Consider the following 127,835-nt stretch of genomic DNA (forward strand, 5'->3'; position numbering starts at 1 on the left):
TGCCTCTCCAAAAATCCAAAGAACCGTGTGTGTGTTCATTCGGGAACAGGGCTGTATTGCCATGAGGTTGCTCCATGCCCTGTTGTTTCGGTTTAAAGGGGAAGGATTTGTCAAGTGATCATTATTCCTGCTTGAGCAGTGTGGGAGCCTGATTGTCCTGATTGCCAATACAGACAAGGTCCCAGCCACATACAGACACAATCTGTTTTTGGGTATCAAGCTGCTTGGCTGTAACACAGCCAGAGAGAAGAGTCATTGCCAACTGATTACTGGGACTGCCATTTCCATATCAGATGTTTTTGTCTTCATCTTTATTTGTTATTAAAATTAATTCAGGCTGTGACTGCCAAAATCATCCTCGAGGAGGCAGCCTGGGAGTAACATATGTCCTTTGGGCCACATTTCTAGCCCCACCTCAGGCTTGTAGGATGTCTCTTATTTTCAAGGATTGTGAGAGGATTTCACATAGTGAGAGGTAGAAAATTGCCCCTTATTTCAGAGTTCTGCAGCTCTGGGCTCTCGCCAGTTTTTGAAACCTTTATCATACAACCATTCCCTTGACACACAACAACATTCTCCAGTTAAAAGGTGATGAAAAATAAGAAGCAAAGCCATCAATGAATTTGCTGATCACAGTTGGGGGGGAGGGAGTGAAAATGTGATGATAACCTGTTCGAAAGGTTCAAGAATTATGAGGTGCATGACCAGCACCACACATGAACTGCCTGCAAATCATACCCCCTTGAAACCAATTTGATTAGCTAATGGACTGCCTTACCATTTGGCACTGATCAATAAATCACCTCTGAGTTCAGCAGCAAAACAAGCATCCTGCCCAAAGCATCCAAATGAAGCTGCCTTCTAACAAATCGCAGCATTGAGCTCTGTTTTGTCCCAGCTGACTAGCTGAAGCTTTTTAAGGTTTCAAAAAGAGCACTTTCCCTGGTGGTACCTGGGATTGAACCTGAGACCTTCTGCTTACAGTGCACTGTGCCCTCTCCTGAACTGCTCCTTTAAAAAGGGGCACCTCCTAAGATATAATCTCCAAAGATAGTTTAGGATGAGTCATTTTCACCTCCAGATAGCTATTTATGTCACCCTCAGACAGTGACATCTCCTGGAACAGGACCATCTTCTAGAAGGATAATTGCTCCCCCCCATTCCTCAACAATGTATGTTGCTTTTTGCTGTGTATTTAATGTTTTTTTAAAAAAAAAATGTTTTAGTGTTTAACTGTTAAAATTAATGTTTTAATGTGTTGTTTTGCTGTTCTTTCTCCCCAGGTGTTGTGATGCAGTGTACATTTATTATGGAGCTTTGTAAGCCACCTTTAGCATTTGCTTCAGCATGGGAAAGGTGGGATATAAATTTTCAAATAAAAAATAAGTATCTGATGAACAATTGACTCTGTAGCTATCACACTTGGCTTGCAGCAAATTGCAGTTCTGAGAGCCTCTTTCACATATGACACGGTGCAATCCAAACCTGCGCTGGAGCAGGCAAGCCAGGAGGCTAACGTTGCATCCAACGCAGGTTCGTTGGCTGCAGCGGCTCAGCCAGGGGCAAGAGGGAGCTCTTCCCCTTAACCCTGGATAAGGGCAGCGCGCCCCAATGGGTCTCCTTGGACCTGCGCCAACTCTGGAGGTGGTGCAAGTCCAAGGAGAGCGGAGCGGCTTGAAGCTGCTCCGTTCTCCCTGGGGACAGGTGTTGGGATCCAGCATAACTGCTGGGTCCCAGCCCTGCCCCTGGCTCCTCACACGCCTGCCCCCGGGGCCACCCATCGCCCGCCCTCCCCCGCCCAGAAACGCCCCCCCTCCCCACCCCCCACATCTACCTTCGTTGCTTGTGTTGGCGCGAGTGCGCTGGCACAAGCCGCGGGGAGGAAGTCGCCGCGGAGGCTTCTGCCAGACTCCATGCGTCGGCGCATCTGCATCTCTGTGCTTTTTGGCACGTTTGTGACCCTCCAGGGGCTCCTATGCCGGCATAACTGCCGGTTAGGATTGCGCCCACAGATACTCAACTCCTTTGACACACACACACACAATTTCATGTAGATGTTAAATAGCATGAGGGACAAGATAGACCCCTGCAACACCCCACATGTCAATGGCCAGGATGTCAGACAAGTGTTCCCTAGCATGACTGTCTGGGATTTGTTGGCCAAGAAGGAATGGAAATACTGCAGAACAGTGACCCCAATTCAGCCAACCAACTCAGCAAGAGGTGCTGAGAGGTCCAGCAAGACACACAGGGATGCAGTTCCTTTGTCTAGTTTCTAGCACAGGTTACCCCCCCCCCAGGCTATCTCTGTCCTAATAACTTGCCTGAAGCTAAACTGAAAGGGAGTCAGCTAACCCATTTCATCTAGGACCCTCTGGAGCTGAAATGTCACTTGTGTGTGTGTGTGTGTGTGTGTGTGAGAGAGAGAGAGAGAGAGAGAGAGAGAGAGAGAGAGAGAGAGCGAGGGGCTTACTGATTTACCCTCTGTCTAGCACTACAGCTGGTTCTCCAGTCTCATTGGTTCAAAGTGGTATTTATTGGTCGGGCTGGCATTTGGACAGAGCAGCCTGTCATAGGCATCTGTGCACCCATGAGGGGGGCTGAGAGAGATCTTGTTGACTGCAGGAGGAGTTTGCCAGCCATGTAATAAAAGCTACTATTGGCTCCCACTGCAATCTACATGACACAGAAGGAAGCCCTGCCGTTTGCTGAAGTCACCTTGCCCCTCCTGTGTCATGGCCATAACCCCATAACCCCATAACCCTTATCCCCATAACCCTTATCATGGCCATAACCCCACAGCTGCCATGCAACCCACTCCCTCCAGAGTTCATTTGCACTATATATGTCACAGTCATCATCCCTCGCCCTACTGCCCCAAAATAAAATGTCACTCTTGATTATTTGTTAATTACTCACCACCCAGAGCTGATTATTAGGAAGGCACAGTAGTTAATGGCTGACTTGATTTATACGTCTTCAGTTTGCCACTTAACTGCCCCCTAGCAATGACTGTCTTTACAAACGCCTCATTAAATTTCATTTAGTCAAATGTCTTTGCCTTGTTACCACAAAGATTTTTTTTTCAAAGATGGTAAGCATCTCAGCGGTCAGTATCTATTCTTTAATTATGTCAAAGGGTTACACATGTATGTTGAATTTGTAGTTGGTATCAGAGACGCCAGCTCTGAATTTTGAAAAGGAAAAAAAAATGGTTTCTTTTCTATGGCTTCAACATTTCTGGAAATTTTACATCTCTAGTTACACCGTATGAGGACTGAGAGAAATGTGTTTGGCAAGAGCCTTGCAAACATCAAGAGAGGTTTAAACTCAATGCAAAGGGGAAAAGAGCCAAAAACACAGAACCAACTATAAACACGCACACTGGAGACAAGAATGCATAAGAAAGGCTTGTGGAGGAAGTGATCAGAGAGTACCTGGGGTAAAAAGGTGGAATAAACATCAATAGAATAAACACCCATGCTGCCCCAGTCCTGCACCATTTGTGCCATCCCCATATAATGGCTTGGTGAAATTCATTGTATTACATAGGTAACAGCTATTTTCTGCTTTAAAAAACAAACAAACAATCAGGGTAAATGTGCACTTCAGCACTGGTAGGGGAGAATGCACAACCTTCAAAAAGTTGAATATATAAAAAAATCAAACATTTAAAAAGAGAAAAATACCCATGGCTCATCAGGGTACTGCTCTCTACTGGCTTTTAAAGAGTCAAATCCAGAAGGCCTCAGGATGAGATAGGTCAGGTGAGAGAACTAGGATAACAGTTTCAAGTTTAAATCAGATGCCTGTGTGTTGTTGGTCCTGAATAATCTCCTCAGAGGACTCAATGGTCTTAAGACCAGGTATACCAGAAATTGTCCTGAGTTGTGCCTAGCTTTTTAGTTTTTTACTAATCTTGAGTTTTATGCACTGGGCCTTTCCACTCAGTTGTAAGCAATAAATCCTTCTTGTCTGATGGTGGTGCTGGTAGACACCAGTTCAGCAACCTGGGGGATGACATGCACATTCTGCCTCCCCCCCCCCCCCCGCTTTTTAGCTACTACATGAAACTGCTGGGGGAGATGAGATCATCTGGAGATTTGGTGATGGGTATCATCAATATGCAGATGACACTCAGTTAACTCTATCACTCTGTTCCATCAGATTTCAAAGTGACTGTCAGGGTCATGGAGCATTGCTTAGAGGCAGTAAGGAGGTGGATGGGGGTAAATAAAATAAGCTGAAATTAATAGAGGTCTTCCTGGTCCAGAAATCCACAACACAGGTACTAGACCTGTTCTGGATGTGGCTGCACTCTTTCTACAGCATTGGTTCCCTACCTGTGGTCCAGGTAGGGACCAGGTAGGGACCAGTGGTCTACAGGTCCCTACCTGTGGTCCAGGGACCACAGGTGGTCCACGAGACCTTGAGATGTGGTCCTCAAGGTATGAGAAGAAGAAAAAAGATTTGATTACTTTCAGTTTCTCGCTGAGCAAGTGCTCCCTCACCGACCACCAGAGAGGGCAGAGTACGGACCACATGCAGACAGTGAAATGTTGGCTGTGGGCGCTCCATTCTTCACCCTCTTTGGTAGTTCATGGGGGAGTGCTCACTAGGGAGATGCTTGCCCATGGCCACCAGAGAGGGTGGAGAACAGACCACCCACAGCTGCAGCTGGCAACAAAAGCCACAACCCACAAATTAAATGCAGGGGGATTGGGGGTGGGGTTGCATGTGGTCCACAACAATTCCAATTTTTGACTCAGTGGTCCACAAGCTCCTAAAGGTTGCGAGCCACTCCTCTACAGGAACAGTTAGCAGTCTAAGGGTGCAGTCCTAACCCACTTTCCAGCACTGACATAAGGGCAATGCAACTCCTAGGTAAGGAAACAAACATTCCTTTACCTTGAGGAGGCCTCCATTAATGCCCCCAACTGCAGGATGCAGCACACATCCCATTGGCACAGCTATGCCAGTGCTGGAAAGTGGGTTAGGATTTGGGCCAAAGTGCTCTTCTGGATTCAAAGGATTGGCAGTTGGTGGTTGTGGTCAGCAGAGCATTTCTTTAGCTATGGATGGTGCGCTGGCTGTGGCCATACCTAAGCTGGTCAGGTTGGCCACAGCTGACCATGCCTTCGTGACATCTAGATTAGATACTAGATTAGAGACTAATCTAATGTGCTCTACATGTGCTTGCCACTGAAGACAGTTTGGAAACTGCAATTGGTGTGGAATGCAATGGCACTGGAGCTCAGAGAGTGATTTTGTTGCACTATCTGCTCCATTGCCTGCACTGCCCATTTATGCTGGACACAGTTAAAGGTACTGGTATTGACTTTCAAAGACCTAAACAGCTTGGGAACAGTTTATCTCAGGGACTGCCTGCTTCCATATCATCTGACCTGTTCCTTAAGATCATCTGAGGGAGATTTGCTTTGGGTGCCACTACTGAAGAAGTCGTAGGGGGTGGCAGCAACAGACAGGGCGTTCTCAGTGCACTTACAACATCAGTGGTGCTGTTTAGAGTGGGGTGGTCAAACCCCGACCTGGGGGCCGTTTGCAGCCCTCAGAGTTCCCCAATCCAGCTCACAGGAAGCCTCCAGTCTCCAATGAGTCTCTGGCCCATCGGAGACTGTTTGAGCCCTTGCTGGCCCGCGATTGCCAATCGCAACTGCCAGACGCAAGCTGTGGACCAAGTTATAGTTCTCATGTGTACTATAAAAAAGCTCAGTAAAATTCATTCATTCACATAAGTTCCATCTGTAATGTATTCATTTGCATAAATTTAATCAAATTTGATATGTAAATTAATTCTTTTTTTCCCTGGCCCCCGACACAGTGTCAGAGAGATGATGTGGCCCTCCTGCCAAAATGTTTGCCCATCCCTGGTCTAGAGGAAGGACTGCATTTGATAAAATATCATGGTTTGAGTGCTGGGAAAGTATGGTATCTCTACAACAGAAGCTCCTCCTTTAAGGAAGTTATCTCAGAAGACACCCATAGTGCAAAGAAAACATCTGGGAATGCCTTAATCTCAGGCAATTTAAACAGTTTTGTTTTTAGCATCAGTTGAGTAATGCAATCAAAATGAATGCAAATATTTAAACACTTATCTTCAATTTTTTTTTATTTTTTTTTTGCCCTTACTTTGTGGGAAGACCCTAACAGTAGAAGAACCTCACATCTCCCTTTTCTTAATTTTGAAATTTGGCAGGGCAGGCACGTAGCACTTTAAACCAAAGGCTCTTGACAATGTTGTCACTAGGGTTGGTGTTACCCAGTGTGGAGGGGAGGGGCAAAACACGCATAGGGAGGGTGGCAACAGCTGGAAAGGTCTCTAGAGCTCAGTTCTACTGAGCTTCCCAATGTCCTGGTAGGTAGATCTGGCCCTGCTGGGTAAACCTGGCCTCCCTATCAGATTCAGCCTTTCTTTTTGTCCATAGGGCCAGGTCTACCTTCAGGGCAGGGCAGAGTGAGGCTTCCCCCACCCACAGGCATGGCAGGCAACAAGAGTGACTTGAGTGTAAACGAATCAACAAAAAACACGTTTTGAGACTCGGACTTGAGTCACCTGATTAATCCCTACTAGTAACACCCCCCCCTTGATGCATGAAGAAGCCTTACCAAAAACCCACCAAAGGAATACCTCCCTGAACTCTCATTGGGTTAGGAGGTGGAACACCAACCAACCTCCTCCCAATCAGTACAATTCAAGAGACTTTGCATGGTGTTTCTTAATCGGATTGCCAGTTCTACAGCTCAGTGGGAAACAACCTTTTTTCTCACCAGGTTTTTGCTTCTCTAAAAAGTTCTTCCAGGAACATGCTGTGGCACAAGTTTGTGGTTCTGGTGGATTTCTTTCTTGACTGAAGAGGCCTCACAACTTCTCTCACTGAATGTCCCAAGCAGGGAGTTTTTACCTGACTCATCAATAGGAAAGATCGAAAGGGAAGGGCTGAAAAAACAGGAACGGTGCTGGGCTTGGTTTTCAAGACAGCCACATGCCTTTGACCAAGCCTTCAGTGAGCACCTGAAACACAGACTGAACAGGACATTTTCCAAATTCCAGTACCTGTATACAGAAAATCCAACCGCCCTCTGCTGTTTCTCTAACTAGTTCTAAAGTAAAGGTACAGCTTCAAAAGTAACACAAAGCAACATGCACCAATTAGGCCACATATGTTTATGGGTTGCTTCATTCCCCCCTCTCCGAAGCAGCTGGAGGAAAAAAGATAAAAGAAAAAATCCAACCAGGGTAAAAAGGGTGGAGCAAAGGTTAATGCCTGGAGAGAGCATTACTCCACAATAAAGGCCCAATTGCTTCTTTGCAGTGATTCCCAAACCCTCAAGTGATGGCTATCCAACAGGCCAGGATGAGATTCCAGGAGCTGATCTCAGAGATAGCCTGGGCCTATTCCATTGAGGGCCTTGAAAAGAACTTCAGACCTGTTACTTAGGGGAGATAACAGCCCATTCCTGAGCTGCTTGGAGCACGGGGCTGTCACAGTGCCAAAATGGCAGGCGTGGCATCCAACGCGCCCTGGGCAGCCTCCACCACCTCCTCGCTTTCATCCTCTACCGCTGAGTAAGGGAAGTAGCCCTGCAATGGGGCTACTTGATTGTGCAGTGGCTCTTGAGCTGGCGCAGAATCAAAGAGTCCCGTGTTGGGCCACATGGCCTGAAACGGGGCTCAGGATCCACTGGAGCAGAGTTCCACTGGTCCCACCCCCTCCCTACTCCTGTCATGCCTCCTCCCTGCCCTCTGCTTGCCCTCCCCTGCCTCTTTTGCCTCGGAGCATCTCCTCCCTGCCTCCCCCCACACTCTCACTCACCTCTCTGCCGCAAGGCAGTTAGGTGACCGCCAGGCAGCAGAATGCAGGCCTAGTGCTCAGGCTCTTGCTGCACTAGCTCTGGCTCTGGGCCAGCGGTAAGGGCTTGCAAACATGCCTTACGGCATGTTTGCAACACTGTGCACCAGCAGTGAGCCAGCGCGCACTGTTCAAAATCGGGCCTCAAGTCAGCTTCAGTGTCAGTAGTTTATTGTCCAGAAAGGAGGTAGACATAGGACAGTCGTGGCTGAGATCTTACCAGAAACAAGAGTTGAAATAACAGCAGTTGTTGATTTGACTGGGGAAGATTGTTTATACATTTCTTCCATGCAGTTCATAGCAGTTGGGGAGAACAATTTAAGCAGGAAAACAATTAATGGGAAAAGATTAACTCAGGCCCCTAACAATATAGCCTGATCTGATTGAGCCCCCACCCTTTGCATTAACTTCACACACATACAAAAGATTGTAATCTCCCTACACTCTGTCTAGTTGCACTCTCCTTCACCAAAAAAGAAACTTTGGAGAGAGGAAAACCAAACAGAACCAAGGAGAAAGACCAGTTTTTGAAAAGGTACTGAGAAAGGAGGTGGGGGCCTGGAAAGGGGGAGGGATGATGCATGATGACCTCATCCTCATGTGAAAGGGGAACCCGAACATGAAAGTTTCCTTTCAGGGAAATTAGCTGTCATATGATGTGTGTATTGAGCAGAGAAATGGGGAAGTGCAAGCAGCATTGAAAGAACTGGGGAAGAGGAGAGACGTTGGTGAAGAAAGGTCCAGAAGGAGAAGAGGGAGACAGACAGAAAGCAGGGACAGAAAGGGGGCTTCAACCTGAAAGAATAAGCATTCTGAGGCAGGGCCTGCATGGCCTCTGCAAGGGCCCAAGGGGAGCGGAAGCCCCTGTTGGGGCAGGATGAGGCCCCAGAAAGGCCTGCCACGTCCCCTTTTGAGGGCAGAAAGGCGGCCTGTGCAGCCGTGCTGCTGGTGGAGATTCTGGAGCGGACTGCTTTCTTTGGCATCGTCTCGAATCTCGTTCTGTACCTCAACAGCAGCAACTTCAATTGGAGTGGCTCACAGGCTTCACGGGCTGCACTGCTCTTCATTGGGGCTTCCTACCTGCTGTCGCCCATTGGAGGATGGATTGCAGACGCTTACCTGGGCCGTTACTGGACCATTGCCTTCAGCTTCCTGCTCTACCTGATATCGGCCTGCTTATTGCCCGCCACGGCTTCCCAGGATGGGCGACTCTTGCTGTGTGGAGAGATGCCAGCTTATATGGTTCAGCCCTCATGCCAAAGCAAGAGCACAGAGTGCAAGCAACAACTGCCAAGCCAGTACTGTGCCCCTTTCATGTACTCTGGCCTGCTGCTCCTGGCCCTGGGCATCAGCTCCGTCAAGGCCAACCTGACACCCTTTGGTGCTGACCAGGTAAGGGAGTTCACCTCACATTCTCCTTCCTTTTTGGGGGTGGGGGGTGGGGGTGGGAAACCAGTAGACTTTGGCTCAACCTCTGCTGCCTCTTCAAAGCCAAGGATGGCCTGGAGATGGCTCAGCAGTATCACAAAGATGAACACTTCCAGTGTACTGAGTTTTCACCCAGAGTCACTACAAACAAATGAATGACAAACTTTGTAATCATAGACATTTGGAGAAAAACAGGTGGTTGTCCATTTTCATTTTTGAAAGTGTGTTTTTCTAGCCTTGGTAGAGAATGACCTATGCTATGATTTAAGTTTCAGAAGGTATGGTGTTCCTGTGCTTATTTTTTTCTTTGGCTAGCCTCTTGTGATTTTAATTTGGTTTGTTTGCACCTGTTAGAACATTATAACTCTGAACATTTGAAGTTGCAAACACACACACAACTAGTGTGAAAAAGGAGGAATATTTTCAGTGAGTTCCTTGGGGATCCAAGGAAGGTTGTTTCTATGTACTTGTTGAGAGTGTTTTGGTTCCTCTTACCCAAATCCCAGAACTTCATGGCAGAAGGGTAGAACTGCTTTCTCTTTCCAGAGCCTGGAGGATTTGGTGCCACTCCCCTAATACAAACGCAGTCCTGCTTTTTGTTCAGAATCTCTGAGGTTAACTCTTTGTGTTCCCTCCATTGTAGACTGAGTTTCTAATGCCACTTTGGGCCCAATCCTATCCAAATATCCAGCCCCGGTGCAACTACAATGCAGCCCCATGGTAAGGGAACAAATGTCCCATACCTTAAGGAGGCCTCTGTGACTGCTGCCCCACTACAAGATGCGGTGCATGCCCCATTAGCACAGTTGCACTGGCACTGGAAAATTTGATAGGATTGGGCTCCCAGTTGCTCTGCAGGAAGGGTGGTCAGAATATGGTTTTGGCCAGGATAAAAATCAGTGGTGTGTGTTTTAATTTAGGGGGAAAAATCAGATTTTTAAAATGTAAATCAGATTTTTAAAAACATTTCAGCTAAATGATTTTTAAAATATAATTTGGTCAGAATCCATAGTCTCTTAAAACTGAATGTGTTGTCCTCTTATGAACTTATGGCTGTTTTATGAACTGTGGAGAAAAGCAGCTCTGTCAATTACCAGTAATATAGGCACAATAATTCACACATTTATGGCTTCATCTTGGAAGGCAGCAGAAACTGGCAACCATTCACCAGAGGAGTCATCCACCTGATCCATCTGGGTGATTTTTAAACTCCTGTTTTATACCTAGTAAGTGCCTGATTTCTGCAGCTGGCACAGAGCCAATGCTCTCATTATAAATATTTATGACTTTACCTATCAATTTGCATGCACTTTTATTTAGGGAGCATGTAAATAATAAATGGAAAATGTAGATTTAAATCAGGGCTTTAAATTGGCTGTTTTTTTCTTGGCAATTTAAATCACCTTGATTAAAATCAGTCTACCCTTATTTTGGCATTTGCTAAAGAGAGATTTTAATGCCCCTTCCCCCAGTTCCCACCCTCAGCCCAATTTTGTGCATCCTTTGTAAACCCATCCTACCCTCTTTCCCTTTCAAGCTAGAAAGATGTCTCTTCTTTCCTGTAAATCCTTCGCTTTCTCATGTTTACCTGTGTGATTCATGTGCAGTGCAGGAGACAGTACTTTTTCCCCAAGGGACAGAATGTGTCAGGACAGGAGCATCCGTGTATATTAATATCAACATCATTATTACCCCTTCAAGTTGCAGCTCAGTTCATTCCATTCTCCTTCATTCTTCCAGTGTTACTCTCCATGCATATCATACATAATACGTAACTTAAATAAATTCACACAAGTTGCAAACTCTCAGACATTCTTACTGCTCCACCGATACTTGGATTGGCTGGCCTGAAAAGAGAAAGAAAAAGAGAGAACCGACTGTCTTCCAGTTTACAAGAGCTTCCTTTCCTGGTTGTCAGAAATCCAATCTTACTGTACTTGTTCAAAAGGTTGTGGCTTCAATCCCTTGCCTTGTTTTCCTTGCAGGTGACAGACCGTGGCCGGGAGGCAACGCGACGTTTCTTCAACTGGTTCTACTGGAGCATTAATATTGGGGCTGTGATTTCCCTGCTAGTTGTTGCCTTTATACAGCAGGATGTAGACTTCTTTATTGGCTACACTATCCCTGCTGCCTGCCTGGCCCTTGCCCTCTTAGTCTTCCTCCTGGCTGCCCCCACCTTTGTCACAAAGCGTGCCACGGGCAGCCAAGTCTCCACCATGTTCCAGCTGGCCTTTCAACGCAGCTGCTGTGGTCAAGCACTTCGGAAGAGGACCACCAAAAACAGGTAAGAAAGAGAATGCCTGTTTCAGTTGAGCAGGATGGCCTCATTGCCTCCTCGTATCAGCGAATGGAATGGGGCTATGTAAGTGTCATTTAGTCCTGTCAAGGTAGTTATCTTCTCACTAATAATGGCCGTAGGAGGCTGAGTGAGACATTGGTCCATTTAACCTGGTATTGACTGTCCAGGCCTTTCCAGGGTTTCAGATGCAGATCTTCTGTAAGCAAAGCATGCATAATGGAATAACTAGGAGAGCTGCTTTGTTTGTCAACATGGCGTGGAGAGTGACTATGTGAAAAGAGTCCTTAAAGTATTAGAGAAAGTCTCTTTCAGTTGTGCCTCAGAAAAAGCATTGCATCCTCTTTACCCTTGAAATAGGTAGGCCTTCTTTATAGCTTGGGCAGAAGGTGAATTCCCCACTTTAGACAGTGGACCTACAAGTGCTTCTTAATACACTTGACTCAATGCCCAGGCTCGGAAGTTGCTGAAAACTTGATGTGAAAGAGATGGGTACCCTCTCTGTCTTGTACAGGGTGCATTGTTGTAGGCACCATTACTTTGGGATCTGATGTAACAGTCTTGATTCCGAAAAGGGATCTGAAGGTGAAATTGCTACTTCAGGACAACATGCTCAAACAAACTGCCTTTGAAACCCAGAATCTGTCCCCTATTATATTTTAAAAGACTTTATACATTATTTTCTCTCGTTTCTCTGCAGAGCAGGCAATCCTCAGTCAGAAGTTGAAGCTGCTGGTCCAGGGCATCAGCCTGGGGGGCCTTCAGATGAGGATGTCTCCAACTTCCAGGCAATGATGAAGATCCTGCCAGTGCTGCTCACTCTCATCCCATACTGGATGGTCTATTTCCAGGTAGAGCGCATACAGGAACAGCACGGTCCTACTTCCCTGCTGCAGTTTGATCTATTTAGCAGGTGGAGCAAAAAGGAACAGAGGGTGGAGGATGTGCATCTTTCCAAAATTGTGTCAAAAGTGTAATGATGTCATTATGATGTGCATCTAATGATATGGAACAGGGGCAGTAAAATGCACATTGTAATGATTTTAAAATGTAGGGTAGGTTGAACTAGATATTGTGGAGTTATGCCCTCAGGGAGGCAGGATTGACAGCAGCTCCCTGTAGAATGTACCCAGGTTTGCTCATCAGTAATGTATGAAATGGCCTCTGCATAGAACTAGAACGACCTGATGCAAAACAGAAGAGGGGTCCTGTAGCTTTCATATTTGTATAGAAAATGAAATGTGATTTTTCTGTTCCCTGCACAGCAATGCATGTAATTATTTCTGTCTAGTTATTCTTCCATGCTGAACCTTAATGTGGTCTGCATGGGTTTCCCATGAAGTCTCCTGGTCAGCCACTGGCCAGATCCAGACCTGATTTTTTTCAGCCACCTGGTTGTCTCATGAGTCTTTAGACCCTGGACAAGCTTCATCCACCCAGATCCTCTCTTCTGCTCAAATTTTAAGAGTACAGGTTGAGACTAATTATTTGTGTGGGTTCCATTCCAAGCACTCAGGTGGATAAAAAAAATGCACTATAGCAAATCAATTAAAAAAAACAAAGTTTCTTTGCTCCAGTGATTGAAAAACAGCCTTGCTGACCTTTTGACTCTAAGATAAGAGTCATTAAGAAGACAATCCATCAGCACTTCACTCAGCCAATGCAAAATGATCCCTTTCTTTCACTTTCCTGGGGCATTTGGTGGGCCGCTGTGAGATACAGGAAGCTGGACTAGATGGGCCTATGGCCTGATCCAGTGGAGCTGTTCTTATGTTCTTATGTATGTGCTGGGGGAAGGGAGGGGTCCAAAGGAGAGAGAAGGATTGATGGATTGTTAGCCTGCTGCCCTCTCTCTCTCACTCTCTCATTAAGGAGGCTGTTGTTAAAGGACTGTTCAGTTTTTTAAACTGATTTTAAAGGGATGCATTTTTCCCCTTTTCCAGGGATCAGCACATTCTTTCTCATTTGCAGGGGCCATTCGTGTTGAGTCAAATCTGTGTATAAAAAATCCGTGTATAAATAGGCTGGACCTGTACTGCAGTGTTTCTCAAATTGTGGGTTCCAAGTAATGCTGAACAGGATCAGGTTGCAAAATTTGCTGTAGCTTCAGCTACCAGGGAAGAGAAGGAACAGAAAAAACCGAGGCCTGTCAGTTTCATTTTCCCCCTGATTCTCATTTACTGCCATAACACAGCTGTAAAATTGACAAGTGGTTATAATAAAGTAGAAATGAAATGGGCATTAAAAGCCAAAGAAATGAAAATGGAAATGTTTCTATTCCCATCAAATTTTTAAACAGGTTATAAATTCTTGGTTTTGGGTAAGTGTGCATTGCCAATAAATTTAGAACTAATTTTCCCAAAGAGATATTTGTGAGAGGACAGGAATGCACTGACAAACAATTGAATAGATTATTTTAAAGCAAATTGTTAAAAATTGGCTAGGAGGATAGCTATTCTGGTACCAGCTTATGATGTTTCTGTACAATGCAGCTTCATTTATTTTCACAGTGATGTTCTGGTACTTGAACGAACTGTTGAGATAATTCCCCACCCCTGAAAAAAGACAGTATGTTACTCAGTGGTTCTCACACATTTAGCACCGGGACCCACTTTTTAGGATGAGAATCTGTCAGGACCCACTGAAAGTGATGTTATGACCAGAAGTGACATCATCAAGCAGGAAAATGTTTAACCATCCTAGGCTGAAATCCTACCCACACTTACCCAGGAGTACCGTATTTTTTGCTCCATAAGACGCACCTGACCATAAGACACACCTAGTTTTTAGAGGAGGAAAACTTACTTTTAAAGTAAGCCTGCCCTCCCCCTGTGGTGCCTGCGCAAATGAGGACCTTGCACCCAGTGCGGACCTTGCCCCCTTTGTTCTCCGCCTGCCCTCCCCCTGTGGCGCCTGTGCAAATGAGGACCTTGCCCCCGGTGCGGACCTTGCCCCCTTTGTTCTCCGCCTGCCCTCCCCCTGTGGCGCCTGTGCATATGAGGACCTTGCCCCCGGTGCGGACCTTGCCCCCTTTGTTCTCTGCCTGCCCTCCCTCTGCAGCACCTGTGCAGATGAGGACCTTGCCCCCAGTGCGGACCTTGCCCCCAGTATTTGCTCCATAAGACGCACACACTTCCCCCCCCCCACTTTTTTGGGGGGAAAAAGTGCGTCTTATGGAGCGAAAAATACGGTAAGTCCCATTGACAATCGTTGTTAAAAGAATATACATAGTAGCTTGTTAAAAGTACAGGTCTGTAATATTTCCCCAAATGCAGTCACATCCCATGGTAGCATCAAGTCTAATATATTAAAAATTAAATATTAAAATGAATGTGGACCCACCTGAAATAGGCTTGCAACCCACTTAGTGGGTCCCGACCCACAGTTTGAGAAACACAGAATTATAAACTTATGCATGTCAAGTTTATGAATTATAAACTTGAATGCATGAAGTAAGGCTCTTTGCATTCAATCGAACCTACTCCTAGGTAAGCCTTTATAGAAGTGTAGCCTAAATTGATTATTAATCTACCTTTTAAACTGATTAACCAGTTAATGGTGAAAAATATTCTGAATATTCTAGTTCTGAATGTATGATATATTCTTTGCTTGCTATGGAAGAGAACTGTTTATGGCACATGTAATTGAGTTTTTTTATATTTATTGTGATTCCTGTATACTTAAACTGACCACACTGCTGTGGTTTCATTTTCCATTCTGTTGCAGCCCTACTCGTTACACGGGGTACGTGCCTTGTAATATGTGTCTGTCATTTGTGTGGAAAGCACAGTTGTTGTAGTGGAACTGGCACCAAGGGCACAGCATGTAAATAGCCAGTTCTGCATAACTAATCACCGGACAAGATATTAAATGCTTGTTTTTGATGCTGGATTTGGTTGGGCATTTCCTTAGTCTTTGATGCATTTTCTGTATGGAGTTTCAAGAAACGTTTACACCACTGATGAGTAAAAGTCTCTGAAGATCACAACCAGGTTTTTCACATCACAGCCCATTACTGTGCATTTGCATGTGCCCATGAACCAAAAGACAGTATATGTATTTCTGAGAGCCAAATGATCCATTACATTAAGCACACTTTAGCCCTGTGTGGTTCTTTAACCTCCCTGCATTACAATCTCTGTGCATGAACTGGAGCTTGTCCATGACTTTGTGTACCTTGGCTCAATGATCTCCGACACTCTTTCTCTCAATACCGAGTTAAACAAGCGCATCGGTAAAGCAGCTACCATGTTTTCCAGACTCACAAAGAGAGTCTGGTCCAACAAGAAGCTGACGGAACATACCAAAATCCAGGTCTACAGAGCTTGTGTCTTGAGTACACTTCTGTACTGCAGCGAGTCATGGACTCTTCGCTCACAACAGAAGAGGAAACTGAACGCTTTCCACATGCGCTGCCTCCAACGCATCCTCGGCATCACCTATCAGGACAAAGTTCCAAACAACACAGTCCTGGAACGAGCTGGAATCCCTAGCATGTATGCACTACTGAAACAGAGGTGCCTGTGTTGGCTTGGTCATGTCTGAGAATGGGTGATGGACAGATCCCAAAAGATCTCCTCTATGGAGAACTCATGCAAGGAAAGTGCCCTACAGGTAGACCACAGTTGCAATACAAGGACATCTGCAAGAGGAATCTGAAGGCCTTAGAAATGGACCTCAACAGATGGGAAATCTTGGCCTCTTAGCGTCCCGCTTGGAGGCAGGCTGTGCAGCATGGCCTTTCCCAGTTTGAAGAAGCACTTGCCCAACAGACTGAGGCAAAGAGGCAAAGAAGGAAGGCCCACAGCCAGGAAGACACACCGGGGACAGACTACATTTGCTCCCAGTGTGGAAGGGATTGTCACTCCAGAATTGGCCTCTTCAGCCACACTAGATGCTATTCCAGAACCACTTTTCAGAGCGCAATACCATAGTCTCCCAAGACTGAAGGATGCCAATGATGATGGTTCTTTATAGTTACATAGCAGGTGCTGGGGGAGGAGGGAATCAGGCTTGGGACCTTGGTGCATGGGAAGGGGAAATTTTATTTAACTTTTCCCCTCACATTGCAGTCTTGTCAAAATTGTACCACCAGTGCTGCTGCTATTACCCCTGGGATGAAAGCTGCTATTGACACCAGTAGAATCTTCTTTTCCAGGCTAATGGCAGCTTTGGGATGTGTTTTTAGTTGGGACCATGGCACTAGGGAAATCCTGATCATCCCTGCACCTGCTACTTAATTTTTTTTAAGCCAAACATCCTGGGCCATACAGCATGTTTCATGTGGTGTATAGCTTTGCCTGTAGTACAGTCTTTGGAACTAACATGACAACAACTTCCTGTATGTAGCAAACACTGTTGACATGATCTCCAAATAGCTTATTTCTTGTTACCAGCTTGGGCCAAGTTAAGGTGCTAGTGACCTGTCCAGTAGAAGCACCTCTTTCTTCTTTAATGACATTCCTCTTCTGTTGAGTTTTAGATGCAGTCAACTTACTACCTGCAGGGATTGCACCTCTTCATCCCCAACATCTTTGAGAACAGGCAGCTGAACATCAGCTCTTTCTCTGCATCCACAGATAATGGCTACACGGTAAGCTGAAAAAAGCAGATATCAACTACTTTGCCTATGGGAGGCAGAACATTGTGGTTTAGTCAGCCCCAGAAGCCTTGGAAAGGGTTTCCACTTTAGCCCATGGAACTGTGTTTCATGTCTGTAGATGTTCCGTAATAGTGTCATTCTGTAACATGGTGACTGGGATTCGGCAGGATGTATTCACTAGTGTAGCTGGCATCTGGGACCATGACTCCTGATGTCACCCTCTACCCTGGAAGTGCCTGAGCCGGAAGTAATTGTGGTGATGTGATGATGGAGGGTGATGGGTTATAGCACTTAGGAGCAGTTGCATGGTGCTCTGAGTGATCAACCACTTTTTTTGCTTCCCCCTCCTTGAGAAAAAAAGGCGAAGGAAGTGGTCAGCTGCTCAGAGCGGCCTGCAACCGCTCCAGCATGCCCACGAGAGATGCATGAGAAGGTGCAGTACCTCCTTTGTGTGCACTCTGAGCAATTGCTTTTTTGTGAAACTGCTTTTTTTTGTGAAAAATTAGCAGGAGAAGGTACAGAAGAAGGGGATGCAGGAGACAGCACCATGGGCAGGGAGAATAATGGGCAGGCCAGCTCCACTTCCACATCCACTGTCGTGGATGCAGGTTGGCACCCCCCCCAGGTGTGGTACCTTGGGCAATGAACCCCTCCTGCCCCCCTTCGCTATGCCTCTGGATGTATTAGTGAGCTCAAGTGTTGCTCCAAGGTAGGGAAAAATGGAAACATTGTTTGGAGAAAGCAAGAATATGAGACTGAGTTCCTAAAGCAAAATTCCTTCTCGTCTTCCTAAGCACAATCGACCTTTGTGAGCGGAACAGCTGCTGACAGACTGCTTGTGATTCTAACTATGCTCACAGGCCTTGATTAGCCCAGAACAGAAATTGCCGTATTTCCCCTTGGATCACAAGCTGGACTGTGATCAGGGAGGAACCAAAATGTGAGGAAAATATCTTCTGTATAGGGTGGACAGTGAGAGATTCTGGACAAAGACGTCAGATGTTTGTGTGGCAACAGACTTGTTTCTCAAGGGGATTGCTTCTATTTCAGGATTGTACGTAAAAGCATCTCTTTTATTGGAAGGAGTAGAATGATACTGTATTGATTTGTCTGTATCCCTGTGCTCTCTGACATTGCCAGTCCATTGTGTCTGCTTGGTGCCTGTGTGGTCGGTACTACAATTTGTCTCTCAACTTCATTCTGTTGGGGGACCCTCAGGAGCAAGACAGTATACCATTTGGGGAGCTGGAGCGGGGAGGAGGAATTGCCAGAATTAGTACCTCTTCCCCTTTTGCGCAAGCAGGAGCCAGTGATCTTGCAAGATAGGATACAACCCTTTGTGCGCCCAGGTGATAGCTTATGAATTACTGGTGACAGCAAGGGTCGACTCACATAGCCAAACTGTTGTGTTGAAAACATAGGTTGAGCAGATGTAGGTTTGGGCAAAATGGCTTATGATTCTTCAATAGGTGTCCAGTCTGCAACTCAGTTCACTTGTCATGGCATTGCCTATCCTAGTTTTGATGCCCATTCATGGTAAAATGAACAGGAATGGAATTGTGAGCTGTGAACCTTTGGTAAAGCACTACTGCTGAGCTCAGCAAGCACGTCAACGTGAATCCACTGAGTGCGATAATTTGGTTGAGTGACTTGGTCTTTAGCAGCTCCATGAAATGGACTCACTCACTGTAATCACCCTATACAACAGATGTTCTCATGTGCTTCAGGTCTGTGAAGTAGGCAACTGTAGTGACTCTCAAGGAGGAACTGGTATTGTTGCTGGTCTCCATGTTTCTTTGTCCTGACCCCATTCTCTCTCTAGTTCCCAGATGCCTGGCTCCTGTTAGCTAATGTGGTAGTTCTGGTGATTCTGGTCCCGCTCAAGGACCGAATCATAGATCCATTCCTGGCAAAAAGGAAGCTGTTGCCTTCAGCACTAAAGAGAATGGCTTTGGGTATGTTCTTTGGCCTGGCCTCAGTCATTGCAGCAGGTGAGTCATTCATTCATTAGCTTGTATCCACCACATCTCTATTTCTTGAGCTGAAGTTCAAAACATTATTTTTATGCTTAGTAATTTACAAAGTGCCATCAGTGTTATTGGCCCTTTACATAAAGACAGGTCTCTGCCCTGAGGGGCTTACAATCTAGAAAGATTTGAGTTTTATTGGCCACTTGAGAAACCAAGTTTGTCTACACATTCCTGACTAGAGGAATCAGGAGTGCTTCTGAGTGCTTCTGAGAGTCAGTCTGTACATTCAGAAATATGTAGGGAGGGGAAGACTGCATGTTTTTGAATGCTATTCTGGGTTTATGCCAGCACTGGCATAGTGGTACCAGTGGGACATGTGCTGCATCCTGCAGTTGGGTGTCACTCACTGGGGCCTCCTCAAAGTAAGGGAATGTTTGTTCCTTTACCTCAAAGCTTCATTGCTTGAAAGCACTGACATAAGGGGTTAGGATTGCACCCTAAGTGTATGTAGAATACATACCCACTAGGGAAGAAGTGAAGCTAGAACCCTACTTTGAGACAGACACGTTAGTCTTCCATAGGTAGGGAATTTTTGATGTGACATGCAATCCATCATGTCCTCCCCCACCAGGATAATTGTGCTTGGGTCTGTTTTCTGAAGGTGCAGATCTGTCCCTAGACTTGCAGTGCCAGAGGACTAGGATGCTTTGGCCAGCACTGCTCTCCTACAAGGCTGTATGACTGGCAGAAACCTGCACAGCTGGGGTGGGAAGGGAGATCAGTGACAGGGAGCATCTGCTTTGCATGCAGAAGGTCCCTGGTTCAATCCCTGGCAGCATCTCCAGGAAAGCTTGGGAAAATTACCATGTCTGAAATCCTGCCAGTCACTGTAGACAATACATTAGGTGGATCAACATCTGACCCAGTAAATGGCAGCTTCATATATGGCCCACAACTTGTTTTCCTGCAGTGACCAAAGGGTATCCCAGGTGAAAGATACCTACATTTTCATAGCCCACCTTCTGCACAGCTGAATGTGACTATTCTAGCTGAAACAATCTGGACATAGACAAATGAAACTATTTTATAGGACAGGCAGCCCAATCTTACCTAACTCCTGGTATGACAATGCAGTTACACAAACATGGCATGCACTGTATACCAGAGGAGTTTTGGCCTCTGGAGGCCTACTCAGAATAAGAGGACATTTGTTCCCTTGCCCTGAGGTAAGCTTGGGTACTTGGACCTGGTACTTCTCCTTCTAGCTTAATAGGAGAATGCCCAGCCTCTTACTCCCTCTCAGTGCCCTCCTGATGAAACATCAGCCTTTAAGACTCCTTAAGCTGACATTTACATATCTTGCAGCAATATAACAACAGTTCATCAAAACAATAGTCAGGGTGGAGGAAAGCAATTCAGAACATTAATTGGAAAGCACTAAAATGCACTGAAGTGCATGATGTAGCTGTCTTGTTGGCTGTTAGCAGGCAGAGCTATTGTTGTACGGGGAATACTCTTGTTAAAGGAATGGAAACTGCTAAGGGGTCCTAAAGTGAGGGAGAGGGCTCCCTAGATAGAGCCCATGTATGCTCTATGGTTAAAAGGCCCCATCTGTGAAGTGCATATGGTGATACTGTGCATGTTTTCCTTTGGTTTTAAACACTGCTGCTTCCCAACAGGTGTTCTAGAGACCAGCAGGCTGAGTTACGTGAACAACAACCAGACCATCTCACAACGAATTGGGAAGGATAACTATATTGCAGCCTCACTCCCCATCTGGTGGCAGATCCCCCAGTATCTGCTCATTGGAGTCAGTGAAATCTTTGCCAGCATTCCAGGTAAGCAGCACAAATGGTACAACAGCCTTTTCAAGCACCTTCTGGAACCCTGGGGCAGAGGCCACTGATTTGGAGCAGGGGAACAGTGAGCAGGAAAAGTTTCAGCCCTTTTCCTCCTTCCATTTCTCTGTCCCCCCATCATAGTCAGGCTACATCTGCATGTAATGTCTATTTGTTTGTGTGTTGTCTTTCTGAACAAATACTCAAAGCAGTGTACAAAAGATAAAGACAATAATAACACATGCAGAATTTGGAAGAGATCAAACACATACCTGAAAAAAAAAAGAAAACAGCACCCACGCAGCCTTTAAAAAAGCATAAATCTACTGGTATTATCCTCTACATTCTTCCCTCTTTCCCAGGGCTGGAATTTGCCTATTCTGAAGCTCCCAAATCCATGCAAGGAGCCATCATGGGTTTCTTCTTCTTCATTTCTGGCATAGGATCACTTTTAGGATCCGGCCTCTTGACATTGCTCTCAGTGCCAACCAATGGTTGGATGAATTGTCCAGAGGATTATGGTGAGTAGTAGAAAGAGAGATGTATGATACAACTTTGGACCTGGGCTATGGTGATCTGTGCTCTGGTGACATCAAAGTTAGACTGTTGTAACAGGCTCTGTGTGGAGCTGCCCTTGAAGACAGTTTGAAATTGCAGTGGGTGCAGAATGTGGCAGCCTGCTGGGTCACTTGTATAGTCACACATTATGCACCAAGGTGCTTAGAGTATTCTCTTGGTAGGTGTGGGACCCTCCACCTGGTCTAGCTGAACCTCATCTGCACTGATAGCAAAGCTGGTAGCAGTGGTTCTTGTGGGCCCCCCTGAAACGTCTGGACCATATTTGGTTATGATGGAAGAGAGGGCAGGGCAAGAAGGTACTCAGAGAGACAACAGAAAAAAGTCAGGCTGCTTTATGCAGAGAATTCAAAGCAGGGATCACCAAGATCAGTAACTTTCCCAGCTTTCAGCGCTGGAATCTGCTGACCTCCTTTGGGTGCACTAATGGATCTTCCTCTTTCCTTCAGGGAACATTAACAATTGTCGGATGGATTTTTATTTCTTCCTGCTGGCTGTGATTCAGGCAGTAACCTGCCTTCTCTTTGTCTGGATTGCCGTTCGCTATGACCGTCAGCAGCGGTCTACCTCCTGCTTCCCCTGCGTTGGACGTGAGGGCAACTAAGATGCTTCAGGACTGTAAGGAGGTTCCGCTCATCTCGGCATGAAGCCAAACAACACTGCCATAGTGCATGGCTAACCTATGGGATGTGGGATGTAAAGACTCACGTAAAAGGATAAGAAAAATTAATGGAGAACAGAACCATCCGTGGCAACTAGCCAAGAAGCTTGGGGAACACAGCCCCATATTCAAGGTTCACTAACACCTTATTTTCAGAAGCTGTGTGTGACTAATTGGAAAGCTGAGAGCTGAAATTATCTTGCGATACAAGCCTCTGTGACTAGATTAGGTAGACTCTTGTCTGGCCCAGTAAAGCTGCTTGTAAGAGCCAACAGACTCTTGCCCCTACCAGTACCTGAATTTCTCTCTGCAGTAAGTCATCCCTCTCACTCTACACAGTTTTTTAGTCCTTTAGTCAGTCATGGCAACTTCATGAAATTCTTCTTTTCAAGGTTTTCACTGGCTAAGGCCAGGATGGGTGTACCAAAGACAGACTGAGAATTGAGGAAATTGCAACATTCCAGGTAATATCCAGTGACAGAAAGGTGATATATGATATATTCTCTTCTGTGAACTGATTTAGTCTCAAGAATACACATTGTCAGTCACAGTGTGTTATTTTTTGCCTTAGAGCTGTGGTTCTCAGACTGGGGATTATGGCCCACCAGTGGGTCATGACCCAATTTTTGGTGGGTTGCAAAACTGACAAGCAGATAGCTAACGAGGAAAATGTAAGGGAAAGGAAAGCCCTATGAAATCCAAAATGGAGCAGCTTGTGCGCAGTTACTCATGAGTAGGTGAACGTGCCTCACTCTGCTTTGAAGATTAGGCCGAGGGGAATGCAAGGCCACCAGAATGGTCCCAATCAGTTGAACATGGAGCTCAACAGAAGGCGATTCCTGCCTTTCCCATAGTAAAAAGGATAAAAACAGAGGCATGAGCAGCTGGTTAAGTGAAATTTTTTGTTTAGTCTCGTAAAGCTACGTGGATCCCAATAGACCATTGTTTTAAAAAGTGGGTCCTGGTGCTAAAAAATTTGGGAACCACTACCTTAAAGGAAACAACTTCCATTGCTCTCCTAAGTTTACACTTCAGCTATACTGAAACTGGTGAATCTAAATATTTTGATTTTACATAATATGACCTCATCTTGTGAATATGGGGGAATGAATTCCCAATGGAAGTCATCCTTTCAGTTTCCTTTTGGAAAGTAAAGCACTCCTGACCTTCTGCTTGAACATATACTTACTTGCAGATGCAAGCCACAATGTTCTAAATCTAAAAGGAATAAGTATGTATATTCAATAACCTTTCCTGACCTTTAAGCTTTGCCTCAGTATTCTTTTCAGAATGGTAAAGGTTGGAACACAAGGATCCGAGCAAAACTAAAACACATGACCCCACAATGAAACGTCATCAGTAGTTGGTAGGGTGGAAGATATCCAAGGCAATCCTAGTGACTGGAAATGGGTATCATCTTTTTTTATAATTTAGCAGAGTCTTTGAGTTTGTCCAGAATATCGAGCATACCCAGCTGGGCTAGAATCCATTGCAGCCCATTTCAGGTGAAGCTTTGAATGTGCTGGATTTGTTCCTCAGCTGTCTTCATGGGTTGTTTTTTTTTTTTAAATTAAACTGCTGATCATATTCCTGTAAAAACAGTTCATATTTGACTTCTGCAGAATCTCAGATAAGTGCTTGTGTTGGCCATTTCCCAGAATTAGAAAATTTAGTCCTAAATGGTTTATTATCAGTAGGCCTGTAGCTTGTCAGCTTATTTAAGGGGTAAAGGGAGAAAGGGAGTTGTTTGTAGCAGCTAGAGGGACTTGTACAGTCAACCAATTTTAGGAGGGCAAAACTCCTGTACCTTTAATATCTTGTCATGTAATGATGAGGGAAGCTGCAGCTGCTTAAATTCTCCCTTCTACATGTCTATTAATGGTAAAGGAAACTGCTGATGGGTGGTGCTGGGAAATAAGAGGTTGCCCCTACTGAGAGTGACCAAATGGGGTGGGAACCTGAGACCCTTGCCGTGGGGCATTGTAAGTCAGTGGCAAAAGGAAGGAGGCTGCTAGGTTGGCACTGCAGAGGCTTGCAGCTCCTGGCTGGCAAACTGCAGAAAGGCTATTAGTTTCATGGCCCATGCCCACATATTGCATCGTGGACTTGTCAGAAACAGCATATGCTTATTGGACCTTGCAAGGAAATTGAATGGCAGCCTAGAAATATTTTAAATAATAATTGTACTACTCCCACACCTCTGACAAGGGCCTTAGATTGCTTAGACCAGTGGTTCCCAAACTGTGCACCATGATGTCTACGGGCACTGTGGCAAACTCTCAGGGGTGCAGCGAGATGCCCCCAGCAGCCACTTCTTACCGGCTCTCCCAGGTGCCACCATCTTGAATTGCATGAGATTGCTGAAATCTTGTGTAATTCCAGATGGCAGTGTCCACGAGAACTGGACGATGGCGCCACTGCAACAAGGCTACATGACTACAGGGTGTTGTGACTGTAGTAAGTTTGAGAACTGAGGAGCTACAGTGGTTCTGTTCCATTTAGTCCAAGTCATGGTTTAGTCCATGATGGTTATAGATAGGATCCAGAAAGGGGGTGGCTCTCAGGTGTCTGGCCTTGACCTGGCTAACAGAAAGTATTTTCTACAGAGGACAAGACTAGTCTCCCTATCAGTAAGAAAACAGACACAAATCACAAAGTACAAACACAGAACTGCATTGTGGGTTTGTTTTTTTAATTATTTATTTCATTTTTTAACAATGTAAGAATTAAAAATCTTCCATAAATAAAGGACTTGCCTGGCAGCCTCCCAGTACTACAGGTATAAAATATGAGTGATTGTACAAAACTGTCAAGGACACCAGGCACGCAGCCAGGGTAAAAAAGGACTGGCCAGTACTCTCTGGAGCTCTGCCCTCACCCAGATTCAAGGTGGGAGACTGGGGGGGTTTGAGGGTAGAAGAAGAGCCCCAGGCTCAGACCGAAGGAAGGAAGGAAGGAAGGAAGGACACTCGCTGTTAAAACCATCACAATGGACACACACTGGCAATGAGAGTCAAAGCAATAAGGGAGGTCCAGGAGCAAGCCCCTGAGTTCCCCTCCAGAGCACATCACAGTTGGCTTGCTGCTGGTGTTCTGCTGAGTTCAAGTCTGCGAGCCCCTCACCCCACCTCAAAAAAAGCCTGGTGTGGGGGCTGGTGAAGAAGCAACCAAGAGAGGTGTGTTCTTCTATGTCCAGGAGCGAGAGCTAGCTCTACGGAGATAGTAAAGGGTGGGTTGACTCTGGCTTGTGAGTCCTCCTCAGAATGAAGAGAGCATGGACTTACTGGTATAGCCAAGAGAGATGACCTCTAACATAGAGATCGAGAGTATCTCTGGCCCAGCTTTCCCTGGCAGAGTGACCTGGCTAGTTTCCTCTTATGCAGAGCCCTCACTCGAAGAAAACGGTAGAAAGCCCAGCTGGATGATTCTGGGAAAGCACCCAAGGGGAGCAAATGCTAGTCCCTTATTGGTTTGCCCATATGGGTAGAGGTGAAGCACCGGAGAGCCTGAGGTCAGGAGCTGCCCCGGATCCTCTCCATGTAGCTGCGCAGCTCATCAGGATCATGCAGCCCCATGTCCTCACACACCCAGCGGATATCATCCTCACTGGCCACCAGGATGGACTGAACAGCAGGAGCGGAGGCAGGGGGGCTGGGGGCAGAGCCGGGAGGATTGGCAAAGGTCACAAACTCCACACGCTTCCGCCGACCACCCACCTCCCTGCCCTCTTTCTTCCTGGACAAGGTGGCGGTAAGGGCTGGGCTTCCCTGTGCAGTCAGGCCCAGAGTACTGGCAGAAACTTCTGTTTCTGGCCCTGTCTGAGCTGGGCTGTCTTGAGCCAAAGCCTCCATCTTGCCTTCCTGCCCCGTGCAACAGCAGCACCCATCACTGGTGCCAGCAGGGTCAAGGGGTTGGTCTTGGCAATGCTGGCTCTGCAAATCCAACTGCCGACTCAGCTCCTCCTGGTCAGTGCCCAGCCAGACCCAGTTGTGGGGCTGTTGGGTGGAAGAGGCCGTTCCCAACCCAGCATCAGGAGGCTCCTTGCGCTGGTAACGGAGTACAAAGACCACACAGTTAATGAGGAAGATGAAGATGGCAAGGCAGAAAACACCCAAGAGGACATACATGCCAATCTCCAGGTCTGTCACTCTTGCAGGGGCCTTCACCATCTCATCTTCCTCCTCCTCCTCCTCCTCCTGCTCAGTATTCTCATAAGAACTACCACCTGGACCCTCAAATTTGGTCATTGGTGGTCCCACCCCCACTGGGCCACGCCTCTTTGATCCCCTCCCACTCTCTGTGACAGCTGCAACTGTCACTGCTTCCCCTGACATGGCTCCTTCTGCTCGCTGGAAGGGAGACTCTCCATGGGGACGGGGATCCCGTTGCCGTGGGATGCTGGTGGTTGGGAGGTGCTGGCCAAAGTTGACCTCCAGCCACATTGTGCCTTGAGCGAGTGGGGCCCGATGCTTGCCTTTGCGACAGGAGTCTGGGGGATGCAGGCTCAGTTGCAGGAGGGACCCTCGGCCTGGTCCCTCGGCCATAATCATGGGCTGGACCTGCTCCTCATCCACATGCACGGAGATCACACTCGGGTTTAGGGAAGAAAGTGAGAGCATCACCTCACGCCAGCCATAAAGCTCGACAGGAGCTGAGGTATGATCAGAGAACACCAGCCAGACACTCAGCACGGCTTCCTGCATGGAAAAGGACATTTGGTTTACAAGAGGAAGAAGATTACAGAGATCATATGAGCACTCAGGCACACACACACAGCTTAACGCAAGCTAAAGCTTGCAGCAAGTCAGCAATGGCACCAGTTTTTATGCTGGAAACAAGCTCCGTCACCTGATCTTTCTGATTATGGCTTGTCTAGGTCTGGGAGTTTGAAGCCCTGAGAGGTTGCTTCAAGGAGTCACTGAGGACCAGAAGCATGCATAGTTCAATGCTAAATGAGAGCTGCAGGATTTAGTCAGCTTTCTAGAAAGGAGAGGGAGTCCTGCAATCTCGAGCAGCAGCACACAACTGCAGATTTTCTCCATCCTGTTCCTTTTCACCAGCTAGTGCAGAGAAACTCATATTATGGGGTGCTCCATCTCACATTTATATTACTTGATTTTGCCTGGTAGAGAAGAGACGGAGATGCAAAGCTGCTGATTTGACCATATGTGTCCACTTTAATGTAAAGTTCCAGCCTGGATAGGTTACAGCAGCACGAGGGTTACATCTTAAGTGTGCCTATTCAACACAGCCTATTATCTTGGTCCAAAAGGCAGATGAGCATTAAACCCAGCAGCTCCTCATTGTGGCTCTTCCTTTGCAACCCTACTGCAGCACCTTCTCACCTGCTTCAAGGAACGCAAGGCTGAGAGCCCCTGACACGTGGCGGTGAAGACATTTGGGTGACCCGGCTCCACAGAGAGTGCCAATGAGAGGCCTGACACCAGCTGGGCCTGCAGCTCAGAGACAGAAACCTTCTCCTCTGACACCACCAGGGTCTGCTCCCCCAGGATAGAGTCAGAAACCGGAGATCGCACCTGAACCAGGGGATGGAGGAGACACAATTACACTCAAAAAGCCACAGTGGCGAGAACCTGTATGCATATCTGTGGATATCCCACCTTATCCATCCCAAATCCAAGCTTGTAAATAGCCACAAACCCTGGTCTCCAACTGAGTACCAGTCACAACCACCTGTTCACAGAAGTCTACTCACCTCACTGCTTTACTTTTGGCCAGTCTATTAACTCCCCAGTGTCAAAGGGGAACGTGCACATTCAGAGCACATGCACTAGTCATCAACAACTCACAGATTCCAACCTTCAAACTGGCCCATCTCTAGCAGATATCAACCAGGGCAGCCCATCCATGAAGCCTACTGAGGTGGCAGGGGGTATCCACCTCTGTCCACTCACTGGCCCCCCGCTGCTCCTCCTCCCATTGCATGGATTGGAAAAGGAAGAGGGGGACGAAGAGGAAGTATGGACAAAGAGGAAGTGATTGGTTGATCGTCACCAACACTCTAGCCTACCACCGTCCTCTCCTCCATGCTTCCTCATACACTTCGTCCCCCATTCCTTTTCCAACCCAGGTAGTAGGAGGAGCAGAGGGTGGCAAATCACCAGGTTGGGGGGGGGGGGTGACCACAGCATTTGGCACGTAGACTCTGTTGTCATCATGCATCAAGGTAAACTTCTCACACCCCTCAGTCTCAGCAGCCAATAACAACAACCCCTCCATCCAAGTTTTCTTTCCATAGGCTTCCTACCTCCACAGATGTCATTCCTGGTTCACGACCAATCACCACATTCCCACCTTCCAGTGTCGCCACTCGAGGGTCCTGGACTCTAGCATGTTTCTGCACCAGATGTGAGACATCCAGCAGCCAATCAGAGCCTGGCATGTAGGTCAGATGACGGCCACCATCTAAAGGGTGAGCCACAAAATGGGCAAGGAAACGAACTGCGGCACGCTGGTATTGGAGCCGGCAGCTACGAGCTCTCCTCTCAGCTTCCTCTCCACCACCTTCAGTTTCTGCTGGGCTGTTGCTCGGAGAAGGAATGAAATCATGCTGAGCATGGCTCACTGCAAGTGCTAGAAACACTTCACATACAGTATCTCAGTTATCTTTTACAAGATTCCTTTAAGGTAGGCTGCTGTTATCCACAAGGAAAAACCACATACGTCAGGTAGCTTCTGCAGAATGTTTCCAATTGCAAAGTGTAACTTTCTTTTACAACAGGAAGCAGACCTTTGTCCCTCAGCAAGTGAGCATTGACTACCATGTGCTCATTTACTTGTGTCCTTCTCTTTCCTGTCCCTTTCTCTTTCATGTCTAACCTTTAACGCTGTGAGCTCTCAGGGACATGATCTTCTAGAAGCAGTTTTATCACCAAATATAGCACACTTATGGGCAGTAAACTGTTATTCTCATCATCTCTATCAGCGTGTTCTTGGTATTTATTAAACATGGTAGAGGCTCTTGTTTTTCAAGCTGTGTTAGTGCTTATTTGTTGATAATTGAAAACTTTTAAGGACCTTGTAGGTAATATAATATCTCCAGTCTACTGGAGATATTAATTAATTAATCTTTTTGCAAAAATCCAAACAGGAATTTCTTATTGTGCACCAAATGTATACAGGCTTGCTTGTTTCTGTACTTCTAAGCCGAGGTACTGCATACCACCATATGGAACCCTCTGACAGTCATAAAAACCAAACCTTCTATCCAATCTGTCCCAAATCTGGCATGGAGGAACTAGGTGACTGTCTCCACCGTCCCGCCAAATCCATGGAGACATGAGGGAGACACAGCAGTTGAAAATCTTACCTGATTCTTCAGCACCCCTCTAAAGTGTGTGACCATATTTCATCAGGGATATGTCTCTCCCCTTTGTGTTTATGTCCTTGAAATGGGTTCCAGAAGTTTCCTTTTTATTTCTGAGGGCACTGTTTTGTAATTTTGAAGAAAATCTATCAAGTACTCTGGGCACAATCCTAACCACCTTTCCAGCACTGAGGTAAGGGCAATGCAACTCTGAGGTAAGGGAACAAACATTGCCCAACCTTGAGGAGGCCTCCGTGACTGCCCTCCCCCAACTGCAGGATGCAGCACATGCCTCACTGGCACAGCTATGCCAGCGCTGGAAAGTTGCTTAGGATTGCACCCTTTGTTTTATTAGCCTTCAAAGTTTTGAATGGGGGAATTGTGAGGCTGGAAAGTTGCAGATCCTCTATTTCAGCTGACATTGCTGCTATGGGTGTGATTTCTTTGGCCTCCTGTCAACTAGGTGTTGTGCCTTGATAGCTGGGCACAAATTATAGGAACAAATTACTGGTAATGCCACCTGCTAGAAATTGTTGTTCTGATTTGCTGTTCCTGGGTTCAGAAAAGGGAGCTGCCTCGGTCACCGCTCACCCATTACCCTCTCTAAGTCTCTCTGTGGCAGTCTGAATGTTGCTGTCTCAGTTCCACAGCCTGGAACCTAAAGTACTCTCCCACTCACACAACTCCTGAATATTTGACCTGGAGAGGTGCATTAATTTGTGTGTAAAACTTAATAGAAATGCAGGGTGTCTGTGTGCACTTCAAGCGAAAAAAGGAGAAACTGAGGTCCTCGCATGTTTCATCGGTCCCTTTTATTCTCCTTCTACAAGGTTACCTGGAAAACATCTTGTATCACTTTATTAGCTATATAATTTGCTCAGGTTGCAATCATAAACAAGAATCAGTGGAATTTGCTTCTGAGTTCACGTGTTTAGAATTACATTGCCCTTGGCATGAAAGAAGAGGATTTTCTTTTAATCAGCTCTCTTCTCTTTCACCCTTCACCCTACCTTTTTTAGCAGAACAAAAGATCAGGGACCACCCAATTAAAATCAAGTAGCATTTAAGTAAATATTTGAGTTCTTAAACCATTTTAGAAACCACAATCCCTCCCACCCTTCTCCCAAAATGGGAATGCAAATGACATCCTTGTAGAAAGCCAGTATTTAGGAAAATGTGATTCTCTACCCCCCCCTTCCAATTACCCAATTAATAAATAAGATCATCAGTAGACTAGATCACGATAAAACAGACTCAACTCACAAAAAAACATGAAGTAGGAATGGTATAAAAAGTTGGTTAAAGCTTCATTATCATTACTATTATTATTATGTACCATCTACACAAACAGCCCCTTTCAGAGAATTCAAAGACAGGTCACTGTCCCAGTGGACAATAAATAAGTTTTTTAAAAAGTTTCCTTTTTACCTTCCTGGAGGGCTGCAGGGCAGTCTATGGTGCTCCTAGAAGCCATTTCTGGGTCATGCTGAGGCACCCTGCCCCCACTCTTGGCCCTGTATCACCCCAGAACGCATAGCAGAAACTAGGGCCAACCTGTACGTGATTATTATAGCATGCAGATGGATCATCAGTAGGCTCACTCAGTCATTGCTGGTGACCCTCTGGTCTTTATAGCACTTACCCTTCTGATGCAGGGCCAGGGACTCTCCAACCTCGCACCTGCTCAAGGGAGGTGTCAGTCAGCTCAATACGTAGAGGCAATAACGGGGCCCAGACAGTAAAGAGTAGTGAAGCATGGAGCCGGCGGTACCAGAAATCTACCCGTACACCTCGTGCCCCTCTGCTCTCTTTTCCCCCGACATAGACAGCATCACACACGTCTGACACCTGGGAGTGAGTTAATGAAAACACTGGGGTCAAAAGATGCAGAGATGAGTGCTCAGAGAGACACTGATGGAAAATGTAAGAGGAAGAGGATATCCAGGTTCCATTTCTCAACATGGAAGCAGCTACAAGCCTGGTATGGACTTCCTCATTCCTTCTGGGCTGCATAATCCAGCAAGGAACTGAAGTCCAAGAATTGCTATGGGGCTCCAGCCTCTTCTAACCTACTAGGGGAGACAGCTCTGGCAAATACCCAGGAGTTGAGGGGAAGAGAGTGGGTGGAAGTCTCCATGGGAGCAGATTTTATTTGCAAAGCTGTAGACATAGTGAGGGAAATGCATCATTTGTGAGGCATGCTGGGTTCTTACCTGCAGGACCTGCTTGTTAGAAGACTCGCAACCCATTTGCTCAGTGACCTCAGATACTGCACCCCCTGTTTCTACAACAACCAGTTTCACAGGCACTGAATGAGGAATTCCTGTAAGGAGTGCTGTGTTCACAATTTCCTGCTCCTGAAAAGGATCACAGAAAGAGCATGAAACCAGTGCTACAAGGTATCCAGTTGCATCATGGGGGGGGGGGAAACATAAGAACATAAGAAGAGCCCCGCTAGATCAGGCCAAAGGCCCGTCTAGTCCAGCTTCCTGTATCTCACAGTGGCCCACAAATGCTTCAGGGAGCACACAAGATAACAGACAACAGGGAGAAGGATCGAACCTTGGGGTCTCACCTTCACCAATGGAACCAAGGCGCGCACGTCTCGCTCAGACACTTGGATCTCCCACACCATCTTGTCCTTCTCAGCCTCAGGGTCCTGGCCTGGATACTCCACTTGCCAGGTGACAGGACGCGTGGAAGCCAGGCCCCCTGTGCTATTTTCCACTACAAAATCCAGGTAGAGGAATTCCGGGGAATCTGCTGCCCTAAATGGAGATGAGGATAAGAGATGGTAGAATAGCTGAAGAGTATACAGAGCCCGGGAGAAGCGGAGCAGATAACAGAACATCTTGAGTCACATAGTACTAAAGTACAAGCATAGCTGAATGGTGTTTTCCAGGTCTTTCCATTCATTCAAACTGAACAGGATATAGTCCCTTATTTATTTATTTATTTATTTATTTATTTATAGCCCGCCTTTTCCCCTCAGATGTGAAAAAGTGGAATTAGCTCTTCATCACCAGCAACTCTCTATACTGAAATGGCTTTGAGCACCCCATCAGATTTGGGCACAGGGGGTTGATAATAAGGTAGCTCTATTAGCCATCCAGTTCCTGAATTTCTATCCAATTGGTTGACTCAGCTTATGAGAAACAAGCTGTTCAACTTCACACATACCCATATGTCATACATCTTTTCCTCAAGCAACTGGGAAAAAGGAAGAAGGTACCACTCAACTCTCCCGTGTTACAAAGGAAGGGACAATCTGGACTGGTTCAGGTGGCCCTCAGTTAGAGGTCAGATCTAATAATACCTGGGTCAATTGGCCAGGATTTCAGGTTTCAATTTAGCTGTTCTTGCTAAATGGGAAAAAACATGACTGTATTGAGACAGATGTGCTCAGGGATGTACATGTCATGATTCAACCAGAGCTTTAAAGAATGTGGTACTGGGCACAGAATTCAGTTTCCTGAAAACATTCTTTCTTTCTTTCTTTCTTTCTTTCTTTCTTTCTTTCTTTCTTTCTTTCTTTCTTTCTTTCTTTCTTTCTTTCTTTCTTTCTTTCTCACATACATTTCTAGCCATATGACTGTGAAGATCTGTCAGTGACAACTCCTGAGCTCTCAGAAACTGGAGGGTAGCAGCGTATGACCTTCAGTGGTCGGGAACAGCACTTCTCTGTTCTGTATATCCCCTTGCCCCTCCTGATAATGAGCAAAACCAGAACAATACAAATGGCACAATAACAAATGCAAACAAGGATTGATGCAAGTATGCTAAATCTGCATCATTTATTCAAGTTGCAGATTTTCTTGGTGCAGACTCTGGATTGCCTGTTTGCAGAATTCTTACTAAACACACACACACACACATCCCTGGTTACAATATTGTCTTCTGAACAATATGGACATGCAGGCCTGGGAATGCTCAGCTCCCAGCTGAGGGAGCTCCTACAGGTATTGCATGACCCTTCATCTGCCCCCCAGCCATCTGTTTCTGCTGAATCAAGTGTGAGCCCCAATCTTAAAGGGTCTCCTGATCACTTACCTCCAGTCCAACCCAGTACTAATGGAACGGCGACAGGTCACCAGAGCTGTGTGGTGCTTGGCACCCTTGAACTTGTCCAGCTTCGCAGTCCAAGCCTCAGGCCTGGTGGGGCGAGCAGCCAAAACCTGTAGGCCCTTTTTCACCTTGATTCTAAAAGGAAAGCCAGTAAAGTAAGGCATGCAGAAGTCAGCAGAACAAACATACAAGAGTCCTGGTGGTAGGTCAAGGGGGAGCCCGCCAGGTCAGCCTCTGGGGGGATGAACATTCCAAAGTCTAAACTAACTGAAATGCAGGGAAAGCTGCATCACGGATGAGATTTGAAGACTCTCTCCTGCAACTCACATTCATTTGTAACTCAAGGAGCAGGTTACGGCAGAAATCCAAGTGCCACAGCCTAGCTCCTTTAACTCACCGGAGAGTCAGCAGGTCAGCAGTGAAGTTCTGCTGCAGAATGAGGGTGGCAGTGAAGAGCTGCCCCGGGCGCAAGGCCATGTCAGGAACTCGGACCATTACATTGTCATCCAGCCGCACTTCCTGGCGTCGTGGTGGGCTCATCACTCTGATATCCACGGGACCTACATAGTGCAGGCGATGCTTGGTGCCTTCTTGACCTGGCTGAAGCCTTTCTTGGGGCTTCACGTGGGGGCACTCTCCAGGTGGTTTCCCAGGCATGGTGGGTCCTAGGGTGTAGTAGAGCTCAGCCCGCAGAGGGGTGATGGTAGAATCCTCTGACTTGTGCTGACTGGTGGAAGGTGGGGGAGAGAACCAGCGAGGGGGGAGCTCTAGTTCCACTACACACACGCCCAGAGGTGCCTGGTCAGGACAAGCAAGACAGTCAAGCCACTTCCTTCTAAGCCCCCCCCCCCTTAAAGGCATTGCCTTATTCTGCCTGACCATTGGGCCATCTTGCTCTGTACTTTTTGCTCTGACAGGTGGTGGCTCTACAAAAACTCAGGTAGGATAGATTTCGCAGCCCAGGTCTCTGAGACCTATTTAAATGGAGATGAAACAGGGTGTGAACCTGGGACCTGCTATACCCAAAACATATCAGCTCCTGAGCTATAAGCAAGGACTGGCTTCTTCAGCAGTTTTCCCAGACTGTCTTAGCCACAAGAAGCTGCTTTATACTGAGCAATGCAATGGGTTTATGTAGCTCAGTATTGTCAGTCTGGCCTAGAAGTGGCTCACTGAGGTTTCAGACAGGAACTTTTCTCTGCCCTACCCGGAGATGGAGTCCATGACTTGTTGCATGCAAAACAGATGCCCTGCCACTGATCTGTGGCTCTATAAGACCCAACTCCTTACAACCATATTCCCCCCCCCCTTTATTTTCTAAACCTCTTCTATCTACCCTCAGGCTTTTTTATCTCACATAGACCATGAGCCCTCTTGGTCACTTCTGTGTTCTGCAGTAGCAGAGCAGGATCCACAAGCAGTAGGGCATCGACATCAAATGAAATGTCAGACTTAATTTGAAATGACCAAAGGCTGATCTGACAGTTACCACATGCTTGGCCTGGGAGTGCTACACTGGGCCACACAGATGCTTCAAAAATGACTTATCCAATTGCCACAGGAGTCTGACAACAGGCTCGGGAAAGAAAGCCAAAGGATTAAATGGGCGGCCAAATTGAACGGTTGCCATTTTGCAGCCCTTCAGACACTTTGTACCAAAACCCCATGGCTTGAGCAGAACCAAAAGAATCATCCAGCTACTCTCAAATGCTTCTTTCTGAGTAACTATCTCACCACCCACTGAAGATGTGACATATATGCACCTTCTCTTTCCATACAAACTCATGCCCTGGGGACAGTTTCACACATTATGGGAAGCACTAAAAAGCAAATATGTGGGTCATGAATTTTATTTTCCACTTCCAGGGAATGTACAAAACTGAAACTCAAACATTCCCAAATATTCAAAGCCAAATTGAAGTTTCCACCCCCTACCAACACCCACATCTGCTTAAGGTACCTCAAGCCTAAAATGGGTTGACGTTTTGGTTCTCTATATCATTACAAAGCATTTTGTGTTCCAAATGGAAATAATGTTGTGGAGATGGTTAAATTGTGCTTTGTTTTGATGGATGGTAGGGGGGAGGGGCAGTAAAAAAAATCTGGATGTTTTAAAAATGGAAATGCTTATCCCCACACTGATATTTAGAAAAATCCAGAGAAACGGTAAGTGTTTTTTTTTAAATGAGAAGACATTATTCAATATTGGAAGCAACAATTCTCAAGGAAGTGCTGCTTTTAATGAAATAGAAAGATCATGTAAAAAAAAACAAGGGTCCAGTTGTACATCTTTAACAGTTTGCATAGAAGCTGCAAATGCAGCTTTTCCCATGTCTGGAGAACCAGGACATGATACGTTGCTCCTCTTGAGCAACTCTATTCATTCCTCTATTCACCCATTAAAAGTACAAGAGTAGAAGGCTGAAAGACTGGTAAGCTCTGTTTTAAAATCATAGTCCTGGAATAAAACTCACAGGTCACTGGTCCTAGAGCCTTGAACAGCATAGATTCTTAGATGTAAACCATGGAGACAGATGTTTGTCCATTCTCGTCCACCTTCCACAGAATCTCTCTGGGCAAGTTGTTCTCTTAACAGAAGAGTGATCTGCAGCCCACCTTCTACTTCTGTCTATAGTAGCCATCAACCATTTCCTTCAAAAGAACTCTTATATAGAATCACCTCACAATTTGTCTTGTGGGATTTGCAGCCCTTCTAAGCCCTTGTTTACTTCTTGAAGCATCTCAGAGACACAGCCTGACTTCTCCTGAGGCAGAAGGCTTATTTATGGGGGGTGGCATCTTTATGTACCAACCTGTAGATAGCAGGTTCTATGAACTGCCTGGGCCTGGTGGAAGACATGCAGGGTGACACATGGCAGAGCCTGTTGTCCTGACATCCAGTGCTGCCCTTGGAGGTGGAAGAGGACCCTTGTGTATGGCTCATAAGGAGACACTGTGCCCTCAATGGACACAGCCCGGACGTCCCAGGCAGCAGAAACCTCTGTGAACTGGGAGTCATCAGCTGGTACTGCCTGGGGAGAAAGAAAAGCTGTGTTAAGCCCCTCCTCACCGAACAGTCATAAAAGAGGAAGAAGGCTCTGCTCCATTCCTGATATGCAGGGGAATCTCCTTCTCTCACTGGGATAGAATGGTTTACCTGTTGGGTGATGAAAGGCAGGTAGGTGGCTTGGATGGTAGGTTTGGCTGTGAGTCGACGGTGGAGGAAGAGGAAGGTCTCAGAGCGAGAACTGAGGGAGGCATTTCCTGGCAAGTAACGATCTGTACGCTGAAGTCGGAAATACTCTGGGCCATCCAGCACCTTTAGTTCAGCTGGCAGGTACACCACATCAGGAGGGTCAGAGTCACAGTATGCTGCAGAGGGGAGAACCACCTTCATCAGCACCAGGCACAAAACCTTCCCCTGTCCCATTACAAGCAAGAGTGGGTTCTTCCTCCACAAGACCTTCCTCTGATTTTTTTCCCCCTGAAAAATTTCCTGCAGTTCGGCAGTGGAACAGATTGCCGAGAAAGGTGGTGGACTCTCCCTCATTGGAGATATTCAAGCAGAGGCTCGACAAGCACCCGTTGGAGATACTCTTAAGATGATATCCTGCCTAATGCAGGGGGTTAGACTAGATGACCTATTAGGCCCCTTCCAACTCTATGACTCTATGGTTCTATTTTTCATTAACAAAATAAAACCAAATAAAGAGCATTTATTTCTAAAAGCCTCATTTTTTAATGGATCCCCTGAGTTGGATATGTTTAGTCCTTTTTGCCCATCTGGCTGTCTTCCACACTTAGAAGCTATTCAGAGAAATCTGGGCCTCTCCATATGACATGGTCTGTCTTGACAAACAGAAGCCCCAGAATTTCTTATTTCCTGAATAAATAAGCCCCAGAGTTTCTTATTTCCTGAATTTCCACCGCATAGGCAGCAGGCACCGAAAGAGTCTGGCAACTGAAGGGTGCGAAAAGCACTATAATCAACAGGAACATAGAGATCAAAGGAATAGTGGCAGCCAGGGATTTACAGGCCCTAGAAGTGTAAACGCAATAGGTGTTGAATCTTCAGAGTGCAGGGAAGAACTTATGCTAGGTCCCAGGCAGCAAAGTCTATAGTGCATTTGTCATTTTTGTATCATTAGTATACCTATGGTCCAATACTTTCTGTGAGATATGCTAGTGGGCTACAAGTCTGGTAGTGCATCTCACGGACCTCTGGCGCAACAGCAGCTCTGCCATTCTGCGGCTCACTGCGGACAATGTGGCAGCTGGGAAGCCCTGTGCTTGCAATTGTGGTTTGCAGGCCAACTGCTGGAGCGAATAAGGTGGTGTTGAGAGCAGATTGGGGCATGGATCAGACAGCACCCAAGCACTGGCTGGACCTGGTGTTCTCCCACTTCACCACCAGTATAGGACACCTCATGTCACTCTTTTTTCTTGGTTGGTTGGTTTTTAAAGATGGTAATGTCAGCAAGACTACCACCTCCTTTACCAGAGCAATACCATCCATTTTGTGAACTTCTGCTTCATTAAATTACTTTATTAGCAGAGTGCACTTTTCCACAGGTTTCATTAAAAAAATGCAGCAAATGGCCGCTCGACTGCCTTCTGTTATCAAATCTATCTCACCCTTTCATTACCTGGAGATGGAATTAAATGGCCCCAGATCAGTGCTAGTACTAAAGAGGAAATGAAGGTTTTATTACACATATAATTTTTAATTAGTGTACAGAAAGAATGTATTTCCAGCCTAATCTTATTATAGCCATTCCAATACAGAATGAATGGAGACTATTTTTTCAGCTAGTTCCATAGAAACAGCTGACCCATTCCTTTGAAGGGCTTTATCCATCAAATTATCCAACTCAGCAATATCCAGGACCAAAATTGACCGCTCCACAATTGTTGTGGTTGATGTGGTTTTCCAGTGATGAACTAGTACAATTTTTTTGTGGCCACTAAAAGATTTTGCAGCCTCTTTAAAGTTATGGTTCAAATTAATTAAGTAAAGTGAATACATCAAATTTTAGCCGTATAACTGAAACCCTTATAATTTGCATTCAATAATCTTAAACGTAACTTGTGTACATGATTTTAAAAAATATGTTCAACATTTGTGCTCAAATGGTGTTCAAGCCTGACATTTCTAACATCTGAAAGATCAAAAAATGCAGGATTATTTTTAATTGCCTGAAAAAGCCCTCAAACTATTTGGTATTCACAGAGAACTTTCGATCTTTCTTTAAAACAGCCACAAAGGTTGCATTGAAATGCTCAGAACCAGAAAATGCATGAGTGGCAATGTGAGATACATGACATTTGGCAGTTAGATATAAGGTAACCTAGTTTTGTTTATAGGATCAGACAGATTCCTAGCCCAAGGCGTTGGGACTCCACCTCCTGCCAAGGTCTATCTCAGGATGTCTTCACGCTTGAGTGGCAGCTAGTACACAGAAAGCCCACCCATTTTTAAATTAGTATCTTATTTCTGAATGAATCCCAGATCCTTTCATTTCACTGTAGTACTTCAAGCTCCAGCTGAGCAGATTCAAGCATCTGGCTGATTTGGAAAATCAAGCTCTGTGATTTTGTTAACTACATGCTGCATGGTACATTATGGCTATGAGTAGATACAGTAGAATGTATGAATGGATAATAAACCTACAAATTAGATTACTGTACTTTGGGGAATTCTTTTGGACACCTTACCTGTGCTTTTAATTCTTGTTGAAATTTCATGCCATGCTTTGGAGTGACCTGGGAAATGGATCCTAATTTCTCTTCCCACTGGCTTCTTACTGCAGGTTCTCACTCTTTACTTCCCATGGATTAGATTTCAAGCTCTCTCAAGGCAGAACTGTGTATTATGTGTAGTTCCAGGATTCTTTTAGCTGCTTTTTTCCCCATTTCCTTTATACAGTGCAGGCGCTAACTATGGGCCCAATCATATCCAACTGTCTAATGCCAATGCAGCCATGCCAACAGGGCATGTGTTGCATCCTGTGGTGGTAGCACAGTCACAGAGGCCTCCTCAAGGTAAAAAAAATTGTCCCCTTTCCATGGGGCTGTATTGTGGCTGCATCAGCCCTGGAATGTTGGATTGGATTGGGCCCTCAGGCATCAATTTGAAAGGGATAACCAGCCCAGGGCAAGAAGGGCTCCTTCACCTTTTCCTGTGCCATTTTCTCACCAGAAACTACCCCCTCCCCAGCTGCTTTCACCCCTAGAAGGAAAAAGATACAGCAACAGTTATCTTTTCTCCAGTGGTGGTAAAAGTGGCTCAAGGAGGATGGATTTTCAGCAAGAAAAGGTAAAGAAGTCTCTCTCCTCAGCATTAGTCTTCCTCTTCAAATGCTGTGCATTACCAAAAAAATTGCTAAAAAGAATCAGAATGACATGCCTTTAATTTCTTCTAAGAATTTGCTCAAGATACTTTTGTCTCCAGAAGTGCGCACTTAATTTTTCCCCCCATCTTATTTCATTTCTGGCCCATCTCTGTTTGTTCCTGGAGCCATCACAGGGCCTTGGTTCATTTGTTTAATGCCATTCTGCCATTCTTAAAAAGAAAAAAAAAAGATTACCCATCATGACCATATCCTGCTGTGCTGTGATGGCAGGGGCTCCACACTGCACAGCCATCTACTGCTACTGGCCATTATTTTTACCCTACTGCCACAGGTGATCAGCACTGAAAAAATTATAATTTCATTGCTATTGGCATCTAGCATGTAACCACTACAGTGTACTGGACATCAGGGAGGAGAAGAGAGAGCATTATTTTCCTGCTGCCATTACTAGAGCAACAAGAAAAGTAAATTAAAAGAAAGGGGATTGGCAGGCAGGTGAGGAGGGTTGAGGGATTGGGGGCATTTACATGTGGAGTGTAGGAAATAAACAGACCCTACAACACCCCAGATGACATCACTGGAGCACAAGAGGGTCCAAAATAGGCTCAGAATTGAATTGGGGGGCAAGCTATTTTCCATGTTTGGTTGGGGGGGTGAGGAAACAGTTTGATTTTCAAAACCTAAGTTTGAGGCTGACATGGAGAAGTTAGTCCATCACTAGGGAAAAATACTATGTTAAATTTTTCTCCAGTCTTTTCTCCAGCCAAAGCTAGCATGAAATGCAGGGTGCACACTGATGTGAAAGTTGCCTATGAGATTGCCTTGAAAATGGAGTCAGACCACTATAGCCATTCAACTCAGTGTGGTTTCTGTGGCTTGGAAGTGGCTCTCCAGTGTCTAAGACAAAGTTCCCTGCCCTGCTATTCTCCATTTTAACTGGAGATATTGCTTTCAATAAGGGTAGAATACACTACATTTATTTATTTATTTATTTATTTATTTATTTATTTATTTATTTGCCATATTTGATCCCGCCTTTCTCCCCTAAGGGGACATCACATGACTTCTCCCCATGAAACACAACCAGTACTGCGTTCTGGGAACCATTAACAAATTCTCATTCAAAATCGGAAGGTGGTTTGTAACTATCCAGAGACATCAATTCCTGGCCTAGATGCCTCCCCTGAAGCAGATCTGGACGCAAGAGAAACCTTGCTAGGTTTTAGACTGGGAAGCTGGAAAAATATATACAAGAACAATTCAGGGTTGAATGCACAGGTTCCTTATACATTTCCTTGGATGGTTCAATGGGTGGGTTTTACTCACAGCTAGGGTTGAAATTATCAGTATATATAGGTTGGGAAGGCACTTTTCCCTTGACCAAAAACTGGCTAGCAATCCTGTCAGGTTGATGCTTTTTTACTTGTTGCACCTTGTTGCACCTTTATGACCTTCATGAGTCATCACTTAAGAATGATGAACTCACTCTACTTGTGGAATATCATATTTGGAATGCATAGGTTGATTTATAGAGGAGCTGATGAGGTAGTCTCTTCAGGCAGAAAACTGACAGGGAGTGCCCATCTCCATTCACCCACTCATCTACACTGCACCTTCCATTCCTTGGATTGGAGGATGAGGGGAATAGGAAGAGGGGGTCACAGCAGAAGAGGAAGTGTGAAACAGAGGAGAGCAGTGGGATAGATTGTCTCCTCCATACTTCCTCTTATGATCTACTCCCCCTTCCCATCCAAAGGGTGGAAAGAACAGAGACAGATACATCGCCAGTTTAGAGGGTGGCAGCATTTGGCACACTGCCTCAGGTGCCATGAAGTCTTGGGCCAGGCCTGACTTGTGTTGTGGCTCGAAGCAGTTTCCTACAGTTGTGTCTACAACAACATAGCACAAAATCCTAACTTAATTAAGCCAGTGCAGTATAGTGGGCAGGGTGTTGAATATGAACCAGGAAGCAGCGGCATCACTAGGGTTCGTGTCACCCGATACGGGATGCCAGCGTGTCATCCCCCATGCAGTGGGCAAGGCAATACCCCAGGTGGTGGGTGTGGTGATGTACCATCACTCTGCCCCCACTGGGTTTTTTGGTTGTACCCTTTGACAGAACAAAGATAGAACACATTCTGCATGAAATTACGCATACACTGATATATAACATGACGGTATTATTCCTCCAAACTGTGATTTTGGTCACTAGCGGTGACACACTCAACCTCCCCAGGGTGTCAACTTACTAACACCTTATTGCAGCAGTTCTCAAACTTTTAGCACTGGGACCCATTTTTTAGAATGACAATCTGTTCAAGACCCACCAGTAGGGATGTCATGGTGGAAGTGACATCATCAGGCAAATTAAAATAAATAAGTATAAATAATTAAAGTAAAACAAATAATTAAATAAGCAGAAGCCAGCCTGGTCCACCAAGTAAATTTCCTCTATAGCCTGCCTGCAATAACAGCCCCCTCCAAAATCAGTAAGGTTTTCAGCCCTACCCAGTGCCCAGTTCAATCTAAAAACTTCTGTTTCAACCAGATCATTGTCAGGATCCACCTGGCTCTGCAAGTCTCAAAAAAGTTCACCTTATCAGTTGAAGCCTCTGTTTTGAGCCTTTTTTAATGGGGGGAGGCTGCCTCCTGGAGCACTTGTTTAGCTCCAGATGCATAGGATCAGGACCATTCTGGTAGCCTTGCACTCTCGTTCACCAAATCTTCCACACCAGCCAAGGCACATTTCCTTGCTCGTGAGTAAACATGACCATGAGGCTTAGTTTTGCTTTCCATAGGGCTCAAAACATTCATCTGTTTGGAGGGAGGGACTTCCTTCTCAGGTGTTTTTGGGGGCTGCATTCATTGAATCAAGACCATTCTGGTGTTGTTGGATTCCTCTCAGCCTGCTCTTTCCGATGGACTAAGGCATGTTCACCTACTAGCGACTAAATGCGCGATACAGCTCACTTTCACTTTCCATAGGGATCCATGCATTTTTTGTTCTCCAGTTTTAGGGCCATATCTTTTGGTAAAAAGGAGATATTTCACTCTGGTTTTTTGCACTGCATTCTGCTCAAAATTCTGCATCCAACGGTATATAATATGATGGGGTTACTCCTAACCACCGTGATTTTAGCATGTCACCCCCCCAAGTGTGCATCACCCCCCGTACGTGTCACCTGGTGCGGCCTGCACCCCCCGCACCCCCCACACGACGCCACTGCCAGGAAGAAGTCCCTGCTCATCCATGAAGCGTACTGTCTAATGGGCCTTAACTATCTGTCAGTCTAACCTACCTCACAGGATTGTTGTAAGCCTAAAAGGAGGGGGGCACAATAATTCCTCCATCATTTATTTTACATATACAGTAGAACCTCCAAAGTTGACCACCTCTCTATAATGACCACCTCCTTGAGTTAACCTAATTTTCACAGTATGGACAGACACTGCATATACACTATGGGAGACCAACCTCTCTATATTGAGCACCTCCGTAAGTTGTATCTTGACCACTTCGATCATTGCACAGAGTATTAATTTACCCTCCGTAGGTTGCCCACTGAATGCGAAACTGTGGGCCTCTGTTTTGTCCCATCTTGGAAAAGCAAGAAGCCACGTGACAATCCCTCCCCTACGCCTGCTAGTGCGTGTGCAAAAGGGTTTTTATAGGTGGGCACACTGCATACAGCCGACAGACCTGCGCCGGCTGCCGATTGTACCTGGACATGTACCAAGTTGTGAGGGACATGAGGTTGCTTGTGCATAGTGAAGCCACTGTCCTTTCACTTTGGTTCCCATCACCAGTGCATTACTTTACACTTATATTGAAACACAACTGCTATTTTGCTACCTATTCTCCTGGTTTGGAAAGATCCTTCTGGAGCACTTCACAATCCCTTCTGGTCTTCACCACTCAGAAGTTTTGTGTCATCCACAAACATGTCCACCTCCCTGCTTATCCCTGTTTCCAGGTCATTTATGAAGATGTTGAAAAGCACCAGTCCCAGGACAGATCCTTGAGGCACTGCACTTTCTGCTTCTCTCCACTTTTTTTGTCAATTGCCTTGACACCCACTCTCTGTCTCCTGTTCCTCAACCAGTTCCCAATCCATGAGAGGAACTGTCCTTTTATTCTCTGACTGTGGAGTTTTCTCAACAGCTTTTAGTGAGGGACCCTATCAAACACCTTCTGGCATTTAGTGAATCTGAGGAGACCCAGTGGAGGCCAGGCAGCCTAAGTAAAAAAGTGTTTGTTTGTTTTTAGCTGTTGGGGCTATGTAACATGCTATGGGCTGGCAAGGGATAGCATTGGTCTGCCTGTTTGCTATGAAACCAAGTATTTTTTTTAACTTACAATTTTTTTTAAGCTTATGAATTTTCAGGGTTTTTTTTAACACATTGATTGCATGTTGGCAAACTTCAGTCTCGAAAGACTATGATATCGCGTTCTGAATGGTGGTTCTGGAACAGCGTCTAGTGTGGCTGAAAAGGCCGATTCGGGAGTGACAATCCCTTCCACACTGGGAGCAAGTGCAGTCTGTCCCTGGTCTGTCTCCCTGGCTATGGGCCTTCCTTCTTTGCCTCTTTGCCTCAGTCTGTTGGGCAAGTGCCTCTTCAAACTGGGAAAGGCCATGCTGCACAGCCTGCCTCCAAGCGGGCTGCTCAGATGCCAGGGTTTCCCACTTGTTGAGGTCCACTCCTAAGGCCTTCAGATCTCTCTTGCAGATGTCCTTGTATCGCAGCTGTGGTCTACCTGTAGGACGCTTTCCTTGCACGAGTTCTCCATAGAGGAGATCCTTTGGGATCCGGCCATCATCCATTCTCACAACATGACCGAGCCAACGCAGGCGTCTGTTTCAGCAGTGCATACATGCTAGGGATTCCAGCACGTTCCAGGACTGTGTTGTTCTGACACACTGATTGTGGGCTGTTTATTCTCTGTCTTGATATAGACATAGATGATATAAATAGTAAGCATCACAGGAGGATCAATTCTCATTGATATTTGCAATAAAACTTTTTAAAAATCCAATCTAAATAATGACTTGGCCTTATATTTGTTGTCCTGGGAGCTAAACATGATAATATTTAAATGCCTTTTTTTCCATATGTTGACCACCTCCCTATGTTGACCAATTTCCTCCAGTCCCTTGGCTGGTCAACTTAAAGAGGTTCTACTGTATATCCAACCCTTCCTCCAAAGGCTGCATATAAATAATGTAGGAATCACTGTAAGATTCAGAGTAGATATACACCTACTAATTACAATCCCAAATACACTGAATATGAATACAGGAATAAATATTCACTGAATGAAATTGCACCAGGGCAACAGACTGTAAATCATTTGACCAGGGATTGTCTCTTCCAATGTGGTTGTAAATCAGATTGCAGATGATTGCTCCCAGACTCACACAAGGCACACTAAAAATGAACGTAACATAAAATGATAGCATTTTCCTTTTGGTTCTTTGGTGTGTGAGCAAACCTTGGGGACAACCCATCCAGAAGTTCTTCTGCACAATAAGCCCCTCTGAAGTAAATGGGAGGCTGTGCAACAAGGCTACTGTGTCCTTATGCAGCCCCCGTTATTTTCAATGAGGCTTGAATAAGAGAACTTCCTAGTGGACTGTGCTACTAGCAGTTTTAAATCCCAGGCTGTCTGTATGAGATGTTATTTTGTGAAATCTTCACTCCAGAGAAGAGAAAATGCCCTGATTGGAAAGGATTTGAAAACATTAATTTAAACAATCCAAAGTCCATAAGACAAATAACAATGAATGGGATTTTAAATTAAAAAAACAACAATTCATCCTTTTGTAAGACAAATCCAATTATCTGAGCAACCTAGAGCTAGCATTTACTGTCTTTGTGATGCTCTTGAAAAGCCTCAGGAAGTGTTTTGTTTTGCTTAATATATTACTTTAAAAAAAAACAAAAACCTAGGGTGTTTGCATTTCTGCTTTTTTCCATTAGAAATTCAAACCTCATTTTATCCTGAATCCTCTGAACACCCAGAGATTGGTGCAAATGCAACATTAGAAGAGAAAAGGGAATGAAAGCCAAATAGCTGAGAGAGAAAGGGATTTCTAGTCCGACTATTTAACTCTTTGGACCACACATCCATGGATGCCCATCACGGATGAACTGACTGACAGTCAGCAAAAACTCCTTCTTTCAATTTCTCTCCATGGAATTAATAAGTCACGATCAGGTCAGGCTTCTGAAAGAAGCGATCGACTACACCACTGTTACAAAGGGGTCCCCCACCTTTCTGAAGAGTAGTAGCTGGAAGGTGGCAAAAGATACATCAGCATTAATTAAGCACGGAAAAGCAGGGATTAAGGATAACAGATATTCATTATCCTAAGAATGTTCTTTATTAAGCTCCCTCAAACACAATGGATCCTCCTGATTTCAAAATATCATACCTCCAAAGGAGAGTCACTCTGCCCTAGATTTCTGAAATTTTGATCTGGCAGTTCTAATGGGGGGGGGGGGGGAACAAAAGCAAACTCTGATGTTCTACATTTGTATAAGCTTTATTTGCTCTGTACAGTATCCACTGCAAAAAACAAAAACAAAACACCTGTTAGTTGCAAATGAAAATAAAAAAGAAAATATGCCCATCAAATATTGTAACTGAAGGTCGTCTTAAAGACTTTACATAGGCACCACTGACAGAGTAAACAAGCAAAGCTCTATTGCCTTCCACCTGTGCCTACTTGCGCTTATGCTCTCCTCACTAATGCGCTGTGTTTCATTTTGTTAATATTTCTATCAACAGCTCAGTTCCACCTGGGATTTGAGGTTCTTCAAAGCAGCCATTTTAATGTTAGGATGTGCAAAGGAAAGAGAGTGAGGGGAGGCTGAAAGGGAGTGTCAGCAACTCTTTTCAAAAAAATATTCAAGTAGAATTGGGGCTGAGCTTTAATTTGGGATTTCTCCAACTTCCAAACAATGTTAAAAATGATTGTGGGCATGCTTTTAATTAACTGAGATCTAATTAGAGGCTTGGAGAGCTATCTATCTGGGAAAAGGCAGCATGTGCCTAGCACTGAGGAAGGCTGGGGGGGGTAGGAGTGTGTGTTTGTGTGTGTAGAAAACTGTTCACTGGAAGGACGTTTTCAGTGGTCCATCGGGGATGGGGATTACATTTGCGCATCAGACAAGAGGTATCTTTTCAAAATGATGGCCTTGAATTGTGCTGGGTTTCGGTTGCTCTCCGCAACTAATGACATTTCCAGCTGTTTTGGCTGCAAAGAAAACCTCTCAGATGCAAGCTAAGGGAGATGTGGAGGTGCCAACTCTATTATTGTTGTCACTGCAGCTACTGCTGGGGTAAGACCTGGCCACCAAGGCTATTTGTGGCTCTGGAAAAATGGGCCATTGTACTCTTAACGTCAGGAGCTTTCAGCAGGTTGCAAGTCCCAGCAAAAAAAAAAAAAAACATGCATGAAAGGTAGACGTCCCAGTCGTCCAAACCACATATTCTAGCATGATAGGGAACTCTGCCAAAATAATCCTTTGATATCAATGATCCATAGATATAATTTATCTGTGATACTTGCATTGCTTCTTTCCTGCACAGACTGAGTGTAGTGTCCCCAGCGCTTTCTCATTTCACCTGTTTAATAGTCCTGTGAGCCTGAGGCTGGTTAAGCTAAGAGACAGTGCTCTGTCCAGGACACACAGTGAGTTTCTTGGCTAACTGGAGATTTGAAATCAGATCTCTGTACCTTAAATTCAACATGATTCCAACCCATTGCTCTGCTGTAGAACCCAGTGTGGAAACTGCCAGTATTAACACTACAGTAGGCACAGGCCAATTTGTGGATGCGCTCAATGCTCTCTGTCAGTCCACTGAATCCTCTGTATACCACATAGGGCTGGCACTGGTTCCCCCTCCCCATTCTATACTGCAGACGAGGGTCAAATTGGGCAGCACAGTCTGTTTCATTCAACTGCATCTTTTATGCTTTGCAGATTTACTTTTGTAGTGCCTGTGACACAAAATGTCAATCTCTCTTGCAATTTTATCCTCTCTGCTAGCTGGTTAATGTGTGGTTAATTTTTGTTGTCTTTTTTTCTTGGGCTTATTTATTGCATTGGTTGCTTTTATGTGCATTTGTTAATTACCCAGCTTTAAAAAAATTTTAAAATAAAAACTATTATTTAATTAAAATATTTTTATCTGGCATTTTTACATGCCAGAATCAGATGGGCCATGGGTCTGACTCAGTAGAAAGGTGGCTCCCTATGTTCTGTGTGGTTTTCAATGCTTTTCTTTTAAAGCCAAAATTGAGATATAAATATATCAAAATAAAATAAATGGAATCATCATATGCCACACACTCCCGCTTTTTTTGGCAACTCTTTCCTGTGCTAAAACACCAAAACAGTAAGCAATCTATCACGCTTGCATTCGTGGACGTGCCTGGACTACACCTTTCTGCGCTCTTGGTTTGGTGCTTATTCATGCACTTGGAATGTTGGCAGGCAAATGCAACAGCAGTCGAAGATATCTTGGTGCCTGAAGCAGGTTACCAGATGCAGCTCCCTTTCCCCCCATATCCCCTGCTTGGCTAGGGCTCCGTGACTCCTGCGCCCAAAGGGTGGCTGAGAAAGGGACGACAGCAGCTGCACAACATCCTGCTGCCACCGCCACTGCTTCCACTTCTGCCCTTCTCTACCAGGCTGGGTACCAGGGCCAGGCAAGAGTGCTGCCTAGCTACATAGGCCATGTGCTGTTCTTGGGGTTGCCTGGCACAGAGAGGGCAGCAACAGTGTATTGCACTCAGGCAGGAAGTACCGTATTTTTCGCTCCATAAGACGCACTTTTCCCCCCCAAAAAAGTGGGGGGGAAAGTGTGTGCGTCTTATGGAATGAATATTGGGGGCAAGGTCCGCACCGGGGGCAAGGTCCTCATTTGCACAGGCGCCACAGGGGGAGGGCAGGCTTATTTTAAAAGTACCTCTAAAAACTAGGTGCGTTTTATGGTCAGGTGCGTTGTATGGAGCGAAAAATACGGTACGTGAATATATTATGTGATGGCTGGGAGTTGATCATTTAATTGATTCTTTGGAATGAATTCACTGGAGAAATTTTATGGCCCAGTTCTATGTGGTCTGCCAGCATTAACTGGCAGTAGTGAACTGGCAGTAGTGAAAGCATTTCCAGCACCATGCTGACTCATGCACTACTGAATTGCCAATGGGAAGGCCAGAGCCTTCTCTCATGTGCCATAGCAGCTATCTGGATTTGCCAATGTAGGTACGGTGGCAGGAAAGGTGGGATGGGATGAGAGGAGGGCGGAAAGGGGGCAGGCAGACAAGGCAGCGATGGGGGCAGAGGAGGGGGGGACAGGGTGGTGACAGGGACAGGGAAAGAGTGGAGTGGGTTCAGTGGCAGCAGTGGCTGCCAAATGCTATCCCCCTTCTTGAACCCAGTCCTGCAGCATGGGTCCATATGGACCTGAGCCAGTAGACTTGCTAACTCAATTCCAAGTTGTTGGCATCCTTCAGTCTCGGAAGACTATGGTGTCACGCTCTGAATGGTGGTTCTGGAACAGAGTGTCCTCTCCAGTGCACGAAGCCTGGGTAAAGTAGGTATGGAGGATAGGCTGTTACCCATGCAGCAAATCCCCCCTCTCCACGTCGCTGAAATGGTCCAATGGAAAGGCAGAGGCCAATATGGTTGGTTCCAGCGGCGTCGCAGGAGTTGCCAGAATGTGACTGTGTTCAGCCATGAACTACCTCAGGGACTCCGGCTCCGGATTTTGCCTCGAGGTTGACTCCTGAAGACTTTTCCATAACTGGATGTAGCCACAAGGCAGTGGAGGTTTGGGATCAGAGTTTTCCTTCTCTCAGATGAGCTGCCTTCCCAGGCTAACGAGTCCCATCTACCCAGTGGCTGTTTAGTCGCCTCTTACGACAAGTACAGCCAAACTGAGGGTTTCCAAGTAAACCCCTGCAAACTGAGGAGACCTACCCCACAGTAAAGGAATGAATGTTCCCTTATCTGGAGGAGACCTCCATGACTGCTCCCCCCCCCCCCACAGGATGGAGCAGTAAACGTTTCTGGTGCCACTGCATCAGTGGGGGTGGAAATGAGTAAGACTGGTCTTTCAGTGCTATTGTATTTTGAAATTTTAAAATCTTGTGCTTTGTTATTGATTTATTTGTATTGTATTTATTTATTGTGTATCTGTCAGCTGCCTTGACATGTTGAAAAGATGGGATAAAAATCAATCAATCAGTCAATCAACAGCGGCAACTCTCCCATCTTCCATGCTCAATTTTAAAAAGAGGAAAAGGAGGAGGTGGGGAGAAGAGACTGCTGCTCATAGAGTTGGGCTCTAGGATCTTCTCTGTAGAGCCACCAGCAGCAGCAGGAGGAAGTTAGTGGGTGAGCAGGCGGGCAGGTAGCAAGACACCTGGCAAGTGTCCACAGTGGCAGGACACCTCCAAATCTGCCAACCCCCCAAATTCACCAGCTGGTGCAGCTTGCTCCACATCACTAAATGGCTGGGCTGGCCCTGCTCACAAAACTTCTGTCTGTCCAACTACACCCTCTTTAGCCATACATTCACTATCAGATTTTCACTTATCTGAATTGCACATATTAAGAACATCCCTCTTTATCCATACCAAGATTCTCAATATAAGGTCTGGGAAGTGTGGGGGTGAAGGATCAAGTTGTTTGAGGAGGCATGTGGAGGCCAGCCATTTTAATCAGTGGACCTTCCCTACACTTTGAGCTCTGGTGACAGAGAAGGGGAAAAAGGTATTCACATTAACCTGGGAATGAGCCCCATTGACAATAATGAAACTTACTCCTGAGTATATGTGCATGGGATTGGGCTCAAAGTTGCCTTGCATGCCCAGGAAAAAGTTCCAGGATTTCTCCCCCTGACAGGACCAGAAGTGCCCCCTTTCTTGGGTATGCTCCTGCGGGCTTTAGGGAAAGCACTGTTCAGGACTATCGGGAGGATGGAGCACATCTGAGGAAGAGGCAAGAGGCACCCTCCATGTGAGATGCACTGCATGATGGGTAGAGCATCCCCACACTTTCATGGCACAGGCATTACACATTCCCTTTATGGGCTGTGTTTGTACAAATTACTATGAATATGGCTCCTAAAGAACAGAAGAAGATTAAAAAGAAGACTCATGGGAAAGTGGATAAACAGGAGAAACATAAGAGAGTTGCCCACAGTTTGCAACTTGAAGTTTGAAGCAACTTGTAGCTTGAAGCGCTAAACCTTATTATGTTTTGCTAGAACTTCTGAAACATTTTCATCATCAACTTTAAACTTTAAAGATCAACTTTAAAGTGATGCACTTTATTGGTGCAATATAATGTTATTAATTGTTATTCTATCATGCCACACAACACACGGTATTAGGCATTTGGGGTGATTTTGGAGTGAATTTGAAATCACTTTGGCATGAGTTAGAATTTTTCCCATTGAAATTAATGTACTAATTGTACTTATCCGGATTTTCACAATAGGGACTGTTTTCAAGAATGAATTAGGTACAGATTAACAAGGTGACAACCATCACCAGTGAAGTGTTCTGGCAGGGACATGTGTGGGCTGAAGTCACAACCATGTCTGGAGTACATGCACTGGATTAATAACCTTCTCCCTTCCAAACTGACACAGGAAACTATGCTAGAGTTGACCTGAGATTGTCTCTTACAAGCTAAGAATCTGGGGAGGAGAGGTTGCATTTTTTGCACCGAATTCCGACAACAACTGAGCAACCAGACTGAAGACAGGAGCTTTCATTCAATGACATGGCACATTTGAACTACCAAGCCAAGCCCTTGGGCAGGAGGTGACAATTAATGTTCTCTTGCTGTTCTGTTCTTGTCAATGCAACTTCCCAGGGAGTTAAAGACGCCCTACCAAAATACTGTTGTGAGCCATTCAACACCATTTAATGCATGTTAAAACAGGCACAAAAGGCAACCTATAGAGGACATAGGATTCTGTCAGACAAGCTCATGTTTGTCACTTGGTCACTTCATGTGAATCAAATACATGTAGATTCACATGAAGTGATCAAGAGAATAAGAACAGGTGAAAAAAAGTCTGCAGGGAAGAAAAATTTCCAGTAGAAAGGGCTGTATTTTGTTTTGCTAAGTTTCTTTGCAAATACTTTTTAAGTTTTTCAGTTTAAATTTCTCCCAAATTTTGAATAAAATAAATTCTCCCAAAAGTAATTTATTTTTTGATAGAAATTCTTTGAAAACCAGAAATTTTGGTTTAGCTCCTGGCAGCATATACAACTCGATGAAATGTTAGAACAGAAGACTACTGAAGAACTAGGAAATTTTCAAATAAAGCTATTAAACACTTTCAAATGAAGTTATTCAATGTGTGAATTGTTCTTAGGTTGAAAGTACACAAATTAGTTTTTGATCAAAGTCAGTCATGGATCATATAAACTGACAATGGCTGCAATCCTAACCACACTTTCCTGAGAGTAAGCCCCATTGAACAAAATAGAACTTACTTCTGAGTAGACCTGGTTAGGACTGCACCCAATGAGAAGCCATCTTAAGCTGGCTGGGCAAGGATAGAACCCCAACTACATGATGCAGACCATAGGACCGATCTGCTTTAACAATGGAATGCAGAGAGAGAGAGAGAGAGAGAGAGAGAGAGAGAGAGATCTGTATACCTATGGCCATAATACAGCCACCATAGCCTGAGTTAGCGCCCAATCCTATCCAACTTTCCAGCACCTAGTGCAATGGAACCCCAAGGTAAGGAAGCAAACATTTCCTTATCTTGAGGAATAAGGAAATCCCCACCCACCACAGGAAGCAGCACACACCCCATTGGTACGGCTGCACTGGCACTGGAAAATTGGATAGGATTGGGCCCTTAGTGATCCTACCTCCTCCTCTGTATGATGTGCACTCAGTAGCAAACAAGGAGAGCAGCAAACAAATGTCCCCTACCCCACAAAACAATGAGTCCATTAAATGATGGTGAGCCCTGCTGGGATCCATTATACCTCCCCAGACTCTCTGGGTTACTGAGTTCCCCCTGAAGAATGAGCAGATGGCTGAGAGATACCGTGACATCACACCCCGGCCCTGCAGAACCTGGGGGGGGGGGGAGAAACAAGTGGGCTCTTTACAAATCTAGCTTCTTCCTCCCCAGGGTGTGACCTCTGTCACCTCTGCTCCCTTCTCTGCTAATTACTATTTCTTTCATCAATTTCCCCCTCATCAACTTGACAGCCTGATCCAGACACAGCCCTTCCCTCTTTTCATTCAGTGATGGATCCAGCTCTCCCCTTCCACTCCAAAAAAAAACCCTGGGGGTCTTTCCCCCTCTAAGTACTACCATGCCCCTGTGTTTATTTCCCATTCCACCTTAAGAACACCTTTCCCCTGATGCCATTTTGTAACTCAGCTTTTCACCAGTGATTCTCTATTAAAACCTCCACTGCAACCCCAATCAAAAGCAGGCAAAGCCTCTCCCTGACCTGCTGCATGTAACAATCTCTCTTTCACTCACACACACACACACACACAAACCCCCCCCCCCCCCCGCAAAGACTTCAGGCCATAAAAGAGTTTCCTGGTTGCTCCAAACCTTCCCCTGAATGAAAGTACCAGGAGGATTTGTTCATCACTGTAAAATGGACTTTTTACATGACACTGAGCTCAAGAGAATCCTTTGCTCCCAAACATCACAGGACTTTCTGTCAATGGAATGAGGATCCAACCTAGATCCCGATTGAATACAACCACATTGAGAACTTCTTGCCTAGCCAAAAACAACAGAGGGATGCTAATGAGGATAACAGGATACAGCATAATAGCACCAGTATTCAGGGAGCAGCACTGATACTATTTCTCCTTCAGGCAGTGAGCATCTGGCTCCAAAGGTCAGTCTGAATCACACAGTCCTGCAGTTATCACTAGTGACAACCTGAGGCACTGGCTGTGGACCTTTTGGCCTTATACTATAGGAATTCAGACTAGAGGTGGGACAATTGGTGTCAGAGCCCAATCCTTGGCATATCTACTCAGAAGTAAGTTCCATCATAGTCAATGGGATTTATTCCCAGGAAAGTGTGGATAGGATTGTAGCCCAACAGAAGTACGTCCCATGGTCTTCAATGAGATTTACTCCCAGAGAAGTGTGCATAGGATTGCAGTCCCAATCATTTGCACATCTATGATGCGACTATCTTCAGCCTGGGGCTATAATTTTATCCATGTTTGAGCAAGGAAACCCACGCCTTCCCAAGCACTATGGCAGTTTCAAGTACTGTACTACCACAGACTATAGCAATGCTTAGGTATGTATGCAACCCTGTTTTTTGTTTTAACCCAAACACATTGCTGATCCACTCCCCCTTGAAGTAAGATTGCCCCAAACGATTGTACATATCTATGAAGTCACAGTTGAGTCAGAGTACAGAAATGATCACAAACACCCAGATGAGGAGAAGAGCTTCTCAGAGGGTTGGGTGACTGAGGGGGGATATTCTAGGGAGAATCTCAGTCAGAACAGGTAAAGACAAGGTGGAGGTGACACTCTCTTCCAGAACATTTTTATTAGCTTCTCCTTCCCAAGGGAAATAGTGTCATCCCTGTGGCTTGAATCATTTGCAAGTTGCCTGTTCACCTTCAAGGGAGACACTGTGGGGATTAATTTTGCCCTGCTGGAAGAGGAGGGGACTCCCCGACACTAATTGAATTACAGCAGCCACAGACTTCGCCTCATTTGCATTTCAAGACCATTGCTGGGGAAATCTGCTTTGCCCCCCCCCCCCCAGGCTCCAGCAGCAGGTTGTGCTCATACCAAAGATCACACAGGGATGACAAAGATCAGGATGGGGGATCCCCCAGGGTTCCTCTGAGCAGGGCAGTAGGGACTGTCATCTATAAGCACTGCAGATGGATGGGCTGGGGGTCAAGGGGGAGGGAAGGAGATGGTGTTTCACCACTGCCAGATAAGCTGCCAGTGTGGGAAGGAAGCCCTCGGAGATCAGGAAAGAGACATTGCTGGCTCAGGATACGATCCCGGATAAGCTGCCAATATGGGAAGCCCTTGGAGATCAGGAAAGGGACTGCGGGCTCAGGATACGATCCCAGGGGCAGAGTCACTAGAGAGATCAGGGAACCACGCGTAAGGGTTCGGGGTGGGGGGAACCCGGGGGAGGAGATCCCCTTGGCGCCTGCACGCGAGTCCCTTCCGACGTGCAGAGGTGCTCAGCTGTTTCCATGGAGATCAGAAGAGAACCATAATAGTTTTCCAAACCCCGGTTTTTAGGGGATTCCTGCCCACAAGTCATTAGGGGAGGGGGTGACATCTCAGCGGGGAAAGAGCGTTGGATCCCCTGTTGGTTGGTTGCTCCCCCCCCCGAGAGAAACCACTGGGGATCCCCAGATCCCATTCCAAGAGGAGAGGAAGAGCCCCCGGGACAGGAGCAGGGCGACTGCATCGGTGCATGGACGGGTTCTCACGACCTCCGAGTCTGCCGGAGGCCCGACCCAGCAGCACTCACCTCTGGGTGCGCGCAGGATCAGGACCGAGACGGCCAGCACGAACCAGGGGGCAGTGCGCGGGGAGTCCATGCTCTCCGGCAGCCGGTCCGTCCCGCCTCCGCTCAGATCCCTCCCTGCGGCGCTGCGGGGCGCATCTCCAGCCCGGGCTCGGCTGCGGGGCTCCCGCTGCAGGCGGGCGATCAGCGCCGTCCCCCGCGCGCCCTCGCCTGCGCGCTGTCCGGGCAGCTCATCCCCGACCGACCCGCCGCCGCTGCCGGGCTGCTCAGACAATAGAGGCAGGCGGGCAGGGGGAGGGGACCGAAGCACATGGGATCGCCTCCTGCACGCCCGCCGCGTCGCTGGGTCCTAGCACGCCCCACTCAGCCCCGGCGACCCAGTGCCCCACTGGCCGCGCCGTCCCGGGGCAGGGCCAGCCCAGCGGAGGGAAACACAAAGCCGTCCACAAGCGGGGCGGCGCCGGGGCCGGGCAGGGCTGTCCAGGCGACGAAGCGGAGCAGGCGGGAGAGAAGGGGATGAAAAGTTCGAGGGGACGCCCGCAGAACAGCAGCAGCGGGCACGGAGGGCGTGGAGGCATCGCCCGCCCTCTGCACCGCCAGAGCATGAGAGCATCAGAAGAGTCCCCTGATCAGGCCCAGGGCCAGCTAGGCCAGCTTCCTTGGTCTCCCAGTGGCCCACCAGGTGCCCCACTGGAGTCCTTCGAAAAGCGCTGCCGCTGCCCTGTAAGGTGTACAAGCACACACAACCCACGCCCACTTCTAAGCTACTCAAAGCAGGGATGTGTGGTCGGTGGGGAGGCAGGGCCTTCCCCCCAGAGTCATTCGTAAAGTACCGCCACAGCCTGAGGTAGTGGGCAACCTCAGAGTGCCAGGTGCAAGGGAGGGCAGCAGGATGCAGGTCTTTTGTGGTCTTGTGTGCCCTGGGGCACCTGGTGGGCCACTGGGAGACAGAGGAAGCTGGCCTAACTGGGCCCTGGGCCTTATCCAGGGGGGCTCTTCTGATGCTCTCATGCTTTGGCAGTGCATGTGCACGTGGGTTGTGTGTGCTTGTACACCTTACAAGGCGGCAGCAGCACTCTTCGAAGGACTCCGGTGGGGAGGCTCTGCCTCACCTGCCTCCCCACCCACCACACATTCCTGACCGGCTCTGCCTCACCTGCTTCCCCACCCACCGCACATCCCTGACCAAAAGCGGGCAAAAGGGTGCTGGGTCATGCAAGTTTCGATTAACCCGCACAGAGCTCCTGTGCACATGCCATCTTTTGCTTCTAAGTGTACAACTTTCTTTGATTTTTTAATCATCCTTCTATGTGAAAGAGCAAATGCCAACATATTGAGATGATTTCCAATTTGCAAGATCTCTGACTAGTGTATCCCAAAAGAAAGTTAGAGAGACTGGTTTCAGTATTAAAAGAAGTAATATTAAAAGGAAACCAGCAAATGCACTTATAAACAGGTCTTCTGGAATTCAGTTGCTATGGGCCATCTGTCAAATGTTCATTGTTCTGAGGCCTGAAGTTGCCAAGGAAGAACTAACAGTTGGTGTCAGGGTGGATTTCCAAGCTTTGTTCTTTGGATCAAAGCCTGAGAGGAATGTGTGGGGATTTTTTCTCTTGTTTTGCAGGTAATAACAGCAGCATTGAGAATCCAGGGAAAGGGCCTAGCAGGGCCCTTGGACACTCTGGCAGTACAAGGGTAACAAAGTCTGGGGTTAGACATAAGGCCTATGGGTTGTATAGGGCTGGTGGAAGCTCTTTATACATCCCCTGTGCTGATTGGGCTCTCCCTGCACCACCACCAGCTGCTCTCAGATGCTAAGCTGTGAAGCAGCACATGGGCAGAAGCAATATTGCTGATCATGCTAGCCATGCTATGTATCACTGTTGTTGAAAAAGCAGCCCATGTGATAATTGGGCTCTCCCACCACCACTCTTTCAGCAGTGCTGTTTCTGCTGCGGTACTGAGGGAGGGGGAAAAGAAGGAGGCCTCAGAAGGGGACGACCGTTATGGGGGAAAAGGCAGACCAAGAGAGGTGAGAGGGGGAGAAGTAACTGAGATGCTAGGCGAGCATCCAGCAGATGGGTACAACGCATCCAGCAGATGGGTACAACGCAGCAGATGGGTACAACGCATAATACAACGCATCCAGCAGATGGGAACATTTCAAGAATACCGTTTACAACACCGCCTTGTCCATATTCGGCAAGAAGACCAACAAGGCGGCAGACTGGTTTGAAGCCCACTCTGAGGAGTTGACACCAGTCATTGAGGAAAAGAGGAGAGCTCAAGCAGCATACAAGGTCTGTCCCAGTGAGCGCAACCTGCAGGTCCTCCGAACTGCTCGCAGCAAAGTCCAACAGACTGCCAGGAGATGTGCTAACGACTACTGGCTCCAGCTCTGTTCCGAGATACAGATAGCAGCTGACACGGGCAACATCAAGGGGATGTATGATGGTATCAAGCAGGCCCTAGGTCCAACACAGAAGAAAATTGCCCCTCTGAAGTCTGCCACAGGCGAGGTCATCCAGGATCGGGCGCAGCAGATGGAACGCTGGGTGCAGCACTACTCTGAGCTATATTCCAGAGAAAATGTAGTCACCGAAGAAGCACTGAACAACATTGAGTGCCTGCCTGTGCTGGAAGAGCTTGACAGTGAACCAACCCTAGAAGAACTTCACGTGGCCCTGGACTCCCTTGCCTTTGGCAAGGCACCTGGAAAAGACAGCATCCCTGCTGAAGTCCTAAAATGCTGCAAAGAGATCATCGTCACTGAGCTGCATGAAATCCTCTGTCTCTGCTGGAGAGAAGGTGGAGTACCTCAAGACATGAGGGATGCAAACATCATCACGCTGTACAAGAACAAAGGTGACAGGGGTGACTGCAACAACTACCGCGGCATCTCTCTCCTTAGCGTTGTAGGAAAGCTGTTTGCCCGAGTTGTACTAAAGAGGCTCCAGGTACTTGCAGAGAGCGTCTATCCAGAATCGCAGTGTGGATTCCGAGCCAACAGGTCCACCACTGATATGGTATTCTCCCTTAGACAACTGCAGGAGAAATGCAGGGAACAACGACAGCCACTCTTTATAGCCTTCATAGATCTCACAAAGGCTTTCGACCTGGTCAGCAGAGACGGCCTCTTCAAGATTCTCCCCAAGATTGGATGTCCACCCAGGCTCCTCAGCATCATCAGATCCTTCCACAAGGACATGAAGGGCACTGTTGTCTTCGATGGCTCCACATCAGACCCTTTTGACATCCGAAGCGGAGTGAAGCAGGGCTGTGTTCTTGCACCAACCTTGTTTGGGATTTTCTTCGCTGTCCTGCTGAAGCAGGCCTTTGGAACTGCAACAGAAGGCATCTATCTCCGGACCAGATCAGACGGAAAGCTCTTCAACCTCTCCAGACTGAGAGCAAAATCCAAAGTCCAGCTGAAATGTCTGCGTGACTTCCTCTTTGCCGACGATGCAGCTGTCACTACCCACTCTGCCAAAGATCTCCAGCAGCTCATGGATCGTTTTAGCAAGGCCTGCCAAGATTTTGGACTGACAATCAGCCTGAAGAAAACACAGGTCATGGTTCAGGATGTGGACTCACCTCCCTGCATTACAATCTCTGAGCATGAACTGGAGGTTGTCCATGACTTTGTGTACCTTGGCTCAACGATCTCCGACACTCATTCTCTCGATGCCGAGCTAAACAGGCGCATCGGTAAAGCAGCTACCACGTTTTCCAGACTCACAAAGAGAGTCTGGTCCAACAAGAAGCTGACGGAACATACCAAGATCCAGGTCTACAGAGCTTGCGTCCTGAGTACACTTCTGTACTGCAGCGAGTCATGGACTCTTCGCCCACAACAGGAGAGGAAACTGAGCGCTTTCCACATGCGCTGCCTCCGACGCATCCTCGGCATCACCTGGCAGGACAAAGTTCCAAACAACACAGTCCTGGAACGTGCTGGAATCCCTAGCATGTATTCACTGCTGAAACAGAGACGCCTGCGTTGGCTTGGTCATGTCGTGAGAATGGATGATGGCCGGATTCCAAAGGATCTCCTCTATGGAGAACTCGTGCAAGGAAAGCGCCCTACAGGTAGACCACAGCTGCGATACAAGGACATCTGCAAGAGGGATCTGAAGGCCTTAGGGATGGACCTCAATAAGTGGGAAACCCTGGCCTCTGAGCGGCCCGCTTGGAGGCAGGCTGTGCAGCATGGCCTTTCCCAGTTTGAAGAGACACTTTGCCAACAGTCTGAGGCTAAGAGGCAAAGAAGGAAGGCCCATAGCCAGGGAGACAGACCAGGGACAGACTGCACTTGCTCCCGGTGTGGAAGGGATTGTCACTCCCGGATTGGCCTTTTCAGCCACACTAGACGCTGTGCCAGAACCACCTTTCAGAGTGCGATACCATAGTCTTTCGAGACTGAAGGTTGCCAATACAAAGGCGAGTCCAGTTATCAACCAGGATGTCCTTTTAGCAGCACCCCTTCTGCCAAAGTGTCACTTTGCAGAGCACCTCTCATCTCGGCAGAAGCAGCACTGCTGAAGGGGCAGCCCACGTGGTAATTGGGCTCTCCCATATCTTGAAAATATGGTCAAGATTTGCATATTTTCTCTTCTATCATTTGCAGCGAATTAGGTCCCAAGTGAGGAAAAAGTACTTATATCTGGTAATCACCTGTTTAATGATGTCAGTTCCTACTTAATGACATCACTTCAGGCCCTCAGCAGGCACCATGAATGCTATTTGGCGAACTATATGAAAAAAAGTTTGGCACCCTTGACTGAGTGAGTACAATATTTTGGGCTCCAAGGCAGAGTTTCTTCAGTGCATCTGTACTTCATTTCAGTTCTTGTGTGAGCTGTTTAAAGATTATTGCTCTTATTTTACCTTCTATTCAAAAGAAAAAACACCTTGGGTTTTGAGCAATACCTCCTTTACAGCTTTTAACAATATATAAAACAGCAGGCAACAACAAAGATAATTCCTGGTTCACAATAATTGGAAGCATTTGAAATTCCTACATGGGACTTTCTCATCTTTATCACATGGGTAAAAATCAAATAGCCTGATCCTGTTGGAATTGAGAGTATTCTTGCCCAGACTAGTCAAATACCAATTTCTGGGACAAATTTCGATTTGAAAATCTTCATTTGAATTATATTAGATCTGACTCCAGATATTCAAACAAACATCTGATCTCATCTGTTTTTGGAGATGCCAAGGTGGATTCTCAGTGTTAAACTAATTTCACTACTAAATTGTTTCCAGATGGTTGACTCCCTCAACACAGGTATCCACACAGTGTTTACAGGAATACTTTACCCGTTCATATGGGGGGATTGATGCAATGGATACTGCTATCACTTCTATATCATTGTTATTGTGTCATCTGTAACAATGATTAGGGCTTTACCAAGGTCTCTTAATGCCTTAGATAAATTAAAATGTTGCTTCCCCATCCTGTGCTGTGCTGTATGCTGAGCAGCATAACAATAGCAAATTAGATTATCAAGAGTTGACAAAGATATTTTTTCTTATTCTCATTTTTGAAGTTGATTGCTTCACTACTTCCACTCTTTTATCTGTTTCTATGTTCTGCACAGCCAGTGAATTGCAGAGGGCTTTTTGATATCAGCCAGCTGACAGTTTGCTAAGCTACTGTTGTGAGCCTCCTCCAAAAATACAGGCAGTTGAGGCAGGTGGCCAGAATTTTTGCATTCCAGGTGGCTGCCTTGTTTGCCTCTAGGATTGGGTTGATCCTGAATGCTGGGATCACAAAAGCTGCTCTTTCATTAAGAGTGGTGCATCCAGTCAGCACAATGGGTTCCAAATACCTATGGAACTGGGGCTTATAGAACTTAAAATGTATCAATAGCAAGCTATAAAGGATTTCTGTCAGCTCTGTGAGAGTAGAGCTGACAGGAAGAAAAGGAGAGAGAGAGAGAGAGACTGCTAAAATTCTGGTGCTGCTGCCATTTTAATTGTGGTTTCTTTAAACTGATGCAGAGAATAACTTTTGCTTATTTCAGCTTCTGCAGCAGTTCTCTAAGTTGTTTCACTAGGATTGCAATCCTGGGCATATTTACCAGGGAGTAAGCCTATTGCAAACAGTGGGACTGCCTTCTGAGTGCGTAGGTTTGCACAGTTAACTGAGGAACTGCACAACACAATTCTCTTTGCAGATGGGAGAGTGAGGCTTGTAGCTAGCTAGAGCTCAACTTGACAGACATCATTACATCCCTACCAAACCACTTCTGGGTGCCCCATATAACTTCCGGTGGGTATGGGTGTGTATCATGCAGTGGGGAGGGTGACACCCATCCCAGGCAGCACCCATGCTGGCGATGCCACTGCTCTAGTATCACTGGGGATGTGTCAGTGCAAACACACCTAGAATTGCAATCCAGAAGAACAGGTGACCAAGCCAGATAGAACCCTAATGAGATGGTTGGCAACCTTCAGTCTCGAAAGACTATGGTATAAGCCTACAGTACCCGGTATTCCCAGGCGGTCTCCCATCTAAGTACTAACCAGGCCTGACCCTGCTTAGCTTCTGAGATCAGACGAGATTGGGCATGTGCTGGGTAACAGGAACCCTAATGGTTAATAGGGCAAATGCCTACTAAAAAAAGTTTGCAAAGGTGAATAATAACAGGCAGGTCCTATGTATAGTAACTAAGAACCACCTAATTCAGTGGGGAGCCTACTCATAGGTAAGCATTGGATACCCAGGAATATGACTGACATAAGTAGGACATAAAGTAAGTAAAGATAGTTTCTGTGGAGCAAGACAGAGAGGGGACTAGATCAGTTCCTGATATTTAGGTTTCTTTGACCAGTCCAGGAGGATGAGATGAAAGGCCAGGAGAAAAAATTGTGTGGGGCCCTGAATCAAAAGGAGAATTTGTGCCAGATCCAACCTTTTTCACTGTTATTCACTATGCCTCATTGACTATAATAGCTGCCTGCTTCTTTCAGTGCACGGCTTTAAGGCAAACTATACGTTGCATGCGTCCAATTCACGTGAGCCCGAGCAATGGGAGGAAAATCCACTGTGGGAGGGAGCAGTTTGGACAGGTGCCTTTTTTTTAAATGGCACCAGTGGGGCTTTGTTACACTCATCTGCATCTAAGACAAAGTAAGCTCCTTTCAGTAGGAGTTGCAGTGATGGGGCAGTTCCACTGTGTTCACCTCATACAGCTGCCGTGATGCCCTCTTGATGGGAGAAGCTTCGCCTGGCAAAAATTCTCCATCAGTGCAAATCTTGTGGTGCTTTGTTGCAAAGAGTTTCATTGAAAAATAAATATTAGAAGCTGGTTTCCTTCTCATAAGAAAGGCATTCTGCAGATGCTCAAGCAGACTGTGTCTTGGATGTGAAAGAAAGAGAATCTTTTGTTTCCCAAGGCAATGGCAGTCACAGGTTGTAGTGAGACAGGCCATGTCTAAGGTGCCAGGTTATTGTTTTAAATAAAAAATTGGTAGGCCTGGCTGGGTGAGATAAATCATGACTGATAAATGCATCAGCAAGACTGTAGAATAAACAAAGGCTTAATAAAAACAACCTCAGAGGAACTTTTTATGGATTCCTGCATTTAGTGGTGGTGGGGATCTAAGGGAAGGGGCTATCCCTGCTGAGCTGCAAGGGGACTGTTGCAGCCTGCCAGAAAGCCGCAGGCAGCAGATCACTTTCCTGTGGAATGATGGAGGCCTCCAGGCCTTCATATCCAAATACAAGCTCCAGCTTGGGTTCTCTTGGAAATGAACAGCCATACACCAGGGCCAAACTAGCAGGAAGGAGAATCTGCAGTGTAATTGCTGGTCTATGAGTGCATTAAGACACTCTTGGTGTAAACCTCACTTTAGCCATAAACTTACTCGGTGGTTGTAAAACCAACCTTCCTTACAGGGCTGTTATAAGTATTACAGAGATACTGTAAGTCAGCAGCTCTCAAAATGTTTGGTGTCTGGAGCCTTTATCCTCCTAAAAGAGTAAAGGGGCTGGTGCATGTGCAGAGTCTTGGGCAACCCCAGAGTGCCAGCGCATGTGCAGAGTGGTGAGACTCCGAGCCCAACAATGAATACACTAAAGAGCTGGAACAGGTGGGGAATTAGGCAGGAGAACTATGTGGCAGGAGCATGTGGAACTCCTTACCACAGGATGTGATGGCAACTGGCCTGGATGCCTTTAAAAAGGGATTGGACAAATCTCTGGAGGAAAAGTCCCTCACAGGTTACGAGCCATGATGGGTATGTGCAACCTCTTGATTTTAGAAGTAGGCTACCTCAGAATGCCAGATGCAAGGGAGGGCACCAGGATGCAGGTCTCTTGTTGTCTTGTGTGCTCCCTGAGGCATCTGGTGGGCCACTGTAAGGTACAGGAAGCTGGACTAGATGGGTCTTTGGCCTGATCCACCAAGCTCTCCTTACATTCTTATGAAGAGGGGAGCCAGGGGGGGTGGATAACATGGCAGGGGGTAGATGGTGGTGTCATGAATATGTACATGTTAGGCCTAGGTTGGCAGTGGAAGCCTGAACCACACTAAGACAGTGTAACTGAGAAGTTGCTAGCAGTTCCTAGCTGCAAGAATGTGAGTAAATAAACAAAAAGATTGTTGTCTCTGCTGGCCAGAAAGGACAGACAACAAGAATTACAACCCATTGGAATGTTTAGCACCTTAGTAGACCGAGAGGTGCCTGATCAAGTGTGATGGAGTGCAGCTGTGGATCTCCGGTTGGGAGGGGTAAATAACTATGAGGGGCTAGCAACCAAGAAACTTTAAGAAGGTTCTGTCCTCAAAAGTTTCTGACTGGACAGTCTAAATAGTATGAAGTCACCTCAGTACTATGAGCATAAGAAGAATGAGTGCCCAGAGGGTGTGTGTGTGTTCCTCCTTGGACAGAGTTTTGGGTGCAGCATCCCGCACGCTTGGAGTTCCATTGTCCACCATGGGCACCTGGCCTCATAGGGAGTCCTGGAGCTAGAAGATCTACGAGAGAAACTGACCCAGGTGAGAGATAGGGATTAATAGAGATTGCCAGCTAGCTTTATTATTTTATTGCTGATATGTTTCCTAGATGTTTATGCCTCTAGCATTTGCTGCCTTATGTAACCTTATGTACTTAATAAACTAAAATACCTTTTACTAAGCTGTTTCATTGTCTGTTGGGGACAAAGGTTCAGAATCCTGCCTAGCCGGTCAGCAAGCTACCAAGTGCTCATTGAGGTCTAGTAACTTGAGGACTGAAGCTCTAATTGGAGAAAGAGCTCAGTGCCTGCAAGGGATAGGATTAAGCCTAGAGGGTCTCAGTGTCCCTGGACTGAGGCACTGGCACATACAGGGTGGTGGCAGTACTACTGAGCAGAGGGGCCTTGAGGGCTTTAGAGTTCGAGAACCAAGAGTTCTGGGCACCCCAAACCCCCCTAAGTCTGCAACAGGTGGCCATTTATCATGTGCTCATGGAGATCCTGGAGGGATCCTGGGGAGCCCCAGGGGTCATACGAGCACACTTTGAAAAAACACTGCTGCAAATGAAACTATTTGAACCAGTGAACTGAGCTATATAAAATGCTTATAATGTGCTCTTTTGGGACAGATGATATACATGTGAAAAATAAATAGCTAAATCCTCAAAGGCTAAATAAAATCCAGAGGAAATAGTCAAACAGCACAATTCTATACACGTCCGCTCAGAAGTAAATCCCAGCAAGATCAGTTGGACTTACTGCCTGGTAAGCATGTATAGGATTGCCGCTTAACAACCATATTATATATTGCTTTTCAACAAAAATGTTCACAAAGCTGTTTACAGGCAAAAGGGCTAATCCTATTCAACTTTCCTACACTGATGCAACTGTGCCAATTAGGCATGTGCTGCACCCTGGGATGGTGGGGGGGGGCAGTCATGAAGGCCTCCTCAAGGTAAAGGAATGTTTGTTCCCTTACTTTGGAGTTGCATTGCGACTGCATAGGAGGTGGAAAATAGGATAGGACTGGACCCTCAGGCTGCAGCCCTAACCAACAGACTTCTAAGTAGACCTGGTTAGGATTGTGCCCTCAGTCTAAAGTGCTGAGTAGACATGGATAGGGTTGTATTGTATGTAGGTTACAAAACTTTATGTGAACTTTCTCTACCCAAGTGTAGGACACAGCAAGTTTAAGCTCTGGGAGTTAGAAGGGGAGAAGTTTAGGGATTTTATCCACAGGCTTACTCAGGCACCTGAAAGACAGGACTAATTTGGAGACTCCCAAGAGGGCATGTGAAATTTCCCTTTAGAATTACTGTGTTTTAGAAGCTAATTAAAGTCTAGGCAGCACCAAGGTGGAATGTGCAAGTCAGCACAAATGATCCTATTGCTGTTTCCCCTCTGCTGAGGTCTTCAGAAGAGCCAAGGCAGAGCTCTGGTGGACAGGAAGGCAGGTCCTTGTGGCTCATACCATGAACCTCACATAGATTTTTAATAACTAAACACACACCATTCCAAGATTCTTTGGAAACCTCCCTCCCCCTCCAGGAATGCAGAAGCAAAGAGAGCAGCAGTTCTTGATCTTAAGGCTGTTTTTTTCTCCCTGAGGCAGAAGTGAGATCTATCCAGAAAATCCAGAATTTTTAGCATAGCTATGATAAGGCAGCAGACAGTCCTCTCCCTTCTACTCCAAAGTAGACAACAACAGCAGCTCATGCTCTTTCCAGTTTAGGTGTTATTTCATACTTTTGAAAAAGTTTTCAACCATTTTATAATTTGCATTGCAACAGAGTCAATTTTGCTTGTATTGCAGGTTGGGAAGCCCATGATTAAGAGATAGTGACTTACAACACAATGTGGTCCATTGTTAATACTGCAGGTTACAGGAAGAGATGAGGCTGGTTTGAGTCCCAGCCAACCCCCCCCCCCCAACACCCTTCCGTTGCAGCAAAGGTCATTCTCCTTAATTCCCCCCCCCCCCAATTTCTTCCCAGGCCAAATCCAGCATCCTGTTGCATTCAGCAACCTTGTGCCCCATTGGTTTCCATTCAGACATAGCACACTTTTAAATGTTTAAAAACTAAATAAATCACATTTTAAATCATGAACGTAGGCCTGAATGGAAAAAAGCATACGCTCTTATCTTTGCAGCTACCTTTGGCTGGAGGGGCGGGGAGGGGGATACTGTTGTCCATTCACTGCTATACTAAAAATCCTGGATTTCTCCATTGTATTCTATCATCAGCTCTGACTGCCTCCCAAGGAGGGGGGGAGAGAAACCCAAACACTTCATAAAAATACCTGTAAATTCTATCCTCAGACCATTGAACAGGGACTATAGTCTCTTCTTATCTCCAGGGGACACATTTGTGAAAGGGAAAGAAAGTGCATTCTCACCATTTCCTTTACAAGTCAATCCCAGCTTTGCCTTTTTTCATTGGCTAAACCAAAAATTTTCAACTTTTTTCATCTCACAGCACATTGACAAGGCACTAAAATTTTCAGAGCACACCATCAGTTTTTGGGCAATTAACAAGGCAGGCTGCACTGCCAGTGGGGGGGGGGGCTCATGTCCCCAAAAGCCCTACTAATAAATTACCCTTCCCCACACTCCCATGGCACACTTGCATGGACAGTTTCCAACTCACTAATATGCCGCGGCACACTGGTTGAAAATCACTGGGTTAGAAGACTGGAAGGTGAGGGCCGGCTCTTTTCACCGAACAATTGCGCAGAATACTGTCTGCATATTTTGGGTCATAGTGGAGTGCCTAGAACAATGGTTCTCACACATTTAGCACCAGGACCCACTTTTTAGAATGAGAATTTGTCAGGACCCACCGGAATGAGGTCATGACCAGAAGTGACATCATTAAGCAGGAAAATTTTTAACAATCCTAGGCTGCAATCCTACCCGCACTTACCCAGGAGTAAGTCCTGTTGACTGTTTAAAGTATATGCATAGTAGCATGTTAAAAGTCCGTAACATTTCCCCAAGTGCAGTCACACACCATGGTGGCATCAAGTCTAATATATTAAAAATTTGGGCAGGAGGTCTGGTCTAGAGGGTAGAGCCTCCATTTGCCTGAAGATTAACATCCACAAGGTCGCCAGTTCGAGGCCACCGGCACCGTGCGACCTTGAAGCAGCGGCAAGCTGCAGCTGAGCTGTTCCATCTGCTCGGAGCGTGGGAGGATGGAGACCAGAATGTTAAACCAGATCGGAGTGTAACACCTTGAATGTAGTGGTTCTTGAAAGAAAGAACCTTCTTACAATTTGTAAAAATCCCTGCGTGGATTTAATAAGCCTGCCTATGTAAACCGCCTTGAATAAAGTCTTGAATAAAGACCAAGAAAGGTGGTATATAAATACTGTATATTATTATATTATTATTATTAAAAATACAATATTGAAATGAATGGGGACCCACCTGAAATTGGTTTGTGACCCACCTAGTGGATTCCGACCCACAGTTTGAGAAACACTGGTCTAGAAAGTGTGTATGTGTGTTTTTTTTTTTTAAAGACAGCAGTCTAGGTCAGCTAATGGGAAAAGCTGGCACCAGGTGAGAGGCCTAAAATCTTGGCAACATCCAGCGATCTGCATAAGACGGCAACCCTATAAGTACAGAATTTCGAGGCAGGCTTCTGCTCAAAATTCTAGTCTGGTAAATGTGCAGCAGTCTCTAAATGGAAAAATGAAGTGTTTTCTCTTTTGCAGGAAAAGAAGTTTCGTGTTCTGCTATTTGCATATCAAGCTATGCAGAATGGTGGGGGCACTCTGGAATCCACTTGCTTGCTCACCCGCTACTGCGCTGCAAGCCATTCACTCAGTTAATGAACAGGTTTGCCATATCGCAGCCCCTTAAATCCAGGCAACATAATTTACATGTGATGTGATTTATTTATGAACATCAAAATTACGGATGTGCACTGTGCATATGCTCAATTAGCATACTTCATTTGTGCTATTTCCAGCAGATGCTTGCTGCCTGAGCCAGCCACATGCAATAAGGGAGGCAGAAGGAGCAGAGAGATCTTATCTGGCCATTTTTCAATATCAGAAAGACAGAATTCTCAGACTATCGCTCTGCTGCTGCTCCCTTACAGCATCCAGCCATACTTGTCCAAAACAGAGCAGTCTCTATTGCTCTACTGTCATGACTTCTCCATTTATTAGTGGCAGCCACCCTCTTGCTCTCAGAGTTAAAATGGCCACTTGACACAGAGGCTACATTTTAATGCAGCTTGAAGTATGTTTCCTAAGCCCATTGATTTCAATAAGCTTAAGTACTTAAGTCGATGATCAGTTGTGACTACCATGTATAATACAGTAAACTTTTACACACACACACACACACACACACACACACGCACAGAGTAAACGAACTAATACATACGTGGTGCTTTTGAGTTTAAATTTAAAAAAAAAGCAACTACCCAAAAATGATGAATGAACCAAAAACTAGAAAGTGACACCAGGAGGCAGAAACATCTTTTCCTATGCAAAAAGAGAGAACATGAAAGCAAATGGAGACTGAGAGAACAATCTGTTTTCAGTTCCACACCTTCGGGTACATGGAATTTTGGGGAAGGTGCTTTCTCCATGTTCAGAGACCAGGTCCGACTAAGATGATTACGGGGCTGGGGCACCTTCCTTATGAGGAAAGGCTATGGCATTTGGGCCTCTTCAGCCTAGAAAAGAGGCGCCTGAGGGGGGACATGATTGAGACATACAAAATTATGCATGGGAAGGATAAAGTGGATAGAGGGATGCTCTTTACACTCTCACATAACACCAGAACAAGGGGACATCCACTAAAATTGAGCGTTGGGAGGGTTAGGATAGACCAGGGGTGTCCAAAGTTTTTGGCAGGAGGGCCACATCATTTCTCTGACACTGTGTCAGGGGCCGGGGAAAGAAAGAATTAATTTACATTTAAAATTTGAATAAATCTACATAAGTTTACATAAATGAATATATTAAAGATGAACTTATATGAATGAATGAAGGTCTTGCAATAGCTCAAGCCCTATAAAAGGCCTTGCACAAAGCAAGACTGGCCTTTCCTTTACTGCCACTACTGCATCACAGACATGAAACAGCAAGCAGTGGAGGAAGTCCTCATACCACAGCTCACGCGAAGAGGTCAAACGGTTGCCTTCACGCTGAGAGCAGTTGTGTCGGGCCAGTGCGGGCTGCAACAAATCTCTGGAGGGCCAGAGGCTCATTGGAGACTGGGGGCTCCCTGAGGGCCGCATTGAGAAGCCTCGAGAGTTGCATGTGGCCCAGGGCTGGAGTTTGGGCAACCCTGGGATAGACAAAAGAAAATATTTCTTTACTCAGCATGTGGTCAGTCTGTGGAACTCCTTGCCGCAGGATGTGGTGATGGCATCTGGCCTGGACGCCTTTAAAAGGGGATTGGACAAGTTTCTGGAGGAAAAATCCATTACGGGGTACAAGCCATGATGTGTATGCGCAACCTCCTGATTTTAGAAATGGGTTATGTCAGAATGCCAGATGCAAGGGAGGGCACCAGAATGAGGTCTCTTGTTATCTGGTGTGCTCCCTGGGGCATTTGGTGGGCCGCTGTGAGTTACAGGAAGTTGGACTAGATGGGCCTATGGCCTGATCCAGTGGGGCTGTTCTTATATTCTTATGTAGGTAATTGCAGCAGAACAGAAGCTTGTTCTCTCACAGTTGATGGGTTGCAGCCCAAAGATCACATCTGTCTAATACTGAGCCTCCATGGTAGAAAAGATTTGTCTGATGGAGCTCTCTGGTGTGGCCCCACTGCTGACTGGTGGTTGGGACAGGAAAGGAGAGCAACAGAGACAGGATCATGTTGCTGTCTCCTGTTTTGCAGTAACAGATCTTGAAGAGGTTTGTGAGAGGCTGGGGACAGACAATAGCTTTTTTCAGAGATCTGAAGGTAGTCCAATAGGAATCCTCACTTCCTACTATGGTAATAAAATGCACACTCATTTCACATTCTATTTGCATAACATCAACATCTCCTCCACTCCACTTTAAGAATATGACAAATTTCTTTAGATTAGTAAAAGCAGATTTGGGCTTTTTAACCAAATCAACAACATCATTTTCAATCCTGCTCCCCACATTCTTTTGGTGTGTTCTGCTTAACATTCAGCCTTAAAAAAAGGGTTCTGGCAAATTCCAAATCTTGTTTACTCCTTAGTGATGTTTTAATTTGTACTAATGTAGGTATCATATACTGTTAATTTGTGGGTGGGTGGATGAGTGGATGGTTTTGTTGGACCACTTTTTTTTTTATAAATTCCAGGATAATCTCCCTTCACCATTTTTGCAGGTTTTATAGTTTTTCAAAAACTTGCAAAACTTGTTTGATCATAAGAAACCAAAAGGACCAAAAGGACCAAAAGAAACAAGCACAGATGCTGTTGGAAGCAAGTCTTCTGTCATATTAGCAATGATATGATATGATATGATATGATAGATAGATAGATAGATAGATAGATAGATAGATAGATAGATAGATAGATAGATAGATGGGTGCATGGGTGCATGGGTGCATGGGTGCATGGGTGCATGGGTGCATGGAGTATGATACAGATACAGAAAGCAGGAGTCTAATCTACACTTCATAGCATAATTCTGGTTACCAAGAGACTCCTGGGTACCAAGAAACTTTGGACTTGTTGTGGAATCTGCTACAAAAGGCATGGAATGCTCTTTCTGAGCCACTCCCTGCACCTCTCATGCTTTTCCTCATTCAACTCTGTGCAATGGTGCAGGAGTTCCTGGAAGCCACGCTTTCGTCCTGAACCTCAAATTTTTTTTTACTCCTTTATTTATGAATGAAAAACAAAAACCAGAACAGAACAATAATGACAACAAAACCAAAGGAAAATGAAAACTAAAATTACCCCTGCTAATTGGGTAAGAGGCACTTTTTCAAGTGGGTGCTCCTCTTTTTAGCAGGGGGAGAGTAACTGGCCCACCTCACCCCAGCAGTGTCTTTTCTAGTAGCTGTCTGCTGGTGTTCTTTTTGCATCTTTTTAGATTGTGAGCCCTTTTGGGACTGGGAGCCATTAGTTATTTGATTTTTCTCTGTAAACCGCTTTGTGAACTTTTAGTTGAAAAGCGGTATATAAATACTGTTAATAATAATAATAATAATAATAATAATAATAATAATAATAATAATAATAATAATAATAATAATAATAAAAGGAAAGGAAAAAAGGAAAAAAGTGTGCATAAAATTAATGAAATACATACAGATTACAAAACTTTTCAGACAACCAACAGAAAAGATATTAATAAGCAATCTGTGCATAAAACTCTTAAAAATACTCCCAAATGTCCAAAAATATGTCCATATATAGTCGTCTTCTATAAGTCATATATTCAAATGTTCATAAAATTCAAAGGTCCTCAGTCATTTAAGAGTAGTAGGGGAGCACTTATCTTTCCAATATGTTGACCTAAGTCGGTACAGTAAGGACACAAAGAATCAATTTCCGCTGTCCTGCAGATAATTTCCAAGAAATGGGTAGATAATTCAAAATAAGTATCTACAAACGTCAATGTTTTTGTTATAGTACAAAATTAATATAGCAAATAACCTCTTCCCAAAAGGATTGTATCTCTGTACAAGACCACATTATGTGCCTAAATGATGCTTCAGGTACATCACAATGCCAACAATTGGTTTCTTTGGTGAACCCCTTACTATGAAGGCAATGGGGTATCCCCCCCCCCAAAAGTTTGCTGAATGAATCACAATGTCAGATCCATAGATATTGCAGCTATAGTGGCAGAACGTCTGATGTTCTGGGGTTGAGACCCTGCTTGGTGAATGCTGAAAGCAAGGCACTTAGCACATGGTCTTGGGCACTCTCCTGATTGGTATCACTTTGCCTGCTTTCTAGCTGAGGCCTAAATTTAGGAGGGGTGGCTGCCCAGTCGGAGCATGCAGACTGCTTTGATGCTAGGGCACCACAGAGGAACGTTTTAACCTGAGATTACAGAATGACCCAGGCCTGATACAAGCCATTGTATTTCTGAAAGGGAACACTCAGCTTTGCAACAGGCACGAGATAAGGAGGAGGAGGTGGTGGAGTGGAAGGAGGAGGAGAGCCAGAGAGAGAGTGAGAGAGAGACTCTAAAAATCACAAGCAAATTGAACACAAGGGGACAGTGGCTGCACAGTAAAGCGATTACAGGCGAATCTAAAAAAGAGAGCAAGACAGAACACAGAGAGGATTAGAGCATAAGCATCTTTTAAGATCAGAACATTCCAACAACTGTCTTCCCAGAGCCCGTCTCCAGGGGTTGGGATAGCCCACATGAGTGGCAACAGCAGATATAAAGCTTTTTATCTGTAGGATGCTAGTTTAAATCCAGTAAGGGCTAAATCAATATTTGAAGTGATTTGTATATTCAGCACATTTCTCTCTCTCTCTCTCCCCCCCCCCCAATTGCATTTGAAACCCATTTTGAAATGAAATTCATAAGGAGCCAGTGACATTTTGCCCCTAGCCAGATGGTTCCCAAGAGTTGTTTATTTGGGACTGGCTAATTTCGTACAATGGGAATGGATAAGGGTTGGTCACATGGCACAGATCACATTCTTTTCTTGGATGGACAAGTTAATGCATATGAACTGTAGTGTTGCATGAGACTCTAATGTTGAGCTTTAAATATCCTAGCCATATTTTGATATTTTTTTACTTATGCATTTGTTTATGTATTTGTTTTAAAAGCCCGACACCTGCTTTGTTAAAGGGCGAGGAACATTACAAGATCAGTTGGCACACAGAAGATTTATGAGCAAAAACTGCTCTTTGAGACTCTATCTACTAATGAAACAGGCTATAACTGTAAATCCATCCGAGGCTGCCAAGTGGACAAGATCAGCTTCCATCTGGCAAATGACCCTTACTGCCACTTAGGCAGCCCCTTTTCACAAACAACACTATTGGTACCACAGTGCATCATAGGATCAAGTCAGAAAATCCCCATACTGGCATGAGGGTATAACTGGTGCCTTCATGCTGGTGCCAGGACTTGAGCCCAGTCTCTTCCCTCCCTCCATTGCTAGCACAAGCAGCAAGTATTGCTGATTGCATCAGTGTCATTGTGCCAATGGAAACAAGCTTTGCTCCAGCAACTACTGTAATACCAGTTTCAAGGGTATGATTTTCAGTGGGTCTGTGTCACTCACTGTAACATAGCAGGAAAGGGTTAAATACCCCTTCTCCACAGGCTCAGTCTGGATCCTCTCCATGGTGCTATTCTCTCTCTCTCTCTCTCTCTCTCTCTCTCTCTCTCTCTCTCTCTCTCTCTCTGTGGGTGTGAGAGAGAGAGAGAAGAGAGAGAGAGAGAGAGAGCCCAATTCTTGTATTGGCAACCTTCAGTCTCGAAAGACTATGGTATCGCGCTCTGAAAGGTAGTTCTGGCACAGCGTCTAGTGTGGCTGAAAAGGCCAATCCGGGAGTGACAATCCCTTCCACACCGGGAGCAAGTGCAGTCTGTCCCTGGTCTGTCTCCCTGGCTATGGGCCTTCCTTCTTTGCCTCTTAGCCTCAGACTGTTGGCAAAGTGTCTCTTCAAACTGGGAAAGGCCATGCTGCACAGCCTGCCTCCAAGCGGGCCGCTCAGAGGCCAGGGTTTCCCACTTGTTGAGGTCCATCCCTAAGGCCTTCAGATCCCTCTTGCAGATGTCCTTGTATCGCAGCTGTGGTCTACCTGTAGGGCGCTTTCCTTGCACGAGTTCTCCATAGAGGAGATCCTTTGGGATCCGGCCATCATCCATTCTCACGACATGACCAAGCCAACGCAGGCGTCTCTGTTTCAGCAGTGAATACATGCTAGGGATTCCAGCTCATTCCAGGACTGTGTTGTTTGGAACTTTGTCCTGCCAGGTGATGCCGAGGATGCGTCGGAGGCAGCGCATGTGGAAAGCGCTCAATTTCCTCTCCTGTTGTGAGCGAAGAGTCCATGACTCGCTGCAGTACAGAAGTGTACTCAGGACACAAGCTCTGTAGACCTGGATCTTGGTATGTTCCGTCAGCTTCTTGTTGGACCAGACTCTCTTTGTGAGTCTGGAAAGCGTGGTAGCTGCTTTACCGATGCGCTTGTTTAGCTCGGTATCGAGAGAATGAGTGTCGGAGATCGTTGAGCCAAGGTACACAAAGTCATGGACAACCTCCAGTTCATGCTCAGAGATTGTAATGCAGGGAGGTGAGTCCACATCCTGAACCATGACCTGTGTTTTCTTCAGGCTGATTGTCAGTCCAAAATCTTGGCAGGCCTTGCTAAAACGATCCATGAGCTGCTGGAGATCTTTGGCAGAGTGGGTAGTGACAGCTGCATCGTCGGCAAAGAGGAAGTCACACAGACATTTCAGCTGGACTTTGGATTTTGCTCTCAGTCTGGAGAGGTTGAAGAGCTTTCCGTCTGATCTGGTCCGGAGATAGATGCCTTCTGTTGCAGTTCCAAAGGCCTGCTTCAGCAGGACAGCGAAGAAAATCCCAAACAAGGTTGGTGCAAGAACACAGCCCTGCTTCACTCCGCTTCGGATGTCAAAAGGGTCTGATGTGGAGCCATCGAAGACAACAGTGCCCTTCATGTCCTTGTGGAAGGATCTGATGATGCTGAGGAGCCTGGGTGGACATCCAATCTTGGGGAGAATCTTGAAGAGGCCGTCTCTGCTGACCAGGTCAAAAGCCTTTGTGAGATCTATGAAGGCTATAAAGAGTGGCTGTCGTTGTTCCCTGCATTTCTCCTGCAGTTGTCTAAGGGAGAATACCATATCAGTGGTGGACCTGTTGGCTCGGAATCCACACTGCGATTCTGGATAGACGCTCTCTGCAAGTACCTGGAGCCTCTTTAGTACAACTCGGGCAAACAGCTTTCCTACAACGCTAAGGAGAGAGATGCCGCGGTAGTTGTTGCAGTCACCCCTGTCACCTTTGTTCTTGTACAGCGTGATGATGTTTGCATCCCTCATGTCTTGAGGTACTCCACCTTCTCTCCAGCAGAGACAGAGGATTTCATGCAGCTCAGTGACGATGATCTCTTTGCAGCATTTTAGGACTTCAGCAGGGATGCTGTCTTTTCCAGGTGCCTTGCCAAAGGCAAGGGAGTCCAGGGCCACGTGAAGTTCTCATGTTATCATGACGTGAAGTTCTCATGTTATCATGTTATCATGAAGTTCGCAGTTATCATGGTGCTGCCTGCGACACTGACCACTCCCTGGTATGCAGCAGAGTGAAACTGCAAACAAAGCGACTGTATCACACGAAAAAGGAAGGAAGACCTCGCATTGATACCAGCAAGACCCGGGATCAGAGAAAAGTGGAGGAATTTGCACAAGCGCTTGAGGAATCTCTTCCAGGCCCGGCCGACGCAAACGCATCCAACAGATGGGAACATTTCAAGAATACCGTTTACAACACCGCCTTGTCCATATTCGGCAAGAAGACCAACAAGGCGGCAGACTGGTTTGAAGCCCACTCTGAGGAGTTGACACCAGTCATTGAGGAAAAGGGGAGAGCTCAAGCAGCATACAAGGCCTGTCCCAGTGAGCACAACCTGCAGGTCCTCCGAACTGCTCGCAGCAAAGTCCAACAGACTGCCAGGAGATGTGCTAACGACTACTGGCTCCAGCTCTGTTCCGAGATACAGATAGCAGCTGACACGGGCAACATCAAGGGGATGTATGATGGTATCAAGCAGGCCCTAGGTCCAACACAGAAGAAAATTGCCCCTCTGAAGTCTGCCACAGGCGAGGTCATCCAGGATCGGGCGCAGCAGATGGAACGCTGGGTGCAGCACTACTCTGAGCTATATTCCAGAGAAAATGTAGTCACCGAAGAAGCACTGAACAACATTGAGTGCCTGCCTGTGCTGGAAGAGCTTGACAGTGAACCAATCCTAGAGCCCAATTATGCTTTTAGCATAATATGTAAAAGACAGGGCAGGACAAGCATGTTTCTGTAATGTAGAATGCTAACTTCCATTTGAACAGTGTATGATCAGGGATGCCATTTAGGAAGGAGGGAAGCATTCCCCCCCCCCCCCATATTATAAACCTCATAAAAAGATAATGTATGTCTCTGGCTTGCTCAGTGATTGTCGTTGAGCAACTAGCACTATGCAACAACTGAATAGGTCTATGCATCATGAACACTCACATACTGTATACTGTAAAATCAGATCACTGATCCATGTTCAATACTATAAGCACAGATTGGCAACCACTCATTAGGGTTTTCGGCAGGGGTATTTTCCAGCCTCTCTGGAAATGCTGGGAATTAAACCTGAGGCCTACTTCACATGTAAAACATGTACTCTGACACCAAGCTATGGCCTCAATTCCAAATGATTGGGCACCCACCAATCTTTTACTTATGAAAGGATGAAGATTCTGTCCTGATGTTCTTATGGTGCAATTCTATGCATGTTTATGTAGAAGTTAAGTCCCACTGAGTTCAGCGGAACTTACTCCTAGGTTAGTGTGTATAGGATTGTAGCCCCAGAGACATTTAAAAAGCCTCACCACCACAAATGCTCTTAAAACAAAACTGCTGTTTTGTGATTTACAATCTTGAAAAGCTCCACTTGAAAAGGACCTTTGAAAAGTGGTCCTTTGATGCTTTTTGTAAATCTGGCCATCCCTCTACTGAAATCTGAAATAATATCCTTGGGATAGCTTGTAGTTTGTAGCTGGGATAGCTAGCAACTTGCTACCTTGCTGGGAGCAAGATTCAGTCCCACAAAGGCTAGAACAGGGGGAAGCCAGGCACTGGGGCAGTGGTTTCTATCACTTTGTGACATTTATAGTGCTACAAAGCTACTTGTAGAGGGCCAAGGAGGTGAGGCTTGTAGCCAAAAGCTGAGAAGTCTGGGCTACTGACAGAGCTACTAGCCACCCTGCATACCAGGGTGAAGCACCCTCTATTCTCCCTTACTGAGATTATTCTTGTTTGAGCCTGGAGGACAGATTAGTCTGGAAAAGATCCTGTAACTCTCACAAGCAGCACTAGAGCCATTTGCTTCGTAAGCAGGTTCCAGTAGAATTTCAACATGGGGGGATGGACAGATGGATTGCCTCATTTAAAAAGCACAGGGATGTTGCTTTAGCTGCCACAATATCAAACATTGTTTGTGTTGCAAGTGAAAAGCAGACTTTCCAATCAGAAGAGAGACTGTAAGTCACAATTATGGTTTTTAACACACACACACACACACACACACACACACACACAGAGGCAAGGATAAAAAGTTCTTACTTAGCCATGAACTGGCAGTAGAAATGAAAGTGTTTAAAACTCTTAGCATCTTTAGCTTACCCAGGAGGGATTGTGAATTGCCAGGACTAATCCCTCATTAGATCCTTGCAACACAGCTCATCACCAAGAGGAAAGAGCAGGCTTTCTAGGCCTGGAGGTTTACAGTCTGATGTCCTTACCAAATGTACTGTTGCATTCAGCCAATGTGAAAGAGGTTCATTCTGCTGCATTTTTTTCCTCTTTACCCCCAGAGAATGGCAGACGCTACCAATTACATTTCCCCCTTTCCCTCAAGTGAAGCTCTTTTTCTTTCATCTAGACCAGGAACAAAGCCAGGCTCTCCTGTGTTGCAGTAGAAGACATGAAAGCACTGTGTGCTTGGAGCCATTGGTATCCCACAAGCATGGAATTGCATCAGGAAAGCAAGAGATTGGACAGCCAAAGCTTTAAAAAAACAACTTTGTTGCTTCTTAAGAGTGTGTTTGCTGGTGAATGTTCCTGCTGTGTTTTATCTGCTATGTTTGTTCGATTTTTGCTGCTATTCACTTACCATTGTTTACTTTTATGTGTTAGCAGCAACTGTTACCCTGCACATACCTGATCTCATCTGATCTTGGAAGCTAAGCAGGGTCAGGCCTGGTTAGTTGATCTCATCTGATCTTGGAAGCTAAGCAGGGTCAGGCCTGGTTAGTAGTTGGATGGGAGACCACCTGGGAATACCGGATGCTGTAGGCTTATACCATAGTCTTTTGAGACTGAAGGTTGCCAACCAACCAACCCCAAGTTCCTCAGCAATGATCATCTTTAAGCCCCATGTTGTCACAGTGTTACAGGAAGTTGGGCAGGGTAGCCACAGTCAGCCACAATGCAGAAATCAGTGCTGTTGGAAAGGGCATGGGGTGTGTGCAGATGTCTAGATGCGCAGGCCACTGCAGTAGATGCGCTCTGTTGCATACCAGCCTAAGTCTTAGCCCATGCAGCACTCCCTCTGATAAGTCCATGTGCTACAGCACCCCAGCCAGGTTTGTGGTGATGCAAAGTGTTGCTTGCCACATAAACGGCTCTTTGCCTGTTGTGGCTGGGTAGGTAGAGAACAGCTTTGTGGAAGAGCTGATATGGGTTCTAGCTCCCCCCTCTACATTCTTTTTTCCCTGCCATGGGGGTATCTGGCCAGTCATGGCGCTTTGAACCATCAGGACCTTGCTTTGCCCGAGTGATGCTGAGGCTTCCTTCACACCTCATCCCAGCTTCCTACTCTGGCAAAAATGTTTCCTTCCAGCAGCTGACTCAAACCCTTCAATGGAGTGACTTGTGCATTTGTTTCTCATGGCTGCCCTCTTCCAAGGGAGCTATTTTTCTCCCCTTGCTCTGCTCAAAAATGTATTCCTTGAATGGGTATGTTTCCTTAAGTGGGAGGAGTGAATCTGAACACTGGATGAAGGGGCACCTAGCAGTTCTTTGCTTTTGCCCTTTGCTGTGGCAACACTTGTGAAAGGGTAGAAATACTGTAGTATGTGTCTGTCAGTCCATTGGGCATCTCATGTTTGGCATCAGTGCCTATTACATTCATCTTTCCTTTAAGCTTAGTTTAAGCTTAAGACCATGTAGCTTAGTTTCAAGAGTACTTACTCTCTGGAACAGCAAGAAAGGCTTGGCAAATACCAGGAAGGTTAACCCCATTCTACAACAATCCCCTTCCATTTCATGAATGTAATGGTTCCAATCCATAAGACAGCTACATCAAAAGTCCTTGCTAGTATCCATGGGGACAGACTGGTTGCAAGTAACTCTGTCCCACTGATTTAATGAGGAATTTGATGCAATTTTCTATAGATCAAAACCCTTTCTTCTCTTTCCATTGCTGGATCATGCACCTCTCAACACCCCCCCCCCCCAAAAAAAAGAACCAAATCATCTTAGAAACAAAAACTGTGATGGTCACTATTTGAAATAATGAAGAAAAAATTATTTAACTGCTGTTGTTTGATCAGGATCAACGCTAATACAGTGTATATTTTTTTTAATTGTGATTCTCCATTTCAAATGGCTTTCTACAGCCAGGCAATATTTGGGGTGCAGAATTTCTTCCATTAGGCCTTCTTGACTGATCAGCCAGGAGAGTGTGCATGCATGCAGCTCTCTTTCAAGACCACTTAATATGCATACCCAAATACTGAAATGGAAACCAAGGGCATGTGGCAAAACATTAGGGCAATTACTTCATCACATTCAAGTTCACCTATTTCACTGTAAAGCCTACAAAAAGAGTCAGTTATGGAACAGAAAAACAGCGACTTAGATTTACAGGGGTTCCTAAACTGTGTGTGGAAATGCCTGCTGCTGGCCAGCCATCAGCAAGAATGCAATGGAAGCTAAAAATGGTGGTAGGACGCTAAACCTGGTGGGCCAAGCTCGTGTGCAGTTTTCACACACTGGGGAAAGCCCTCCTGCCTGCCCTGAGCCTCTCACCACTGCTTGTAACTCCTGTTGTGGTCTCCGAACCCAGAAGTAACTCGCGATGACATAGCTGCCGGTTAACTTCCAGAAGTTGCACACTGTGTCTGCAGCACATGGGGCCATCAGGGGGTGTAGAAGATTGGGAAGCGTTGGGTTATGAGGTTCCTTTGCTATGTGTCAAGATACAACCTTCAACCTACCTTTCAGTGGGATTTGACACACATGCATGCACACTGCCTGTAGCTGGAATAAGGCTACAATCCCATGGCCAGTTATGGAGAGACAGCAGGACTGAACTTGATCAGCATGCAGAAGATCAGGCTGCAAGGTAGTGTGCATTCACCAAGCTATTTTAAATATGTGGTCTAGGCACCAGGTCAACCCATACACTTCCCTACTATGCTTTAAGCATTCACGTTAAGAAGTTTGCGTTGGCCTAACTCCTCATGAACTCCCACATCCAACTTGCCTACTGCAGTCTGTGCATCACCCATTTACAAAGAAGAGAAGCAGAAAGTCTCACTCCACACAAACAGGAGAAGGTCAAATACACTTTATTTGGAAATATGTAACAAAATAGTCCACTTGTTTAAAACTAGTGATTTAAAAAAATATATTGGCAACAAGTATGTGGCTAGCACACCAGAAACAATTATGCCCCCCGTTCCCAGAAAAGGCATTAAGAGTCTCCAAAAGGTGGGCTTGCTATTCCACTTGCAAGTGGCATGTAGCAAATTCTGTCTGGAGGGAAAAGCTGTGTACATTCACTTTGTCTCTGGTCTATGGCTTATTTCACCCAGAACAGGCATGTGAACACCACCTATCATGGCATTGTCAAATTTCCTCACGCAAAACAAGCATACATAATAAAATGGCATAGCGCCAGATTTGGTGGACACCTTTGGACTTGGCTTGTAAGGAGCTGGGAGATCAAAAAGTTTTGTAAACACTCCCATACCTAACATTTTGGTTTCCTCAGTTGCCACCACAAACACAGTAACCACATTTAGCTTTCCTGAAGGCACTTGGCACAGTGGGCTTTACTGTTGGATATAGAGATTTACATGCTGGTGCAACATCTTGACCTGGTATCATTAGGGCATACTGCACAACAGTCATACACCCCTGCCCAGATATGTAGCACAGTAGACCAGTGGTTCCCAAAGTGTGGGTCGCAACCCACCACTGGGAAACAAAACTGGGCCATTCCCCCTTAGGGGGAGTTACCCAGGAATAACTGACTGCAGCACTGCTGGGACCCAGGGACATCCTCACTTACCTGGGGGTCTTCTGCAGCCTCCCAGGGGGTCTTGGAGGCTTGCAGCCACCTCCACAATCCTCCACATGGCTGCAACGAGCTCCGTTCTGCTCCCAGAGCTCACATGCAATTTGTGATCATATGAACCAGAAGTGAGCTCTTAAAGCAGAATGAAGATTGTTGCAGCCACGCGGAGAGTCACGGAGGTGGCTGCAAGCTTCAGGCCCCTCTCACCCCCAGGAGGCTGCAGGACAACTCCAGGTATGCTGGGATGTCCCTGGATTCCCATAGCACCGCGATCTGTGGGGTGCTAATTGGGCCACCCACGTGCTCTTGCCCCCCCCCCCCCACAACAACTCACAGCAGTCCCAACATCCAAGTAGGACTTTGGAAACTGCTGCTGTAGACAATATGGAGAATGATCAGCGCTGTTACCCCCAAAATCAGGTCTTTCATCCTCCAAGAAACAAAATGGTCAGCCATAAGCCAGATGGGATATAAAGCAAGATGGTGATTCTTCTAGAACAGGGGTCGGCAACCTTAAACACTCAAAAGAGCCATTTGGATCAGTTTTCCGGAAAAAAGAAAACTGTGGGAGCCACAAAACCCTTTTGACATCTAAAATGAAGGTAACGCTGCATATATAGTTTGCGCTCCCCTCTTATAGGTCCCAGTTATATAATACACTCCCCTCTTGTAGGTCCCACTAAAAATCAGGTCCAGACCCACAGTTGGAGAACAACTGTTTTAGATTGTGCACAGGTGAACTGCTTGTGAAGGATACTGTCATTCTTTACTGTCATTTACTTCTGTACTTCTGTAAATGCCTTTCCGCACAATACTACCTCTGAACAAGACCACTTAGTACTACTTAACACTGTTCACAAAGGTGCTCTTGAACAAACAAGCTAAGAGTTCAAAACTGCATAAAATAAGAGGCATACTAACAGTGATTACTTCCCAACCATGAAATATGCTTTGGTGCTACATATACAGTATGTTACACATACAGTATACAAACATATACAGAATACCATCTGGTGCAGGGGTCTCCAAACCCCTTTCAAGTTTCCAAGTGAAGGAAATGGGGCAGTGAGAGGGTGAGTGAGCGATGGGGGGAATGCAGAGTAGGGAGCTTGAAGGCTGTAATCCTGGGCACACTTTCCTGGGAGAAAGCACAATGGGACTTACTACTGAGGAGACACGCATAAGATTGTGCTCTAAGTTTGGGAGGAGGACAGAGCAGCTGCACTCAATTGCTTGCTTTTGCCTTGGCTCCCTGGGGTCAGGGCTGCTTGTGGGAAGGGGGGTCATCAGGGGGTTCAAACCCCTTCGTTTACACACCCTCCCCTACACAGGCAGGCAGCTGGCGCTGCAGCTCGGGCAGGAGGGAACGTGCGGCTGCAGCGGCGGTGGTGCAGGATTTTTGGGCAGGAGCTGCTCCAGCGCCCTCCTCTTCCTCCCGCCCGCGCGATCCCTCTCTGATCTGGCCTCACCTGTGTTGGCTGGAAGCTCAACACTTGAGGTGTGGGGCGGGCAGCTGGGCTACTTCTCAGCGTAGCTGCATGTGTGGGCGTGCCAGTGGGCGCAGCTGCAGGAGGTATGGGAGCTGCGCGTGTGTGCTCGGGCTGGTGAGCAGTGGCTGCGTCGCGGAAGGGGTGAGCCCCTCCCCCCCGGACGGGTTGGCCCTGCAGGGAGCCGCAGCAGACGGCTGAAGAGCCGCTTGCTGCTCCAAAGTGGCAGGTTGCCGACCCCGGTTCTAGAAGAATACATACCGGGAGGGAGGGGGAGGAGAAAAAAAATAGAAACAGAGAAAGTTTTTGAGCATATCACTTAAGTTCTACTATTGCATTCATTCCCCTATACAGAAGATCCCTTTGGGATCCACATGCTTCTGTATAACTGTGGGTGAAGAAATACCTGAGAGCGTCTAAGAAGGAATCATTGAATACAAAGAGAAGGCTGCCTCTTAGCAAGATGGACTGACATTACAGGTTCCCCTCTTAGTGTCATTCTGCATCCAGGTGTTTAGGAGACCGCCTATGCTTGCGCTGCAGCTCCTCCACCTGGCGCTCTAAACTGTGGACTTTGGCTTCCAGGCGTGCCCCAGAGTGGCGGGACCCACTCAACCGGCCCAGTAAGGCGTGAAACGTGAGTAAGGCCAACAAAAGCAAAGCCTGCGTGGAGCGGTCAGGAATCGCAGAAACAATGAAGAAGAAACAAGCTGCAAAGATGACCATGTGGAGGCCCCACATGATGCGGCTCAAGATGGCGAGGACCAGACTCAGCAGCAGCGACAACACCCAGTAGCCAATCAAAGCAGCCAGGCCCCAGAGCAGCAGTGTCTGCACATTATTGGGGCTCAGCCTCAGGAACTGCGTTGCATGCTCCCCTGGAACAGAAAAGAAGGAAGTGCTACATTAGGTACTTAATGGCACAGTGCTACACTATTTCATCACTATGGCAAGTTGTGAGGAAGAAGCACTAATTACTACAATAAAGCATCCTTTTTATACTGAATCAGGACAGACAACTGCTACTTATTGAGAATAGGAGTGCACATCTTTGTTTCAAGGTGAAAAGAAGATATAAAAACAAAGCAGTATCTTCACTTTATCAGGTGCCTGCAAGCACCTTTTCTTAATAGCGCCCAGCACATAAACTCCCACTTAGTCACAGAGAAAGTGAGGACCATGTCATGTGTTTTGTAACAGCAAATCTGCATTTATCATCAAATACACACTCAAAATGGAATCATCATCAATCAGCTCTTTTTGAATTTGCTTGCATTGGGTTTTTAAACTCCTGTTTGTCACAATCACGTTTTATGTTTTTTAGATGTACACTAAGGTTTTATTTAGTCTACCTGTAAAAAATCATGGGGGACATGCTCCAAGACGACAATCCAAGTCAGGCCTCAAAAATTATAGGATGCCAGGCTGCCATGGTAACTAAAGATTACATCATAGCGCCTAAGAAAGAGAGGGGGCAAAGTTGGGATTGTGTTCCCCTTCAAACAACAAAACACAAAAGGGTAAGATTGAGCAGGAAGGCAGAGCCCAGCGTCTAGATCTAAGAAAATAACCAAAACATGTTCAAATTTTTAGCTCATTTCCCCTGAAAGCCACTTGCATACAAATAGGCAGTGCTCCAAATGCAAAGGCTGATATATAAAATACTACTTTAGGTTTTTTAAAAAAACTTTTAAGAATGGGGTGCTGCTTGGAAAACATAACACCACACTTTCCTTGGGCAAGTACAAGCAACCTCAGTCCTGCTGCCATTCTAAACAAAGAATAATACGAGTCATTGTTGGTTTAAGCAGGCTTGTACATGCTAATCCCCAAACCAGGCCATTCTCCAATACAGACAGAACCATAGGACTGCCACCTATGTTCTATGCAAAGAATTCAGGAGCGAGTAAAAGTTTGAGCAGGTCACAAATTTGTTCTGCTCTTCTCCTCCCCGTGCCTGCTTACCATTCATCCCAAAGGAAGTCAGGAACTGGCCTGCAATTCGAGCCACAACATGCAGACCTGAGGAGATCCCCGAGGACACTATCCAGACCAAGGAAGAGAGATTCTGTAAGAAGAGCAAACACATACATGGAGATTCTAAGTAGGTTACTAAATACCTCAGTACCAACTCTGAGATCACAATTGCTCACTCTGAGATTCTACACCAGGGGTGCCCGAACTCTGGCCACTTGTGGCCCTCAGAGACTCCCAATCTGGCCCTCAGCAAGTCCAGAGACTTGCTGGAGCCCATGCTGGCCCGATGCAACTGCTCTCAGCGTGAGGGCGACTGTTCAACCTCTCGCGTGAGCTGTGAGCTCCCTCCACTGCTTGCTGTTTCACATCTGTGATGCAGCACCAGCAGCAAAGGAAAGGCCAGCCTTGCTTTGTACAAGGCCTTTTATAGGTCTTGAACTATTGCAAGGCCTTCATTTATTCTTATAAATTCCATCTCTAATATATTCATTTATGTAAATTTATTCAGATTTGAAATGTAAATTTATTTTTTTCTACACCTCCAGCACAGTGTCAGAGAGATGATGTGGCCCTCCTGCCAAAAAGTGTGGACACCCCTGTTCTACACTGATATCAGAAGATAACAGACTGTTAGCTCCCTAGGTTACCAAATGTGCTAAAGGGGGGGGGTGCTCTTCAAATTCCAGTGTACCTGCCAGAAAAATCTCAGTTCACCACAAGTTTCCATTTCCTTTTTAACAAACTGGAGATTTAAGCAGCAATCCTATCCACACTTTCCTAAGATTAAGCCCCTTTGACTATAATGCGACTCCTTTGTATTAACCTAAATAGAACTATCAAACAGGCACGGAATTAAGTTATAAAATGTCCTCTCTAGAGGAGAAAGCACTTGCTGTCCATAATGGATAGCAAAATAGAATCTTCCAGAACAAAGGGCACCTTCCTCCAATCTGAAGATGTGCAGCCAGCTGTACAAGATTGCAGTGAATGACAGGTGCTAGATTCTTTTTTCCAGAAGAAATATTGGGGAAATTCAGTGTTGCCTTAGAGTGAAGCCACACATTTTTTAAAAAGCACATGTTACAGCTCTCTTTAGGTCAAACCAATTCAAAATGAAGGTTAGGGTTTTGACTTCTGGTCCCAAGCTGGATAGGTTTCTACACAAGCCTGTCTAGGTACTGACATCCTCAGAGTTATTTCTGCAGATCCCTTACTAGTTGAGGCAAGTAGCAACCCTCAACAGGAGGGTCTCAAGTCTGACACTTCAACTTTTGAAATCCTTTCCTCAGGATGTTTACTTGATGCTTTATTTTTTGGTATCAAGTGGAATACCTCTCTTATTTGCCCAAGCTTTTTAAATGTTTTAACATGATTGATACTTTACCTTGGCTGCTGCTATTGTTTCCCAAAGATCTCTGTATGCAGAAAGAGAAGACTAGCTGTGACATGCTAGGTTTCTACAAACATAAGTCTTCACTTATTTGTTTTATCTTAAAGGATCATTCAATCATGCTATACCGACCAGTTTACAGAAGTGGTTTGGCAAAGACTGTGTACAACGTGCTTTTTTCCTGAACGTGTAGCTCATTTATACCCACTAGAAGATATACAAAACAACTGAAGATGAAACTTCTTTCTTACCTTATCCAACATACGGAAATTTTCTTGTCCAATCAAATCCTCCAAGGTTTCCTTTACGGCGTGAGCAATTTCGGACAGAAAGTCAGATTGCACAAGCTTTCTTTGCCGTGAGGTACTCCTGTGATCTTGGCCATACGTTATCTCCACGTGAAAGACAGCAAGCAACAACAGGATGGCCAAGGACGGACGTAGTAGTGGTAGGCGGCAGCCCCGTGAGGCAGAGCCCCATCTGGTCATCTCTCTAGTTTTGGCCAACATGCCCAACTTCTCTGCAAATACAATGTAAAATAGCAATGGCCTTAAAGGCAAGTTCATTATCTGGGGTTCTGGCGTATCTGACCAAGAAACGACAAGTAAGCCTGTGACATTCTAGCCACAAAAATGCACGCAACTGCTTTTTTGCTAGCAACGGCCTGAATTCGAGAGAAATGCTATAGATAAAGATGGATTGCACAGTCAGAAAATGCAGACTGTGGGCCCAGTCCTATCCAATTTCCCAGGGCCGGTGCAGCTGTGCCAATGGGGCTTGTGCTGCATGCAGTGGTGGGGAGGCAGTCACAGAGGCCTCCTCAAAGTATGGGAACATCTGTTCCCTCACCTTGGGCTGCACTGGTGCTGGAAAGTTGGAGAGGACTGGCCCTGGGCCAGACAGAGCAAGAAACTCCTCTGTTCCAGCTTCTCCACTTTGGTCCCCACCATACCACTCTGCACAGTCCACCTACTGGAAGAAGTAAGTGGCGATGATGTCGGGAGGCCAGATGCGATGCCCGATGAGAGGCTCAGGGCGAGCAGGAGGGCTTCTTGAGTGCCAGGAAAGCCCGAGCTGGAGCTCTGCCCACTGAGCTTCCACCGCTGCCTACTGTGCTGCACTGCTGGTCCTGCAGCCAGTAATGGGGTGTGGGGCTCCCGTGAGTACCGGAGAGCCCACCAGGTCCCGCCTCCTGCACCTCCCAGGGGCCCACCAGGCGGCCCACCTGAGAAATGACGCTCTGTTCTTCCCTCGGAAAGCCCCGAGCCCGCCCGCACCGCCCGCTGACTGGCACTACCAGGAGCGGCCAGTCACCGCAGGAATGGCAAGGAGGCCCCTTGTCGACAGCACGGCGCGCGACGGGTTACGCAGCTCTGCCCGTGAAGTTCGCTGCCGAAGGCCTCGGCTGCGGGCCGGTCCATAGCCACGCCGGTACTCCGGGTCGCCCAGCCGAGCCCGCAGCGACCGCCTGCCCTGCCCGTCTCGGAACCGGCTGAAGGCCTCAACCCCCTCGCAGCCTGTCACGGGCAGCGGCGTCCAGGGAGCTACCCGGCTGCGGGCCAGAGGCCGCGGCTTGCTCCTTCTCCAGCCCCGAGCCGGACCCACAGCCGGCGCCTACCCGGGGAGGATGAAGGCGACGCCACAGAGGACGCCTGACGAGGCCGACACGCGCGCTGGGGAGGCGCCCCGTTCCCTCCTGCCTCAAGGGGAGCGAGGAAGCCAGCGGCCGGGCCAGCCCAGGGAACCCTCCTCTGCCCTGTCTCTATGGCGACATTCAAATCCGGCTCCCAGCCCCGCTGCATTCTGGGACACGTGGCCCTGGAGCGCTGCCCACGGGCCCGCTGGGAACTGTAGTTCTGCAGCCGGGCCTAGAGACACTTCCCAGCAAACTTCGTGGAACTTCCGAAGTCGTCCCTCAGCTTCCCCAGTTGCATGCTGGGAGCGATAGTCACTGATGCCCGCCTCTCTGAATGCTGGGAGCTGTAGTTCAGAGAGGCCTCCGGAACCGGAAGTCGCTTATCCTCGGTGGACCAGTGCCCCTTGCGGCGATACTTTACAGGAGAACTTCCGTTTCCGGCCCGTGCTGGAGTCTCCCGCGCGTGCTGGGCCTGGCGTTTAAGGAGCGGGACGGGCTCCCGGAAGCAGAATCCGGTTCTTCCGTTCAGTGGCCGGAAGTAGCCGTCAGGCCGAGCCGAGAAGGCGCCCGCCATGTCCCTCATCTGCTCCAGTGAGTGGCCCGCTCTCTCCCTGCCGCTCAGGAGTGGAGGGTCTCGGGGAGATGAGGGGGCAGTCTTGGGGAGGGCGGGTGCTCGCCGGGGCTCCGTCGCTCGTGGAAGGGGGAAGAGGAGGACTCGGTCCAGGGCTCTGGCCTCTCCTGTCTTCCCTACGGTGCAGGCTTGCAAGCGCCCACCACCCGCGCACAGAGTATCAAGAGTGTGGAGTGCGCAGAGCATGTGGGTGGTGGGTGCTTGGGTGCCTCACAGGTGGCAGTGCTTCTCAAAGGACTCTGGTGGGGAGGTTCTGCCTCACCTGCCTCCCCACCCACCACATGGTCCCTGCCAGGAACCCAGTACTCTTCCTCACATCTTCCTGAGGTCCAAGCGTTGCTAGGCTGGTGCTAAAATACTTTGTTTATCCCCCACCTCAGTGGCCTGGCTGTGCCCTTTGCTTCTGGGAATAAAAAGTGTCACCTTGCCCTGATCTGTAGCTCTAGAGTGGTAGTAACTTTTATGGGTTATCTAGCCCAATTTTTACACGAAGGCTGAGTATCCTATATCCAAAGCAGTGGTTCCCAAACTGTGGGTCGGAACCTGGGTGACCAGATGTCATAACCCGCAAAAGAGACCTAGGCACCCCAAGATGTAGGACATCCAAGAAAAATGTAGGACATGACAAAATAAAAGCTAAAAATCTCATATATTGCTTTCATGTGGTTAATTTAAACACTATATTAACTATTATTAAATTTTAAGCTATTTTACATACAATGTATTACATATAATTTATTAATTACCAGAAGACTGCACTGCTTGCAGGAGCCCGCTCTCAGGGAGAAAGAGGACATTTAAGTTCTTTTCCAGGACATAAGACTAAAAATGATGATATGTCCTGGAAAAAGAGGACATCTGGTCACCCTGGTAGGGACCCACTGGTTCCTCATTAAAGGGTGATGGAAAGATCAGATAACTAATTGTCTCAAGTCCTGAGGCTATTGAAAAATCAGACACTGTAGCTGCTAATTACCCTGCAAAGAGTTCAGCTCCTGTAGTTTACAAGATAGCTCCTAACTGCCCTGCAAGGAGCTGAGGTCCTGCAGTTTGCATGCTTGTTGAAATGTAGAAAGATAAAGGGGTCTTTTTCTGGTTACTATTACTTTTAAATAAATAAAATAGTGTTCTTCTATAACTCCTTTTTTAATGTCTGATAAACCTAGGTCCCGTGATAGAGTTGTTTTAAAAAGTGGGTCCTGGTACTAAAAACTTTGGGAACCACTGATCTAAAGAATTCTGTTCAATTTCTTGTCCAAAGTTGATACCATGGACAGAGATTCAGAAAATTCCCTATTGGTTCCATTGCTAAACTATTCTTGTCAATTTTTATTGCTAGTTTTAAAGTTATTACTAAAGCAGCATTTTAAACTTTGTGGTGTTTTGGCAGTGTTTGGTGAAATTTTCATGGCAATTCTGCACCTGATCCTGTTTTCTGATGGAGAATTGAGAGTTGATGATTTCCTCAAAGCTGCTGAGCATGTTGCTGAGTTACAATATGTTAAGTTCAGCTCAGTCAGCTGTGGCACTACCTCATATATTTGCTTAAGATCAGACACTAACATGAAAATTTTAATGAGAAAGAGAAAATTATTTTTCTCTTTGTCCACGTGTGTCAACCTCTGATTAACAGTCTCAACTCAAATGGCTATATAAAATTTATAGTATAGTAATAATGGGAGAAGCTTATTGGAGTTATTTTTTGAGTGAAAATGTATCTCTTTACGATCCTGCTGTTTGAAATACTCTATAACATCTCCAAAGGTGTGTTCCTGTTCAAGGCAGCATTCCTTATTTGCGTTTTAATTTTTCTAGTTTTTGATTTAGGTTTTGATTCCAGAATTTGGAGCCATGGTCTGTTTGAAGCTTTGCAGTTTTATCAGCTGATTTAAACAGCACTACAGTTTCCTAGTTTGTGCTCAGTCTCTGAATGAAAGCGCCTAGATATGCTGTTAAGAAAGCATATCTTTTTGGATTGTGGATTCCATGCAATTCATAACGAATACCTAGGTATCATTTTTACCTATTGCTGCAGAAGGAGAAACAATCTTACAAAGCTACATTGTTATGCTGAGTTCACAAGTACAAACCAGAAAAGGAGGAAAAATAAAAGTGCAGATGTGTTTGTGTGAAACACACCTGTGTTTTCAGTTCTGGCAAAGTACATCCAGAAAACAGGTTGTTGAGGTAGGGGGACGTAACAGTTTTCCAGCAGTGCCCTGTAGGCTGTTTGAACACACTTATAATTGTGTAAATTTTCAGTTACATGAGTGTACCTAGGATTTTGCATCTTAGGGCTTTAAGACTAGCTTGTGGGTGTGATATAAATGCATGGCATGCCTCAAGAGTGCAGGCTTTCTAAATCAGGGTTCTTCACATGACCTGTGGGTCATGACCCCAAAGGGGTTGTGAAGCCTCATTTGGGGGGTTGCAGTAACCTTTCAAAGCCTATGCAAGAGGGGAACTTGGATCAGATCCAATAATGGTACCTCCTTATTAGAACTGAGTGGATTTGGTCCTGGGAGGGGAACAGGATCAGTGATAGATCCCCAGTCTCATACTTTACTGACTGATTTATTGGCTTCGTGGCACAAAAAGGTTAAAGATCACTGTTCTTAATCATATTCCACCCCAATCCTTAAGTTCTTACTAATACTCTTTGGAGACTGAGAATGAATTGCATTGCATAGGCATTGCATGTGTAAAATATAGAAAGCAATCCTTCTTTAGTAGTGAAGGTTGCAGAATGGCCTCTGCTCCTAGTGCTTTGTTTTCAGGGATGCATGCATGTGTAGGTAAACAGGTGCCTACATTGTTAAGGCTTGACTTGGCTGAGGCTCAGATATTTTCTGACTACTAAGGGGGAAGTCTGTTTTGTGGTCTAAATATTATGGAAGTAGAATTGCAGACACTTGACAGTGAAATTGGTAGTAAGATTGGCATTAAGAGAGAGTTCTTTTCCAGAACTATTTAGAGTTCTAACATTAGCAAGTTAGGGCACATACAGGAGAGTATACTCTTTTATTCTTGATTCATTTGCATGGGAAAATAAATGTATCTTTGCGGGCACATAAAGAATATTAATCTAGGGCTACAATCTTAAATGTACATACTGTACTTGGAAGTAAATCCTATTGCAACATTTGTGTTCAATGTTGCATTGGTGTCTGAAGATTTGTCCATCCTACTGTGCAATGGCTGTGGGACATTATATCTTACAAATCACTTTATGCGAGCTAGTTATTTTTATTGTGCACTTTTTTATTTTCTGTAAATTAGGCTCTCTGTTTGGTCAGTTGATCAATCAACTTAAAAAATCTTTTGGTTAATTTAAAAAGGTTACCCTGATTATTTAATTGTGCAGCAAGTTTTTTTTAAAAATACAAATGCTTACAGAAACTGCAGATAGGAGGTCCTCTCAGAAAAGACATTCCTTATCTCTCACACATGTGGGGTTATCTGATGTAAGATAGTATCTACAAATATTGCAGGAGACACTAATTAAAAACAGAGTTTGCTTTTTTATTCAGATAGAAATCAGTATGAATTTAATTGATCTAATCCCATTTAATTAAATTGGCTAAGATGTGTTTAATGGGATGACAGGCTTTATATAAATCTACTGCACATGAGTGAAAGCTGTTTCAAATTGTACGTGTTTGCCACATAAAGTGTACTTGTTGGGAAGCCAGGATTAATCCTGGTTCTTGGCAAGTGGACTTTATATAATACAGTAGATGCAGAATGCATTCACATATTATATACTTATTTACACTGTCTTTGTTCCCTTTCTACCCTTAAATGTGCCCTGAAGCAGTAGTTCTCAAACTTTCTGCCTTTGGGGAAACTATTTCCACAACTTGTCTGCTGAAACATTCTAGGACATGTTCCAAGGTGTTCAGTCAGTTCGCTCCTGGAACTTGTAGTTGCTGAATGAGATCTAAGAGCCTGATCCTGTGGTCTGCGCTATGCCTACAGTCGCAAACATGCCATAAGGCACGTTTGCGGGGCTTACCGCTGGGCTCCCACCAGAGCTGGCTCAACTCCGGCCAGCGCGCAGCGGGCGCCCGGGTTCCGCAGCCCGGCGGTGTCAATGACTGCTGGGCTGCTGAATGGGAGAGGGGCGTGGTCGGGGGTGTGGCGGAGGCATTCCGGGGAGGGCGAGGCATGGGGGAGGGCGTGTTGGGGCGGGGGAGAGGCGGGTCCATGGAGCCATGCTCCGCAGGATCCAGGGCACTCAGGCAGGGCTGCTCGCCCTACACGAGCGCCTTCAATTTAGCGGCAACATATCTATTACATATAGATAATAAAGAGGAAAAGGACATGCTGCCCAAATGTAGTGTGGTCTTGTACACTGGATTCTAGTCTGTTGGGATTTTTTTATCTTTCCAGCATTTCTAGAGCCTTCCCTCCTTCCAAGCGGCTTTGATCTACATGGATATTTTGTATTGTCTATGTCACTTCTCACTCCTGTCTCCCTTTTTCTTCCAGTTTCTAATGAGGTGCCTGAGCACCCTTGTGTGTCTCCAGTCTCAAACCATGTCTATGAGCGACGACTAATTGAAAAGTACATTGCAGAGAATGGGACTGACCCAGTGAACAACCAACCATTGTCAGAAGAGCAGCTTATAGATATCAAAGGTGAGGAGAACCAGAAGAGCCACTGGCTCTTGCATTTCCCAAGTGTTGGGTACTTTGGGTGTGGAGTTTCTAGTATTGGTTGTCATCGTCTCTTAGGAGCTTGGGTGGAATTCCTGAAACCTGATTACTGACTGATGGTAGGACATTGTATTTGAAGAGCAAGAGCACAATGAGAGACAGTTACCTAACAAGTATGGTCTCTCGACAGTGTTGAAACCAGGTTGCTGTAAGGTCACCACAATTGTCAATAAACAATAACAAACAATATCACAAAATGCAATGTGATGACCACATTTCAAAGGAACATTTTCCATGTTTGATGCAGTATGATCTAGCTGCTCCCCCAGCTACTGACTTATTTTTTGCCGTAAAACTGATAATCAGGGAATTGTGCTAACATATGGTAGAACAGGGAAAGACAGTTCGGCCAGATGCTGCTGTTGGATGAACTTAGTTGCTTTCTCAAAAAATGCCTCACTGATTCCACTGTCTAATAAGGCAGTTTCAAAAGCATCAGAATGAAGAATGGTTACAAATAAAGAGAGCATTGCTTAACAGATGCATTTGGAGCAGCATCTATCCATGTTTTAGACCAGAATGCCACATGCACAACCCCTAATTGGACCCCAAAGTAATTCTTTCTTTCCCTGATCCTCACCTCTCAGTAGACTCCTTGACCTACCTGCTGCTCCTTCATTTGCCACATGCCTGGCCCATAAACTCTGGTCTCTGTGGCTGCAGGTCCTGCACTTCACCCTTCTCTTGCCACTGCTTTTTCATCCCAGGGCATGACTGGCATGAGAGGAGTGGAGAAGGGCAAGTGCCTCTTTCTTGAGCTGCAGCAGGAGCTGCCATCAGCCTGCTGACAAGACACATGCCTTGTGAGCTGCTGTTTTTTGTTTTAAAGGTTTGGTGGTAGATTTATGAGATGGTAGGGGATACATTGGGGGTTATATCTCAAGGTAATGCTCCCTCCCATCTGTCCTTCACAGTTGCTCACCCAATTCGGCCAAAGCCTCCTTCTGCTACGAGTATTCCAGCCATTCTGAAGGCACTTCAGGATGAATGGGTAAGAGCTGTGTGGAACTGAAACTATTTTCCTCCCTCCCAGAAGAAAGTACGAGTAGTAGACCTTCATCCCTGAGCTGGGGACATAGGTATCTGTTGTGCTGAGCTTGCTGCTTAGAGTTGATGAGAAGCAGGAACCTGCCAAGGAAGTGTAGGCAGGAAGGGAGGAGTCTGAGCCAGCAGTGGCAGCTTCTTCATCAGGAGAGTGTGGTGTTGTGACTATTTCTCAGAGGAACTACTGCAGCCTTAGGGAAAGTACGGCCTAGCTGCCACTGTGGAAAGAAGGGAGGGAAGGTGCTAGTGCAGAAACGGCGAGCAAGGTATCCTGAAGGTGTATTTTTAATAAGCCTTGCACATCTGGAGTTAGTGATGTTTTCTCATATTAAATTGCTTAAGCAATCTTTGATACTGCCTATACATAGCTTTAGAGACCAAGCACAGAGGAGGACTGTTCAAAAGCACCTTTTGAGGTTCCTGCCCTTGTGGTTTCTACCTGCCACTGGGTCAGAAATCCAGTAACGTTTCCATCTACATCCTTCAGGACGCCGTCATGCTGCACAGTTTCACGCTGCGCCAGCAGCTGCAGACCACGCGCCAGGAATTGTCTCACGCGTTGTACCAGCATGACGCTGCCTGTCGTGTCATTGCTCGTCTCACCAAAGAGGTCACTGCTGCAAGAGAAGGTAAAAAGCCCAGAAAGTCAAAAATGCCCCACCTTGGCTGGTGTCCTGGCTAAAGGCAGAGTCTTTGTGTTTAAAACTGCCCTGCAGTCATCATGCTGTGACCTGTCAATCTTCTCTCTCTCTCTCTCTCTCTCCTTAGCTTTGGCAACTCTGAAGCCCCAGGCTGGCCTCATCGTTCCCCAGGCTGTGCCTTCTGCCCAACCCAATGCTGTGGTGAGTTCCCGCTGAGTGCCTGGCACTCAGTGACTTTCCTCTTCGTGTTCTGTCTTCCCCAGACTGAACAAGCTTCTCTTCTTTTTGCAGGGTGCTGGTGAACCAATGGATGTCGGAGAGCTGGCAGGAATGACCCCAGAGATTATCCAGAAGGTATGAAACAGACTTGTGCCACCCATTCCTTGCTCTCTAAGTAGAGGATATGGTAGCGCCTGTGCAAGTTTCTGCACTTGTTCTGCTATAGGAGCACTTGTGCGATTTCCAAGTCGTTGTGCCTGACCTTCAGTATTACTGCAGCAGTGTCTGCTATTGCCCCAGTTAGCGTTCCAGCATGCCTTGCTTGGGTCTGGCTGTTCTTAATACTGTTCTGTGTTGCAGCTTCAAGACAAAGCCACGGTGTTGACCACAGAGCGTAAAAAGGTGAGCGCTCCTCTCCTCAGAGTTCTCCTTGCAAAAGGAGGGGCATTGAGTAGTTCTGGGGTGCATTCAGCAGTTCTGTTTGCATGAGAACTGAGAAGGTGCAGTTCCTTCTGTGGGTTGGTGGAATTCTCCTGTTTCTGGTGAGATCTTTGTGGTTTGTTTGGCAGAGAGGGAAGACTGTGCCGGAGGAGCTGGTGAAGCCAGAAGAACTCAGCAAGTACCGGCAGGTGGCTTCGCATGTGGTGAGTATAGTGGCTGTAATTGATCTGCATAGTCTCCCCTGAGGATACTTGTGCTGTGAGTAGGCAGCTTATTAAACATTTGAGAATGGTCTTCTGAGACAAAATCATTGAGTTCCTTCGTGCACTGTGTTTGACCCATTTAAGCAAATCTGCTGTTTGGCAGCTGTAGCTCTGTGCTTTGCAGCAATCTGGTCTGTGAAGAGGAAGCTCTTGCTTCTTGGGGGTGGGCTTTGTCTGCACATATTCTACATATCTGATGGAATCTGATGCTGTGTCTTCTCTTCCTGCTCCCCCATCAACATACTGTGCTGCTTATCCTTATAAAGGTCAGACCACTGTGATGTCTTGTTTTCTTCCATATGGCCAAAAAAAATGGGAAGCTGCATATTCTGTTAGAGGCATCAACAAGCCAGGCAGGAAAAAATCTGGGACAAATTCAGTGCCTGGTGACACATGTCCTGTGTAAGGACTTCTCCCTATATGCTTGGCAGCTGATGAGATTAAGCAGTAGGGCCCTTCAGTTGACCTGAAATGTTAATATCAGTTGTTGTTTTTAAACAGGGACTGCACAGTGCCAGTATTCCTGGCATTCTTGCTCTCGACCTGTGTCCTTCCGACACCAACAAGATTCTTACAGGTATGCTAAGGCTCTGGCATTGTTTAGGTTTTCTCCCGACTCTCTCTCTCTGTGTTGGGATACCTTTCCTTTGGGCAGGCAGTGTCCCTTCTTGTTCCATGGTTGGGTTGACAGGGGCAGTTTTTGCTTTTCTAGAGTTCTGGTTCCTTTAAGTCACCTCATTTACAGGGTTGCAATCAACATAAATTCTGAGACAGCAAGCGCTGAAAGAATATTGGGCTCTGTCTCTCCCTTTCCCTGGTGCATCTTGAGTCTGAGTGCTGGGCTTTTCTGATCTTTGAGTTTCTTCCCTTGTGTTCTAGGTGGAGCTGACAAAAATGTTGTTGTCTTTGATAAGACCTCTGAGCAAATCCTGGCAACTCTCAAAGGCCATACCAAGAAGGTCACCAGTGTCGTGTTCCATCCATCCCAGGTAAGGATTGTAGTCTCTATGTTTTCCTTGAGACCGTGACATCATTGATCAGTTGCCCATACACTTATCTGAAGCAACTGTATGACCTTTGTTGAGGTCTCACAAATGCATTGAAGGAATCATCAAGATAGGTTTGCTTTTAGCTGATGCTTTCTGCTTCTAAATTAAACAAACCAAACAAAACCACTTGCTTCAGTCTAAGCCCCAGTTCTCTTTTCTCTCCAGGAATTGGTGTTCTCAGCTTCTCCAGATGCCACTATCCGGATCTGGTCTGTCCCCAGTGCTTCATGTGTGCAGGTGGTGCGTGCTCATGAGAGTGCTGTGACAGGTCTAAGTCTTCATGCCACAGGGGATTACCTACTGAGTTCTTCTGATGACCAGGTGAGATCAGGACCAGGGGGGGTACATGTCCAGACTTTATGTTGCCTTCATGCTGAGTAAGCCACAAAAAAGCACCTAGAAAATGTGGGTAGATGAGTTGCTTTCCTTTATGCTCTATCTGTCATATTTTTCCCCCTTTCAGTATTGGGCCTTCTCTGACATCCAGACTGGCCGTGTTCTCACCAAGGTCACAGATGAAACTTCTGGCTGTGGTAAGATGCACTTTGTATCTAAACTTGGTGCTTCTGTGAGAAGTGCTTCAGGGAGTATAGAGCCTGCAGGTTCAGTCTATTTGTGACTCATGGTAGGGAGAAGGCAGGGAGGAGGTTTCAGTATCTTGCGGCCATGTCAATTTTTTGGTATTGTCTCCTGCAGCTCTCACCTGTGCTCAGTTCCATCCTGATGGGCTCATTTTTGGTACGGGAACTATGGACTCGCAGATTAAGATCTGGGATTTGAAGGTAAGAAAAGACTCTGAATATGCAAGAAGGTGCATATGTACTGAACAACCTAACAAAGCTTTACAAGATTACTGACGACTTACATGAAGCATTTCAGAGTATCCCAAAGTGTTACATAATGCTAAACATTGTTATGAGTATTGGATAGACACTGCAAGAGGCAGTAGAATCACAGTTGTCTTGGTGAGGAAATCACACCCAGATGCAAATTCACTTGTAAACAATTTATTCAGAACATAGAGTACAGCACAGAAGAAATTCTGTCAGGGAAACTCTTTTCAGTTCACCAACATTTACACTGAGAGAATACAGATGTTACTCAAGCCAGCAGTTGCCACAGCAGTGCTGAATCCCCCCATCAACTTCAAGGTGGCCCCTTCAGCGGATGGAAGGAGAGAGACCCTGAAACTAGGTGTGCAACCCCTTTTTCTTCCACCCCAGCCCTTTAGCAGTGCCTCCTCCCTTCTTGCTTGCTATTGGACTTTGTTCCTTTCAGGGTGTCTACAGGGGCGGTGGGCAATTTGAGGGGAATTTTCCAGGGCCAAGTCATCAACCAGCTGGAATCAAGTCTTGACTCTCTTTATTCTTTCCCTTTATCTCTCAGAGAATGGAAGCTCTGAGATTACAGCTCTGTGGTTACAGATGTCAACCTTGACCTGTCTCCACTGCTTCCATACTTGCTCAGCTAATATTGGCAGGCATTCCAAAATTAGCAGATCAGCCCTTTTTGAAAGGGCACATAAAGTCCCAGAATGCAAGTAAGCCAGAGTCCCATTTTGGGTTCTGACATATTCTCCAAATGTTCTACCAGATCCTTCCTTGGAAGCAATCTTCCTGCTTGTTTGACTTTATACTCCTATATTGAGGGAGGCTGAGGCCATGGAACTTATACAGTTCAGGAGTAGGCTAGTGGTTCATTCCAGTGAAGCTGAAGTTTGGGGAGAATTAACATAGACTACTTTTATGGCTGGTTGCCACTCTGGAGTGGGTTGGTGAGTGATTTGGTCATGTTATGTACTGTCAGCCAGCAGCACCTATGAGAAAAAACATTATAAACAAGTGGAACTCTGTTTGGCTCTGTGTCTTTTTAACTTTAAAGGAAAAAAAGGGAGAGGACAGTCCCAAAGAGGTGACCCTTAAGCAGGCGTCAAAGACTTTTAACTTATTTCTGCAGTGCCATCAGTGTTCATGGCACTTTATGGAGCGTTAAAACATAGATTCCTGCACCAGGGGCTTACAGCTGTAGACACTGACATAAGCAAGCCAATGGAGGGAGGAAGGGAAGGAAGGAAGAAGGCAAATGGGAGAAGTGAGTCCTACAAATGTTTCAGATACATGTACTTAGATCAGTTTAGCTACAGGAGGAAATAGACAGGAGGTTGTGATGTCATGAAAAGGTGGGTTTTGAGAACACATTTGAAAGAAGTGAGCAGGGAAATACTACAAAGTTGCCCAACACGGGTCAACAAGTGTCTTCACTGGGATGACAAATGTGTGTTTTCTTCTATACTGGAAGATATGTTGTATTAAACTCTTTGGATTGGCTAAAACTCCTTGGAAGCGTCTTGCTGAAATGGTTGATGTTCCCCTTTTGCTTCTCTTTCCCCCGTTTAGCCTCCTTTTGGACTCTTTTCACCTGGATGATGTCACTGTTAAGATGACCTGAGCACAAAGCAAGTTGTAGAGAGGATGAACTCCTGTTTCTTTTCTCTGTAGAGGCAGGGGAGGTGCAAAAGCTTGCATTGCTCATGCTAAAAAGACATCATCTTGCTGCTTTCTACTGTAGCACATCTTAGTACTGTTGCAGATATGCTGATTTGACTGATTTGTCTTTCTTAGGAACGGACCAATGTGGCCAATTTCCCAGGACACTCGGGCCCTATTACCAGCATTGCCTTTTCTGAGAATGGTTATTACCTGGCCACTGCTGCTGATGATTCCTCTGTCAAGCTCTGGGATCTGCGTAAGCTAAAGAACTTCAAGACATTGCAGCTGGACAATAACTTTGAGGTTTGTGTGACTTTCCTTTATTCACCAAGCCTGAGTTCCTGTATACTGCAGGGAGCAGCAGGAATCTGCTTACATTTTGGGGGTGGTTCTTCCTGCCTTTGGACTCTCTAGTGGCCAGCAGGTGCTCTCCTGGCAGCTGGTTGAGCCATGTTGGTTCGGTTTAGTTTTGAGTCACCTCTTGGAATGAGCAGAGGCGGCTGTATCCACACAACAGCAATGAGCTCCACCTACATTTGAATTGAAAATATATGCATCTTAGCTGCATTCTCTCTCTCTAGGTGAAGTCTCTCATATTTGACCAGAGTGGCACCTACTTGGCCCTGGGTGGCACTGATGTCCAAGTGTACATCTGTAAACAATGGACAGAGGTTCTCCATTTCACAGGTAAGGGGCTAGCAGGCTTTGTAACATTCTTAAGAGGCATTGTATTGCAATCAGACATTTGTACTTTACTCACTTTGCATCAGGACGTGATTTAGTGTTTGTTCTTGGTGATAACATAAAACAAGACAATGTCTCACTTATCTCCTCTCTTCCTTCTCCACAGAGCATAGTGGCCTGACAACAGGAGTGGCCTTTGGGCATCATGCTAAGTTCATTGCCTCAACAGGCATGGACCGAAGCCTGAAATTCTACAGCCTGTAGCTTCTGCTTCCAGCATGTGAAGAACAGCATCCATTCCCTTCGTTGTAGTGTTAAGATATTGGGGAGGCATAGGGGGGAGGGGAATAAATGGGAATAGGGTACATCATAGCTTTTTCCTTGGCTCAGACTGCCTGTAGAGGGAGAAGATGAGCCCTGTCTGATTTGTCTTCTTTTTCCATATTTGTCTGTGCTGTGATTGTAACAATATTGAGCCAAACCTATCCAGTGTTGACCATCAAGTGCAAGGTGGTGACAGGGATAGGGAGAAGTGCAGTTTTTTGTAAGCAGCTCTCTAGTTTCATTAAAAAAATCAGCTAATAAGTGTTTTGAGTGGTGTCTGTATGTTTTAGCTGTACTTCTAGATAAGTATTTGCGCCTTACTGAGGGAGGTATTAAAGTGGGTATTTGATTGACAACACTATCAAATTTAAGCTTAAAGTATTTGCATTGCAAAGTCTGGAGGCAGGAAAGCTTACTCTGAAAATGACCTAATGTGGTATGCTACTTCTACCAAAGAAAGCTAAAATTGAATGTAAATGTAGTCTAGCACTCTGATTCTTAGGAGTGTTGAAAAGAGACACTTAAACTTTGGACAAAGGCTCCTAGTAGCCTCTTCCCCAATAGTAAGAAGTTGAGGTACATATGAAAAAGTGGGATATCCTCTTTTTACATAGTGAAGTAGCCACAAGGGGCACAAATGCATTTACAAATAATCCACAAGGGGCACAAATAATCGCTAAGAATAAAGACTCACAATTGGAGGGGTTGTGTGATTTCTTTAGACATATCTAACTCTGGATGGACCAAGCAACTCTGTGCAGGCCTCAAGCTTACCTGATATCTGGCATCAGTAGGTATAATAGTGGTAGATAAACTATAGCTTCTAGATTTGCTAGAATCCAATAATGGTTTCTTTCCAAATCTTTGTTGATTTGTAATCAGTTCTAAAATCTGTTAACGTTGAACATTTGAAAATAGTTCCCTTGTGTATGTAGACTAGAGGCACCTGTAATATCCTAGAAAAGCAAGTTAACTTTTGTCTGCCCCTGAACAGCAGAAGCTGATATAGATGAGGTCATACTGTAAGTAGGGTTAAGCCATTTCTACTCAATGTTACACACAAGTCCAGTCTATTTATACACTGACTTTTTATACACGGATTTGACTCAACCTCCTTAATTGGGGGGGGGGGGGTAGCTGGCTGACAATCCATCAAACCTTCTCTCTCCAGGCGACCCCTCCCTTCCCCCTGAGCACATGAAAGAAAGGTGATCACTTTGCATTGGAGAAGGGAGGGGCTGAGTGAATCGGAGACTGATTGAAGAATTGTCTTCTTAATGACTTATCTTACATCACAAAGATCAGCAAGGCTGTTTTTAAATCACTGGAGCAAAGAAATTTGCTATAATGTGTTTTTTGCCATCCACTTGAATGCTTGGAACAGAACCCATGCAAATAATTAGTCTCAACCTGTATGTTGCTAGATGGAAGGAGTGTGAATATAAGCCTTATAGCTGTATATTCCATATCTATCCCAGTTGTTAAAACCATAGTGCTGAAACTTAGCTTGACAGATCCTGCTCCGGCCAACCCTCTCCCAAGGCAGGGAGGCACAACCCAGAATCAGAGGCAAACCCTGTGCACCTTAGAAGTTATCTGTTTTGGCCACAAGCTCTGTTGCAAAATGTATTGTCAGTTTGACATAGGGCCAAGCATGTAGAGAATTGTACACACAAGCCAGAACAGATCCTTGCTCATCTTAATGTGTTTCTCTTCTGTTCTTGGCATTGTGATGCCCCAGCCTGTGGGCCCTGGCCCCTGCCCCCTTAAGGGGTGGGGGCAGCCTGGAAGCAGGGAGGAGGCAGTGGCTTGATCCCCAGGATCGAGCTGCTCAGGGAGGAGGAAGGGGCTTGGGTACCCTTCCTCCTCCCTGAGCAGCTCGATCCTGGGGATCAAGCCACTGCCTTGTATTTACTTTCACTGCTGCAGGGAACCCTGCTGCACGTCAAGCCAGGCTCCCCACACCCCCAGGAGGGTACCCAAGCCCCTGCAGCCTCCTGGGGGTGTGGGGAGCCTGGCTTGACGTGCAGCAGGGTTCCCTGCAGCAGTGAAAGTAAATACAGAGCAATCACTCTCCACTTCTGCTTTAGCATGTACCCAAGCCCTTGCAGCCTCCCTGAGCAGCGCGATCCTGGGGATTGTGCCGCTGCCTTCCGCCCACGCAAGAACTTAGTGGCTCTCCCAGAGAGTTTGAGAACCACTGCATTAGGGTATTCATGTTGTAAGTAAATAAGCCAATCACTGATGCAAATGCAAGCATGCAGTATCATCTTAGCCAATAGTGTGTTTAATATCATGGCTGTATACATGGAGAGAAGGATACAGATGAAGTAAATGTAAGCCTTCTAGATAGCATCTTGGCTGGTATAACATCATGGTGTATGTATTGAGGGAAGGATACAGGCTTGAAATACTTTCACATCAGTGTATCTAGGGTTGTAGTCAGTCACCACTATAGGATGAATAAAGCACTGAAGTGGAAATCTGGCATACTGTACTTCAGAAGGAAAGAAAAATCATTTGTCACTCTGCCTTCAAGATCTGCAGGAAGATAGAGGCTTATGTCTGTTCCACAATTCTGTAGCTGAAATGCCCAAACATGAAACTCTGTATTAGTCACCTTGGGCTTTTAAGGGTCTTTTTGCAGCCACTCAAGGGCTTGAAGACCTAAGCAACTTAATTTCTATACTCCTGCATATAAAAGCTTTTTCTTGGTGTAGGATAACCATGTTTTGGGAGATCTTTCAGTTGTATAATTTTTTCTAAAACATGATCAGTACAGTTTGGGAGCAGTTCTCAAACTCGAAAGTAGTTTGAGGACCACAGTAAGTCATTGTGGGGGAGCAGGGAAGGCAGTAGGGGCAGGGGGAAGGCAGTGATGCAATTCCCAGAATTGTATTGCTAAGGAGGGGGCGGCACAGGGACTGGCATGTAATTACCAGTTCCTGCTGCAGCCTCCTGGGGGTGCGGGGAGCTCTGTGCAACCCTCCACAGGGCTCCCCAACCTTCAGAAACTGAAAGCAGAGCAATAGCCCTCAGCCTCCAGTTTGCAATCACTTTCTGCTCTACTTTCACAAACATGGGGAGTCCTGCAGAGGGTCATGTAGTGCTTCCTGCACCACCAGGAGGCTGCAGCAGGGACTGGTAAGTACATGCCACTTCCTGCACCCCCTTAACGCTCCAATGTCCCTGCCTTCCCCCTGCCCCTGCTCCTTAAGGGGGCAGAGTCCAGGGCCCACAGGCTGGGGCGTTGCCCCAATTTGAGAATCCCTGACTTTTGGTAAGGTTCTGTATTGATAGTTTTAGAGATGAGTAAACTTATCCTACTGCTACATCAGTACTGGCTTAAATCAAATTATATAAATCACTTTTTCCCTTCCTATACCAAACTACTCTTTTCCCTGCTCTCAGTACAAACAGTTTGGCTGGGTTTTTCATTTTCTGTTTAGAGAACTGCAGCAGCACATACTATAGCTGTGCAAGCATTCTTGGGCAGGCTAAACATCTGTAAGAGGGTGTTCAGCTACTTGTAGCCTTTCTACAAGTGGGCCTATTGCCTTTTTCTCTTCCCATCCAACACAGAGCATTCAAGGGAAGGAAGGGGTGTATATTTTTTTTGAAGGGAACAAATCAAATAACCTGTGCTACTTACATCTAAAGTTTGAGTCCTTTCCAATTCTAGTAATAGTTAACCTTAACTATTCACATGCAACTTAACTGGAATCTGATCTAGATTTTTCATAAGGTGATTTGGTTGTTAAACCCATCTCTGCCTAGCCCACAGGTGTACACATTTGATCTCTTGTGTAGACAGGCTGAGACTAATTATTCACTTGGGTGAATTATTCCAAGCACTCACGTGGATGGCAAAAAATGCACTCTAGCAAATCAATTTAAAAAACAAAGTTTCTTTGCTCCAGTGATTTAAAAACAGCCTTGCTGACCTTTTGACTCTAAGTCATTAAGAAGACAATCCATCAATCAGTCCTCCTCCAACCAATTCACTCAGCCCCTCCCTTCACCAATGCAAAGGTGCTCAGGAGGAAGGGAGGGGCTGCTGGAGAGAGGATTGATAGCCAGCTGCCCTCTCTTTCTCTTTAAGGAGGCTATTGTTAAAGGACTGTTCAGTTTTTTAAACTGATTTTAAAGGGGTGCATTTTCCCCTTCTCCAGGGATCAGCACATTCCTTCTCATTTGCAGGGGCCATTGAGTCAAATCCGTGTATAAAAAAAATCAGTGTATAAATAGGCTGGACCTGTATGTTTGTTCCCATCTTGATTACAAGGAGGAAGATGCCCATGAAACAAGCATCTTCTGAAACACTTATGCAACCTTAAGCTTCCTCTGTTCTGTCTAAATCACTTTGTATAAACATGAGAGGCTATGTAGTTTATAGTAGGGGTAGGCAGACTTTAGGCTTTTGGACCTGCTTTGGTTTACTAGAATACCAGGGCCCACCTAACAAGGGCCAGATGCAAAGTAGAGGAATGGATACAATTTACTAGGGTACCTCTGAAACAGCTCAGTTCAGAATTTATTTCCAGTACCAGAACCAAGTTAGTCCTTTCACACAACAATCTTCTTTCATCACCAAGCTCCAGCTCAGAAGCCTGATTCAGTATGGGCACAATCTTAACTCACTATCCAGCACTAATGTAAGTGTAATGCAGCTCCTAGGTAAGGAAACAAACGCTCTTACTTTGAGGAGGCCTTCGTGAGTGCCCCCCAACTGTAAGATGCAGCACATGTCCCATTGGCACAGCTATGCCAGTGCTGGAAAGTGGGTTAGGACTTGGGCCTAAGTATTTTAATTGTGGCTGTTAGGCCATGTTCAAACTCGCTGATCTATTACAAGCCATGCAGAGACCCTCCCTTTGCTCATCTTTGGTTTAGAAGACAGTTAGTGGGGCACCTGAGCCAACTCCAATTCTGCTAAAGAGTAAAAATTCCAACACACAAAGCATGGTCAAATGCAGTACTGGCTTTTATTTTGCTGTTGTACAGCTTTGCCACAGAAGCCTCTCTGGTTCCTCCTCCAGAGTATGATGAAAACCATGATAATTGAAACCACAAATATGAGCGAGAATAGCCCAAGGATGACAATGTTCATGTAGACATCAACCTCTGAACCTGCAATGTATGAAATGGTGTTAGGAACTACAAGTCTTTAGTGACTCCTTATCCAAGCAGTAGTGACATTTGGTCATACAAAGGTGAATTCTGTAACCTGAACACACCTGAATTCAGATGAACAAAGGTGAATTCTGTAACCTTTCAAGTTCAGGGAAACAGCCTTGTAACTCAAGTACAAACAAAGTCACAGAATAAGTGCTGGGGGGAAGTAGAGTCTTGATAATCCTCTTAGGGCGCAATCCTAACCTTGAGTTTGGCCAGCCCAAGTCCCCAAATGTGTACCTGTAATATCCTTGGCGAGTAGAGACCCCACTCCTTGGGGTGTAACCGAGTGCTGGGGGCTTACCCTGTCAATGAGAGTTGGTCGTTGGCAGAAAAAAGGACGGGAGGCAGACACAGCTGTTTTGCACAGACCGTTTACCTGCGTCAACCGCTTGACATTCATGGGGACTGTTACTGCACAGGCCCCTTTGTCTTACAGACTTGTGCCGTCGGCGCACAATAGGCCCGTTCCCCGTTCCTCCCTGACTCCTTGCGATTTTGGGCAGAGCTCTTTGGCTGGTGTCTGTAGGCCAGGGGTGTGAGTTCCCGATGGCTGCCGGGCTGTTGTCCAGGGTCAGCTTAGCTGTCCTCAAGGGGGCCCCTGGTACCTCAGGGCTTCCCCCCCCCCATCAGCCGGCCTCCAGTTGAGGTAATTGGCTCCAAGTCTTCGGGTCTGTAACTTCTCTCCTGATGTCACCCCTGGAGCCTGGGCCGGTCTAGGATCGGGCAGCTCCCAGCCCCTTTCCAGGGCTGAGGTAAGCAAAGTTCCTTTTGGGGCCTGGATCATCTGCATAAGGCCAGGGTTGCTACCCCCTCTGGCCTTCCCCTCGACCCTGCTCCCACCTGGAGAGGAGTGACCTCTCTCTAGGCTGCCCAGCCTCCTTATGAGGCCAGTCTCGGCCTGGGCCAGCCCCACCCCTTCTGGCCACATGGCTGCTTGCTGCTCCCAGGAGGCACTAGGCCCTACTCCCAGGGAGGTGTCCTGCCTGGGACCCCAGTCCTGACAGTGCTTAGGTCTTACTCCTGAGGAGGCCCCTACCCCTGAGGAGTTCCTGGCCACTTGGGCTGGACCCAGGTTACAGTACCCCAGTGGGCCAGTAAAAATGGATTCAAAATGGTACTGTTGGGACCCACCCTACTTCACAAGAGTTTTATCAGATTGGGATCATTCTGGTGGCCTAGTGCTTTCCTTTGCCTGGGCTTCAGTAAGATCTAAGCCACTATTACCTACTCATATGTAAATACACATATGTGGCTCAATTCCACTTTTCATAGGGCCTAATAATTTGTGAACCTGGGGAGAATTCCTTTGTGAGTTTATTGGGACCTGCATCCAGAGTGGGGCCATTCTGGTGGCACTGCATTCCCCTAGACCTGCCTTTCAAAGTGGGCCAAGGCATGGTAACCTACTCATGAGAAAACATGCATATGCTACTCTGTTTCATATGGCTCAATACATTTTCCTTGTCAGCAATCAGTTTGTCAGTTTTGCAACCCACCAAAAATCATTGCAAGCCACTGGTGGGTGCCAACCCACAGTTTGGGAACCACTGATTTAGGGCCTCAAAGACAAGCTATCACTTTGAATTGCAAGTGTACAGCATGTACTGCAGACCACAGGTGTGATACGACCTTGTTCTGGGTCAGCAACAGCCTTCTGCATGAGCTGAAGTTTCTGGATAGTCCTCAAGAATAGGACTCAGAGCACACTGGCAGTGGCTGTTGCTGGTTTCTATATTTTTGTGAGCCCTCTGTAGATGGAACCATTTATTGATTTTACTATGTAAACCACTTTGTTGAAGAACAGTATATGAGTATTCTTAATAATCCAAACTGCATTTAACCAATTCATGGACCATGGTTGGATCCAACTGCCATAGAAAAAGATGATGCATATGTACCACCCTAAGCTGGGCAAAAGCACTGCAGAACTTGCCTATTGTCATGTATAGTAGGACTCAGCCCTTTGGAGAAATACCTCCAATTTATTCAGTTTTACAGGCTCCATTAAACACAGCTTACATAAGAACATCCTCACTGGGTCAGGCCATAGGCCCATCTAGTCCAGCTTCCTGTATCTCACAGCAGCCCACCAACTGCCCCAGGGAGCACACCAGATAACAAGAGACCTCATCCTGGTGCCCTCCCTTGCATCTGGCATTCTGACATAGCCCATTTCTAAAATCAGGAGGTTGCACATACACATCATGGCTTGTAACCCACAATGGATTTTTCCTCCAGAAACTTGTCCAATCCCCTTTTAAAGGCGTCCAGGCCAGATACCATCACCACATCCTGTGGCAAAGAGTTCCAAAGACTAACCACAAGCTGAGTAAAGAAATAACGGGGAGTAAAGATCAAATGGGAAGCTTCTATTTGACATACAACTAATACAGAGACAAGGTTAGACAGTCAACTATTTGTCACTTAATTGAACTGGTACACCGATAATCCTATTATAAAGACACTTACTATGGGATGCTTCCTGTCTAGTCTCCTTGGCAAAGAGTAAGGCCCCAAGTGAGCTCACCAAATTCAAGGACTCAGTCATGTTTTTGTCATTCAAGAACCTGCGACCTCCTGGAAGATAAGCAAAACCTTTCAGTATGTGGAATGCTTCAGCACCTACCATATTCAATAGATTTTTTTTTGTTTGAATTCCAACTAAGGTTAAAATCTGGTGTCTTAATACAAGTACTGCAAGCCACAGATAGCAAGCACCATCTTAAAGGCATTTTCCAATTTCACATATATAAGAAAAACCTTGAAAGAGGCTGCCTGCTATGACACAAGATGCACTTGTTGCTTCAGTATTGTTACCAATACAAAGATTTCTGGGCAACTGGTAGATTAAATTGATACAAACAATGCAAGTCTTAGGCCCCAGTCCTAGAGGAGGTGACCCAAGATCAAATGGGAAGTAAAAAATTTTTTGAACTTAACCTCTGCATAAGCCCAGGAGCTGCATATGGGTCTCCTCAGACATATACCACTTCCTTTGAAGGTGTTGTCCAATGAGAGAAAAGGGGCAGAGAGGTTTAAAAAAGAGGGAATAAGATCCAGCATGTGCTATTGCTGGTGGATCCACCCCTTCCCCCCAACCCTCCCCGTCCAGTTATCACAGGCCTACTATATAGCAGTGGCATGAAACTATAAAATATACATTAGCAAGTCACGGATTACAATCCTACAGGTGGAGCTAGTCCAACTTTGGAATAAAAACAGTGACAGGTAAGAGATTAGTCACCTCCCTCTCCTGAAGTTGCTTTTCTTCAAAAAAAAAGAAACACAACTGGTATATGTAATGAAGTCCCATGTATTGAAGTCCCATGTACTTAATTCCTCAGCATCAAGTAGCATTCCAGTGTCAAACTGTTCTTTGGTCAAGACTGATGGCTCCCCACAGCATGGCAAGTAATTTAATTCCAAGTGTATTTGGAAGAGGTGGCCAGAATCACATTGCAATTAGCAGCCCTCCTGCACATGGCAAACAAGTCTTCTGGAGGGAGTACTCCTTGTAATAAAACTCTGTACATCCCAAGAGCTTCAGGCAGAGATGGTCACTTACTTGGAGAAGCTCTAGCACGACACATTGTCCTGCAGGGTTCAAGCTGAGAAGGGTGGCAGGCTGAAGCAGCACAGAAGAGGTACACCTGAAATCCAAGTTGTTGGCTTGAGTTAGGACATACATCCCATCATGTGTCATACAGGCATAATCCGGTTTATAAAATGTAATCCAAGACTCCTATAGGTTTTCATTTTAGAGGATTTCTAGAGCCCTACTAATTGGGAAACTTCAATCCACACAGACTACAAATATGATTATGTCAAGGAAGAGGAGAGAATGAAAGCTTTCGTTCTCAGATGCACTGTAACAGGAGCAGTGACAACTTCTTGTTTTCAAAAAAGCCTCCTAGATTTCCTGTCAAAGTGCTGCTCCCTGAAGCAAGAAACTAGCTGAAAATATACCATTTTCTTACCGAATGGCCAAGCACCTTCTGAGAAGCAGAAATCACCCATGCAAGGGGCAGGTAGGTTTTTACTGTAGCAAATTTTGCAGACAGACAAATTTTGCATTAAGTCTTTAGACTAATCCAACTGGTGATATCAATCCCACCCCACCCAGATCAGATACAATATCAAGATACAAGCATGATTGCCAACCTGAAAGATCCCAGGTCAGTAAGTGCTTTACCTAAAACATTTTGTATTCCTATAGGATATTTTATTGCTCTAGCCCAGCAGTTCTTAACGTTTCAGGCCCTGGAGCCCTTTACACTCCTAAGTGGAATCTCAGGGAGCCCTACAGCCCTACAACTGTATATGTGGTATCTCTGGAAGTCCCAGAGTAATGACGCATACACAGACTGGTACAGCACCAAACAGGTGGCAGTCATTTATTGTGTGCTTGTGGAGTCCCTGGGCTCCTAAGAATACATTTTGAGAAATGCTGCTCTCACCTAAATACTATGATAGGGTTCTTCCTCATATACAATGAATGCTTGCATTTAACAGGTTAATTTAATTTGACAGGTTAATCAGGGAAAGGGACATCTGTTAATGAAAAGTCTATTAATTGAGGGTTCACTGCACCTACCAATCCATCAAGCACGGACTGAGGGACAGAATCCACAAATGCAAAGGTGGAAATGATGAAGCGCTGGTAGTGGGTGGGAAAGGGCAGCTCAGATGTAGCAGGCCCCATGGACACCAGCTGGGTTCTGTAGTTGTCTCCTTCAAATGGGCACCTGGGAACAAGAGGCATTGCCATCCCATAAGATCACTTGCATCAGCACACCACTAAGACCACAGCACCCAGCTTTTTTTCCCACTCACCCGGCCACCAGGATTGGCCACTGCAGCTGCTCAAGGGGATTAGCACTTGGGGTGGCCCAACACTCATGCAGAACCAGAACCAGAGACGGATCCATCCTCTGCAGGATGCGAACCTCCACATGCACAGGATCCCTGAGCATCTTCACCACAGGGTAATCCGTATCTGAGTAATAGGAGCTGTAACTGGAATCTGGGGATAAGAGGAAAGACACAAGGATCAAAATTATATGGCTGCTGGGACACTGGAGGACAACTGCTGTGGCAGCAGGTTCAGCAGTACTTCTACCTGTAGCAATGCGCAGCTCGATCCGAAGACGGCCAACCTGGAAAACAGGAGCTGGGGTGGGAGGCAAGAAGACTTCAACTTGAACTGGCAGGAAGTCAGTGGCGTTGTAGATACAACGGGCGTCAAGGCTGAACCCAGAAGAGACAAGATAGACTATTATGTCCCATTTCCAAGTTGGGGCCATTTTGTGGCAATGAATTCCACAAACCAATTATGAACTGGAGCCCTTTACAATCTGCGTTGGTTACATGAAAGTAACTTACATGAAAGTGCTGTCACGGGTGATGGAACCATCTGGTCCACTTTGGATGCTAATAGCAGAGACCAGCTGATTTTCATATATTAGTTTGTCACCGACCACCTAGGAAGAATCAAGATGGTGAAAGTTTATTTTTTGCTTATTCAGAATTGAGATAGTTCCCATTCCCTTAGCCACAAGGGCTGCATTCTCACCTGGACCGTTGTGCCACAGTGTGTAAGGGGGAAGCGGAAGACCAGGAAAGCCTCTGATTTCTCAACAGGGTCACACCCCGATTGGGCATAGGAGAGCCTGACACTGTCCAGGACAACAGGGTAGTCCAGCATATTTCTGGAGACAGCCAGGATGAAGTGGCCATCCTGAAGACACTGAACAGTGACTGAGAAGTACAATTGTTAGTTATAGCACAGGAAGAGTGTTAACAGGCATCCCCCCCCCTCTCTCTCTCACTCACTCACACACCTCAACAACAGCTGGTCTGTTGCATCTTCAAAGTTCAGCCTCTATCTGGACAATAAACTGGGTCACCCTAGAACAGCATGGTTGGCAACCTTCAGTCTCGAAAGACTATGGTATAAGCCTACAGCACCCGGTATTCCCAGGCGGTCTCCCATCCAAGTACTAACCATGCCTGACCTTGCTTAGCTTCCAAGATCAGATGAGATTGGGCATGTGCAGGGTAACAGCAGCATAGCAAATATACACCAGAGAGCTGCATTTTCTCGCCCTCCCCTTACTTGGGAGTGGTGCAAGGAACATCCCACTATACAGGAAACAATCACAGAGTGCCACAAGATGGTTACCATCTCACCCCCAAAAGCAAGAATACTGTTCACTGTTCAAACTGATTTTACCTGTGTTGCCATAGTAACAGGGGATATCTAGGTCACTGTCATCATAGCAGCATCCAGCTTGATGGCAGGCTGCTGCATCACGGACATCTGCACAATAGATTTTCCTACCCACAACTTGACATTGTTCCAGCATTTGAATACCTGAGGCAGCTAAAGACAGAAATAGACTGCTTAATGAGGAGTTAATCCAAGAGGAATACACTGCACAAATTCAGCCTCATCTCCACTATTTCCAGATGCACATCATCCAACACACTGCTGTGCCAACATTGCAAGAGAATTTATGGCGGCAGGTTCATGCCACATGTGGTCAGTTTCATCTCCAGTGTTAAATACTCATGGATTTTAGATGCTGGAGCAAATAAATAATTTTCAACCCGAGGACTTTCACCATATGCACTCATGATCTCTCAGTTTGGGAGCCACCCATTTTCAATATCCTACTTCCTGTTTTGCGCTGAATGAAAATGCTTTCTTGACATCTTCACTATCATTTATTAAACAGTGCCACTGTCGCTTCTGATGGTTGCTCAAGAGCTCAACATGCTAAAGCAAGCAAGGGATCTTCCACTGCAGCTTCCATGCATGCTTTGCAAGCGCAGAATCAAAACCAAGCTTTCAGCCTAGATTTAATAGTATCTTGCAAGATTTGAGGTCTCTCTTCATCGCCTACTAGTTAGATTCCCAGCAAAATGAACAGCATTTGCTACAGGGAATTAGGTTTGCCTCTCCTTATATTCTTGATTGTGCAGGACTGGAAAATGGGAATATCTAGAAACCCTAGCTTCTTCCCCCCCTCCCCTGGTTTCTAGATATTCTCATTTTAATCTGCAAGTCATTGACTAGTTAAAGGACTAGTTAAAGGAAAGCAATGCAGAAAACATTATACATACCAATGAAATACTGAGGATAGAATGGAATCACCGGGCGCACCACGCCAGGCTGCGGCACCGGGCGCACCACGCCAGGCTGCGGCACCGGGCGCACCACGCCAGGCTGCGGCACCGGGCGCACCACGCCAGGCTGCGGCACCGGGCGCACCACGCCAGGCTGCGGCACCGGGCGCACCACGCCAGGCTGCGGCACCGGGCCTTGTGGCTTAGGACAAATCATAACGATGTCATGGCTCATTCCAACTCTTCCATTGCTCAAAATTTCTTCCACACGGACTTTCAAGTTCTTATGGCCATCCTGCAGGAGACATGGAAGACAGTCAGAATGCACTAAGAAATGAAGTTACAAATTCTTTCCCCCAGCAACTGTTTGAAATACTCAACATTTATTGTGAAAGGGTTTTAAATCCACTGAACTCAAGTCTAGTTAGGATTTCTAAAGCTACCCTACTGCATCCCTAAGTGACCTTTTGAGAGCCGAAAGCAGTAAAATGGCAGGAGCAACTGTCACCTGCTCCTTCTTCCTGCGTGACACCTGCATATCATGCCTCTCTCTTCCTTCAAATCCCTCCTCAAACCACCCTTTTATGAGCTTTATTTCAGCAGGGAATGGCTTTAAGTATGCCAAGTCAATGAACCCATACTATTTCCCCATTTGCCCCTGCATTAGTTTCCTTATTATTTCCTCTTTGCAAGTTCCTTGTAACAAGAACTTCTCTGCTGCACAATAGTGGTGCAGCATAAGGTTTTTTCCTGGATCTTTCTACATTGGAATGCAGGAGACAATAAGATCCTCTTACAACAGTGTTGAGGCAACCAGTTGACCACCACCTTCTTGATCTCAGATCTCCTGATTGCCCACTGCCATCCCATCCCATCCCATCCTTGTATGATTGCACATGCTTCCTAAACTGACAGCAGGGGAGGGACAGATATAAGCAGGACCTCACCTTCTTCAGCACATGACAGCCACTATAGCCAGCAGAAAACACCACTGCCCCATCATCATCAACAGTGATCCAGTGAAGGCAGATGGAACAATTTGTTACTTCAAAGGCTGTCCCAAATTCATCTGCAGAGAATAGATAGATCCAATTAATCTATCAGTTAGAACAGTTAGATCCAATGAATAGCTGCAAGGAGAGAATCCTACCAGAGTTGATATTGTGAGTTGAGGGAAGGGGTAGATCTGGTACTATCCCCCACCCATTCTGAAACCACACAATAAAAGCTCTATTAGGACATAGACATGGAACCAGTGACATAAAACAGCATTGCAAATTAAGTATCCCCAGAAGTGAGATATCACTACCCCACTTTAAAAAAAAAATAGGTTCTTCTGTCCACACACACCTAGGTCAGTCATTTGTAGCCTTAAAATTACAACTCCAGTAAAAGCTTTCCTGAGTCAATAGCTGCTTACTTGTGGCAAGTAACAGTTTGTAAACTACAATATCCATAAAACACACCAAAAACTCTTTTGTTTTACCTAGCCAATCTACTTTCAGTTCTTAAACTGAACAACAGTCAAGACAACCTCTCAGTTCTCCTTTATGTGAATATGGTAAGCAGAAGCAGGCAATGTTTGCAGTTGAGACCCAATTAGGGGTCATACCTGCTTTAAAAAAAGTGCTGCAACCTGCCCATAAGCAGTGACAGACTGAGGGCCCAATCCTAGCCAACATTTCAGCACCGGTTCCGCTGCAACGCAGCCCCAAGTTATGTGAACAAATGTTCCCATACCTTGAGAAGGCCTATGTGACTGCCTTCCCACCACAGAATGCAGTGCACACTCATAGGCACTGCTGGACCGGCACTGGAAAATTAGATAGGATTGGGTCCTGAGCCTGATCAAATCAAAGTTGTAAAGTCTATTCATCCATGCCAATTACTTCATAACAGGCCACATCAATATGCACCAGATGCTGAGAAAACCTAAAGTAATCAAAACAGAACACATCACTCTATTTGAGAATATACAGTACTTAAAACTAAGAAGAGCCACACAAAGTACCTCCCTCTGAAGAGCCATAATCAGGTCCCCTAAATTCTGAGATTAGGAGATAAGCAGAACTTCTATTAGAACACTTCCAGAGCAGCTCAACCCTTTTCTTTGTAAGAGGGAAAAAAAGTTTGTCTATTTTTACTTACTGCCCTTGAGAGTAGTTTTAATTTTTGACATACTCAAGAGAGTCAACAACTAGAGTCACTCTCTTTTTCTTACTTATTAGCATTAGAGGCAAGCATTTAGACACCCTAGAGCAGTGATTTTCAACCTTTTTCATCTCACAGCACACTGACAAAGTACTAAAATTGTCAAGGCATGCCATGCTGTTGGTGGGGGGCTCTAATCTCCCAATGGCCCTACTAAAAAATGACCATCCCCCAATCTGCAGACCTGCAGGCACCCCTGCAGACCATTTGCAGCATACCAATGTGCCATGGCAGAGTGGTTGAAAATGGCTGCCCTAGAGGGGTGGTTCTCAAACATAGCACCAGGACCCACTTTAATGAATGAGAATCTGTCAAGACCCACCAGAAGCAAAGTCATGACCAGAAGTGACCCATCAAGCAGGAAAATTTTTAACAAACCTAGGCTGCAATCCTACCCACACTTACCCAGGAGTAAGTCCTATTTACTATCATTGTTACGAGCATATACATAGTAGCCTGTTAAAAGTATAGATCTGTAACATCTCCCCAAATGCAGTCACATACTGTGGTGGCGTCAAGTCTGATATATTAAAAATGCAATATTGAAATGAATGGGGACCCACCCAAAATTGGCTCAGGACCCACAGTTTGAGAAACACTGCTCTAGACCTCCTACCCTAACTCCCAAAGCTACTTTCTCACTCATGTCTCAACTTAGTAGCCAGGTGTGGCTCACTCAGTGGAGAAGTCAGCCGGGAGAGAACCCCAGAAGCTCAGAGCTGGGCTGCAGCGAGGCTGGTCTTCCTCCCACCCTCAGCTACTGAGCCACAAGGTGGTGGGATTAAAGGGCAAGGAGGAGACATTCACCTACAACTTTAAACCGGGCTGCAAAGCCCTGCCTGGGAAACACCAGCAACTGCATGCTGTGTTCCCCGCAGTCATATCTGTGGGGCAGGACGGAGAAGCGGACGCTCAAGACATCGCGCTGCCCGAAGGACCAGCCGCTCAGAAGGCAGAGCGTCCAGGCTGCAGCGCACCTCCAGCCCGCTCCCATGGTCCACGCAGGCGCGCACGCCCTCGTGCCTGTAGCTGAGCAGCCCGTGAGGCGCCCACCGCTCGGGAAGGGGGTTGATCAGCAGCCGGGGAGGGGGGGGAGGGGAGGGGCTGCGAGCCCGCCCAGCAGTTTCGGAGCGGATGAGAGCACGCGAGGGGCCGGGGCAAAAGTGCAGCGCTGAGCCCAAGGGGGAAAGAACCCTGCCCTGCCCCCACAGCCTTCTGGGGCCCCTTGATGCATGGCCTGCCCAGTGAGCCTCCCTCCCTCCCCTCTTTGGGAAGATTTCATTCCCCCCCGCTCTGCGTGTCTTTCATTGGCACCCCTTAGTTATCTGACCAGGCCCTTGCTGAGCAGCGCCCAAGTGAGTCCCCAGTCCTGTGAAACTGATCCTGAAAGATGGGCACCCTGCTCAGGATTTCGCTTTCAGCAAGCCTTTTCTCACCTGCTCTGTGGGCTACAGAAAGGCAACATTGTTGTAGCTGTGCATTTCTTAAAGAGTGTGCTTTAAGAGGCAGGCATTCAACAGGTGCAGCTTCTGCAGGCATGCCATGGAAAGCACTGCCTGCTGAATTTCTGCCTGTCAGGGGGCTGTGAAAGATAAAAGAGCCCTACCAGGAAAAGGGGGGGGGCAACTCCCTTGTTATTGATTATTTGGAGGCTGAATGATGTCCTCACCACTCATTAACTCATTTCTAGCTTGTCATAACCCTTGATGTACAGCAGTGGTTCCCAAACTTTTTAGCACCGGGACCCACTTTTTAAATGACACTATCAGGAGCCACTTAGGTTGAACAGATGTTTTTAAAAAGGAGATCTAAAAAGAAATACTTTATTTATGTGCAAATTAATAAATAGAAAAAAAAGACCCTGAAATGTTTATTTCCCTGTTTTTGCACATACTGTACTTGCAAACTGCAGGAGCCAAGTTCTTTGCAGGGTAATTAGCAGCTACAGTTCAAACCCCAGGGCTTGAGGCAATCAGTAGTCAGACCTTTCCATCACCCTTTAGCGATCCACCAAAAATCAGGTTGCAGGCCACTGCTGGGACCCACAGTTTGGGAACCACTGATATAGTGTTGGCCCCAAACACACTGGTGCTTTGAATCAATGCATATTTTAGTTAGTGAAATGCTTTTCAGCAGTTTGTGGTACTTCAGATGACACTTGGTTCCACTGTGTCAGTGACCACATGATGGGCTCCCCAACCCGACCCAACCCCACTGGGAGTGGATATAGCTGGGGCAGTGTTGCACTAATAGGCAAGATGGGACTGTGCAGCTGCCTGGCCCTTCAAAAGAGGCACAGTTTGGGGAAGGATGGGGCAAAGCAAAGCCCACCGGCAGGGCAAGCTGCTCACTACTGTCTGTGCACAACTGCCAGCTCTAGTGACTCTTGCAAAATGCTATCTGCAAAAGGCAATACTTGGAAAAATGGTTTTTGCAGAAAAAAGGCTTGAAATTACTATAATAGGTGACATCATGAGATGGAATAACCCTGGCTCTAACCTGCCTTGTCATCAGTTCACTGGATGTCTCAGTTCCAACAACTGACCTGTTATCTGACGATAATACCTACCTATGTTACAAAGTTATTGGAAAAATCATTGTGAAACAATTTAAGCTTTGATTGCCCTTTTCTCCATGCAAATGATCCCTTCAATACTAATACTACACACACTTATCTGGGAGTAAACCTGGTTGAACTCAGTAGAATTTTCTTCAGAGTAAACCTGCAGAGAATTGACCATCTCTCTTCACACACAAATCTAAATGCATAGTGTCCACAGGTAGCATCTACAACTCCCAGATAGCTCTGGTGTGGAAGTGGTGTATGAACATGTTAAAAACCTGCACACATGAGATATTCAAACGCCAGTCCTCATCCTTATTCATAGTACTGCCAGCTGACCTGGAATAATGACCTGGCATATTTCTGTGCCTTAAGCATCAGTTTCATCAGAAATTATTAGATAATTAGACTGCTCTGAAGTCTGTCTTCTACTCTGGTTTGTGAAGTGTGGTTCAATGACAGCTACAGGGGTTTTAGGGGTGTTTAAACTGCAGTGGGGCTGGGGGGGGTGATAGAGTTCTGTCCTTCCCTCCCAACTTTGACTACTATTAGTCCTTCACCTTCTAGAGGTTGTCAAACTGGCTCAGAACTTTCTAAGTGCTATGCACAGCCTCTTGGATCCTGCCTCAGGTTCATCTCAGGCAGGAACCCAGCTTTTGAAAACTAGCCTTATACACTTGTGCCCCATTTCATCAACTGTGATGTGCCAGGATGTAGCACTACTTGGGTTCTATTTTACTTTAGAGGACAGCACTGCAGTCTAAGATTTTGCTTTATAAACATGCAGAGTACTCCTTCGACCCAGGCAGCTATCTCACTTGTACCCATATTACTACAATCTAATGTTCTTCGGTTCTCAGAAGACAACTACACCTGTCTCTCTTTATCAATAAGTTGTATGTCAAAGCTGAGTTGGTCTGCTCCAGGTGTCCACCATATGGGGATGACAACATGCCTGTCCCTTTGAATGCCAAGTAGACTGGGCCTCCTCTGTATGGAGTCAAGGCAGAGGCCAGGTCTACCTACTGCTTTGAGTTCTTAGTAGACATGGTCTCCCTACAGGGTATCTAATGGCTATCTAAGGGCAGGGTGGGAGAAGCAGTCTGCCCTGGGTACCAGTGTTACTAGATATGCCACTGCCTTTAGCTGTTCCCTTTCTTGGGCATTCACAGTAGAAAGAGGCCTCACTTACTTTGGTTTTTCTTCTCAGAAGCCACTACATCAGGGGTGCTCGATAGGTGGATCGCAATCTACCGGTAGATCGCGAGGCAAAATGAGTAGATCGCGGAGTGCCGACCCCCCCCTTCAGGTGCCTCTGGGAGGAAACGCCAGGAGTAAGGCCCATTGTACTCAATGGGGCTTACTCCCAGGTAAGTGTGGCTAGGATTGCAGCCTCACAGCCTAATCCTAGGCATGTCTACTCAGGAGTAAGTCCTGTTATACTCAGTGGGGCTCAAGGTACACCAACATACATTGTACACATAAATGTTATATGTTATGATGGCGCGAACATTGTAAAAAAAACTCTGGTAGATCTCCGGGCCTTGCTGGGTTTCAAAGTAGCTCTCGAGCCAAAAAAGTGTGAGCACCCCTGCACTACATGAACTTTTATGAAAAACTCTCAAATCATTTTTTGATGAATCTTCCATTATAGAAAGCATTGTGGAATCCACACCTTTTCTTAGAAATATTGATAACCCTAAATTCATTACCCAAGGCTCCCACCACTATTAACCTGCCTACATGGTTTGGAACCAAGCTGTTAATAATTCTCTGGTCTCAATTCATGGTTATAGTAGTCTGAGAGACACAAACTGCTGAATATACAGCAGAGATTATGTATTCTGGTGTCTCATTAACTAACCTTTACCTTTCACTTCCACCACCATTAGTCATTTCTAAACCCTACCCAGAATGGATGACAAAAATCAAATCTCAGTTGATACCTGATCTGAACCCTATCTGATGCTGCCAAGGAGAGCAGAATCAACCTTCTGTCACTGGTTAAACTAGGCAGGACCATGTTCCTCATTCTCTAAGCTATACTTTGGAAATTCAATCCAAATCTCAATTTATATTTTTTTTCCATAGACCGGTTTGGCCTGGATCACCCTCTTTAAAGGGTAAAGAGGTAGCTTTAAGGAAGGTTCCTATTTCTGTTTTATAGAAACACAGCTTGTTTCATTCCATAGCCAGAAGAAGGCTAGATAATAGTTGTAAGAGTCTACAAAGGAAGCCATTGCATTTCCATGTTCACAGGTACGTGTGTGTGTGGGGGGAAACATGCCATTTTCCAACACTGAATCTATGCTACAAGGAGTCAGGCACAAGAGTGTATCACAGATAAGAGGAAGCCATCTCTCATAGGACATGGAAACGTAGTAAAAGATGAAGCCGATGATGAATTTCTGAGATGATGCAAGCCAGATCAAGTTCTCATATCAGTGAGGCAACTGGCATGTTGCAGCAAGAAATTCATTAGAAGCACATTGAGTTTACAGCATTTATTGACATACTTCATTATATTAGAATTGTGTCAGCATTCTTTTCTTCCAGATCACAAGCGCCACAAACAGAATACAACCCACCAATGGAAGCACCACCAAGAGCATCAGTGTCAGGTCTGTACCAGAGGCCATATCTGTGGAGGAGAGAGATGTCAACAATCCCACATTTGCACCTTGTGAAGCAACTAGCTCTGCTACCTCTTGCCAAAGATGCAGGAGGACCTGTCCCATTGCAGACCCCAGCTATTTTATTGGAGAAAGGCAGCTATAGCCTCAGCATGAGCCTGGAAGATTAACACTGTAAGCCAGTGTTTCTCAAACTGTGGGTCAGGACCCACTAGGTGGGTCCCCATTTATTTCAATATTTTATTTTTAATAGATTAGACTTGATACTACGATAGTGTGTGACTGCATTTGGGGAAATGTTACAGACCTGTACTTTTAACAAGCTACTATGCATATTCTTTTAACAATGAGACTTACTCCTGGGTAAGTGTGGGTAGGATTGCAGCCTAGGATTGTTAAATGTTCCTGCTTGATGATGTCACTTCCAGCCATGACATCACTTCCAGTGGTCCTGACATTCTCATTCTAAAAAGTGGGTTCTGGTGCTAAATGTGTGAGAATCACTGCTGTAAGCTGTATTCTGCCTTTGCTGCATTTTTTTGGGGGAGAGGGGAGATTTAGATGGTTACCCAACATTATCTTTGCAAGTGATTGGAGGTAGAGGAAAGCATTAGGATTCAGGAACAGAGGATCCTGAACATTAGGATTCTGAATATAGCTGCTCTCAGGCTGTCTAGTGTTAATGTTAGTCTTGGTCACCCATTCCATCTGTATGGATAGTGACTACCAGAGTCTGGACTAGGGCTCTAGTGCTAGGTGAGAAAGAAAGCCCACTGATATTTTGCTAGCACTACTGGTGCCCTATCATCTCATTATACCCCCCCCCCCTTCTAGTTTTCTCCCTCAGGCACCAAGATGTTTTGATGTGCTTCTTCAGCAAAAGTTACTATGCTGTGCTATGTTTAACTCAATAGGTTCCATTACTATAGCCAACACTTACCTTTCTCCTCTTTGACTTGTTTCTCAGGAGACTGTCTGCTTCCCTGAAAGATGACAGCTCCATGAGTGCTTACGATGTTCGAGGATTCCATCTCATTGATCTCCAAATACCGACGGTTTCCTAAACAGTAGATTGGCAAGAAAAATACTTGGTTCAGTCAGACCATCTCCTGTACCATTTAAGTTTTAGGGAAGTGAGGAGGAAACAAGCATAGTAGTTGCTTGTCATGGTTTCTATAGTTCAAGTCTAGCAACCCATTTGTGTGCCCAGTGAGTAGAGACATACTGTGGACGGCATGTGCTTCAGAGGCAGCACCTAGTTCTCTCCCACCAGTAAGCTATAGCCAGGCCCCATCAATATCTGTATTCCAGAAAGATTTTTAGTCTATTGGTCTTGAGAGCAAATGCTTACCATTCATTCATAGTCTCTGTATATTTTTTCTCTTTTCTAGGGCCATAGGCCTCTTCCACAGTTTCAAAGTTACCAATATTAATTTGAGTTATGAGCAATAAACCAGATATATAGCAGGTACTGCTAGGAAAGCACATGTGTTCAAAAATTCCTTTGAGAAGATCAGCAAGGTTCTTACTTGTAGCCACTGGCATTTGGCATGGAATCCTGCAGTGTTCCCGCTGTGAAGTGTGGCAAACAGATACACTGCAGAACAAGTACACCTAAAAAGGTGAGAAGTTGTTTTGCATTAGGTAGCCCTGCTATGACAGGAGTATACCAGCCTTAGCCTTATCTCTTACAAATAGTTGACTTCTCATTCACTGCAAATATGTTTTAGATTTATGAACAGTGGAGATTATGGCATCATAGCTATGAGGTCATCCTTAGTTATGCTCTTTCTTGGTCTGATCAAGCAAGACACTCAGGCTAAGTCCAGAAGCTAGCAGGAACTAGGTAGTCTACCAGAAGTTGGTTAATGATCTGTCAAGCAGAACAGACCTACCATTGCTCATCACTGCGCTACTTGCTATGCTAGCAACTAAACTATGAAAATAAAGCTGATCAGGTATGTTTATACTACTGCAAAATTTTGCAAATTAAAGACTTGGACTAATCCAACTGGTGATACTAATCTCACTCCAAGGACCAACTTTTAAAACCCAGGTCAGATACAGTGTCAGGATGCAAGCATCCACATCAATAAGTGCTTCTAATACATTTTACATCCCCATAGGATATTTTTATTGCTCTAGCCCAAATATTATGATGGGGTTCCTCCCCATATACTGTACAGTGATCTTCAATTTAACAGGGTAATCAGGGAAAGGGGCATCTGTTAAATCAATGGTTCACCACCTACCAATCCATCAAGCACTGATTGAGGAGAAGAATCCACAAAGGAAGAATCCACAAATGCAAAGGTGGAAATGATGAAGCGCTGGTAGTGGGTGGGAAAGGGCAGCTCAGATGTAGCAGGCCCCATGGACACCAGCTGGGTTCTGTAGTTGTCTCCTTCAAATGGGCACCTGGGAACAAAAGGCATTGCCATCCCATAAGATCACTTGCATCAAACCACTGAACACAACAGCCAGCTTTCCTTCTACTCACCCGGCCACCAGGATTGGCCATTGCAGCTGCTCAAGAGGATTAGCACTTGGGGTGGCCCAGCACTCATGCAGAACCAGAACCAGAGATGGATCCAACCTCTGCAGAATGCGAACCTCCACATGCACAGGATCCCGGAGCACCTTCACCACAGGGTAATCTGTATCTGAGTAATAGGAGCTGTAACTGGAATCTGAGGACAAGAGGATCAAAATTAATGGCTGTTTGTGGGCCAAGGAGAAGAGGCCATCTGTTGTTGTAGCAGGTTCAGGAGTGCCTTTACCTTCAGCAATGCGCAGCTCGAGCCGGAGAGGGCCCACCTGAACAATGGGTGCTGGGGTGGGAGGCAAGACAATTTCAACCTGAACTGGCAGGAAGTCAGTAGCATTGTAGATGCAACGAGCGTCGAGACTGAACACAGAAGAGACAAGATAGACTATTATGTCCCATTTCCAAGTCATATTTGTGCAACTGATCATGTCAGAACACTATGCTCCCTTCCTCTCCCTCGAGAGAAGTAGGCATCCTTTGCAAGTGTGATCTTGGTTGAACCCTGTTATGTTTCAAAGACTGACCATTTATGGCCCTCCAAGAGCACCATTCATGCAATACTCCAGTTGTACACACACCAAATCAGAGTAGGGATTATACTGAAAGAAAGATAGTATGCAAGTCTGACTAGGCTCTGGTCAGGAATTCCACCAGCAACAGGGTCTCAAAATTAATCCTAATTAAAGATTCAGCATATAGTTTAATAGAAGGGCAACGGTTGCACCAAGGCATAGAAAAATTCAACTTACATGAAGGTACTGTCCCGTGTGATGGAACCATCTGGCCCATTTAAGATGTCAATGCCGGAAACCAGCTGATTTTCATATACCAATCTACCACCAGTCACCTATAAATGGTAGCACACACACATTTTGCTTTGAGATTCAGGGGAAGAAATCCTCCCTGAGCAACAAGGCTGCATCCTCACCTGGACTGTTGTGCCACAGTGTGTAAGGGGGAAACGGAAGACCAGGAAAGTCTCTGTTTTCTCAACAGGGTCACACCCTGATTGGGCATAGGAGAGCCTGACACTGTCCAGGACAACAGGGTAGTCCAGCATATCTCTGGAGACAGCCAGAATGAAGTGACCATCTTGAAGACACTGAACAGTCACTGCAAGGACAGAGAAAGAGGGATAAGAGTTACAAGATGAACTCTTGTGCAGCCATATCCTGTTTGCTTCCATGTTTTATTCAGGGAGGAGGAAAAGCTCATTCTCCCCCATTTGTGATCAGACCGAAACATTGTTCTGTCACACAAGTTATAACAGTTACTCATTTCCCCAGCGGACTGAGGTGGGTCTGGCACACACAATCTGACTTTCACCCACCTCCCTGCTTCACCTTTCACTGAAAGTTAGTTTGTGCCATGCAAGCTGGGATTCCAGCTAAAGATAGGCTGCCTTAAGGAAGTCTCCCTTGTAGTAAGGCAGAGAGCTCCTTAACCAGGCAGTATGTAGGCTAGTGACAAGGCAACTTACTGAGTAAATGGAAGCCAACCAAGGCTGTAAACCCGGGGGGGGGGGGGGGAAGGATGACACAAGACACCAAAAATCCAACAAAAAGGAAAGAGTGCACATCAAAGGTGAAATCTTGTTATGGGAATGCAATTTGAACCTCTGAATTTTCTACTCCTGAAAATCAGGCTGGCTTCATGATACAGTGAGCTGGCTCAACGCCATGACCTCCATTTATTTGGGGGGGGGGGGAGACAACAACAGGCATGGCTACTGCATCTGGATTTGGCACCCTTTTTTGGGATGCAGAGTTATCACAGAGGCCAAGGTGGAAAATAGCAAGATGTAGTGAAAATATAAGTCACACAACTCAGGAAATACAGAGGGCAGGGTTCATCCACAAAGAATACAAATTTCCTAGTGACAGCAGTTTCTATTCAGTTGGCAATTTTGAGTGCTGCTGATTCAGCTTTCATGTTATCCAAGTCCCCCCAGTGTGTTTTCAGAGCAAGACTTCAGTTTGACAAGCAACATGCAAGAGGTTTTCTGCCTCTAGGGATCATTTCCCACCTCAGCTTGTCTACCAGGAAACTCATGTTGCAAGGTGAATACAGGGCAACACCATTGCCCACTGAACTAGAACTGTACTCTAGAGCATATCCAACACTGCTAAGAGACTAGTAGTTTTGGTGAAGCCCATCCCAATTTCCTCATTGCAGAATCCCCAGTAGGCTTCCAAGGAGTTCTGACATCTGTTTTATGAACAGCTTTTTAAAATTTGCAATTCATCTTAGACTTTTGATAGCATGGGTGTTCAGTCAGCTGATGTTTTGTTTAAGTATGCTAAAACACCCAAGAGATGCCAAGAGTACTAAGCACTCAGTAGTTCTTGTTTGGAGTTTGGAACTGGCCTTTGCAAATATTTGCATCAGTTCCAGAAGCCGGATGTTGAACAAAGAGTAGTAAATATAATTACTACCAAGTAGCTTCCCCAAATAGTTTTCCCCACCCATCATTTTTCAAGGTTTTGCTAGTTATTTGCTTAGCACAAGCAAGATTGACGTGAACCTAGCATTGACTACATCCAAGCCTCACTTGCCCACAAGAACCAAGAGAGTTGAAAGCTCAAAGGAGTTGAAAAATACTTTCTCTTTACCTGTGTTACCATAGTAACATGGAGCAGTTTGGTCCCTGTCATCATAACAGCATCCAGCTTGGGAGCAGGAAGATGGTTCAAGAGCATCTGCACAAGGAATCTTCCCTGATGAAACCTGGCATTGTTCCCATGTTAGAGGGGAACCTGGGAGGGAAAGAACAGAGGGTCAGTTTTACTGGGCGGGGGGGGGGGGTTGTTGGCATGATATACTTTCTCCCATTAGACAATAAATTCAGCTTCTCACTTCATCAGCTATTCAGTGCTGAACATTATATACACATCAGTATGTGAGTAAAAGTAACAGCCATTCTTCACTATCCTATGTATCTATAAGTGCAGTACAGAGCAACATAGCTTGTTTCCTTGACAACTTCATAATCTATATACAAGGATGCCCCATCCTATGTCATGGAACAGTAATTCAGTGATGTAGACTCAAGTCCCACAACTTGCTCCCAAATAGGACTTAAGTCCCATCAATCACTGACTCAAACTCAACTTGGGAATCAAGAGGCAGGGACTCAAAGCCATTTCGTGTCCAGGTTGCTGTGTGTATGTTCTTGTTTACTTTTTTCTGCATTGCACCAAGACCTCCTGGGTGATCCGTAAGCAAGCACGATCATCCGGGCAAGGCAGCTACCTTGCCTGCCCACCCGCCTTGCCTGGATAATTGCACTGCTGCTGGTGGCTCCAGGCTGCCTGTGGTCCTTGATCACCACCAGCTGGGCAGCGGGGAGCAGGCACCCAGACCTGCCTGCCAGCAGAGATGTTTACAACTCCCCAACACATCACCCCATTTTCCTGTTAAGTCTCTGGGCCAATTTTGAGACTCAACATAGATTTGTAGTTAGGACTTGAATACGTAGCTGAATACCAGAATACAGCTGGTATTTTATGTGGTGACAAAGGCTGTACAAGATGGGCTCAGTACTAATTGCTTCCTGTATACCCACTTTATACACAAGTAGTTCAGAATACAGCCCTATCCTCAATTCTCATGCCTCTCAACTGTTCAAGATGACTACCAGTATTAACTCACCTATGAAATATCGAGGAGGAGGTGGCTGCGGCGCCGGGCGCACCACGCCAGGCTGCGGCGCCGGGCGCACCACGCCAGGCTGCGGCGCCGGGCGCACCACGCCAGGCTGCGGCGCCGGGCGCACCACGCCAGGCTGCGGCGCCGGGCGCACCACGCCAGGCTGCGGCGCCGGGCGCACCACGCCAGGCTGCGGCGCCGGGCGCACCACGCCAGGCTGCGGCGCCGGGCGCACCACGCCAGGCTGCGGCGCCGGGCGCACCACGCCAGGCTGCGGCGCCGGGCGCACCACGCCAGGCTGCGGCGCCGGGCGCACCACGCCAGGCTGCGGCGCCGGGCGCACCACGCCAGGCTGCGGCGCCGGGCGCACCACGCCAGGCTGCGGCGCCGGGCGCACCACGCCAGGCTGCGGCGCCGGGCGCACCACGCCAGGCTGCGGCGCCGGGCGCACCACGCCAGGCTGCGGCGCCGGGCGCACCACGCCAGGCTGCGGCGCCGGGACAAGACGTATGTTGTCTTCTGGTCCTGGGACTTGTTCTTGTGGTTTAGGACAGATCATGATGAGGTCATGGGTTGCAACAACTCTTCTGCTGCTGGTAAGTTCCTCTACACGAACTTGTAGATTGTGGCGGCCATCCTGTGAGATTAAATGGTGCATCAGAATGTATGTACATTATGACAAGTGAATATGCTAGGGGAGGGTAATCTTTTGGAAAGTTTGAACTGCAACGTGCTAGACACTGTTAGAGTGATCAGTTTCAAGTCTGGGAAGACTTCAACTACAGCAGGCCCTCAAGATCCGCAGTGTTCCAGGATCCCCACAGATACAGAAATCTGTGGATAACAATCCTTGGGAGACTGGGACTCACCTGGGGGCTGCGTTAGGGCCCTATGGAGGTTGCATCAGCCTCCCAGTGTCTTCAGAAGGCCTCCTGGATGCAAGCAGAAGCCACTTCTGGTTCGGGGTGACCAGATGTCATAACCACAAAAGTGAACCAGGCACCCCAAAATGTAGGACATCCAAGAAAAAATGTAGGACACGACAAAATAAAAGTTAAACACACTCATATTGATTTCATGTGGTTAAACTCTACATTATTTGTTAATATGCAATATAGTTTTAAATTTAATAATGACAAGAAGGCTATGCACTGCAAAAAGGGAAAAGGTGAATATTTAATTTCTTTTCCAGGACACAAGGCTAAGGAAGAGGACACATCCTGGAAAAAAGAGGATGTCTGGTCACCATGTTCTGGTCAAATCTGGGAGGCCATTCGAGCTGGGACTTGGCATCTGTGGATGCTCAAATCCATGGATAAGGAGGACCTACTGTATAGGAATCTTTTAAATTAGATATTTTGACAGAGATAAAAATATACCTCCTGACCCAATGCATTTGACTCCTAGGTGTAAA

General features: G+C 46.1%; 4 protein-coding genes and 1 pseudogene across 4 annotated transcripts; 2 read left to right on the forward strand and 3 right to left on the reverse strand.

The window, feature by feature from the left end:
- The first annotated feature begins 8,699 nt into the window (after positions 1 to 8,699).
- SLC15A3 (solute carrier family 15 member 3) lies at positions 8,700 to 22,704 on the forward strand. Its single transcript, XM_066630798.1, has 8 exons — positions 8,700 to 9,263; positions 11,285 to 11,583; positions 12,296 to 12,446; positions 17,078 to 17,188; positions 19,020 to 19,188; positions 20,847 to 21,005; positions 21,368 to 21,526; positions 22,031 to 22,704. Exons 1-8 carry the CDS (start codon positions 8,700 to 8,702, stop codon positions 22,183 to 22,185), a joined length of 1,767 nt encoding a protein of 588 aa, XP_066486895.1. The 3' UTR covers positions 22,186 to 22,704.
- A 2,308-nt stretch (positions 22,705 to 25,012) lies between these two features.
- On the reverse strand, positions 25,013 to 55,759 carry TMEM132A (transmembrane protein 132A). Its single transcript, XM_066630789.1, has 11 exons — positions 55,533 to 55,759; positions 36,792 to 37,006; positions 36,448 to 36,666; positions 34,032 to 34,432; positions 33,620 to 33,769; positions 32,145 to 32,337; positions 31,783 to 31,926; positions 31,212 to 31,417; positions 28,511 to 28,784; positions 27,588 to 27,779; positions 25,013 to 26,939 (listed from the first exon to the last, which is right to left on the reverse strand). Exons 1-11 carry the CDS (start codon positions 55,600 to 55,602, stop codon positions 25,755 to 25,757), a joined length of 3,249 nt encoding a protein of 1,082 aa, XP_066486886.1. The 5' UTR covers positions 55,603 to 55,759; the 3' UTR covers positions 25,013 to 25,754.
- Positions 55,760 to 80,771: 25,012 nt separating this feature from the next.
- Positions 80,772 to 88,275, reverse strand: TMEM109 (transmembrane protein 109). The gene is made up of 4 exons (XM_066634702.1): positions 87,991 to 88,275; positions 86,624 to 86,892; positions 84,971 to 85,073; positions 80,772 to 83,883 (listed from the first exon to the last, which is right to left on the reverse strand). The coding sequence occupies exons 1-4, from the start codon at positions 88,172 to 88,174 to the stop codon at positions 83,501 to 83,503; spliced, it is 939 nt and encodes a 312-aa protein (XP_066490799.1). The 5' UTR covers positions 88,175 to 88,275; the 3' UTR covers positions 80,772 to 83,500.
- A 167-nt stretch (positions 88,276 to 88,442) lies between these two features.
- Positions 88,443 to 100,773, forward strand: PRPF19 (pre-mRNA processing factor 19). The gene is made up of 16 exons (XM_066631866.1): positions 88,443 to 88,599; positions 93,131 to 93,280; positions 94,273 to 94,349; positions 94,890 to 95,031; positions 95,171 to 95,244; positions 95,335 to 95,397; positions 95,623 to 95,664; positions 95,832 to 95,906; positions 96,468 to 96,543; positions 96,846 to 96,955; positions 97,181 to 97,336; positions 97,479 to 97,548; positions 97,712 to 97,797; positions 99,637 to 99,807; positions 100,086 to 100,191; positions 100,355 to 100,773. The coding sequence occupies exons 1-16, from the start codon at positions 88,581 to 88,583 to the stop codon at positions 100,450 to 100,452; spliced, it is 1,515 nt and encodes a 504-aa protein (XP_066487963.1). The 5' UTR covers positions 88,443 to 88,580; the 3' UTR covers positions 100,453 to 100,773.
- A 10,872-nt stretch (positions 100,774 to 111,645) lies between these two features.
- On the reverse strand, positions 111,646 to 111,764 carry LOC136637452 (5S ribosomal RNA; annotated as a pseudogene).
- Positions 111,765 to 127,835: the final 16,071 nt, after the last annotated feature.

This window comes from Tiliqua scincoides, chromosome 1 (assembly GCF_035046505.1).
Source record: "Tiliqua scincoides isolate rTilSci1 chromosome 1, rTilSci1.hap2, whole genome shotgun sequence".
NCBI lineage: Eukaryota > Metazoa > Chordata > Lepidosauria > Squamata > Scincidae > Tiliqua > Tiliqua scincoides.

Bases quoted from the DNA above. Each gene is read 5' to 3' on its own strand.
- SLC15A3 (XM_066630798.1), top strand. From the start codon at position 8,700: ATGGCCTCTGCAAGGGCCCAAGGGGAGCGGAAGCCCCTGTTGGGGCAG. The intron at 9,264-11,284 runs GTAAGGGAGTTC...TTTTCCTTGCAG, and splicing joins CACCCTTTGGTGCTGACCAG to GTGACAGACCGTGGCCGGGA. The intron at 21,006-21,367 runs GTAAGCAGCACA...CCTCTTTCCCAG, and splicing joins AATCTTTGCCAGCATTCCAG to GGCTGGAATTTGCCTATTCT.
- TMEM132A (XM_066630789.1), bottom strand. From the start codon at position 55,602: ATGGACTCCCCGCGCACTGCCCCCTGGTTCGTGCTGGCCGTCTCGGTC. The intron at 31,927-32,144 runs GTGAGACCCCAA...GATCCTTTTCAG, and splicing joins CCTTGGTTCCATTGGTGAAG to GAGCAGGAAATTGTGAACAC. The intron at 27,780-28,510 runs GTAGGAAGCCTA...CCCCTGGTTCAG, and splicing joins CAGGAATGACATCTGTGGAG to GTGCGATCTCCGGTTTCTGA.
- TMEM109 (XM_066634702.1), bottom strand. From the start codon at position 88,174: ATGCAGCGGGGCTGGGAGCCGGATTTGAATGTCGCCATAGAGACAGGG. The intron at 85,074-86,623 runs GTAAGAAAGAAG...CTCTTCTTACAG, and splicing joins ATTTCCGTATGTTGGATAAG to AATCTCTCTTCCTTGGTCTG. The intron at 83,884-84,970 runs GTAAGCAGGCAC...TTTCTGTTCCAG, and splicing joins GACTTCCTTTGGGATGAATG to GGGAGCATGCAACGCAGTTC.
- PRPF19 (XM_066631866.1), top strand. The intron at 96,956-97,180 runs GTAAGGATTGTA...TTTTCTCTCCAG, and splicing joins TCGTGTTCCATCCATCCCAG to GAATTGGTGTTCTCAGCTTC. The intron at 97,337-97,478 runs GTGAGATCAGGA...TCCCCCTTTCAG, and splicing joins TGAGTTCTTCTGATGACCAG to TATTGGGCCTTCTCTGACAT.